Genomic DNA, 144,179 nt, shown 5'->3' with positions numbered 1-144,179 from the left:
GAGAGCAGCATTTTGTACCAAATAAATCACTGTGTTAAATACCTTTTCACCACAGAAAGCAATGGAACCCCTGGTCCTCCCACAAATGGCAAGAAAGAGGTCCATCTAAAGCAGGGCTGTACAGTGCGAGTCGCATATGCGCCTAAAAATAGATCGGTGCCAGTAGAAAATATAAAAAGGGAGCATGCGTGCAAGTACAGATGTCAACCCTATTATTCGCATTTGCTCCTAAAATAAATCCACACAAAGTGGATCAAACTAAAAGTCATAGCCTACACCTTCTTCTTCAACAACTTTTTTTTCCCCCACATCGGCAAGCTACAACACGACATGGTCAGAAAAACCGTGAGCTCCTCTTGACTCTCAGGCCGTCTCCCCCACACAGTACCGAGCATCACACAGACCGGCGCACTTTCTTAAAGCGACAGGCTCCTATTTTTGTCTTTAGCTTTTATGAACATTAACTTAAAATAACCAAATACTGTGTCTGTCTAAATTATAATAATGCAAATGACACTAAATTAAGCATGTAAAAAAGTTTAAATACCATAAAGTAATAACTGAACTAAAATTGTCATCAGTTAACACAATCTATGCATTCTGCACCTATAATCAGACTCCCCTAAGAATGCAAGATATGGCATCAAAATATGTCTGGTATTTATGTATAAAGTCTTTAATATAAGTATAGTTCTTAAGTATAAAGTTATTTGTAATTGTTGTTATTTTTATAGGGCCAGTTAACAATATATAATAGAATTGAAATTCTTTAATCCCACACCTGGGAAATTATTTGCTACAACAGCTAAAACACCAAATCACAACAAGTTTTTTTTGTTTTTTTTTTTTAAAAAAACTAGTAAATTACAGTCTGTAAGAACAGAATAATACATAAGGGGCTAAATGATCACAGTATGGCAGATTAAGAACAGAGAGACTATTTCAAAACTAGGACTTTAACAGAAATATGCAGATTGAGTTAACTGTGCAGATTGAATGATATGAAATAAAATCTGGAATCAGAATTTATTGGGCCACTTAACAAAATCTGACTCCCCTATTATTTTGGGGATGCAAGAAGTGTCAACCTCCAAACTTTCTCAGCTACAACATCTGCACCTCTGCTGCTGTTGTATACTGTCTTGTGTACATGGTGGCTTCCACAAGTTTTTTGCTTGGAAACTGGAAAAATGTAACACAACGCCATCTGAGTGATAATGGAAAATATGACAAAAGAACGAAGTCAGTAGACCAATCACACTCCAAATGAAAGGAAGCCATATTGGTGAAAGTTTTGTTTTCTTTGGTGAGAACAAAATCAATAATTCTTTACAAACTAATTACAAAATGCACATACATATGTACACCTCCTTTTATGAGAACAAAATCAAACATAATTCTTTGCCAACTCTTTACAAAATACACACACACACACTCTAAACATGGGCTTTGGTGTTTCCTTGTGACGGCTGTAGTATAGATGTCCAGCTGTAAAAAATACATTGGTTTATTAGTTCACAAAGTCCTGAGGACCAATGAAGCTGATGTATCTGACACTGGTGAGGGATGATAATCTATTTTGTGGGAGAAGCTTTGTTTGTGCAATGTCACTGTTAGAACTGCATCCATTTATTTGACCACCACCGAAGACCTCATGAGGATCAGCTTGGAGGGGCCATGGCTTGAGGACTTTGATCCAAGTCCTGCTGTGGACCGCTGGATGAACTCAGCCAAGCGTGCCAGGCGACTTGAATACAAAAAGATGTGGGACAGGGATGTTCTCTGTGTTAAATAACTGAGCCTACTGCTTGGCTTGTTGTGTGAATGTTAATAATAAAATTGTGCGATTCATAGTGAAAATTCATTGTGCTCCTAAATTTTTTTCTGTGCTCCTAAATTTTTTCATTTAGGAGCACTTGTGCTCCTAGTGAAAAAGCTAAGCGTACAGCCCTGATCTAAAGGAGTATTTTGGATCAAGGTGTGTATCGCATGACTCTTATTTTACTCCCTTGTATCCTTCAATTGTGGTCAGTTGAAGGACAAAAGTTGTGATTACATATCAGCACATAGAAGGTCAGTCTATGAAGCACTTACCAGAACACCAGGCGCTACTGTTTCCTGTAACAATGGAAAAATCATGTTATTTCACTCTAGGAAAATCTAATACAGATAAAGATGCTTTTAAAAAAACACTATGGATCCATTCCATTTTTTTAAAACTATAATAAGGTCTCTTGTGATTAGTGTTACAAAGATCCTTTTGCTAGTTATTTTTAAATGATTTAAATTGATTCATTGCCTAAAGTTGTAACCATTCCCTCCAAACTGGTGGCTAGGGAAGATTAAAACAGGAAAGTAGGGCTGCTGACTAAACACCACAGGTTGTTTATGTTGCTGCTCTCTTCTCATGTACAGGCTTGTCTGTGCCGTACAGAGGGTATAATCCGGAGAGGAAATGCTGTGGGATGAGCGCAGGCACACCATTGGCTGCCTGAACAATCTCTACTTTACTTTACTAGATCAACTGTTCCTGAAACAAAGATTAGCGTTTCCAGTGTATGAGAGGAGCTGGAGTCCCAGAACAAGCTTACAAAATCAAAATAGACTTCAAATTATATCAAAGTTCAAAGTTTACTTTCATTATCAGGAAACTTTATCACCAGATTTTATCATGTGTATCATTTAATAGCAAGATTACATGACTGATTGTTCAGCAATAAACCAAACACTGTCTTCATATTACTTAATATTTATTTGAAGTGTATTAGCTAACGTCTCTGACCTTCTTGACTTTGAGAATCTCATTGTGTATTTCTAAGCATACATTTAAAAAGCATTAAACTGTCCTTTATAGGTCAAAAGTACAGTAAAGTCGATACAAAGCTTCCATTCAACAGTGACAATAATCAAGTTATAAACAGAGCCAGCATTTTTTACAGGCCCATATGACAACAGTCACAAGTTTACAAGCTTAAGAACAGTAACCGTAATTCAGTATGTAGACATCCTCGCAAATCTTTGCCCTTTAGTCTGTAATAGGCATGAACATGTGAGCCCGCTGCCTGTAGAACACACCCTTTAAAGATACACTCAATCTGGCCTTTATGTTGGAGTGTTTTAGTCATGCAAATCTTCATCTTTTGATGGGCAGACTGTACTGAAATTTTTTAAAAAACAAACAAAAAATTGTTTTGCTCAATGGCTTTATAGAGTTATGTGAAACTAGTTCATGGTGAGAGAAGAGAAAGTGTGTGTAGCATTAGATTCACAGTAAGAGTGCTGAAAGTCATCAGGACACAGTACTATCTTCTGTTAACCATTAGCTGCTCTGTAGTTGCTTTTGCTTTTGCATTTACCAGCAACTCCAATAAAACATTTTGCGAGTGTCAAAACAATAAACCTACACTGATAAAAGTTTTTAATCAATCGTACGGGTTTTAGATTGTGTCTGTTAACCAGGGTGGGGATTTTCCTTTGATTATTTAACAATTACATAAAGGAGCCTCTGTACAGAGTTAATACCATCATAGTGTCAGACTTTCCTTGTCCTACCTTTCCGTTTCAAATGTATATTCATTAAGAAGCTATGTAGAGCAGTGAGTCTGTCCTCCACCATTTGTTCTGCACTCTACAGACCAACATGCAATTATAATGGTTAAGAGCTGGCTCAGGAAGACAAAGCGTGTATGAATTAAAGCAGGAGATGTTCTGCACCTTATTTGTATCCTCTTGTGATTGAGGTTTATGACATGATTACTCTGTGACCCTCAGTTCAAAGACCTTGACTTAGGTAGTCAGGAAAACATGTTTAAACTCTGGAGCTTTGACAGATCCCTCAGCTGCGTGGACTGTCAACAAGAACACACCCGCTTGTGTTCAGTTAGGTTTGGTGAGTAACATTTCAGGACAGCTCAGTTTACAGTAACACGCAGGAGCTAAGTTTAGTACATTATTTTGAAACTTTTTAAATGGTTATAATTAGAGCTTGAAATGATCTCTCTATTAAATAAACTTTCATTTTGGAGACTATTAATGCAGAAGCATATTTCACATTACTGCGTTTTTGTGTTCTAATTGTCGTTCTGCTATGATTACACTTCCAGTTATATGTAATCTATTGTGCACTCCTCAGGAAGTCAAACACATCATGCAAACACACTCACAGGTTCAGTGTGACAAAAACAAACTCAGACAGACACTCTAAACACACAGGCCGAGACAAAAGTCATTTTTGTGTCTCTGCCACAACGCCCTATAGTGAGTGACACGGCGTCTTTGTAGTTATCTGCTTTATCAGGGAGTGTGTAAACAGGCCACTGTTTCAGCCCAGTTAACACGAAAAATGAAGAAGCTTGTGGTTTTTGTTGAGGAAGTCAAGTCAAGTCAAGGTTAACGTTTATGTTCTGTAATCTACAAATTATAGTCTTTTGTGTGTGTTGCAAACATGCTTCTGTTCTGTAATGTCCAGTTCAGGGTGGTAGAAACAGACATAGGCCAATTTTCTCTATCGTGACTGATAGAAAAGGCTTGTGTTTTATAAGAATTCATCCATTCATCCATTATCTAGACACCGCTTAAGCCTCATTAGGGTTGCTAGCTGCAAGACAAAAGTGCTAGCCACCAAGCCCACTGTGCAGCCACAGTCCAAAAACACGCTGAAGTTAACTGGTGATTCTAAATTGTCCGTAGGTGTGAATGTGAGTGTGATTGTTTGTTTCTATGAGTAGCCCCTGTGATAGACTGTTACCTGTAGAGGTGTACCCTGCCTTCACCCTCAGTCAGCTGGGATAGACTCCAGCCCCCCATGACCCTAATGAGGACTAAGCGGTGTAGATAATGGATGGATGGATGGATGGATGAATGGATGGATGGATGTTTTTGGACTGTGGGAGGAAGCCGTAGAACCCAGAATCCATGCAGAGAGATCCCAGGCCCAAGTCGGGAAGGCAAACTGGGGATCTTCTAGCTACCAAGGCGACAGAGCAAACCACTGACCAGCCCTTTGTAATGATTTATTACAATGTAAACCAATGCCGTGATCTGTTATAAAGTTCTTGATTTAGCCATGTTGACATGGCTCTGTTGTCTGTCACACCCACTTTGATCCAGACTAAATATTTGATCAAGTTTGTGGATGGTTTGTCATGAATTTTAGTGCAGATATTCATGGTCTTTAAATTAGGAATTTTAGGATTCCTTAACTTTTCATGTCGTGGTGTCATCAACAGCACTTACACTGCATACCATAGGGCTTGCTAGGATTTGACTACTGGATGCGTATTAAAGTCCTTGAAGAATATACTTCTTTGTTGGTGGCTTTAAAAAATGTCATATCGAGAAAATGATTTTATGTCTGGGATCATTTCCACTCGTCCTTACTTTCACCATAACGTGCCCTTTTTAACAGTGTTTCCCTCCTATATGACCGACGAGGCAGGCCGCCTCGGCTGGTATAGGCCACGCCTCACTACAATTTTGCCGAAATTGCCGCCTCACTGGCCCGCGCCCCAAAAAAACAAAACAAAACGGAAAGCACAAGCCACCGGAGCTGTCATTTTAACTCTGCGGGTCCGCCGGCTGCTCTCCCCCGGTCTCCCCCGCTAGCTGGTCGGCTAACACCTGCCGCCGCTCGTCTGCCCGGGACAAACCGCCCCCACCCCCGTTGGCCCTTGCCGACACCCCACCGCCTCACAGCCATTTCAACCCAGGGGAAACACTGCTTTTTAATATAATTTAAAGGCATGTTTTGTGAAGAACCCCTCCAGAAAAATCAGTCTTTCTTAACCTTGTATACACCAGTATTAGAACTTGCCATTGTGTAGAGGAGAGTAGTTTAAATTGAGTTGCATGTGAGCTGGTGTGCTTAAGCTGCAGTTAATGAGGAAGAAGCAACAGTGTCGAGTTTCATTTAAGCCATTAGAGACATGCAGAAACCTCTAGATATGTAACTGTGACACACAGAGCTGAGTTTTTAGGGGTTTGATCGGTGACTGGAGAAGCACATTGAACAACACGACGCCAAATGACTCTGCTCTTTACATTTATTACTTTGACATACAAATTTATTGATGGAAGATTACTCATTATTTAGTTATGTAATACAACAACATCAAATGATTCCGCTTTTTACAAAGAGCGATTAATTCTTCTATCTCTAAGCAGTGTGTCAGATATTTGGAAGGTGTCCGAAACCCCGCCTCCACCCATGTTTCTGATGCCAGATATGGAGTCACTGATTTGACCGTTCTAACTTTGTGCGACTTTCACATAAATCACAAGGATTCACACTCTCCTCATAATGGGATTGCTCATCTATGAGGCGGTGTGCCTCTTCTAAAAGCTCTTCATGACTCTTACCACAACTGTACAGGGACAATTTCTTATGTAAATCACCTGTTCAAATTGTATTTAGCTTTACAGTTATTTATAATCACCACAGGACCGTTTGTGGCCCAGTGACGTTTCCATCGACCGCCTCAGCTGTACTCACACTCCACCTGTTTGCTCATTTTTGGATTCGCTGGGTGTTTGGAGTCAGACACAACCAAGATAGCGAGGGCTGGAGCCACACTGAGCTCGAAAACTGGTCTTCAGAAAACCTAGAGATGACATCATGGAGGATTCATCCATCTCTATTTGCAGTCATTGGCTTCATGCTTCATTTAATTGACATCATGTCTTTCCCCTCACTAAGTTGACCAGCTTTTCACTCTTGACTGTGTAAAATTTTTGTCTGCCTGAGATGAAAGCCGACAGTCGTGAGAGAACGGTTGTTGAATCTTTAAGTTAAAAATGATCCTAGATTGCACTATGAGACATATTCACACATAGAAATTTAGACAGTAATAGAAGTTAGAAAAAAAATGATCCTAGATTGCACTATGAGACATATTCACACATAGAAATTTAGACAGTAATAGAAGTTTAGCACCAAATCCTCCCAGTGTAACAGCTGCTATGTCCATCTACAAATCAACCAATAAGATTGTATTTTCAGAACAGTGGTAGCTCACATGGATGACATGAGCTGGTGATGGACTCCTGCTGTCATATACACTGCTCAAAAAATTAAAAGAACACTTTGAAAATACACCATATTTCAATACGGGGGAAAAACAAACTGGATATTAGCATTGATATGGACTGGATAATGTGTTAGGAATGAAAAGTGCCACATTGTTTGATGGGAATGAAAATTATCAACCCCCAGGAGGGCTAAATTCAAGACACCCCAAAATCAAAGTGAAAAACTGATGTGGCAGGCTAGTCCATCTTGCTGAAATTCCTTGGCAGAAACTCAAAATGGTATTCAGTAGTTTTATGACCTCCATGTGCTTGTATGCATGACTGACGATGCCGGGACAATCTGAATGAGACGACAGATGGTGTCCTGGGGTATCTCCTCCCAGAACTGGACCAGGGCATCACTGAGCTCCTGGACAGTCTGAGGAGCAACCTGATGGTGTCGGACTGAACAACACATAATGTTCCAAAGGTGCTCTATTGGATTCAGGTCAGGTGAGCATGGGGGCCAGCTAATGGTATCAGTTCCTTCATCCTCCAGGAACTGCACGAGTTCTCTTACCACATAAGACTGGGCTTTGTCGTGCACCAGAAGGAATCCAGGACCACTGCACCAATGTAGGGTCTGACAATGGGTCAAAGGATTTCATCCTGATACCTAATGGCAGTCAGAATGCCATTGTCCAGCCTGTAGAGGTCTGTATGTCCCTCCATGGATATGCCTCCCCACACCATCACTGACCCACCCCCAAACCGGTCATGCTGAACAATGTTACAGGCAGTATAACGTTCTCCACGGCTTCTCCAGACCCTTTCATGCCTGTCACATGCGCTCAGGGTGAACCTGCTCTCATCTGTGAAAAGCACAGGGAAAAGCAAATTCCTGTGTTGCCAGCCGAGCTCCACGGTGCCAGTCAGCGAGCACAGCAGGCAGTAGAGGACGCTGGGCCCTCAGACCACTCTCATTACATCTCTTTCTGATTGTTTGATCAGAGACATTCACACCAGTGGTCTGCTGGAGGTCATTTTGTAGAGCTATTGCAGTGCTCATCCTGTTCCTCCTTGCACAAAGGAGCAGATAGCTGTTCTGCTGATCGGTTGAGGACCTTCGACAGCTCTGTCAAGCTCTCCCAGACTAACTGCCTGTCTCCTGGAATCTCCTCCATGCACTTGAGAATGTGCTGGGAAACACAGCAAACCTTCTGGCAATGGCACACATTGATGTGCCATCCTGGAGGAGTTGGACTGTCTGTGGAACCTCTGTAGGGTCCAGGTATCGCCTCATGCTACCAGAAGTGACACTTAGCCTAGCCAAATGCAAAACTAGTGAAAAACGGCAGAAAAAATTAGGAAGGAATAAAATGTCAGTGGCCTTCACCTGTAACTCATTCTTGTTTGCGGGTTGTCTCATTGTTACCCCTCTAGAGCATCTGTTGTTAATTTTATGAACACCAAAGCAGCGAAACTGACTAAAAAAGCCCCTCAGTTACTTACTTGACCAGATCAGTATCCCACACGTTTCACTGATTTGATGCAATACTTAGATTAAAAAGTGTTCCTTAATTTTTTGAGCAGTGTATACTTTCTGTCTATATGTAATAAAGCACTTCAGTTCAACCAGGGCAGTCATTGCACAGTCTGACATGTTGCAAATTGAATTGTTAACACAACGTGGACAAAATTGTTGGTACCCCTCAGTTAAGAAGGAAAAACCCACAATTCTCACTGAAATCACCTTGAAACTCACAAAAAGTAACAATAAATAAAAATTTATTGAAAAATTTAAATAATCAAAATCAGCCATCACTTTTGAATTGTTGATTAACATAATTATTTAAAAAAACAAACTAATGAAACAGGCCTGGACAAAAATGATGGTACCTCTATAAAAGATTGAAAACTATTTGACCAGAGTGACATGATTAACTCAGGTGTGTCATTTAATTGACATCACAGGTGTTTCCAAACTCATAATCAGTCAGTCTGCCTATTTAAAGGGAGACAAGTAGTCACCCTGCTGTTTGGTGAAAAGGTGTGTACCACACTGAACATGGACAACAGAAAGCGAAGGAGAGAATGTCCCAGGACATCCGAAAAAAATGATAGACAAACATCTTAAAGGTAAAGGCTATAAGACCATCTCTAAACAGCTTGAAGTTCCTGTGACAACAGTGGCTCATATTATTCAGAAGTTCAAGACCCACGGGACAGTAGCCAACCTCCCTGGACGTGGCCGCAAGAGGAAAATTGATGACAAATTGAAGAGACGGATCGTTGGAATTGTATCCAAAGAGCCCAGAGCAACCTCCAAAGAAATTAAAGGTGAACTCCAAGGCCAAGGTACATCAGTGTCAGATCGCACCATTCGTCGTGTTTTGAGCCAAAGTGGACTTCATGGGAGACGACCAAGGAGGACACCACTGCTGAAAAAAAACTCATAAAAAGCCAGACTGGAATTTGCAAAAATGCATGTTGACAAGCCACAAAGCTTCTGGAGAATGTCCTTTGGACAGATGAGACCAAACTGAAGCTTTTTGATAAGGCACATCAACTTTATGTTCATAGACTCAAAAACCAAGCATACGAAGAAAAGAACACTGTCCCTACGGTGAAACATGGAAGAGGCTCAGTAATGTTTTGGGGCTGCTTTGCTGCATCTGGCACAGGGTGTCTTGAAAGTGTGCAAGGTACGATGAAATCTGAAGACTATCAAGGCATTCTGGAGAGAAATGTGCTGCCTGGTGTCAGAAAGCTTGGTCTCAGTCGCAGGTCATGGGTCTTCCAACAGGACAACGATCCAAAACACACAGCCAAAAACACCCAAGAATGGCTGAGAGAAAAGCGTTGGACTATTCTAAAGTGGCCTTCTATGAGCCCAGATCTGAATCCCATTGAACATATGTGGAAGGAGCTGAAACATGCCATTTGGAGAAGACACCCATCAAACCTGAGACAACTGGAGCTGTTTGCTCATGAGGAGTGGGCCAAAATACCTGTTGACAGCTGCAGAACGCTCACTGACAAATACAGAAATCGTTTAATTGCAGTGATTGCCTCAAAAGGTTGTGCAACAAAATATTAAGTTATGGGTACCATCATTTTTGTCCAGCCCTATTTCATTAGTTTGTTTTTTAAATAATTATGTTAATCAACAATTCAAAAGTGATGGCTGATTTTGATTATTTAATTTTCAATAAATTTTTATTTATTGTTACTTTTGTGAGTTTCAAGTGATTTCAGTGAGAATTATGGGTTTTTCCTTCTTTAACTGAGGGACCAACAATTTTGTCCACGTGTGTAGATTGACATCAGTATTGCACGATGTTACACACAGGGTGACATACAAAAATGTTACCTTATCATTAAGTGGATGAAATGAGCTTCCTCCGTAGGGTACAAAAGTCAGCCTTAGAGATAGGGTGAGAAACACAGACATTTGGATGGAGATCGGAGTAGAGCCGCTGCTCTTTGAGTTGAAAGATGCCAGTTGAGGTGGCTTGGACATCTGATTCGGATGCCTCCTTTCCTTTGGAGGTTTTCCAAACACATCCACCTGGGAGGAGACCCCAGGGCAGACCCAGAACTCGCTGGAGGGATTATGTATCTCATCTGGCCTGGGAACGCCTTGGGATCCCCCAGGAAGAGCTGGAAAGCGTTGCTGGGGGGAAGGACATCTGGAATGACCTGCTTCATCTGCTGCCTCCGCGACCCGGGTCCAGATAAACGGAAGAAGATGGATGGATGGATGGATGGATGGACATTATCATTATCGTTGCATATCCTAAAGGCATCTTTAAGAAGTCAGAGGCTGTGACTTGGCCTTTAATATCTTCACCTGTTTTTGTTCACTACGTTCACTTTTAATTTATGCAAATAAACTGTCTGCTTATTGTCTGCTTATAGTTGATGTACATATTGTGTAATATTCACCTCCTGTGACATAGTATATACTGTATGTTCTTTTCTGTTTGAATTTTCTGATTTCCTGGATAAATAAAATCCACCTTTTGAGGATTTAAACTCCACGTCCTACTTGATCCGAGACAAAATAACAAAATAAATGTATTACGGTAACATGGTTTGTTGAAATCAAAATGTGGTTTTAAATCACACTATGTATTATATTATATACACAAGCATTTAAAAGTTTGGGATCACCCAGACAACTTCGTGTTGTCCATAAGAACTCACTGTTTTATTCCTGTGCTAGGATAATTGCACAAGGGTTTTCTAATCATCAATGAGCCTTTCAACACCATTAGCTAACACAATGTAGCATTAGAACACAGGAGTGATGGTTGCTGGAAATGTTCCTCTGCACCCCTATGGAGATATTCCATTAAAAATCAGACGTTTCCAGCTACAATAGTCATTTACCACATTAACAATGTCTACACTGGATTTATCATTAATTTAATGTTATCCTCTTTGAAAAAAACTGCTTCTCTTTCAAAAATAAGGACATTTCTAAGTGACCCCAGACTTTTGAACGGTAGTGTATGTGGTTCAAATATGATACATTATGGAGCCCAAAGGTTCCCTTATAGTATTCTACTGTCGCTGGGTGTGGAGAGACATACGCTGCATGGCTTTGACCTCATCATGTGTACATATAGTCCTGTTTTGGCACAAATGTCATTAATAAGTACTGAGGCTAAGGTGAACTTTTGTAGTGTTTTGTGCAGGTCACCATGGCCGGGGATGATTATTTACCTTCCCTGTTGTTGGACACTTTGAGTGTGACCTTGCTGCTTGATCCTCTGTTTGTCAGGCAGGCAAATTCCCTTTTTTAGCTGGCAAACATCCTGTCCTCACATGTTCACAATCGCATGTTTTGCATATCCTTGTAAAGCGATGCTGACATAAGTGCATACACAAAAACACGGGTGACCCCCAGCAGACAGACACATGTGGGCAGACACATGTATGATGCCGCAGTCAAACTCATGTTTTTCGCTTCAGTTCTGCTTCCTCACAAACTCTAGACATTTACTTGAGTGACCTGACAAAGGTTGGTGACGCAGTTTGTGGTGGAAGAATTTGGAATGGTGCTCGTGAATGAAATATTGGACTTTAGAATTTCTCTGCCATCTGTTCTGTTTGGCTAATGTGCTCTCCCTGCTAGCTTCATCTACATGTTCCACTTTGTGACAGCATATGTTGTCAGCTCAGCACACGTCTATCTATCCTCCCACCTGATACGGTAGTTAGTGGGATTTCTGTGAAGCGCAGTCGATGCTGCGTTAGGGAAAGCAAACAAGAAGGCTGGACAGAAAGTCAGGTTCAAAAATGCACACAAACAGAGGTTAAGCTGTGAGTCAGAGACGGGGGAGGTGGAGGAAAGTTAGCTCAGAGCAGAAACTGTGTCATCCAAAGGCAGATCTGCGTGAGGAGGAGGCAAGAGGAAAATAAAGCATGCGGGAGTTTAGAGGCATAATGTGCAGGTTGTCCTTTCATTGGCTCAGAACACCAAGTTAAGGTCCAATGAGTGGGACGGAGAAGGACACGCATCAGACAAACATATCAGTTGACTAATACTACAGCTAAAAGAGAGAATTTGACAGAAACTTTCAATAAAGAGTGCAAAGATGCATGCAGCAAAGTGTTCCCTCAGTTTGTCACGTACAACACAAATGGTCATCAAGATATGCCCTCAAGAATTCCCCAAATGAGCTGTTTACTGTCTTTATCACTCATAACTTTATCACTAAAGCATTAGTCCTTTACAGCAGTAATATTTTGCATTGTCCTAGTTCAGCTTTATTGTCCAGTTGTCTCAGAGTAACTGCTTCTCTTTCACCAGTGTGATCTGAGCATGTGCTCTGCTTGTCAATGATTAATAACTACCGGAATGTGGGGATGAAACTAGCTGCTGCTGATAAGGCGTTAATGAGGCAAAATATTTGAATTCTGACCTCAAGTGACTACACTGTTGCAATTCTTTCATCATTCATGGTGTCACACTCAAAAGACAGTTTTGCGAATGTCTAAAAGCCACTAATTGAATGTTTATGTAGAGCAGATGTGAACTGAATCCTCAGACCTGATCAATAGAGCTGCATTGTTTTTTCTTTGGAAACCGTCAGACGTTACTAGAGCTACTGTAGTAGTAACTTTCCTGCAGTGTGTTCCTGTGTGCCACCAAAGTTCCGTCCATTGTACATGTTACATAAAGCTTCAGGATCTGAGCAGCAGTTTGTGAGAGGGTGTAAAAATAATAATAATAATTAAAAAAACGCTGTATACACTTTGGGGTCGCTTAGAAATGTCTTTGTTTTTGAAAGAAAATCATTTTGTTTTTTTTTCATTGAAGATAGCATGAAATGAATCAGAAATCTAGTCTAGACTTCGTTAACCCTTAGATGCTCCAATGATTGGACCCTACACTCTTCCATAAGTGGGTCAAAAAAATGACCCGTATAAGAATCAGTGCGTTTTTATGTCATTTTTGTCATTTTGGTCAAGAATAATAGGTTGTGTTATTGTTTGTATTGTATTTTTGTCCACACAAGAACAATTTCATGTTTAATTTGTTTTTCATTTTATAACAGATTTTTAACATTTTAATGGTTGAAAAAGAAGATTATTACTCAGAACAGCACTAGCAGAATGTCAACATCCATTTTGTTTTCCTCCAGCTGTTGCTGCTGTCCATCCCTCCATCACGTCTTGTATGATATTTTCAGTGATAAAGAGCTTAAGGCCGTAATACAAATATTACTGTTTCTTTAAAAGTGTAAAAGGGAATTTAGAAATTGAAATGCAACGGCATGAAAGGCATGTTTTTTTTAAGAACAGCTGGAATATGAAATGATACAGAACTTTTCATTACAAAGAAACACCTCATTTTCATTTTTGACCCACTGGTGCATCTCTGGTTTAATGTGGTAAATGACTATTGTAGCTGGAAACAGCTGATTTTTAATGGAATATCTCCATAGGGGTACAGAGGAACATTTCCAGCAACCATCACTCCTGTGTTCTAATGCTACATTGTGTTAGCTGATGGTGCTGAAAGGCTCATTGATGATTAGAAAACCCTTACAGTTATGTTAGCACATGGATAAAAGTGGGGGTTTACATGGAAAACACGGAATTGTCTGGATGACCCCAAACTTTTGAACATTAGTGTAGATGTTTAATGTTAAATCCATGTGGTTTTTAATTTATTACAATACAGAGCCTCGGTATCAGTAATGGTGATTATGGTTCCACATTTGCACTCACAGAATTTTATAAGTGAAGACTCAGGTGAAGTCACTTATGCTGAAGTGTATAATACCATATTTATATTACAGTAAAATCTGCATCATATAGAGAGTCTGTCCAAAGTTTTAGTTGCCTGGCAGGTTTCCTACCTAAACAATGAAGGCATGCTGCAAAAATCAGTTCTACACTTTTAAAAACATAGCATCCTCCAAAGCTGTTTTCTGTTCTGGTATGAAAGGTCAGAGTCCACTAAACAGGTCACACACAAGACTTTAAACACATGATGAGCAGACCAGCTAAGATGTCATGTGTGCTGCTCCTGAGTGCACAGATGAGGTCATGCACAGTCCTCTGTATGAAAGGCAAACAGTTAGCCCTAGCATCAGCTGCTCCCTGGAGGGTTAGGGCTCTGATAGGCTGCTGTGCTGATAGGTATATTAATCATCCACAACATCTCCCAAAAACAACAGAACACACTAAGTTGCTGAAAGACAGTATGCAGCAGCACACTGATGCATGTGCGCAGTTATGTAAAAATCCCAGACACACCTACATTCTTCAAATATTCCTCTTAGAATTTACAGTGTGTTATGCAAGTTGAAAATCATGAACCCTGTGGTGCATATGGCTTAAATTAAAGCTTTGCAATGGTTTAAAAGGTTACTCTTAAGTAAACAGGGTGAAATTATTTGACAGTGCTTTTGTTTTTTCTTATTCAAAGAAGCCTCATTTGTAATCCTGACTTAAGAGGCATCACTGATGATTAAATTTGATAAATTACTATCCAGGCCAAATCCATTTTCTGTGACAGGCTGTAAACATGTTTATTTCTGCTCTAAAGTTTGGGATTTTCACAGGCGGGTCTATGAGGATGGGCTGCACAGTGGAGCAGTGGTTAGCATGTTCACATTGCAGCAAGAAGATCCCTGGTTCAAGTCCCGGCTTTCCCTTTCTGCATGGGGTTTCCATGTTCTCCCTGTGCATGTGTGGGTTTTCTCTGGGCACACTGGCTTCCTCCCACAGTCCAGAAACATGCTGATTTTAATCGATTACTCTCAATTGCCTGTAGGTGTGAGTGTGATTGTTTCTTTTCTTGTTATCATTGTTGTCTCTAGGTGTAGCCCTGCGACAGACTGATGACCTGTTCAGGGTGTCCCCTACCTTTGCGCGAGTCAGCTGGGATAGGCTCCAGCACCCCCCGCGACCCTAATGAGGAATAAGCAGCATATAGAGGATGGATGGATGGATGGATGGATGGATAGATGGATGGATGGGTCTATGAGGAGTGATTTGAGATTTGAAGACATTTCCATGGACTTGAAACTGAAACGTTTCAATGTGTCAGAGTATAATGTATTACATACACTACCGGCCACCCAGACAGTTCCATGTTTTCCATTAAACTCTCACTTTTATCCATGTGCTAACATAACTCCACAAGGGTTTTCTGATCATCAATGAGCCTTTCAACACCATTAGCTAACACAGGACAATATTAAACCATTTTATGTTTCTTTACAGTTATTTTATGTTTCTTTGCAGTTATTTTGTGTAACTGCATCTATTGAAAGTCAATTTGTGCCTCATCTAGCTAGACATTCCATTAAAAATCAGCCATTTCCAGCTACAATAGTCTTTTACCACCTTAACAATGTCTGCACTGGATTTATCATTTATTTCATGTTATCTTCATTGAAAAAAACTTTCTTTTATTTTTCTTTCAAAAATAAGGACATTTCTAAATGAACTTTTGACCGGTAGAGTATGCATGCATATTCAGCAGCTCACTTTCAGAATCTTGTCCCTCTGTGGACATCATGCACATAAAACCACTGGTCGATCAGACAGCGAGAGGCACCAGTCTCCTCACACATACTCAGTCCTCATTGAAGCGTGGTCAAACAGGTATGTGGCATTATATTATACAGCAGTCACAGTCCTGTCACTCTCACTCTATTTCCCCTTCATTATTTCCACTGCCCTCACAGAGAAAAAATCTTTACTGCCTTCCTCTGCTGTCTGGAATTTTGCACTTTCCCTCAAATATCTGACTTTTTTCCCCCACTAACTTCATTCTTCTGTCTTGCAATTCATCTCTCCAGCGCTTTCTCATTTTCCATCTTCTCATCCCTGCTGTGTGCCGTCTGTCTTTGTCATTCACTCCTCCTCAGTGCTGCCAGACTTTCTCTACGATATCTGAGCCTCTGGAGGCATTTCTACCATTGACTGTGTACAAATACCGTGTTCATCTGGTGCTATAAAGAGAAATACACAGAAAAAGTGCAATGACAATTAAATCAGCCCTGTACACATTCATTTGAAAATTTAAAAAGAAACCACATCAGACAGAAACTGCTTTATTGCTGAAGACTGTGTTGGGGTTTGTTTATATTTCATTTGAATGAAGATGGAAATATGCAGACGTAGAGATGTGATCAGTGTGGTTAGTTTGGACTATTCAGCGTGCAGTGTGTTCAGAATTTACTACTTTGCTTCTAGTTTGAATAGATCATTTCTCCACTGTTGGTACAGTCACTCCACCTAGTGGAGTTCTACAGAGAGTTCTTCAGAATACTCCACATAAGCTATAGATAGAACTAGATCATATTAAATCTACAATATAAATATAAACAAAGCAGAACATTCCTGTATTGTACCAGTGCATTAACATATGTAAATGACTTAATGTTAAAAGCAAGTGTTTACTGTTATTGATCAACATGAATTTTAGTTCACTCAGTGTTTTGTGTATTTCAGATATTCCTTTTCCACACCTTTGACAGTGGAGCTGAAACACACACAGTCACAGTTCATCAGTTACACTAAATCATTTGTCATGCTGTGGCCGTTATCATTACACAAAACATGAAGTGTTTAGGAAATCACAAAGAATCTAGGCCAGAGATGCCAAACAAAAGGACGACTTTTTTTAAAAATGTAAAAATAACAGATGAAAATGAATCCTGACTGTGAAAATATTTAAAGACTCAGAACATTGTGTGATATAATGTCAGTCAGCAGCTTCAGTATGACAGAGTCTGGTTTGGTTGAACCCTGTTATTGATGCTCTGTCACAACTTTAAGGTATTTTTTATGTATAAATTTACATGGCAGGAGGACAATTTAACCTTTTCCTAACAGTTCCGACTTTAGTTTGCATGGTGTGGTCTGTCTGGTTACCACACAGATGTGGAAATAATTTCTGGATCTTGACAAGTTGTAAAATATTATATCATTAATTTCTAGATATCTAAATGTTTTGTGTCTTTGTAGAAACTCTGTGATCTGTGGGTTGTAATACACAAATGATAAACTGAGACTTAATATTGTTGAATTTTCACTTATTATTCTTAAGAAATTTCAGTTTGTTCATAATGTTTCGCATAAAGAGAGTTCACTAAGTTTGAATATTGTCAGAATGTGCTTTTTTGCACCAAAACAAAGGGGAAAATTTGGAGTTATTGATCAGTTATGTTAAGATTTTGCTGGTTCATACCACTTGAGATCAAACTGGGCTGAATGTGGAACCTGAACTAAGACAAGTTTGACACTCCTGGTCGAGGCTGTTAGTTATTGGATCTACAAAACTTGGTAAGCTTGCTATCAGGGCAGATTTATTCTTTTGTATATCATTACATTGTACTTCGGTTGACGTTCTTTTCAGTCTTGTGTGAAAGACAAATGTCGTGCACACTGTGACTGTCTGAATGAGGACATGAGGAACAGGACACAGAAAAGTGACAGAACGCCGTCACTTTATTAAACTGATGAAGCAGCAATAATATGAATGTCTGCACTTGCCTTTTCTTTGTCTAAGATTTTCAGGACATTTAACTTTCAAATTCTTGCATTAATTTAAAATTAAATATTTATTGGATTCATGAAATATCACCACCCTTCCAAAAATTTCTCTGAGTCGAGCGTTTATGAATACACATTTTTCTAACAAGGCATGACAAACTACATCATTTTCCACAAAACAAACTTTTAAGTACTTACATTATGCAAAGCCAATTACATTATTTACATACATTCTTAACTGACTGAAGCTTTGACATCAGACATTTTCCAAAGGATTTGTTTTTCGGTCAGCAGGGAGCTGTACCTTGAGAGGTCAAATAGCGACAGATACACTCAGTTTCCCACCGTCCACTAACCAATGGACAGATACAAGGAAAAGTGTTGAAGCTGTATCCTTTCTTAAACCACACAGAGGGCCCTCGGTTTACGACGTCCTCGACCTACAGCGTTTCGTCATTATGTCAGAACTGGCTACGTGGAACTAGTTGGCAAGCGGAGCGGATAATTACGGCATCACACTGCGCTATAAGATGGCTTTCTTTACATTCGCTGGCTGTGCTACACTTGCTAAAATTGACTTGCATCGTACCGCAGGAACGAGACTCCAGTCGAGGACCACCTGTAATCTCACTGTTTTCTTTTACCATTTAGATCAACTAGCGTCACTACTAGCTACAGTTTGGGAAGCAGATTCACAGCATTTAGATGCTGAATGCTGTCAAACAAAAAATCCTGACTCAACAAAAATGAGTCATGATTTTAGAGGCTGGAGAGAGGGTAGCAAAACTATGTCACATCTTAAACCGTCACAGACTGTCAGCATTAACAGTCTGGTAACACGCACACATACATATACAGCCTACCCAGATTTCCCAGACGGTGATCTACACAGATAATCCATTCCTACAATGACTCGGTAAAATCTTCTCCTCGCTTTGAAGGTTACTGAGGCAGTGGAGGCTTCTTTATCTCATCTTCCTCCTCCATCTGTGTGTCAGGGTTGCTTCCCTCCGGACTGCCAGAGTTGTCCCCCTGCTTCTGGCGACGCTCCTTGAAGTGGGCATTGAGTCTCTCCAGGATGTCAATAGAGTGGTTGATGACCAGGGCCAGCCAGGCCAGACCAAAGAAGATCCACATGGCCATGAGGACGCTGTACCAATCAGGGTATTTCTTGTCTGGATTGTTGTCTGAAAAGCATCATATACTATTAGTAAGATGCATGCAATACAGTACAATTCTGAAGGCAACAACTGTGCTGTACCTGCAACGAAGTCTCCAAAGCCGATGGTGCTGAGGGTGATGAAGCAGTAGTAGATGGCCTGGGCGTGGGTCCAGCCCTCATGCTGTTGGAACACAATCATGGGTACAACGAAGAAGAGGACTGATCCACAGAGGTAAGAGACCAGATGGACAAAGAAGCGCATACACCTCTGCAGTAGACATGGGAAGGAGGAGTGATATTAGTCATGATTCACTGAAAAACGTTGCATTTGAACAGGAACAAAAGTTTAGCTGATCCTATAAATACATAGATTGGATGGTCAGTCTCCTTACCCTTCGTCCAGTCTTCTCCTCAAGAAAGACAGAGATATTCCTCTCTATGGCTAGCATGTACTTGCCCACTCTGTTGAGCACCACCATGTTGAGTGGGATTCCAAATAGAGCGAAGAACACACAGAAGATCTGGCCAGCTGTAGAACTGGGACTCATGTTCCCGTAACCTGCAAAACTGTAAACTGTTAGTACGTCATTTCTCTGTGCTGGAAGGAAAACAGAACTCTCTCGAGGAGGAGCTTTTCTTTAGTCAAGTGTCACCAAATGAGTTGTCTCTCTTTGAGAGCTTCAAATCTGTCCAATGAAAGGTATTACTCTGGGGTTCTACTGAAGATGGAATGATACAAAATAGGCTGAGAGAAAAATGCTCAATTGCACTGAAATATTCAGCTATTTGACTGATGTCATGGAGCTGCACAGTGGCTTGGTGGTTAGCAATTAGAAGATCCCCGGTTCTGGTCTCCGCCTTCCTGTGATCTTTCTGCATGCAGTTTCCATGTTCCAGGTTAATCCAGGTTAATTGGAGATTCTAAATTGTAGGTGTGATGTGAGTGTGATTGTTTGTCTCTATGTGTAGCCCTGGGATAGACTGTTACCTGTCCAGGTGTCCGCTGCCTTCACCCTAAAGGTACGTGTCCACTAGACCTGGCAATTTCCCACATCCCATTCATTGTCTATGTGAAACGCACCGTGTTGCATGCTGCTCTGGTTGCTGTGCGTTTCCAGCTGCAATCCGGTGCATCTCTGTAGAGAGGGCTGCAACTCATTTGCATAAAGTTGACTCAACTTCTACTTTATGCAAACTCTATGTGGCGTGCGAAGGCCCAACGCATTGCGAAACTTTGGTCAAATATCTTAACTAGCCATCGGTGAACTAAAACCAGGACAGATTCAGCTGCTGCCTGCACTGCTTATTTCGCTAATCAAATGCTTTCAGAAATACTTTTCGTTGAACTTTTTTCATAATAAAATTTGTGACCAAGCCGCCATGTTGGTCTGGCTTGAAGTCCGGGATCAGAGAGCTCCAGAGTCGATGTGTTTTTCCAATCGGGGCAGGATAGTTGGAGAAGAAGGTCAGCAGTAGTTGAACGCCGGCTACTGGCCTCAAGTACATGAACACCAAGAGGACCATTTTCAGAGGCGGCGCGTTTACATACAGAAAACGCAATCTAGTGGACACGTAGCAAAAATCAGCTGGGATAGACTCCAGCCCCCCGCGAACCTAATGATGGATGGATGGATGGATGGATGGATGGATGGATGGATGGATGGATGGATGGACGGACTGTTGTCATTATGACAAGGACAGGTAGAGGCAGGCTTTAACATAAGAAGCATGAAAGTAGGATGTGTTGTTACAGTGGTTAGATGGAGGACTTTCCGGAGAGTGGAGTTTAAATTCGGGATGAAACCACATGTATTGACTTTTTGCTACTTCTCTTTGTGCATTTGAAGCTTGTGTTCTACTGATGAGATTAATTTAGAACAGAGAGGAGAGGAAGAAGAGCTGCAGGTGAAGCTAATGATAATGCTAACCTCCTATTTCACATCTCTTCACCCACAGATTTGAAAGTAGTAATGTCCCACAACACGCAAAATCTGAATCTTTTTAACTCGGACAGATACAGTTTTAACATAAATGCTGATTTTGACTATTAAAATCCAGATACTTGCTCATAAAATGTTATAACTTCACTCAGCACTAGGTTACCTTTACCTTTACCTAGTAACAGGGGGCCAGTATTATGTTTATATTACTGTTGGGTTCCTGGACAACAACAACTCATTGTATTGGGGGATTTTCCACTCATGAGCTCTGGGTAAACTGAATCTGCTGTTCAGTGCTACAGTTCACTGACGCTACTGTAGGTTGAAACACAGTTAAAATGTCTGGTGTTTAATTCCCAGATGTCTAACCTATAGTTGTGACCACAGTTGCAGCGAACACGGCTGAGCTGGTGAACTTCCAGAAGCCATCTGTGGTGTAGTTTCCTTTCAAACTGAGGCCCACCTTTGATGCATCTTGAACAACCTGAAATGAAAAAAATACAAAAACTTGTTACAAGTCATTTTAAAAATTTAAATAAAGGACTGTTATCTAACATGGAGTTGGGCCAGACTTTGTGGGTCAATTCATGTAATTACCAAACGTACTGATCCACATTTTTTCAGGTTATTTAAACACCTTGAGGCTCTTCTGCTCAGTAAATTACAGCTGTCAGCATGACAACCTCAGCACCACTGGGAGGAATGAGGCCTAAAAAACACAGAACAGCCTGAGATTGGAGGTTATCTAAGACTTAGTCTATTATGGTGCAAGATCTCCTTATCCTACTCAGGTGTATCAATATTCTACTTCCTCTGACTTCCATTCCTCTGCAATTTTTTTTTCTGTCTTTAAAATGGTTGAATTTCCTTCTTTTAAAAGCCTTTTACATCTTTAACTTTTATATTGTTGGTGTGTTTTAACTTTGTTTACTTTGTACGATGTCTTTGGGTGTTTTGAAAGGCGCCTATAAATAAAATTGATTATTATTATTGTTGTTAAACACGTCTGACGTGTACGTCAGCGGGGTTACTGCATTCGCTTCGGTATCTGGCTGGCTGGGTAAGTCTGTATGTGTGTGGGTATGTCCGTTCCGATATCTCTGCAACTGCTGAAGTCAGGATGATCAAACTTGGCACTGAAGATCAGTCTAAGGTCCCCTGCTCAGTTGTGGAGTTAGAGGTCAGCAAATCAAGTAGGAAGGGATATATGTAGGATGATCAAAATTGATACAGAGTATCATGCGTGGGCGTGGTTCTGCCATCTACTGAGGGCTCGTCTAGTTATTATTATGATGATCATTATTATTGTTATTATCACAAGAAAGCAGGCAGGAAATGAATAAAACATGTTGTATCTTCATGCTGCTTGACTGTGCTCTACACCAACCACCTGCATGTGGTGGTTGGTGTAGAGCACAGTCAAGCAGCATGAAGATACACTTCCAGTGTATGTTTTCTTTTTCCCTACTTTTTTCAAGTTTAAAAAGATCCACTTTATCACAATGCAAGCTCAGAGGTCTTTCCTTGGATTTGTTTTAATAAAATGCAAATCCAAGGAGTTTCTTTCAGACTGCGATATTACAGAACAGAACAACAGTTTACAGAATGAATGTTACTGAACATACAGTGCAACATAACATACATTTTTTTCTTGAATGAATTACAAGTTTTAAATAAATCTTTTCAGTTTCTATGAGGAAGCTGCACACCTTTGCTGCTCTGTGACACGTAGGCAAAGTAGAACGTGCAGCGCTGAAAAGCTGCTATTTGCATTTAAGAAGCTCAGACTTTGCTACGTCAACATCAGTCAAGATTTGAAATAAGATCCAATCATGAAAAAGGTGCAGAAGACCTTTAAACATGTCCCACACCTGTTGATTTCTTCTCTGATTTACTGGGTAAAGATAAAAACACGATAAAACAGTTTGGTTGGCCACTATGGATGAATAAAGAATAAATTCAAATAGTGATTTATTTAAATACATCAGCGGATGCATTCACTCCTATTTAACAGCTTGTTGGACGCATATTGGAAGCACAATGCTCTGTGTAGCCCTGTGGTGACAGACTCTTAAATGCATGTTGCTGTAAACTTATAATGATCCAATCTAAAACTGCTAAACCTTCGCACTGAACTTATTTTTCAAGCCATTTTATATCGTGTTGTTCACAGTGTGTCAGTACTGTATTTATTCATTTTCACTTCTCATCCTTGTACATACTGTTAATATTAATGTTATGTTATTACAGTTACTATGTTTATTTGCTAACTATGCTTGCTTTAACAATGTAAATTTCCCCTGGCATGGGGAGCAATAAAGGCTTATCTTCTCTTATTATGTGAACATGAAGGGCAGCTGCAGTTGTCTTACCTGAGCCACAGTCTCCAAGCCTTGTTGGTTCAGACAGGGGTACGTGGTCAGCAGCTTTTTTTTGTTCATCAATAACGCACTGATGTCTTTCTCTCCGAGTTCTCCTTCCAACTTCCAAAAAACCACCCCCCCAATCAGCACATAGATAACATAAACCACGCCGAGCATGAGGATGGAAGGAACCCGCGCCAAGTTGAAAATTTCTTTTATTCCCATTTTGGCTCCTGAGTCTCAACTTCGGATCCAAAGAAAGGCCGAAAGCTCAACCTCAGACCGGGTCCGAGACGAGTGAAGGTTTACCTCCTGGGCTTCCCGTCTTGTATTACAGGTAAATAAGCCTCCTCCTGTACTACTGTTTGCATCACCTCAATGGGCTGACATGCAAATCCAAAGGAGCAGAATAATGTGAGGGAGAGACAGTAGCACAGGCTGTATGTGGTCACTGTGGCTAACTCAAATGTTGGGATTTGTATTAAAAATGAAATACTTATGGAGCTTTCCAAGGTGTTTTTGGCTGAAGATACAGATAATGGAATAGTAGGGGACAGTAGATATGAGAGGGATGAAAACCAAACCAAAAAACTTAAACAACACTCCGAAAGCAGTGTTGAAGTGTGGATAATGTCAGTTTTAAACGAACACTAAAAACATGACAAAGAGATCCTCATTTTTTCCAGCACATCACACATCTTGATTCCTGTTTGTTTCAATAATAATCCTTCATGCTCAATTCACTGGAGTTTACCCTTACTACACAAGTACAGGCTCATGAACACACACAACATTCAAAAGTGACAAAGGAAACAGTGCAAATCTGGGATTTCTGTCTGACAATCTAATTATGAGGGTGAGTATTAAAAGTACATAAACAAGAGTACAAAAAACACACAATTCATAGCAAGTGTTAACAACAGTTTTCTAGAGAGTGGAAAAAGAACACGATTCCTGCCCCGTACAAGACTTTATTAAACATGTGTTCAAGATTCTAACTCTTTGGCTTCACTGAGGTAGAACTGCAAAACTAAAGCCTTTAATGTTATTCCAGTTTCAGAATCACAGAGTGAATATACAGTATGTACATGGGCACATATCATACAAAAACTGTATTTTCTAACAAACTAATAGCTGCTCCATCCAATCATGTTACTGTGCTGCCATTTTAACACAGCAAGTACAGAAAACAACCACAAACTATCTTCCAGCAACTCAGTATTCATGGTAGATTTGTGTCTACAGTCCAGCGTCAGATCTTGGAGGAGTCTTCTAGTTTACTGGATGACACGTCCTCTTCCTCTTCTTGCTTCTTGAAGCCTGGATGGGTCAGGAGAAACACATGCTCCATTATTCTGGCTCCCAGATTGAAGATGAGGGCGAGCCAGGCGAGGGCGAAGATGATCCAAATCCCTGCCAGGCTGCGGTACACAGAGATGTAGTCCTTGTCGGGGTCGGTTCCTACAGGGATGGACAATGCTCTGTCAGAACATGCAGTCCCAGCTGTGTTTGTTTTTTCAGGCCTTTTAATTTGACTGAGGTGACTGCTGTGGTTTTTCCACAACATTAGTGCTTGTTTGCTCTCTCTACTCACCCACCACATAATCTCCAAAGCCAATGGTGCTGAGGGTAATGAAGGCGAAATAGAAGCCCTCTCCAAACGACCAGCCTTCTACGTAACTGAACAGCAGAGGAGGGATGACCAGAAACAGCAGGCTTCCAGTGATGAGGAACAAACCCACCGCCATGACCTCCACTGCTTGCTAGAAATGACCAACAGGTTAGGCTACAAATGGGTTACAGAGGTACAATGGAAATTAGGCATTTTTTCAACCTTAGCTTATAAAACAATGGAAAGAAAAAGAAAAATTATAAATCTGCGTTGGGGTTGTTCCAAAATTGGAGGACATTTGGACTTCAAAATGTTCAAAATCTTGTCTTTTCCAGTTTTCTGCTCCCTGTTGATCAATAATATTTAAAGGGGCACCGAGGAAGATTTTTATGCTCTTAACAAAGTCTCATATTAATGTGGATGAATCTTCGTTATTTACACTTATTAAGGCCCCCATTTTTGATTCATGAATCATTTTGGTTTTGTAAATATTTGTATTTTATTAATTTTTGTCGACTCGTCCAGAATTTCCTGTGAGAGACGGAGCGATTTACAGCAAATACGGTGCGCGTGCGCTGACGGAGCGTAGCAGAGCGGAGCTAGTTGTTTTTAGCAGTAGCAGAGCGGAGAGTTGGTTGAGAAGACGGCACACATGGAGCGCAAAAAGGAAGCGAACGGAGCAAAGTCTGCAAGCAAAAAGGTTGTCAGATCGACAACGAAGCAAAAGAAAAGTTCATCTTGGACAGGCATTTCAGAGGTGGAAAGAATTCTGGGAGCAAAAAGGAATCAAAACAGATGCCGAGCTGGCTGTGCTTCTCCTAGACAGGTATGTAACTTTAGCTCTTTGTAAGTTTGATACAATTCTTTTGTCTTTTGTGTGTGTTGCTTGCGATGTGTGGTCAGTAGACTATGGGATTCGTTCGACTGTGACTGGTTTAGTTGACTAACTTTGTGGCAAAAACACTGTGTGGGTATTGACTAATGTAACGTTAGCTTGGAGCTAACGTTCGGTTAACTCCGTAGCTCGGAGCAGCTTTGACAACTCGGTTTTACAACATTAGACCGCGGAGTCATTTACACACGTTATTGTTCAACAATGATTTCAACTCCGCCGGCTTTCCTGAGGCTTGCTCGCTCGTTTATGACGGTTTGCGACAGTGCGCGCCAAGGCTCACGGGAAATGTAGGCAACGCTACATTTCCGCTAAAATCTTCCTCGGTGCCCCTTTAATAAACTATCAAAGGTTTGATTGGCTCAGTTTACACATCAATGGTACCATTTTTCTTCCATGTTTTCTGTGTTGTTGCTAACCCTACTTTAATCCATGCTAATGTGATCTTTTTCTCAGCAGTAGAAGCTAGATATTTAGCTAGCTGTTACTGCTGACCAAGAGGACAAACTGAGTGATGGAAAACAGTCCAAAGAATGAGTCTGATCCTGATAATATGAGGTAGAGTGAGACATTTAATCGTGGCGGACAAAGTTATGAAAATATGAAAAATAGAAGAGAAGACAAAGCTTTGCTCTACCAAATCTTTAGGAAAACTGTTTCATGATGTAGATGACAAAAACGAGACACAAAATGTAAGAAACAAGACACAAAATGACAAAAACAAGACACAAAAGACAAAAACGAGAAGCAAAACATCATTAACAGGATTGGGTGAATATTGTGGGACGTGTTTTATGCATAATTATTATTATTTAAAACATTATGTTGATTAAAAAAATGTTCCCACAATTACAAGAGACATCAATGAAAAAAAAACTAAAAAAAGAAAATTTAAATTTCATTTTAACTGTTTTGAGATTCAGTTTGGTCATCAGGGCGGTGGGCAAGAGAAAAATGGCATTTTAGGGGAAACTTCAGACTTATTTAGTTTTAGAAAAAATATTTTTAAACATTCTTTTCTCCTAGTTTTTTTTTTAGATTTGGTCTCAGGACAAGAATATTTACACAACTGCACGTTTTAGTATTTTCTACATGGATTGTTTGAAATTCGATGTAAAATGTCCTCCAGGTCTGGGATGACCAAAAGAAAAATATGACTGATATTTCCATCCTAGGGGTGATAATGGACATGTGTCAGTACCTTGTGGGGAACGACTGAGACCATTCCCCTCTCGAGTCGACCGAGGTGGACGGTGAGACACTTCCCCAGCTGTTTGAGGAACGCCAGGTTCAGTGGAATCCCACAGAGGGCATAAAACACACAGAACACTTGACCAGATACAGTGCTTGGGGAGAGGTTACCATAGCCTGTAAATCATACGAGCAGGAGGTATCAGCATGTCGGTCACACTGCCTGATATTACACTTTATTATATATATGTTATGTTATATAAATAGTAAATATGTACTATAAATGACAAATGCTCACCTATGGTTGTGACCACTGTTCCTGCAAAAAAGAAGGAGCTGCTAAAATCCCAGTTGCTGGGGTTCGTTGAGTTGCCTGAAGGATTCACTCCCGTTTCCCAGGCATCTAAAATCACCTGCACGCACACACACACACACACACACACACACACACACACACACACACACACACACACTCAAATATTAAAAGTAGGTCAAACTCAACTTTTACACATTCGAAAGTCAAAATCAACCCATTTCTGTCAATCACCTAAATCACCAGTTGCTCTGGAAACTTCTGTGGATCATGACACACTTACTGATTGATTGATTTATTGATTTATTAGGTCAAGTTACGGTAACACCATTTACTGCTATGTGCCTAACCTCATTCAGAAACAGCTTGTTGAGCTCCTCAGAGTTTAATGGGCCCTTTTCACCAACATGTTTACTCACTGATTAGAACACTTCTGTATAAGTAGTGTCTATAACCAGGGGCTTTTAGCTTCTAATGTGTTTTATCATGTTACCATTTAGATCATAAAAGCATGCTGAGAAATTTAGCCAAATGACTGGCATGAATTCCTTTGAAAAAGTGTGAAAAAATGAAGGCAAACCTGAACAAATTTCTCCAAGGCTTCTCCATCCAGGCACGTATAATTAGCCAAGAAGTACAATTTCTCCAGCTGGAAGTGGTTTCGGTTGTTGCTCTCAGCCTCTCGCTCCAGTATCTGGAAGACGATCGCCCCCACCAGCAGGTAGGTCAAGTGGCCCAGAGCCAAAAGTGCCGTCCAGCTCAATCTGACGGGGATCAACTGGAACCTCGCCATCAACCTCCCCCAGAACCAGAAAGGACACAAAAGCTGGTGCTCAAACTCACGACGGCTGTTACTCACTTCAGAAAGACAAAAGAATCAGAGCTGAGATCCAACACATAGAGCTCATGTGGTCTCCTGAGAAAATGTCCGTCACTGTGAACTGTGGCATTCTTTTCAGAGAAGGGCGGGAAGCTGTCAAAAATGGATCTGAAGTGAATAAGAGGCTGCTATAGAGTGGCCTTCCAGCCGGCTGTACATGGAGAGGCTGATGCTAAAGGTGTATCTCACTCTGACTGGAGAGGTAACATCCTTTCTCTGATTGGTCACAGCACCATAGATGTTGATTTATGGGTTGCTTGGGTAACGATCAAACTCCTCTCCTCCATTAGTGGGACATCTGGACACACATACACTTTCGACTGTTTCCACTAATAAGGAAGCAGTGGCAGCATCTTGTCAGCAGAACAAAAGTTAATGTTTTACCCGACCGCTGCGTGTCTGAGTGCTGATGCCAGAGTGTTTAGAAGGATCTGCATAGTGGTGCTGGTTTATTCTTTTAATTGGAAACCTCTGGAAATGTACTGTTGTTTAACCATAAAAAAATGGCTACTGAAAGAGGCAGAAATAGCATGAAAAACAATAAGTGTGCCACAATCTGAGCCATGTCAGACGACATCCATTTTATTTCATTGAGTACGGATGTCTTCTGACCCACAGAGATCTGCTAGAACAGGGGTCTGCAACCTTTAACACTCAAAGAGCCATTTCGACCCGTTTCCCACAGAAAAGAAAACACCGGGAGCCGCAAAAACCTTTTGGCATTTAAAATGAAGACAACACTGCACATATAGTTTTTTTTACCTCTATGCCCTTGTTAATTTTGACTAATTAATTAATTTAAAAAATGCATTAAAAAATAATGTATTTAACCGCACCTCTCTCAGTTCCCAAATTTCTGGCACACCGATAACACTGATGAACACTCCAGCCAGGTAGGTAGCGCTAATGAACCTAAAGTCTGTTTTCCAGCCGTGAAGAAGATTCACAGGATGCACTGTCAGCGCACAACAAAGTTTGGTGAACAGTGATTGAAGACGAGAAAACTGTGTTGAGCAGAAAGTTTCTTTTAAAAATCTTCCTGATGGCAGCTTGGATAAAAACGTGGTTATTTGGAAATTGTGCAACAAATAGTTTTCTGATCACCACAGCACTTCAAACCGGTGTATCCATCCCATAATAGACCACTTTTCAAGCTGCTAAAGGTGCTTGAGTTTACAAAAAGCTTTAAAATATTGAATATAATCGCGATAAATGAACTTTGAGTTTGCAGTAATCTGTAAATGTAGTAGACAGATAAATATAAATGAAATATAATTGTTGTTTAAGTTAACGTATATGTCTGTTCACCAATTCAGTCATCAATAAAAAATTATTAAAATTGAAAAACTTTGCTGATTATGTTAGATATTGCTATTTGATGCCATCAGTCGTGATTAATTAATTACAAAGCCTCTAATTAGATAGATTCATTTTAAAAATTGTGTCCTACCACTAATATTTATCTTACGTGGTTAATGTCATTTTTGCTCTTGGACCTCATATGTTATGTAATGTTAGCTGGAAATAAATATTTTGTGAATGTCTATTTAACTTGTAAAATCTATTCATCTTCTTTTATCTATTTATCTAGTTATCTAGTTATCTTAAGCTAATAACTTTTCTCTGCTAAGTCGCTGCCCTATTTTCCAAGATGACACTCCTCTCACTCTCTGTCCTGCTGCCTGGATGCTGGACGTGACATCGAGCCGGGCTCTCGCGAGTAAAGTCATATTAACCTGACATATCAAAGAGTAGATACTGAGCAAGACAATTATCCGTAGTTTACCTTAGTACTCACGAGTACCCGACACAGCGCAGGACTCTGCTGTGAAGGCAGAGACGTGCGGCGGTGGTGTATATGCGACAATAAGAAAAAGAAAGAAATTTGAAGTAGCGACGGCTAGGATTTAGGAATGGTGGCCTGCCGCTGCTAAATGAATGTAGAGCAAACACTGGGATCCGAAGATCAACAGGACTCCAAATGAATACACGCAGGCTGGCGAGTGTCGGAGATTGACGGCTGGGACGCATATTTTGACAAAAATTAAGACGTTTTATTTTGATGTTACAAGATCACCATAATCTTCACATTTAGAATTAAATTTTAAAAGCTAACAAACTAAAATAAAATAAATTTTAATTAAATAGCCTGCTGATTATTTATTTTCCAAAGTTACATGGAGCCGCAACAGAGGGCTGAAAGAGCCGCATGCGGCTCCGGAGCCACGGGTTGCCGACCCCTGTGCTAGAACAATAGACCCTGTGCACGATAGCATGTGCTAGTTCCGGTTGAAAAACTCCGAGTGCTACAGTTACTTCCGGTCCCGCTTACAGCGCTGTCAAAATGGAAGACACCAGCAGTACACTTTACTTTTCCAGATGCCTAGGCAACTTGCCTAAAATTTCTGTTGACGATGTTTATCGTCTCGTTGATGATTTTTCGTCAGCTCCTCAAAGCAAACGGGAAAAGGGATTCAAATTTTATATAGCCCAGTACACATATAACTTTGAAGGTAAGTGGCATCGCATCCTACATAACTAGCGCTAGCTTAACTGTAGGGCTTGCCAAACATGTACCTTATCATTTTATTTTCTAGTATTTATACATTACTATTTTTTGCTTAGTTAGCTACTAGAATCCACTTTACACTTTAGTCTTTGGTACTTAGCCCGTTGCGCTTCAGTTGCGCTTCAGTGTGCCGCCCGCGGTACACTTTGAGATCTGCATAAGCAATTTGCTAACAAAACTGCAAACGCGATTATACAAACACTATACGCCGATGGAAAGCTTAGATTCTCATGAATCCGCCGGTATAAACCACTTTCAGATGTGATTACCACAGCGGGTAATATAAACACATTTGTCCGACAAACAACGAATATCCATCCATCTGTTCTCTATACACGGCTTCAATGTACACAGCGCGACTCACATTTCTGGGTCCATTATTACACACGGATGAAAATATTCCACAAAAAACGGCCATAATCCAACCTTGGACATCCAGACGAAACAAGCCAGTAACATATTTTGTCCAAAACATGCCTTGAAGTCGGTATATACTCCACGAATAGGTCGTTTTCAAGGAAATGCACCTCGCGATGCGCATCCAATATTCCCTGTATTTCTCGTCATATTTTTATTTACAAATGTTAGCGATTTTTTGTACTGAAAATGGCTGAAGTTGACTGCAGCTTAAAGGGTTAGTCGAGTTCAGCAAGACATATTATATTTGTAGTTTTGTTTGAACAAAATGACAAATGCTTGGATTTCTTCTATATTTTATTAGGTGTCAAAACGGAATAACAAATGATTGAAGAGTGCACGGATTGTTGTTATAGTTTATCAGATATTTGCTGTTTGATCAGTGACTATCCACTAATATTCCCGATCCTCAGCTCAGTGTGAAACATTTTTTTTCGTCTAATTTTGGCAATCCACTGAGCCCGCAAATGCCGGTCTTTTGGAAAACGGTGAAGGCTTATAGAACTGTTATAAACACCAGAAGCCGAACATAATGGTACACTACAGTACCTCCCCTATCGACCTTGAACAGGCTGAAATCTGATTTTTTGTTTTGCCGAGAAAACAATGTTTTTCTTTTTTGATTCCATGTTATCCATGCTGTGAAATAGCCTCCGGAAGGACCTGTAAGCCCCTCCGGTCAGAACCCGGAAGTTAGCATTTTGACGTGCACAGGGTCTATTATCAGATGCTTTTCTCTACATTCAGGAGCCAAGCCTGTTTATAGTCAGATGGAGAGGAAGGAGATGACATTCTGGAGAGGTGTAGAACACACCAGTCAAGCGCTGCTTGACTGAGAGCCATAAAGCAAAGAACTGAAAGAAGCCTTCAGAGAGAACCTAATGGAGTTTTATGGCTTCAGTGTTTATAAAGCTAGCATGTTAAACACGTCACAGGATAAAAGAAAAGCATCAACCATGGAGCAGATGGCAACAACTACAGCAACAGTCGACATAGAAATCTTCATTTCTTAGCTGGGAAATTGGAATCTCAAAGTCAATGCTCACCTGCTGGAAAGAAAACCTTCAACTACAGTTCAGTGTGGACAAGGGCGTAACTTTGGGTCTTCCATTGGGGGGGTTAAACTCTGTGCCTGTTTATTGGTATTTATAGAATCGTTTACCTTTGTAAAAGGAGTCGTGGTAATTTGGCATGCCTGTATTAGAAATGCATTGGTGATTTACTTGAAGTTGTTGCAGCTGTGTACTTATGTATTTATACAACAATGACCAATTAATTCCTATTGTGTTGAAGTACTAGCTAGCAAGACCGTAGCAGCTTCCACTTAATTGATTTTGGGTTTATGTCAACTATCTATGAAAAAGAAAAATCAAGAACTTTAAGGATTAATCAATTGCATCACTGTATTCACACAACTAAAGTACAAACAGAAAATGTCTTATGCACAATTCATGGCAACACTCAATACATCACACAATACAGGGTGGCACACTGGAGTGCAGCTTGCACCTCTATTCTGGCGTGGAGCATGTATAGAGAAAGTTAACACAGTACAAGGGCTAAGGTATGTTACCTGGTCATTTGTGCCTCCTGTGCTGCCTTTCCCTGTGCTCTCTCTCCCTCTCTTTGGTCACCTGATGATCCTCCATCATCTGGACTTCCTCTGTCACCTCCTCCTCCTCTCTCTTGCTCAACTGTTGCACCTCCTCTGTCACCTCCTTTCTCTCTCCTCATCTGCGACTGTGCTTCTCCCTCTCTGGTCACCTGCCTCTCTTTCATGACCTGTTCGACAATCATATTCTTGAACCTGGTATAAAAAAATGCTTAGTTAATGTTAAAATGGTATCAGCCAAGTTAAAAATGACCAGTAAGGTCAAAGAACAATTTGAGGAAATAAATACATTCAGGTATTTCCCAAATTTTGTCAAGATTCACGAGATGAAGTACTTCTCTTCCCCTCCTCTGTCACTGTCACCGGCTGCAGCAGAGCGTCTGTTGTCACCATGGTTACCGCTTCAGGCCGACGCAGATATTCCTGTTCCTTCAGGATTTAGAAATGCCTGGAAAAATGTAGCTTCTGTGTATGCTATTGCGTTGTTTGATCAGTAAAATAGCTTCACTACTGAAAAGATATTTGATGTGGAAAACAGCGACGTTACGACCTGCCCGGTTCCCCCGAGAAATGTAGTTTAACTACGCCGCCATCCATCACTGTGTATTGGAGCAAAGTCAGCAAACAGCCCTTTAAGTTACAATTCAGTGAAAACTGACATTGGTCCTAAACAGTACATCCCCGACACTCTCTGGCTGTACCTCACAGGACAAGCTCAAACCAACTCCAGTCACAAATAATCAGCTAACTTAACAAGACAGGTAGGCTATTTTACCTCTTTTTGGTCAAGATATTTCCTTTTTTTTAGTTGTTGGTGTTGACCAACAATGAAGAATTGTTGTTTGTCCTTTTCGCGCTCTTTTAATTTCTTCACGGCTCTGCTGTCTCCATCCATGCCAAATATACAGGGTCAGGGAAAAGTGAACGTTGCGTAGAGGAGGCGCCGCGGGTTGGGTGATACCAAGTATTCGGTGGGGGTGTGGGGGGTTACATTAAGATGATTAAACTTGCTACTGTTTTGTTGGCAAATGATATTAATAATAAAAATCAACAAGGTAATTAATGCTTTTATTACATTGGAAAAATGTGATTATATTGTGGGGGTTACATTAGCTGAACGGGATTTTTGCGGGGGTCATGACCCCCGTATCCCCGGTGCAAATTACGTCCTTGAGTGTGGAGTAGCAGAGTAACAACATGGATGGATCTGTACTTATTTCCTGAGGGCAGCAGTGAGAACAGGTTGTGTTCTGGGTATGAATTGTCAGAGATGATGCATCTGGTCAGACATTTGGTGTTCTAGATGTCTGTTATAGAGGACAGTTGTACTCCTATGATGCTCTGTTCTGACTTCCTGACTCTTTCCAGAGCCTTCCTGTCAGTCTGAGAGCTCCTCCTGTAGCCCACTAAGATGTTGTTGGTGAGGAGGCTTTCTATAGAACATCTGTAGAAGGCCAACAGCAGCTCCTGGGACAGGCTGACCTTCGTCAGGGACCTGAAGTGATACAGACGCTACTGTGCCTTTTTCACATGGGCATTGTTGTTAGTGCTCCATGTGAGGTCCCTACTGTCCTTCTTCCATATATATACAGTGGGTACGGAAAGTATTCAGACCCCTTGAAATTTTTCACTCTCTATGTCATTGCAGCCATTTGCCAAAATCAAAAAAGTTCATTTTAGCACCCCATCTTGACAGAAAAAAACAGAAATGTAGAAATTTTTGCAAATTTAATAAAAAAGAAAAACTGAAATATCACATGGTCATAAGTATTCAGACCCTGTGCTCAGTATTGAGTAGAAGCACCCTTTTCAGCTAGTACAGCCATGAGTCTTCTTGGGAATGACGCAACAAGTTTTTCACACCTGGATTTGGGGATCCTCTGCCATTCTTCCTTGCAGATTCTCTCCAGTTCTGTCAGGTTGGATGTGGGCAGTGGCTAGACTTTGCTTGGAGCTGGTCCAGAATGGAGAAGTAAGGTGCCTCCTTCCCTCCACTAGCCTGGGTGCACACCTTGGGCAAGTGTTAGCACACCCCGGCCTCCCTCGGCTGGGGATACGACCTAGTTGCATCCACTGGCGGATCTGAATTGTCAACCTGACAGCTTTTCCGGCAACTTGGAGTTCTGCGAGTCAACTCGGCAGCAGTTCTGGCGAAAAGGCAACGAGTATTTTCTACGACCGTGTCAGCATCACTGTCCCGTCGATCTATATGGAAATTACTCGCTAAGGGACACTATCTTGTGCCGTTTAGTGTCGTCTTTTTTAGGCACAGCCTTGCAATTAATTAATGAGATGTATGATTCAGATAATGCTACTGCGTTCGAGGTATCCGACGCCCCACAATCTATGGCAGTGGTGGAAAACATGCAAAGTCCATATGATAACGATAATGATGGTGCTACGGTTTTCGATAGAAATGTTCCCTTTTCAAAAAGGAGCAAACAACTAAACCTGGCAGCATGGAATGTCCGCACAACCAATGATAGTGATTCAACCATTAGACCAGAACGAGCTACTGCGATCATCTGCAAAGAGCTTGAGAAGGCAGGTATAGATATATGTGCATTGAGTGAAGTTAGACGCCCGGGCACAGGTAACGTCAAGGAAAGAAGTCACACCATCTTTTGGAGTGGCGGTGAAGACAGGACAGCTGGTGCTGGCTTTGCAATCTCCAACAAATTTGGCCACATAAATCCAGTTCCTGTAAACGAAAGGTTAATGACTGCCCGGGCCCCACTCAATAATGTTCACCTCACCTTAATCAGTGTCTACGCGCCTACGATGCAGCGATCACCAGTTGAGAAGGAGAGTTTTTATGAGAAGCTTGGCGAATGTATAGTCAAAGCTAAAGGAGACAGTACGATCGTTCTTGGCGATTTTAATGCTCGCATTGGAAAAGATTGGCAGTTTTGGCCAACCGTTATCGGAAAGCATGGAGTAGGAAAAACGAATTCTAATGGACTGATGCTGCTTGAATTTTGTACCCGCTTCCAGCTCTCAATAATGGGTACTATGTTCCAACTCAGGAATCACCTCAAGAATACCTGGCAGCATTTGCGATCCAAACATTGGCACTAAATAGATCACGTGATTGCAGACAAGAAGGCTGCGAAGTCCATCAACGTGACAAAGGTCAGTCCAACAGCAGATTGTTTCTCAGACCACAAACTTCTCTTATACAGATGTTCAATCGTGGTTAGGAAAGTAAGGAAAAGGATGAAGCCACCTACAAAACTAGACACTACAATAAATACTGAGAAGAAAGAGAGGTTGGAGAGGTTTCTGGATGAGCAACTTCAAGGCCTTTGAGAAGAATCTTGGGAGGATCTGAGACAGGTGCTTCAGATTGCCACTAAACAAACCTTTGACAAGAAAAAGCGTAGGAGTCAAGACTGGTTTGAAGATCATGATGGAAAGATTCAAAGTCTTCTTGTAATCAACTTTTTTATTAACTTTTAAACAGTAATAACAACAGAGATACAAACCAGACGCACTGAACAAAACAAAACAAAACAAAACAAAACAAAAACCCCTTTCACCCTACCCCACCCCACCCCACCCCCCGCGGAGCACACAAGACGACATAGGAATGTTTACAAAATCAAGATCAAGACAGTTGGAGAAAAAACAAGTAAATAAAGTAAACAAAATAGAAAACAGGATTATAAACCAAACATAAAATTACCACAAATAAGCCTCAGAAGTCATAACAGTAACGTTTTGACATCCTCTACAGCTTTTTCCCACATCTTCAATGTTCGTGGCTCAGAACTATTGATGCGAGCTGATGACCACTCCAGGTAGACCACCTCAAGAAGAGCTTGTAGCCAACGTGTAGTTGATAACTGGTGTGGTGGAAGCCACCTTAAAACTCTAATTTTTTTTGCTGCAGTCATACCAGCTAGCCAGAGTTTACGCTGTACCACAGTGATCTTGAACCTGGAGTCATCATTTAAGAGAAGAAGCGCCGGTTCCAGTGGCAGTTTCCTCCCTATCAAAGCAGACATTTTATCCACAACTTCAACCCAAAACCTTTGTACCTGTGGGCACTCCCACAACACATGCATCAATGTACCCAGAACACCCTGACTGCAGAATGTGCAATAAGGATCAGGAGCTAAACCCATCAAATGCCTTTTACGTGGAGTTAAGTAGGTCCTGTGACAGATTTTGTAGTGGATTAATTGATGATTTGGATTTTTGGATGACCGAAAGACATTTCCCCACACAGTATCCCAATCAATGGTCACTGTTCCTAAATGTAGATCTGCCTCCCATGAACTGCGTTCAGGTGATTCTGCAGGGGCGTAGGATACGAGATTATTATAAATATAGGAGACTATTTTCTTTCGAGGTGCTTTCTCCATCAGTGACACTAAGGGATGAGTCCTAAATTCAGCCCCCCAAGGGACCTTAAGTGAATTAAGTGCTGACCTTACTCTAAAGTAAAGGAACTGTGAATTTCTTGAAATGCCGAAGAGGGATATTAGATCAGGAAAATCCATAATGGAGTTTTGGTCCGAAATATCGCCCAATGTCCAAACACCATGTTGTGCCCATAACTGTGAAATGAATGGTTTGCCACCTGTCAATAAGTTGAAGTTATACCAAATAGGGGAGTGTTTGTGCCATTTTAATTTATAACCTATATATTTCTCTACATTCCCCATAGTTTGAATTATATATGATACTATTGGTCCAAATTGAGAGTAACATTTTTTATGTTTGACACCAGAGAAAGCCACGTCTTGAAGTCTTAAAGGATGAACCAATTCCTGTTCTAGCATCTTCCAGGGAGAGACCATTTCTGAATCAAGCCAGTGTTTCAGGGAGCGTAACACAAATGCCCAATGATACAGCTTAAAGTTTGGGAAAGTCCATCCACCCTGGAGTTTATCCCGATGCAATGTTGACCATTTAATGCGAGGCTTCTTTCCATTCCAAACGAATTTTTTAAGTTTCGCGTCGAGTTTCTGCCAAAACCTTACCGGGGTTGGTAAAGGAAGCATAGAGCTTATGAAGTTTATGCGCGGGAGCACATTCATTTTGACTGTAGCTATACGGGCAGGCATTGATGAGGGGAGTGCTGCCCACCTCTCAAGATCATCCACAACTTTCTTCATAATGGATGTGTAATTATTTCTCGCTATTGCCTGAATACAGGGACTGATCTCTACACCTAAATATATTGCCTTTTGTGCCACTGGTATGGGGGATTGAATATGCAAACTCTTCAGATCCATGTTCAACAGTATCAGAATCGACTTTGAGTAGTGAATCTTGTAACCAGATAATGTACTAAAATGGTCAATCATTTTCAACACATTCGGGAGGGATTGCTGTAATTCAGAGAGATAGATAAGTGTGTCATCAGCATACATTGAAATAGTGTGTGATGTGGACCCTATTTTAATTGGAGTAACTTGGTGACATTGTCGTATATACTGGACTAACGGTTCAAGTGACAGATTGAAAATGGAAGGAGATGCCGGGCACCCCTGTCTCGACCCGCGGCCTATATCAAAAAGGTCAGAAAATTGCCCAGCTGTGACAACCCTAGCTGAAGTATTAGAGTACAAAACTTGAATCATTTTAACAAAATTCGGACCAAAATTGAATTTTCTCAGGACTTTCCACAAATAACCCCATTCCAGGCGATCAAACGCTTTTTCTGCATCAAGAAACAAGAGTCCGCCTGGCAAGCCTGTCTTTTTGGCATCAGCAATGACATGCAAAAGCCGGCGGACATTATCTGATGCCAAACGTCCTTTAAGGAAACCAGTTTGATCCAGATTGATTAACTTCCCGACAACTTTGTCCAGACGCATAGCAATAACTTTGGAGTAAATCTTAATATCAGCATTAATGAGTGATATAGGGCGGTAATTAGAACAGCTTTGGGGGTCTCTGCCAGGCTTCTGAAGCACTGAAATGAGTGCTGTGTTAAGATCCTTATGGAAGTAGCCCTTTCCTATAGCTGAATTAATAGTATCTAACCAAATCGGACCTACAATATTTCATAATTCTAAATATAGCTCAGCAGGGATCCCATCAATTCCTGGAGAGCGCCCCTTATTAGTTAATTTAACCGCCGTATATAGCTCATCTAAAGTTATCGGGGCATCCAGTTCCTTCGATTCTTTGTCAGACAGTGTGGGTAAATTCAGATTGGCAAAAAATGAGTCAAATAGTTCCTGTGACAGTGTATCTTCTGAAGAGTATAAATTCTCAAAAAATGACTTAAATGTGTTATTAATGTCGACTGTTTTAGTAACCAGTCCCTTCACTGGACAATTTATTGATGGGATGCCGAACTGGTTTTCTTGCCGTTTCAGCGTTAATGCAAGGAGACAGCTTGGTTTACTGCTATCAGTATAATACCTATGTTTCGTAATATGCATCATATATTCAACCCGTTGTCTGAGTATATCATCTAATTCTGCTCTCACTGACTTAAGTTTTGTTTCTGCCTCATTACTATAGTTGTTCTTGAGCTGTCTCTCTAAGGTACTACAAGCCTGTTCTAATTGAGAGATCTTTTGCAGTCTACATTTTTTAAGAAAGGATGAGAAGCCGATTGCATTATTACGCAGGAATCCCTTGATCGCCAACCATACAATTGCCTTATCCGAAACTGAATCTTTGTTTATATTAATGAATTCTTCCAATCTAATTTTAATTTGTGAGAGAAATTTTTAGTTTCTGAGAAGGGTTGTATTGAACCTCCACCTGGATGGAGCACTCTGTAGGAAATCCAAATGAAAGGAGATCAATATTGCGTTATAGTCAGAGATATCACGCGGTAGAAATACGATCCCGTCTGCAGTTGGAATCAGGTTTGATGCGGCTAAAATATAGTCAATTCTTGAGAACATTTTATGATGTGGGGAAAAGTATGTCATCTTTAGCAGTAGGGTTCTGAACCCTCCAGATATCCACCAGATTATTATCCTTCGCGAAAGTATTTAGAGCGTCAGAGGCTAGAGCTTGTGAATGCGTAATGGATGGGTTAGATCTATCTAGATTACAATCGAAAAAAATGTTCATATCTGACCCTACAATAAGTGAGTAGTTAGAGAGACACAGTAGCTCTTTAGTTAACCAAGGGAAATAAGATGGATCAAAGGTTGTGGGTGCGTATACACTTGCAAAGCCTATTTTCCTCCCCTGGATAGAGACCCCACAATAAGCCAATCTCCCTGAATTATTTGAACTAATTTTCTCAATTGCCAGATTTAGTTTACGTTTCATTAGAATCATAACCCCTTTAGTCTTGGAACCATCCCCCGAAGATGCTACCACTCTGTAGTGCTTGTTCTGCATACGATGGACCTCAGTTGGCAGTAAATGAGTCTCCGATAGGAGAGCCACATCAACATTCCTCCTTCTTAATAAGTCTAAGACCTTTGAGCGCTTAAATAGTGAGTTTAACCCTCTAACATTGAGGGATAGTATAGTGTGGCTAGCCATTCCAGTGACCCTCCCCCAGAATGGAAAACAATCCTGACATAATATAAAAAGTATAATGTCCCTGTGTGCCCCCCCTCCCTCTGTGATATACACACAACTTCTTTGTAACCATCTTGAGCTACTTACCCTACCTGGTAGAGCTCCCAAGCGTTAGTTCTCAGTATATAACGCCAAACACGACGTCTGAACAATTCAAACAAAAATATCCAGCAAGCCATGAACAAAATAATAAAACACCCATAAACTGCTAAGTTAGGGAGATGCCATAATGCACATTAAGGTGCCTCTTCAAAATAGTAAAGAAAATGGCACACAAATAAAATAATATTAAATAAATTTTTTTTTAAAAATTCTTGGCAGCTCCCATTAAATGGAATTCAGTTGAATCAGTTCTGAGAATAAGGCACTTAATTGTCCATACGAATAGAAGTCCGACAATAAAAATAAAAAAGATGCAGCCAATGCTATAAAACCAAAATAGTCCTCAGTATTAAAGTGCCATACCTCATAGATGGAAGAGTCTGTTCAAGAGTTGCCAAGGCTCCTATGGTGTTCTCTTGCCATAATAATCATTCGTCATGGCGATGAAAAAAAAAACTACTGATTCTTAATATTAGTCCGCTGGGAAAAAAGTCAATCCAAGAGCGACGTTCTGTCAGTGAAAAAAACAGTCCGTGCCTTCAACAGTCGAAACTGGATCGGGTTCCAGCCTCCTCGCCAAGGTGTCGGTTGAAGAAAGCCTCCGCAGCATCAGCGGTGCCGAATGAGTGCCGGGATCCTTTGAAGTACACCACAAGCGTTGCAGGGTATCGCAGGCTAAACTTGATGTTGTTCTCGTACAGCTTTGATTTCACCTTCTTGTAAGTGCTGCGCTTAGCTGCCAGTCGGGCACTAAAGTCTGGGAAAATAAGGATTTTCTTACCCTCATAGGAGAGTTGCCGTTTCTGTATCGCCAGCTGGAGTATCCGTTCCCTCTCCTGGTACCAGTGGAAGCATAGAATGAATGGTCGGGGACGCGCACCGGGGCTCGGCTTAGTCGTAAGAGCTCTGTGACATCTCTCCAGCTCCGGTGGTTTCGTAAAATTTTCGTCGTTCAACACTTTCACCAGAAGCTCTGACATAAATTTTCGGGGGCAGTGTCCCCGCTCGCTGTTCTCAGCGACGCCGAGGACCCTCAGATTCAGACGTCTCTGTCTGTTTTCATATCCATCCAACGTGTCTTTCAGTCCTTCATTTTCTTTGGATAGGGTCTGCATGGCGGATTTCAGCTCATCAACAGATGTTTCCAATGTAGCGATTCGGTCACTGTGGTCTGAAAGAGCGTCCTCCGCCTTGGTAAAGCGAGTCTCAAATGAGTCGACCTGGCGTTTAACAGCTTCCACTGCTGTCTGAATCGGCAAAAGTGTTGTTCTGAACTCGTCCGTGATGTTATTTCGAACTTTTTCAAGCTCAGTTACCAACTTGGCTAACGTTAGCTCTTCCGCAGCTGCCAGCATGCGCGTTCCTCGCCCTCCCTCCTCGGTATTTTTGGCCGCTGGTCTCTCCTTTTTACTTCTTTCCGACATCTCGAACTCAAATTAGCCTGAGAGGGCCGTCAGTGTAAAAATGCAGGCACTTTGTGGGTGTAAATATCAAACTAAAACGAACTATGCTCGAGAGCTCCCCTCCTCGCGTCTGCTCAGCAAGTCATCCGCCGGAAGTTCCCTCAACGTCTTCTTAAGGATAAGAAATTAAGCCGCGATAGGACAGCTCTCAGGGAAGAGATTAGAAAACTTAAGAACAGTTGGTTCCAACAAAAGGCAGATGAAGCGGAGAGGTTTGCGAAGGAGAATAATCTCAGGGAGTTTTATGCAACAATCAATGCTGTCTATGGCCCAAAACAAAGAAACCTCCATTCCGTGAGAGCTAAAAACGGCAGTCTTCTCTCATCTCCCGAGGATATTAAGAAGAGATGGGTTGAGCATTTTGAAGAACTTTTAAACCAACCCACAGTTGTTGATTGGAGTATACTTGACAAACTTGAACAGCGCCCAATTATTGAAGAGCTCGATGAGTAATCAAATCAGAAGAGGTCATGACTGCTATAAAAAACACCAAGCTTAAGAAGAGTCCTGGTCCGGATGGTATACTACCCGAAGTACTCGTTTATGGTGGACGCACTCTGATATCTTTTTTGCTCACCAGCTTTAATTTGTTTTGGAGATCAGATAAGCTGCCATCAGACCTAATTGACGCCATCATCTGCATCCTTTTTAAAAACGGTGACCGCAGTGACTGCGGCAACTACCGCGGCATATCCCTCCTCAGTGTGGTAGGCAAGATATTTGCTGATATCGTACTGCAACGCCTTAAACGTCTAACGGAACTGGTGTACCCCGAATCTCAGTCAGGCTACAGGGATGGCAGAGGTACAATTGATGGCATCTTCATTTTGTGTCAAGTGATGGAAAAATGCAGAGAGCAGCAGCAAAACCTGCACATTGTCTTCATTGACTTTACCAAAGCCTTTGATTGCGTAAATCGAGAGCTTCTATTCAAGATCCTGGGAAAGCTGGGATGCCCTCCAAATTTTGTCAAAGTTATCAGGATGCTTTACTCTGATGTGCACGCTAGACTGTGCATTGATGGAGAACTTTCTAATCCAATTGACTACAACAGTGGTGTCAAGCAAGGGTGTAAGTTAGCCCCTACCCTGTTTGGGATGTATGCTGCCGTCATGCTTTACCTTGCCTTCAAGGACGGAAATCGCTGTTACAGTATCAAGGTACGTTTCAGATACGACGGCAATTTATTTGATCTCAGGTGCTTGAAATCAACGACCAAGATTTTCACCAAATACATACGAGAAGCCCAGTATGCAGACGATATTGCCATATTTACCAACGATGGCACCGCGCTTTAATGTCTGTTATCCACATACAGCAACCTGTCACTAAAAATGGGTCTCACGATCAACATCAAGAAAACAGAAACCATGAGTGTCGGTGAACAGCTGGATTTCTATATTGATGATCACAAATTGAAGAGTAGACCGCTTCAAATATCTCAGGAGTTATGTCACAAAGGATTGCAAGCTAGATGATGAGATAAAAGCACGGATTCAGGCTGCATTGTGTGCAATGGGGAGGCTCAGGGATAGGGTTTTTGACTGCAGAGATCTGACAGTTGAATTTTCCAGACACTGAAATAAAAAAGAAAAGCATTCAGACAGCAGTACTTCGCCAGGGCTGCTCATTCCTCAATGTGTGTATTCAGAAATCACAGCAACATAGAATCTGGTCATTTAATAAAGACCTACCCACAAACTAAATAAATACTAAAAAAAAAGACCTTGTGCTGAGCACAGGTGTGTGTTATGCATGTGTATGTTATGTACAGATGTTGTGTGCGGTGTGAATTGATGCAGGCAGCTGGCATAGCATAGTCATGGTTACAGTGATGTTATGCCGCTATCTCTCAATGACACAGAAATCTATAACAAATCCGTGGATGCAGACAATAAGCTGCATCACTGCCAAAATCTAATCACTTGGTCCTTGAGTCATTCTGATCTTCTCAGAAATTTTCATCCAAATCCGTTGCTGACAGATGAACAGACAGACGCTGATCGTCACAAAATTAATTATGTGGCGGAGTAATTTTAAAAATTTTGCCAAGCTCGAGCAATAGTGTACTGTTTTTTCAAAAATACGATCAATGTCAATAAAGACACATTGAGATTTATGTTACATGTCTACAACTTAGAGTTCATAGACTTAAAAGAAGAAATTGTAACAGACAGGTAACTACAGTTGTAGGTAGTCCTAATCACAATGGAAACATTATAAATATAACATTTTTAGAAAGTCTGGTTACAGTGTTAGTCCTGACTTCTCCAAATTAACACTCAGAGTCATCTCTCAAGTTAAAGTTTTAATTGCGCAAGGAATCAGCATGCACAAAACACAGTCTGAGCAAGTGACTGACAAAGGTGAGAAACAGCGTAGCTTTTATACAGGCACATTAGCATGAGGCTCACATCTCGGTATGTGTTAACTCTAGTTCACTGCTGGTTAGGCCTTGGTTCCTTTTTACAGTGCTTCATGGAAAATTACTGAGCACAGCTTCATCTGAGTTACACACCACAGTTACATAGTATTACAATGAAAAAGAACATTTGATCATAAAATACAATCATTTTCAGAGCAGCTGTCCTGAGTTTAGCATCACCCAATATGATTGTGACTTCTTTAGACTAATATGAATTATCCAGTGTTTCTTTCCTCTGACAGCAGAATGATAATGAGGTGCAGTCACACTATTCTCCAGCATTAACACAGCGCTGGTGTGTGAGATGAGGTTTCTATCAACTCCTGAGGAACATACGTGTCTCCTTAGCGGCTAAATGCTCCACTATGCTCACCAGCTAGTTGCTAACTATGTCTGTCTTTTATTTAGTGGAACTTTAACAAAGCAAATCCTGCTGCAGCCAAAATGGCAAGAGTGATAAGAGTGAATCAAAACAGTCGAGCTGTCAACCAGAAAGTGAATCAGTGAGCTTAAACATGCTGTATAAAGTTCAGTAAAGCTGACCAGAGCTGCAGATTAAAGTGATAATTCTCTGTAGACAGATATCTGACAGGAATCACTTGTTTGAAGCAACCTCTTTCACACAGTTACATCATTCTAACACTGATATTTTTAGAATAATGTTGCTTAAAATGAGTTAGAACTACTTTAAAAGGTTATAGGTTTGAATGTGAAATGTTTGATTGATTCTGAGAAGGAGCACAAATATAGAATGAAGTGTGCTGCTGCTTAGAATGATGGGACGTCACTGATGAGGACTTGGTCAAAGAAGGATCTTTCTCCAAGGCAACTCAGCCTGGATGCAAATTGTGCAGCTGCTTGTCATCTGTCAAACAAATCAATGCAAAGCCATGCAAACAGGATGACAGGTTGTCTCTGATTGGGTGGACATATAGCTGACGGATGCAGTCGTTGTCAGGGACTAAGTGTTGCTCATACCTGTCAGTCTCACACAAAGATGATGGAGAAATAAAATGCTACATTAAAAGCCTTATTTGAATTGTCCAGTTCATTGCTATTATCCAACTTCATTAGTGTGACTGATACTTTATACGTAGAACTATCCAATAAAATCCTACCAATAATGGCTGCATTCATAAACGGTTATTCACCACAATAATCAATGTTTGTTGCAGTATCTGAAGGTCAAATACAGTATAGAAATGAAGCTCTGCACAGACTGCAGGCCTCCATAGGGTGATTCCTTGTCTGGCCCAGTGCATGCTGGGAGAAGCTCCACCTCCATGTGATGCTCAGAAGCAGTGAGCTCAGATAGAGATGTTAGAATCATATGATCCATTTGTAAATCTGCCACAAAATAACTGATTTGGTTTATATAATATATACAAATATTTCAGGAGAGCAGAGAGACACAGTCAAGTCATCATCACAGCTGTCAGAAATGTTCCAGGTGCTGTTTCCCACTAATGCGGAATACATTTGACTGCTAATGGACTGTAATACCAGTAGTTTTACTACTGATGCAACCAGAGCTTAGACTTGTCCTAATGCCCTTCATGGCATGACAGAGAGAGCAGAAGAAAGAAAGAAAGAAAGAAAGAAAGAAAGAAAGAAAGAAAGAAAGAAAGAAAGAAAGAAAGAAAGAAAGAAGTCCATTTTGATTGGTAATTTTCCAGTTGAATTCTACTGGAAAACCAAACACAGTAACAACCACAGCATAAATACGATTTATAAGAAAGTAACTGTGAAGAAAGAGCTTTGAGAAAGGAAATCATCATTAGTAATGACAAAACTAAGCAGACGTTCTGCACCAGCTGTGAGACTCAGATATAATTCAGCTATAAGAACAAAGTACAATAATGTGTTACAGCATCTCACAGTTATTTTATTTTTGGTTTGATATTTAGTGTAAATTTAATAATAAAAGGATACTCTTGTATAAACAAAATATGACATGTTTACAACATTTTAAATGCTAGAATAAAGTGAATCCAGAATAAAACATCATACATCGTTTGCTGACCGTTTCCAAAGTTTATTGTGATTTATTACATTGAAACACGTACTGGAGCCGAGTGGTTTCTGGCTGTCTGCTCCTTCCTCTGATATCTTGAGAAAACATTTGTTCAGATCAAATGGCCGGCGCTGGCTGTGATTTACAATGATGCCTGTAATATCACTGGTATCCTCTCCAGGAAGTCAATAAGTGTGATGTGTGTGTTTTGTGTGTGTGTGTGTGTGTGTGTGTGTGTGTGTGTGTGTGTGTGTGTGTGTGTGTGTGTGTGTGTGTGTGTGTGTGTGTGTGTGTGTGTGTGTGTGCACGTGACAGAGAGAGAGAGAACAGGACTGCATGTGTGGAGTCCTTTTGGCACAAATCGAATGCACATTTGGATCATTCTTTCACCTGGCAGGTATGAAGGTTGAACAAGCAGTCACATGTCAGAGCCTTTCTCAGAACTGAGTATCACTGTTAAGGCGGGCCTGAAACACATGAAAGCACAAAGTTGATTGGTCATCCAGTGTGAAGAATACAAGAATGAGCATAATATAAGTGACTGCACTTTTTCTCATAGAACTTTATATTTAGTAACAACCCTTGAAAATAATGCAATCTATAATTTTAAATACAATAACAGCCTGCACTTTGAAATGATGTTGTCTATTTATTTATGCCAGGTTTCTATTAGTTCCCTGCATGCATCATGGACTTAACAGCTGTTTAGGTGGGAGGGAGAGTGCAGTACAGGGTTAGCAAACAACCAGGGAGGAGGCTAAACTGTTAAAACACACTCACTATCCAGCTTAGAAGTACCAAGAAAGAAAGAAAGAAAGAAAGAAAAGCTGTACTTCAGCTGGACTATTTTCTCTCTGTCTGTTCACATGACCTCAGCTGCTCTGGAGATCTAGTGGCAAACCACCGGACAGCCGAGTCCACTTTACTGTCTGCCTAAGGAAGCAGCTAGATAAAGGTCAAAGGCGAGAGGAAAGAAGAAAAGACAGAAAGTGTATGTGGTTAAGAGAGAAGAACCAGGCAGGAATTACTACCGTCTGACACTGGAATCATTTTCTGAAAATCATCTCATATCAGATATCTGGCAGATAGCTTTTGAACGGGCATACATTTTTAAAAATGTATGCCCGTATGTATTACCCGTCCTCTGGTGCTATGTGTTATCACAACACCAGAGGGCAGTGTTCAATGCACGACACACTGATCAGCCACATCATTCCAACCATAGACATATATACGTAGACGCCTCATAGGCTGTCGAGAGGCGTGCCTACAGCGCCGCCATCTTGAAACGGTGCCAGCAGAGGCAGCGGTGCATAGACATCTACGGAGGCAAGAGGTACTGCTGAATCTCAAAGTGGAATTATTCGCTGAATTTTGAACCGATTGCCAAACTGTTTGATTTTTTTAGAAACGTCACACGTGTAGCTACTATTCAATGTGCTCGGATATTTTTTACAATGCTGGTTTTGCCACTCAACACTTAAGCTACACACTATCTCCCTCTGACTCCAGCATAGTTATTTAAACAGCAGAGGAGCTTCGTGAAAGATGCTGGACTTCTGTTCAGCCTATGGATGCTCTAATGAGCGCTCTAAGGAAACAAGAGCTCGTGGGATTACTTTTCACATGTAAGATGTATGTAAGGAATAATATATTGTTAGCAGGTTGTTATAGCTAGAGTGAAATAAACGCCGACAAGATGGATAGAACCCCATCAGCTCTGTGTGTGGCTTCTACCCATGATCTAACCAGCTCTCTACATCATCCTGTGTATTACACAGCTGCTTACCGGTGAAATAACTAATCTGAGACAATTTTCTGTTTAAAATTCAATGTCATGAATCTAGCAACAGCCTGTTACAAAGAAAAAAAACAGACTTACTGCAGTAATTGGTGGGTTAGAATACAGCATCTGACAGATCTAATAATAGTCCTGAATTATGATGGAATTATTTTTGTTGCAGACAATTCTTTATCTCTGGCTACTTTTCTCACATGTTTAAGCTTTTCCAAAGAACGTGATTTATACACGTGATATAATAGTAATAATAACAGTAATAATAATAATGATAAAAATAATAGTAATAATAGCAGTAATAATAGTAGTAATAATAATAATAATAATAGTAGTAGTAGTAGTAGTAGTAATAATAGCAGTAATAATAGTAAGAGTAATAATAATAGCAGTAGTAATAATAATAATAATAATAATAATAATAAAAGTAATAGTAATAATAATCATAATAATAATACCAGTAACTTGTTATATAAAAAATAATAAACAATAATCATTCAATATTATAGGCATATAATGATAATTATATGAATAGCAATAACAGTAATACAGTAGTAGTACAATAATACAAAAATAATAATTGTACTCCAATGCAATGTAAAGCTGTAAATATAAAGTCAATAAAAACCTGAGCACATCTGAACGTTTTCTGTTTGTTTTTTGTCGGTTTTTTCTATTTACAGTGCCTATCATAAGTATTCACCCCCTTTGATGGTCTACCCTTTTATTGCTTTCATAAATCAATCATGGTCAATAAAATTTAGCTTTTTCAACAAAAAAATGATTGGAAAAAAATCTTTAATGTCAAAGTGAAAACAGATTTCTATAAAGTAATGTTAATGAAAGAAAATTATATAAATGAAAATAATTGTTTGCATAATTATTCACCCCCTTTTTAATTTAATGGCCTAATTCAATAGAGGTCCATCAAATTGTTGCCAATAGTCTCACAATTAGTGAAATGAAGATCACCTGAGTGGTGTGGGTGTGTTTCAAGTGATTGAGTTGTAAAACACCTGTGTCTGAAGGGTCCAGAGAGTGGTTGATCAGTATTCCTGGCTACCATTACACCATGAAGACAGAAGAACACTCTAAGCAACTCAGGGAAAGGGTTATTGAGAAGTACAATTCAGGGGATGGTTACAAAATAATTTCCAAGGCACTGAACATCCCCCAGAGTTCAGTGAAATCAATTATCAAGAAATGGAAGGAATATGGCACTTGTGTGAATCTGCCTAGATCAGGCCACCCTCGTAAACTGAGTGACCGTGCAAGTAGGAGACTAGTGAGAGAAGCCACCAAGACCCCTACAACTACTCTGAAGGAGTTACAAGCTTCAGCTGCTGAGATGGGAGAGACTGTGCATGTAGCAACTGCTGCCCGGGTTCTTCACCGGTCAAAGCTTTATGGGAGAGTGACAATGAGAAAGCCACTGTTGAAGAAAAGTCATATTAGATCTGGACTAGAGTTTGCCAAAAAGCACGTGGAAGACTCCATGGTCAAGTGGAAGAAGATTCTTTGGTCTGATGAGACCAAAATTGAGCTTTTTGGCCATCAGACAAGACGTCATGTTTGGCAGAAACCAAACACTGCACATCACCAAAAACACACCATCTCCACTGTGAAGCATGGTGGTGGCAGCATCATGCTGTGGGGATGTTTCTCAGCAACTGGACCTGGAATGCTTGTAAAGATAGAGGGCAGAATGAATGCTGCAAAATACACTGAAATCCTGGGGGACAATCTTTTTCAGTCTGCAAGAGAACTACGTCTTGGGAGAAGATTTATTTTCCAGCAAGACAATGATCCAAAACATACTGCAAAAGCTACACAGGAATGGTTAAAAAAGAAGCAGGTAAATGTTCTGGAGTGGCCGAGTCAAAGCCCAGACCTCAATCCTATAGAGAGTTTGTGGCTGGACTTGAAAAGGGCTGTTCATGTCCGATAGCCATGCAACCTGACAGAGCTTCAGCAGTTTTGCAAAGAAGAATGGAGCAAAATTGCAATGGGCAGATGTGCAAGACTGACTGAGACCTATCCACACAGACTCACTGCTGTGATTGCAGCCAAAGGTGCATCTACTAAATACTGACTTGAAGGGGGTGAATAATTATGCAAACAATTATTTTCATTTATATAATTTTCTTTCATTAACAATACTTTATAGAAATCTGTTTTCACTTTGACATTAAAGAGTTTTTTCCAATAAATTTTTGTGTTAAGAGAGCCAAATTTTATTGACCATGATTGATTTATGAAAGCAATAAAAGGGTAAACCATCAAAGGGGGTGAATACTTATGATAGGCACTGTCTATCTATCTATCTATCTATCTATCTATCTATCTATCTATCTATCTATCTATCTATCTATCTATCTATCTATCTATCTAGCATGTCTGGTGTTTGTTACAAGCAAACCCCGTCAAAATTGCTTGAGAATTGAGCGATTTATGACAACTTTAATTATATAAGCACATCATTCCTCTATGGAAATAATGCATTGTAGGAGCGAGTGTCACCGATCAAAGATGGCCGCCCTGCAGGCACGCCGCTCGAGTGGGCAGCCGCAGTCAATGAGGCGTCTAAGTATATATGTCTATGATTCTAACCACTGACAGGTGAAGAGGAAAACCGCGACCATTTTGTTTAAATGCAACGTTCTGCTGGGAAACCTTGAATCCTGACATTCATGTGGATGTTTGACATGTTCCACCACCTAAACACTGCAGGTCAACAACCCTCCATAGCAACGGCAGTCCTCAATACCAATTGTCACTGTCAGCAGGACAATGCACCCCGACACACCACAAAAACTGCTCAGGAGTGTCCAATTTCAACAACATAATGCCCCAGTTTATCATTTCCACGTTACAACTTCCAGATCTCAGAGTGTCTACAAAGGAACAAAACATTTAGTCACAAATATCTGGAGGTTGTTGCTAGAGGTACGGACCCGTACCCGTAGCCTGTGGCCTACGGATATGGCACTTTCCATTTGCCAATCAGATATGCGAGATCTGGTCATGTGACTCCCGGTAGACGCTAGCGGTATGGACCCGTAGCATCGGTACTACAGGTACGGACCCTAAACCTGACCCTAACACTAACCCTAACCTTAACCTTTGCTTACCTTTCAACAGTTTGCAGTGGTTAGCAGCTTCTTGACTCGCGAGACTCGCGTACGGGTCCGTATCTGTCTGGCAAATGGAAAGTGCCGTATCCGTAGGCCACAGGCTACGGGTATGGGTCCGTATCTGCAGACACTACCATATCTGGAACTGAATCTGATCTAAGCAACAAAAGTCAGACAAAAAAAAAGAAAAAAAACCCAACAAAAACAAGACAAAATATTACAAAAATGAGACAAACGACACAAAACAACACAAAAAATAGACAAAAAGTCACAAAGCGACAAAAGAATGGACAAATGAGAAACAAAACGGCAAAAAAAATAGACAAACAACACAAGCGGATCCAAAAAACACAAAACAACAAAAACGATACACAAAACAACAAATACAGCGAAACTGCCAAAACGACAAAAATAGACAAAAACACAAGCAAGACAAAAGTAAACACAAAATGACAAAAACATGACAAATGACAAAAGTCAAGCAAAAAAAGATAAAAAAAAACCCATCAATAACAAAGACAAAAGATTACAAAACCAAGACTCAAAATGAAGAAAGTGAGAAACAGAACCACAAAAAAAGTGAGACAAAAAGCAAACACAAAACGACCAAAAACGAGACAAACGCCAAAAGTTCGACAAAAAACAACAAAAACAAGACCAAATATGGCAAAAATGAGAAACAAAATGACAAGAGAACAATGAGCAATAAAGTATTTTACTTTATGATCAAAACAACTTGTCATGATCTAGAGGTTATTTTAAATTTACAGTTTTACAAATTTACAATTTGCAGTTAATGTCTTCTCTGTAAGTTTTACTCTTTACAAAGTCGTCCTATGGGCCAGATTAGACCCTGTGGAGGGCTGGTTTTAGCCCATGGACCGCATGTTTGACACCCCTGATCTAATGTCCTGCTGGGAATAAAGTTTACTTTGACATGTCCCACCCACATAAACTATGTTGTAGACCAAACACATGGCATTCTCCAAGTCCAGTGGCCTCCCTCAGCAGGAAACTGTATCCAAATCACAACACAAAAAATTACACTGGAATGGCTGAAGAAACACAACAAAGAGCCCAAAGTGTTGACCACTAGCTACCAGGTCCCAATCTGCTCAAGCGTTCCTGTCCCGACGAGTCTGAGCTGTTTAGGCAGCATGAGAGGACCGACATAAGGCAGGGGCTTTTATAGTCCTGACTGATTTCTGTAGTTCTTAACCAGTTCATCACTGAGAACATGAAGGTGGTTTCAGCCTTATATATTGGACTGCAATTAACAGTCACTTTTTGATTATCAGTTTGAATATCAAGTTGATAAATGTCAGAAAACTGTAACAAATCCACATTGCATTCTAAAATGACTAATTTTATGTCAGGCTGAAGCATAGTTTCTCGGCTTTAATGTAAATGCTTGGAAAGATCTGGTCCATATGCATTCAGGATTACAGTTAAACATTACACTTTGCATCTCTGCTGCCAAAACAGCATGAGGAGGCCCTGCACAATATTAACGAGGTGGTTCTGATCAGTGTAATTCTTGCTTTGTGTGTGTCTCACCTGTCCTGCTGAGGAGATTTTGCCTGGCTCTGACAAAAGCCAGAATGTCAGCATCCGTTTGCTGGTCTCCAGTCAGTGGAATAGAGGAGGATGAGATCGTGGAGGTGGCAAGGGTCCTGAAATGTAAAAACGGTTACTGTAGCATGAAAACCTGAGCATGAACTGAGACACAGATATGATAGAAAAGCACCTGCAGCTGTTTGGTGTTTGTGTCAGGATCTTGGGGAGGTACCACTGTGAGCACCACTGCGTTGAAATGTCCCAAAAGTTTAAAGAAAATATACAAAAACTCTAACAGGTAACAGCCTTTCACATTATAGAGCGTCTGTATAAAACAATAGTGTCTCTGTACCAGTGGCTGTTGGAGAGGAACAAAAGCGTACATGTAATACACTGAGTGTTTTACTATGGCTGTTAAAATGTAGTTTTAGCTGTAGTGTTCAAGTGAGACCCAAAGTCTTTGATTTGTTAACAGAGTTTGTAGACATTACTTCACAATGGTGTAAAAATTTATGGCCGTGTTCATAGGTGGAGAGAAAACACTGCACAGCTATAAACTCTGCAGGTCCAGACTGTATGTATAGATTTAAGAGGGAGCGCAAACATATGGAACAGGCTGCTGGATGGTGTGTATTTCTGCATGCCTTTAAAAATGCGGTAAACAACATGGATGCTAATTTCAAACACTCAGTTAGTCTGTTTTAAGTTTTTTGGTGCCATGTTTGGTAATAAATCCTCCAACGCCACACAGACCTGATCGCATTGAACAGAAAAGACTGATTTCTCAGGTTCAGCATCAATCACATGGTTTTCCTGAACATGTCAGATGATGAATTGAGTATGAGGACGTGTTTATAAAATACTTCTTCCAAGACCACCGTTAATCTTTACAAGTGTTTGTCACAGCCACGGGTGATTGTGTGCCGTCTTGCTTCAGTGCTGGATTCTTTTTGGGTCTTTGTAAGGTGACATGTTCAGTGTAGGCTTGGCTGGTTTGAGAGCCTCTCCAGAGCCAGTCATCTGATGAGTCTGGAGCTGAAGACCTGCACTCCAGCCTTTGTTCTCCCTGCATCCCGAACCATCTGATTGGACCACCAGCCAGTTCCCTCCACCTTCACCCAACTGGCCGCAGCCATCATCACATCTGGAGAGGATAAATCCACAACCAAACTCTCAGTCGAGATGGCTAGGATTTAAAGGGGAACTTTGGTTTTTTTCAACCTGGGGTCTGTTTTCATATGTCATTTCATACATGTGAGGGATGGAGAAATGAATTTTCGACATAGCTCCAGTATTTAGCCAGGCAGGCAGCTTAGCAGCTCAGCTAGCAGCTCGGCTAGCGAAAAGTATGGGGCAGCTGGCCCCCCCGCGTCGAAGTCTTTGTTGTGGTCTGTATCCAAATCTCAGGACGCTAGAATGCAAATCTCGTTCCGAAATAGTGCGATAGCTCGCGAAATCGCGCAAGAGCTCGCGCCAAAACCGGTGTTTTGGCCGAGCTCTTGCGCGATTTTCGCGAGCTATCGCACTATTTCGGAACGAGATTTGCATTCTAGCGTCCTGAGATTTGGATACAGACCACAACAAAGAGCGATCGCCAGGTAATGTGCAGGTTTTCGCTCACTTCTCATCTCTAGTATGTTGTGGGACACTCATTGAGACTATCTGAGCCGGTTAGTGTGGGGCAAAAAGCACGTTAGGGCGGACTTTGACGCGGGGGGGCCAGATGCCCCATACTTTTCACTAGCCGAGCTGCGAGCTGAGCTGCTAAGCTGCCTGCTTGGCTAAATACTGGAGCTATGTCGAAAATTCATTTCTCCATCACTCACATGTATGAAATGACATATGAAAACAGACCCCAGGTTGAAAAAAACCGAAGTTCCCCTTTAATGTGACCAGTTGGCCCTGATGCCTCTTCAGTCGTGTTCCGTGGCCACTGAGGGCTGGCTGCTCAGAATAAAGCTTCTGTTAGCGGCTGCTAATTCGGTGAGGAGTTACATGTCTTTGGAAAGACTGTAGCTTCAGTTAGCAGCTGACTAATCTGGTTAGAAGCTACTTGTGTCCTGTAGCCAGTAAGGGGTGGTGTTTCATGTGTTATGTTTTGCTGGAAATGTGAGTTTTATTGAGTTAATTCTGCATACTTGATACTCATTTGTATTGTAATAGTTTCTGATGTCTGTGGTGGATGTTGCTACTGTGTTTAGGTTTGGTTAAGGAGTTTAATTGCTTTGCTTTTGTTTAGCAAGTTTAAGCCTTTGATTTTATTTGTTTCTTTGATTTAGCGACATCCACCAGCCCTGTTTTTCCTTTATTTGTGTTACTTCTGTCAGTGAGCAATAAATTGCTTTACCCGACCAATGACAGGTGGTTGTTTTTGATGAACCCAGCTAACACTAGCGGCTCGGTCATAACAGTGTTGAATTACTTATATTTATTAAATCCATTTATTAAAGAGTCCTGATGCCCCTTGGAACCCTGACATGCCAGTGTTTCACATACCTCCACTCAGAGAAATTAGTGGAGTCGCTCACTTTTCCATCCAGGGAAATGTTGTTCCAGGCTGGTACACTTCTGGGAGTGATGCTTCTGAAACTCACAGAAATGTCACATTTTTCATTTTATGGTGACTAGATGTATAATGACACACAGCATGATCCAGTAGTAAACAAACAGAAGATCAGATGGAACTCTGCTGACCTGATCTCTTGACCAGAGGAACTGGGACGGTCTGGATGTGGATCTTGGCCTGATGGAGAGTCTCTCATAGTACTGCTCAGAGCAGGAGGACTATAGGAGTTAGGAGAGAATTATATGAATAATAATACATTTAGAAAGCACTTTTAACTTCAGAGGTTAACAGGAGGGTACAGGATGATATCCAGAAGGCAACACAACAACAATTATGTTAAAGCGAAAAAATAAGACAACCAATGCAAAAAATTCTATATGCAAATAAAATAACAGCAATAAAGCCTTGATAAACAATGAAAACCTTTACATGCAGTGAAAAAAGAAACTGCATCACAGATTATGTCTATAAATTTGGGTTTTAAGAAAGTTTGTGAGCCTGATCTCCTCAGGAAGGTTGTTTCAAAGCTAAGGGTCCTGTTGGCAAAAGCTTTAGAACTCAGCCTTGACTTCTGAACAGCAAGAAGGTCACACTTGAGGATTTAGGCCCATAAACTGACTCATATAGGGTCAAGATATCTGCAATGTAATTTGGAGCCAGAACAACAGATTTAAAAGTCAAGAGTAGATCAATTCTAAAACAAACAAGGAGCTAAGAGATGGACATCACAACTGGACTGATGTTTTCTGTTATATTCCATCCATCCATTCTCTATACACCGCTTTATCCTCACTAGGGTCGCGGGGGGTGCTGGAGCTTATCCCAGCTGACTCGGGCAAAGTCAGGGGACACCCTGGACAGGTCACCAGTCTGTCGCAGGGCTACATATACAGACAAACAATCACACTCACATTCACACCTACGGGCAATTTAGATCCCACACCTTTGAACAGTAGTGTATGTTTTTTAAGTTCAGAAACTCATGAGTGCACTTCCTTTCAAAAATAAGGACCTTTGTAAGTGACACCAGACTTTTGAATGGCAGTGTAAGTAGGCTCAAAACAGCCTCAAGTCCACGGGCCAGTTGTTCAAAATAGGTAATCTGGATAAAAATTATCCAGATTTGGAAATCCCATTTCTTGCTATCCAGGATCAGGTAATCCGTCTTACTTTTATGCCGGTTTTTCAAAGCAACATTGGATTGGATCATCCTGATCCAGATACACAGTTTTTGAGATGACTAAATCCGGATTTCCAGTGCTCTAAATGGGAACACATAACACAATGTGGGCTACCGGCAATGTAAAGAACAGGTAAAACATCCAACATGGGGTCACTAAGTGCTTTTTATTTTGAGACAAAACACAAAAATAAGACAAACATCCACTTCTATATTATTTTTTTTATGATCACTCATCTGAGCAACAACAAATAAATACATTAATAAATACACCGTGGATATTTTTGAAAAACTCTTAAATTGAAAAAAGGCTAGATGTCCAATCATTAACTATATAAAGAATGTTCAGGGTTCTTCATCGGAGTATGAGAGACCAGCATTTTCAAGCCCGGCTTTTAGGAGGCGGATCTGAAGTTTAGTCTGGTTTGCTGCAGTTTGGCCAGCTTGATTTGTTCCTCTGCCAGGAGTATCTGTGCTTCTGCTCTTTCAGTTTCTCGTTCAATGAGCAATTCGTAGGCATCATTATTAGTTGGCAATGGATGCTTCAAGCCTCTTTTCTGAGTTCCTGTGCCTGGTGGCTCTACAGGTGAAGGTCCAGGTTGTTCTGCAGTAATTGGGCTGAGATCCAGAATAAATGTTTCCTCTGCATTGAGAGGAACTGGCTCAATTTCCTCTACAATTGTAGGCTCACCATCCCCAACAACACCTTCAATCCCAACAGAGCTTTAGAGTTCTCACCTCCAATAATGTCCAAAACCACATCTGTGTATTCACCTTTCTTAAAGGGTTTGTTGCCTGTTTGGGTGTTTTTTGCTTCAGCAAGGTCCTTTGTGGCTCTGGCCCGCATATTCTTCCATCTGAATTTTACTTGCTCCAAGGTCCTCTTCTGGCCAGACCCCATTGCATTGACATTCTGCATGATTTTAACCCAGACGTCTTTCTTCCTTTTGTTTGTCACCATTCCACCCAAAACAGAACTTCCTACTATTGAGGCACAATGGCACTTCACACCCTCCAGCAGTGCATGGGTTTCTGCCACAGTGAAATTGGGTCCTTTTGAGTCCATGTTTCCACCTCATCTGTTGTAGTGAGCTTAGTATTTATAGGCCTTGAGCATGATTGACTTAATTGATCACAAGCCAAAACGCGTCAGCTGATGAGTGGGCGGGTTTTTGACAGCCATCTTATATTAAGCCTTTCTCAGAGGACTTACAGAGAGGCACTGACATGGCAGGTATTGTCCATCGCTACCACCATTTTGGTGGAAGAGGGTACCGTCAAAGGGCGTATGTTGAGCGTGCAAAGCCACTGGAGCAGTACACTACTGAAGAACTGTATGCTTGCTTTCGCTTTGGGACTGCTGATATTAAGTACATTGCAGACCTTGTCAAGGCAAAAACTTCAACGGAGAACAAAAAGGAGTCATAGTCTGTCAGTGGAAGAACAAATCCTAATTGCTCTGCACTTCTATGCATCTGGGACTTTCTACCAAGTTGTGGGTGACAATATTGGAGTGGACAAATCAACTGTGAGTGATGTAGTAAAAGCTGTGTCAATTGCATTGGCCAGCCTGGTCAGTCAGTTTGTCTCACTTCCAAAGGATGACCAGATTGCCCAGACCAAGCACAATTTTTTTCTTTTGGGGAATATGCCCAATACTATTGGGGTTATTGACTGCACTCCTGTGCATATCCAAGCACCTCATGAGAGGGAATGGGAGTACATCAACCGAAAGGGGAGGCGCAGCATCAACTTGTGGGTAATGCTGACCTCATCATCACAAACTGCGTTGTGAAGTGACCTGGGTCTGTCCATGATGCACGTATCCTGTGGGAGAGTGCTTTATACAGAGAGCTCCAGACCAACCGACCGGATGGCGCAATAGTAGGAGACAGTGCCTATCCACTCTTACCATGGCTGATGACTCCTTTTTTTGCAGCAACTACACCTGCGCAGGCGCGCTTCAACATTGCTCATTGCAAAGCAAGATGTGCAATTGAGCGTTTAAATGGAGTTCTGAAGAGGTGCTTTGCATGCCTTAACTACTTGCGAGTGGAACCACAGGGAGCATGCAACATAATACTTGCATGTATTGTCCTGCACAACATCGCTACCAGGCGCAATGTCCCTCTCTGTGATGATGTTTGTGATGTACCTGGGCCCACTGAAGAACCAGACCAACCTCTGGCATTCTGTCAGGATGAGGGACTGACTGGATGTGTAGTGAGGGATGCAATTGTTAGAAATTAATTTTGACAGGGTCATCTCTGATGAATGTTTTTCAGTTAATATGCAGTGATGAATCACAGAAATGTTGAATATATTATTTTTGTTTGTTATTCAAATCTGTTTGGGGAAATCCGTTTATGTCTTGGGGACAAGATCATTTTTATTTTATTTTTACTTTACTATACTGAAAGGGGTAATTGGTAGCCTATGTCTACTTTATGTACTTTATCACTAACAACAAACAACAACAAATCAAGTGCAAAATATAAATAAAAGTATATACACAAATGATACAAATTGATCATTTGACCAATTGTACAGTTTTGCTATATTTCTTCCTGAAATCCACCTTGAAATCCTACCCCCTGTTGGGATCAGGATAATCCTGCTTTTTGGGATCAAAGTTATCCAGATCCTACTGAAATGCTTTGAACAACACAAACTGAAGGTTTGATCCAGATTCAAACTAGGATTGGATTACATGATCTAATCCGATTTCAGAATCCGTCTTTCCCTTTTGAACAACCCATTTTCAAGATTTGATCCAATCCGATAACCAAAATCCAATCAGATTACCTTTGAACAACTGGCCCCACATGATCAGGTTTTCAGTGTAAACATGGTGTCATGCTGGTCTAAACCACTAGAGGGAGCAACATACAAGGTAGATTGCATTGCAACATTTTCTGCACAGGGTTTCTACAGTTTGCAAAGTAAAACTTGAGACTTTAAAGACATTTTAAATACAGCATAGACTGATGTATAAAACTGTTTTATGATCATTCCATACAGGCTGAAGTGTAATGAAAAACAGTAAACTAATGTAATTATTATTAATAAATTCACTCAGGTTAGTTATTATGCAAGGACATTTTTTTTGGCCAAAATGCTCCCTCTGTGAAGGCCAGTAAGATCTGGAACAGTCTTCCACTCTCCATCAGAGAGTGTCCCACTTTAGCAACCTTGAAATTCACCTTAAACAGTGGCTGAAAGTCAATCAGACCTTTAACTTCTGTGTGCACTTCTTGTAATGTGCTTTTATTGTGACCTTGTGCATTGTTGCTATAATCTGGCATATTTACGTCTATTGCTGCCTAAACAGATGTTCATTTATGTGCACTGTCCCTATCAAATAAATTAATTCATTAATAAGCAGAGATGTTAGTGTTAACATCACTAACATCACTGCCACAGCAGGCAACAGAAATAAAATAAAACTTAAAAGACTTCTGTAAACTAAATGTAAGACTGCTTTTGCTGTAGTCTGGCCTCGTCAGGTACTGTGGCCATTCTTTCTGTGAAAGTGGGTGAAATGTTTCTGTCATAAAAGTCTCTGTCGTGGCAGATCGTGGCAGGTATAGGATGTCAAGTGCCTCCTCTATTATCGATAAATGGAAAATTATGGCATGAGCCGCTTTGCAAACAGAACAACAGATGGTGCAGCAAACAAACGCGTGACATTAAATTTGAACATTTATTCGATATTTGTTCCATGGAAACGGTCACTGAGGAGCTGCAGGTTGTTGGCCAGTAGTCAAGAGTTATTCAAGCACAGATGGTGAAAGGGTAAAAATAACGTTAATGAACTGAACAGAAATGAGTCAGTGAGGAGAAGGTGTTTCTCCTTGAAGATTGGCTAGGTTCTCTATGTAACCAGTGAACTCAGCAGAGACTCGCAATCTATGTGTGATGACATGTCCACACTTCCATAGGTGTGTATTTACATCTGCTGCCAGCTTGGACGGATGGAATGAGACAAAAAAAGACACCTTTCAGACAAAATAGCTCACCGAAATCCTGGAGTGCCGGGTGAGGATGGCTGCAAGGTTCCATTTGATGACCCCATGGGACATCTGGCTGTGGCCCCTGACTCAGATTTCTAGGCACAATTATTGAAAAATTACTGAAATATTTATAGACATTTCCTAGTAAAAACACCATAATGTGCACATGATCAGCAAACACACTGTGGCCATATGTTTTATATGACTGGACTGAACAGAGGACCTCAGGTATTGTTGTCATACATCTTATTCACAGCTGAAGTGATTACATGTGTGCAAAACAGAACAATAAATGTGTGAATAAAAGCGTTGGATGTGCAGCATACAGGCATGAAAATGATCTGCTTCCTGCTTTGAGGGCCAAAGCTGCTCATTGTAAGGCCCGTCTGTCAGACTTCCTTTTCATTTGTCATTCAGTGAGACATTCCCAGACCTTGCTCAGATGTGAGAGAAATATTCTTCTCCATTCAAAAGATTAAAACCAAAGAGCAGAAGGCAGCGGAGTCTGTTTGTCAGATGTTGTTGCTTAACATCTTCTTTGTGGTTGGTTTCCGAAATGTGCACAACAGCCATCAAGGCCAGGAAAAAGAGAATGTAAGTCAGTATTAAACCAGAATTTCCAAGTAATCTTTTTCTCTCAGCTTTTACAAACATGGTCTTACATCATACTGTAAAGCTTCTTTAGTATTTAAGCACAAACTTATTATTTCCACCTGAAATAGACACTGACTCACGTCTAACTCCTGCTGTGTTACTGTGAAACCGCTCGACTGTTTTTTTCTTTTCTTGGTAAAACCAACTGCTGACACTATGTATTGATGGTCTTGCTGTCTAACCTCTAAGCTGCCCTCCAGGCTCTTGTTTAAGTCACATGGAGTTCTGTAGAAATGGGTTTCTGTGTATTTTCCTGCTACATATCTTCCCACCAGGACCCATTCAACGTGATGTTGAACAGAGGCTGCAAGGGTCACACTGGTGCCATAAAAGCCTCCAAAGTCAGAGACACATGCATATCAGCTTACACACACACACACACACACACACACACACACACACACACACACACACACACACACACACACACACACACACACACACACACACACTCTAACATGTCCATAGAGGCCGGTATGCAGAAAACCTCCAAAAAACATGCATAAATACTGAAACAAAAAAATGAAGAGACATGCCTAATGTCAGAAACGTACCTTTGACACGCTACAGGCTGTTACAGCATAGAAGCTTTATGTGCTGTTGTCACATAGATAGGCAGGGAAGGTAAGGTCAGTCACCTGTAAACTAGAAGCCTCCTGGCTCCACCACTGATGGAAGTCCTTGTGGAGTTTGATCTTTGCCCTTTCCAACAACAGCTGCAGATGTTCAATCTCTGTCCTCAGTGCTTTAAGATGGTCAATGGTGCTCTTGTAGCTAACAGGAGATATTAGCAGCACCAAATTCATCTTTAGTCCATGTTACACAGCATCTGCTGTGTCCAATCAATCTAAGCAGGGTCTTGGGAGAAAGTAGGAAAACATTTGGTATGGTAATAAATTAAAACACACTACAACTCACGCCAACTTTTCTTGCTCGATGTGTTTGCGCAGGTTTTCTTCCACAGGGTCGTACTCCTCCTCAGAGTCTGTGTGATTCCCCATGACACCTATGGCATAATTATACAGAGAACGACAAAGGATTTCAAACAGGGAGAAATGTGGGCATATTTTATATAAAATGGCAAATACAGTCATAATTACACCACTGTTCAAAAGTTTGGGGTCGCCCAGACAATTTCATGTTTTCCATGAAAACTCCCACTTTTATCCATGTGCTAACATATCTGCACAAGGGTTTTCTAATCATCAATGAGCCTTTCAACACCATTAGCTAACACAATGTAGCATTAGAACCAGGCGTAAACTAACCATGACGTCACCCGTTGGTTTCAACGCCGAGAAAATGAAGCCCGGATTTTGCTACTTCCTGGTCGCCGTTTTGGATTTTTTGGAGCCAGTGACGTAAAAAGCGTCATCAAACAGACTGGACCGGAGAGCAACTAGGGGCAGGATTGGCTGAGAACTCTCTTATCCCGCCCACGTTTTGCCGCAGAAGCTTCTGTTGCTGTCTATCAAGTATAGCCACGCCCCCTGGCTCCGCCAACTTTAACGATTTATTTAAAATTCAGTATTGATTTATTTTAAGATCGGCCACCTGATCTCTCATTTTGACCATGAAAACTAACGGGGAAAAAATCCTGAGCTGTAGAAAATCAGTCTATCAAATTTTATTTTTTCCAAAAATGAATTGGGGTCTATGGAGCAAAAGCTTTTTGGAGCCAGCCCTAGCGGACGGTGTGATATTACAAGTTTTTGACACTTCCGGGTTTGCTTCAATTCTGGAGCCAGATGCTACGTCCATTATATATACAGTCTATGATTAGAACACAGGAGTGATGGTTGCTGGAAATGTTCCTCTGTACCCCTATGGAGATATTCCATTAAAAATCAGCCGTTTCCAGCTACAATAGTCATTTACCACATTAACAATGTCTACACTGGATTTATCATGTATTTCATGCTGCCGTCATTGGGAAAAAAAGCTTTTCTTTCAAAAAATAAGTGATCCCACACCTTTGAACAGTAGTGTATGTTTTATAAGTTCAGGAACTAGTGAGTGCACTTCCTTCAAAGACAACATCTAAAGTTTTTTCCCTGGATAACAGAAACCAGGCTGCAGTGAAACATTCTCTGATGCGGGACTCAAAATAACAAGAAAAGCCTTTGACGCCTGAATTGGAGGGAAATGTTTGTCTGCTTTACGACCAAATTTCCCCATCAAAGCATGTATGTCACTGATCAAAACAGTCAGAATAGAGTAAATGAAGGAGTTTTGGAGTTGCACCGCCCAGTTTTTGGTCACTAAGCCTTCAGTCAGGGATGCCTACTGAGAGAGCTTTGAAGTGGCCACTGATTCCCATACAGTACGAGAGCAAACACAACGTCTTCAGTGTTTACCGGCCCATACTGAGGGGAGTTTAATATTAAAAGTATGTAAAGAAGAGGTGAAATTAAGGAGTCAATTGTCAGAATATAAAATCTAAATCTCAGTCATTCTAAGCAAGTTATGTGGATTTATTTGTTCATGTGATGTCTTCCATTGCTTCACCTGTTGAAGCATATTGTTTATCTGTTGATGTGGCCAGACAGAATTGAAAATTATGCTACTCTTCTATAAAGATGTGGTTATAGTTTAGCATCTTTATCTTACCGTGAGCTGCTCTCTGTCTCCTCCGCATCTCTAGCTGTTTCTTCAACTCAGCTAAAGGAAAGGGGAAAAGGGAGATGGAGTAGGACAGATGTTTAAACATTTTCCACAAGAAATATATGTAACGAAAACGCAAAGTAAGTACACAGTTTTGTTTTAAAAGGTGTTACTCATTTAACTCTCTGTCACAGTCCCTAAACAAACCTAAAAACAGTGAAGCTTACATCAACCACCTCTTCAGCTGTATACTAGTACCTGCACATCTTTGTTTCCATATTTTTTCATAAGTTTTCTTGTCACAAAGAGAGCACATGTGCCCACCCCTCCCCCGAGCCCAAAAGAAGATAAAAAATTAAAAAGATTGCATTCAATATTACAAAAGTAACACTATGCAAAAAATTCTAAATAAAAATGCATCTGAAAAGAGCATTTCCTATTTCAGTGACAGAAGCATTGCGCAAATATTGACCAAATGTCAAAAAGGGATCCTGTTTAAGAAGGTTATCCATCACATTGGGATTTCATTGGTACACCAGATTCTTCCTCATCTGTGGTCGTTACAAAAAGGAACATTTTACCCCTCTAGGAAACATGAAGATGTCTCCTCGTTTAAGACCTGGTTATCAGAGATTACCAACATGTTAAATATGGAAAAGATCAGATATAAGGCTTCTCTTAAGTCAGCAGTCTTTGATATAATGTTTGGATATTATTTATCTAAAACCACCTGATTTTTGTGGTAGAGTTCTGTGTTCAAATCTCTGGAATGTATAACTGTGTGTATACAGACTATATCGACCAATATTATATGATCCCTGCGCTCGCACATCTTTGCCTGTTCAATGTTGACATGAAAATATGATCAATTAAACCAAAATGTACATCTAATGTAAAAACGCCTAAACAGTTTTTCCAACAAAGCATTTATCTGAGAGAAATTTGTTGTTGATTTAATTTTAAAATTTAAGCTTTGAAAAAGTGAGTTCAACCAGAACAAAGAACAAAGCAGAAATTGTGTCAAAAATGAAGCAGCATGGTGGTGAAGTGGTTAGAACTGTACAGCAACAAGGTTCTGGGTTTATACCTGCTGGTCAGATGGGTTTTTCTGTGTGGATTCTACAGTCCAAAGACACACATTAAAGACTGTCATTTCTGGAGATTTACAGTTTCAAGTTAGCTATTATTTTCTGTTGTCACTTCATAAATATTTGAATTCATAAGGTCAATAAAACTCATAAAAGCACAATAAATAAGATGCTAAGAAAGGTAACTTTTACAATGTACACCTTTAAAACTGATGTTTGCTTTAAAATGTAAAGGTGTTTTATAATGTTCATTTGATGGAGAATGAAATAAGTCACCTGACCACAGTTTAGTTCTGGGTCACACCTGTGGGATTGTGGGTAATGCAGTACGGCTGCAGAGGGAAAACATCAACATTGCCAGAGAGGAAATGATTTGGCCTAAAAAGCAGAACTATTCTTCACGGTCTAATTGTGACTTTTAAGTTTTATTTGTTTAATATTTGTTGGTATTATTTCTTAAAGTGCTTCGGGTGGACGGTTTTAATATATTGGTGTCACAAGCTAGCACACTGGACCCGTCTTTTGACAGAAAACTAGCTCAAAAGACTTATTTTTGGAATCTGTCTAATTAGAGATACTTTTTGTTTATCTGAAATGTTTCTATGTCCTTTATTTTCATAGTTTTCACGGTGCTGTCTGACTAAGGAGAAAATAAATGTTAAAAAACATCTGTATGATGTGTGGCCTTCATTATCAGACTGGAGTAGTTACATACATGACATTTCAAACTTACTTTAGTAATTCAATTTCTTGTCAGTCGGCATACGGCACATATAATACAGACAATTTCATGTTTTCCATGAAAACTCCCACTTTTATCCATGTGCTAACATAACTGTAAGGGTTTTCTAATCATCAATGAGCCTTTCAACACCATTAGCTAACACAATGTAGCATTAGAACACAGGAGTGATGGTTGCTGGAAATGTTCCTCTGTACCCCTATGGAGATATTCCATTAAAAATCAGCCGTTTCCAGCTAGAATAATCATTTACCACATTAACAATGTCTACACTATTATCTTCATTGAAAAAAAATGCTTCTCTTAAAAAAATAAGGACATTTCTAAGTAACCCCACACCTTTGAATGGTGGTGTATGTCTGCAATAAATAAATATCAGTTGATACACTAGCCTGGACTAGATCCATTCCATTTTAGTATCAAATATGCAAATTAAACTTCTCACGGGAGCTCTTTAAGTCTCACTATTGTAACTGGTGCACCAGCTACCTCTTGTGACTCCAGAGAACCAGGAAGCAACATAAGGGAGTTTTTTGGGTCACTGCCTTTCTTGTGGCAGTAATACTGGGCTAACACATGGCTAAGTAATTTATGTCTGTTCTCCTGTTTTCACTGTCTTTTTTCCCATACTTGAAATAGTTAATTACCCCATTGACATTGAATTTGTGAAAAGCTTCAGTGGCAAAGGCCAGTTGTAAAGTAAATGGACTAAAACATATTCTGTAGAGCAGTGTGAGGCCATTTCTATCTACACTAAATGATCACAGTGGATGGTGAAGGAACATTCAGGGATATGTTTTTCATGAGACACAAAAAAAACCCAACTAGATATTATTTCACGCTGAGATCAAATATTAAAATGCCAGATAGTGAATTTAGTGAGCAGGGCAATTATGAGGCAGACCAAAAGATAAAAGAGGCAGTGAATGGCAGTATCATCTGTGGTGAGTTTCCATTACAATCCCTCAGGTCTCATACACATGTAGACAGAGCTGTGCTGCAGCATTCTCTGTAACACAATCCTATCACCAATCCAAAAGCTGAGGTCGAAGCTCTAAAAACGAGACATCCAGATGAAGTATTTGCTCACAAAAAAGAAAAAAAGGTGCGGAGAACTACCTTTTCAAGCAACATCTCTCATGGTGCCGTAAAACCGTTGGATTGGAGTCTGCGCTTTGTCAAAGCACTTGGATTTACTCAGCCTTCTTCTGCAGAACACTCTAACGTTCCTTGCAAACTGCCTGTGCAACCAGCTCATCTTTCACAACTCTTTACAAACACTTTTTTCAAAGCAGACCACTAGTTAAGCTTTCAGTAGACAGTGCAGACATGAATGGATGATGTGAAACACTATCAGTGTCACACACAGACATATTGGGCCCATGACGACAGTGTTTTTCCAAATTCCTTTGGAGTATGAACCACTGTTTTGGGAACCCCTCACAAAGTGATGTGTTTGGGTAGCTGAGAATGTAAATGAACTGAGACGCCCTGTGGCTTGACTTTGTGGTCAGGTAGGCAGCCTGAGTCTTCTCCAACAGACACTATTCTCTAAAACATGACCCACAACTAACCGATGCAGACTCTAGCTCCTTCATAACAAATACACATTAAAATTATTTATGCCATGAGGATGCCATGATGACAGGGTGAAAAAGTGCACAGGGAGCACTTGAAGGCAACATAAAGAGCACATAGGGCAAACACCACCCATGTGGCTTACATCAGTCATGGCATGCACTGTAGCTTCTCAAAGCCCTAAGGCCCAGCTACAGAGCATAAATGTCATGGTGGGATATTTTTCTCATCTCCTTTTGTGTTTCTTCTCAGTAACTACTGCATTCCCTCTGATTCACGCAGAAAAACTCAACTGTATTGTAATACAGTGTCATGTTTGCGGCCACAGAATTATCTGGTACATCCTCAGCTATGTCAGCCCTCAGTCACGAGTCTGTTCTGTACTGCTGTTCATTAACAAGAGAAGCTAGTTCACCCTGCTCTTTGAGCGTCAACATGTAGCCGTAACGGCTGAGACAGGTGATTCTGACTGTAGTCATTAGATGGCAAAGTTATTACTGTAACTGTAGCTAAAGTCATGTCTGTGCTTTGGTTGTGATGATTCTGACTGTGACACATGGGCTGGCTAAGTGCTGTCGTCACATCAAAACATTCTTAACAGATTTATATATTAGAGTAGAGTAGAGTAGAGTAGAGTAGAGTAGAGTAGAGTAGAGTAGAGTAGAGTAGAGTAGAGTAGAGTAGAGTAGAGTAGCTACAAGACAGCACAGCCATGTGGATTTAACCATCACTGCAACTAAGTCCGAGCAGTGACTGTATCAACAACCACAGTTTCACCCACACAACCAGGCAGAGCAGTTCTGAAAATCTTTGCTTCATGTCCCTAAAGCTATCAAGCATTTCCACACAATAAGCAGTCCCTCTATGAACTTGCGATGTTGCGATCGTAACAATTAACGCAAATTCAACCAATCTCTGTGAATTCTGTGCGACCTTGCAATTTGATCCAATAATCGTAACTTTTCCATAATTTTGGCCTGATTCTTATGAGTTCCACCAATCACAGCAGTCACCAGTGCAAATGTAATGCACGTATGTCATCAAATTCACTTCCTCGTTTATGGTTTGAAGATGCAGAGATGTCCGGTTCTAACGTCTCTCATTTACCAACAAAAATTACTATGGACCGTGAAAAACAATTCCCTGATGTTCTTCATGGAAGTGGAGGTAAACTCTTGTGTAATATTGTGGTGGAATACAAACGAAAATCATCGATTGACAAACACTTTTAAACCACGAAACATATTAGGAAAACGACTGACAGGAGCGGACCACAGAGCAGACAGATCACAGTGATGGAAGCTGCTGTATCCAGATCTGTTGGAGCTCTGAAAGAATGAAGGGAAGTTAGATTCATTAATAGACGTGACAAGCCGTGAGCCTGTGTTTAAATATGTGTGCCGGGATGTGAAATTAACTTTTTAAGCCATTGACAGATATGCCCAAATATGATTCATTCAATAGTAAATTATTATTTTGTGCCTTAAATCTACCAACTGCTTCATGCTAAACTAATATCTGGTGCTAATTTCTTACAGTGGTGTGCCAGCTCATGTAAATGGGTTGGAGGGTTAAAGAATTAGTTTAGGATGTTGTAAAAGCTAAAAAAACATGAAACTTTTTAGGAATTGTCAGTCTACCGCAATTTCATTGCAACAAATACACTTAAAACATTGCAACTTACACTGTAAGTTTTCTAGAAAAGCTGGGCATTTAGGATGCAACAATCCCGAAAAACGCCCACGAAACTAATTTGTCAGCTTCACAGTACAATAACTAGATGCACTTCATGCCTGTGATGTACGAGTGATCCTAGATGCAGACGTCTCAGTATTCTGGTCATGCAATCGTAAATACAGTGCAAGAACAAACTATGTTGCTTTTGGCCAAACTACTAACAATACAGATATCTCAGTGATGACTAAAGACTCAAACATTGCAGACCTTTAAACAGGACAGCCTGCTGTAGCACCAAGACTAACTACAAATTGAACTGTGTTTTTAACTGCAGCTGATAGAAAATTCTGAAAATATTAAAGTGCATACATACGTGTCAAGTAATAATGGGCTGCAGTGTGCTTGCTGCAATGCTTCATCACACTTCCATGCTTCCCAGGACAAGACTGTAGGCTCGACACCATCCACTTCCAAACCGCACAGGCTTCCCCCCCACACTGTCAGGAGACATGCTGTCTTCTTAAAGGACCGGTTTCAAGCTACAAGCCTCAATAAATATTTGGTGCTTTTTGTGGCCTGGAGGTTAAACGTGATATACCGCATAAATACCGAAGTGAACTCAAAACTCAAGCATCATGCATGCAATCCAGCTTCTTAATATCTGAGTGAATGTCAGCTTAAGCGTATGTGAAGAATTAATACATCATTAAATCCACAAAGCAACATGAAAAAGCTAGAGGAAAATCAATAGACTGATGAAGTAAAACTGCAAGTGTTTCAAATTGTAAAGCTAGAAGAAACACAAGAGGTTGTTTAAACTAGGAGTTCTACCAAACATTCTACATTTTTAATGCATAGCTGTGTTTGTGACAGTGATGTCTGAAGCCGTAACTTCATCCATGGACTTTAAATAAATCACTTTAATGAGCAGCTGATAACACTGGTAAATCATAGCAACAGTTATGTAAGATCTACCTTACGGCTTCACAGACCATGTGTCGTGTGTGATGCACCAATCACGTTGCATTCTTTGGCCGTATTTTTTCTTAAGAGCTTTGGAACAGTTTTCTTGGTAATGGCATATGTTTAAAGGCTCCAGCACACTTTCATTGCAACCTGTCTCAGAATCCTTGGGTCTTAGGGTCATTTCTGGATAGGTGAGCAGAGGATGAAGTGGGATACCTACCAGATGCTTCACCTAAAACTGTACTGCATAAATCCCCCGACATCTGGCAGAGTAATCAGGAGATGCCGTTTATTTCCAGCTACCATGCACCTTTCAAACCGTAGAGGATGTGCATCACTGATCCCTCTGAATAAATATATATCCTTGCACTTTTTGGACCTAAGGGCTCAGAATGTATGCTCCTCCAGTGGGACTACATTCCAGAGCCATATGCTTTGCCCAAGAACAATAGCGTAAACCATGCAGATGTTTAGACCCTGATGTTTCCTCGGGCTACCACCTCTCCCCTGCTACTGACCCTCATGCTGGGTGCATCCATCAGAAGAAGCAGCACACAGCTTTTGTCTGTCTTATGCTGACTGTTTCCATGTTCTACATTATCCACAAGACACAGGTGGTGTAAAATTTCCAGGCAGGGCCTCCAAGATGGCAAGAAACTGCAGTGAGCTAAATATTATGGTACCACTTTCCAGCCAGAAGAGGCAACCACCTTCCACTAAAAACACTGCCTCTCATCCAGGAAGAATGCAGCTCCATGTACCGAACAATGAAATAAGATCTGACAGCATCAAGATGTTTTTTGGGAATTTTTCCAAATTTAAATAAGATGAGGAATTTTGGCTGCTAAATCTTAACCAAAAAAAAGAAAGAAAGAAAAAAGAAGTTAAATCCACTTTGTCCTCACTTTGGCTTTGGGCCACACAGTGCTGACGACAGCAGATCACAATCGAAGGGTTAATATTCTACTTGCTGTCACAGATGATTTCTGTGTGATGTATGACATACACAGCTGTGTCAGCACCTTGTGGAGTGCATGCTGAAAAAAAATTAAATTCCAAGGGTGATAAGTGTGTGCTGGCATGTATGAGGGTAACGGGTAAATCCTACCAAACCACCAAGCGTGATCAGAAGCAGCAGTGATGCAAGGCTTTGGTGTAAACCTATCCATTTCAACGGCATGTGAAATAAGCCACAAACTCACAGTCCAGGGAAATTCATAAATGTGGCTTGCAGTAGTAAATGCAAACCAGATAGAGCCATAATAACATATTTTAACTGCTCTGAGTTTACTGGAAATTCCAACCAAAATACCATAATATCATTTAAACCTATTGCCAGCAGTGACAGGACTTGTCTTTCAGTGTCCCCATGAAATCTCAAATTAATGTAGATGCATTACCTAATGAAGGAAATTTCTGAAACTGCTAAAATCAGGTTAAGAACCGTCCAACGCATCATTAAAACTTGAAGGACAGTGGGGAACCATCATCTTCCAGGAACAAATGTGGTCTGATGAGTCCAGATTTACCCTGTTCCGGAGTGATGGGGGCATCAGGGTAAGAAGAGAGGCAGATGAAGTGATGCCCTCATCATGTCTACTGTCTACCAGCCTGTGGGGGTTAGGGTTATGATCTGGGGTTGGTCAGGTTCAGAAATGCTATGTTCCCAAAGAATGAGGTCAGCTGATACCTGAAGATACTGAATGACAAGGTCTTTCCATCAGTGGAGTTTTTCTTCATGTTCCAAGATGACGATGCCAGGATTCATGGAATCACATTGAGAATGAGTGGATCAGGGAGCATGAGACGGATTGTCCTCCACAGAGTCCAGACCTCAGAACCACTGAGGATCTTTGGGATGTTCTGGAGAAGATTTTGTGCAGCAGTCTCGCATCATCAATATAAGTAAGATCTTGGTAGAAAATGAATGCAACTCTGGACAGAAATAAATGCTGTGACTAGGGTTACTGCGACTTGTTTTTTGGACATGCAGTGTATCCTCTTTTCCTTCCAGCTTTTCTCTTCAAGGGCCAGAGTGAATTATCTGCTTCCATCTAACCCTGTCTGCTGCATCCTCTTCTCTCACACCAACTAACTTCATGTTCTCTTTCACTACATCCATAAGCCTTCTCTTTAGTCTTCCTCTAGGCCTCCTGCCTGGAAGTTCATAACTCAGCATCCTTCCACCGATGTATTCACTATCCCTCCTCTGTCCATGTCCAAACCATCTCAGTCTGGCCTCTCTGGCTTCATCTTCAAACCATCTAACAAGTGCTGTCCCTCTGATGTCCTCACTCCTGATCCTATCCATCCTGGTCACTCCCAAAGAGAACCCCAACTTTTTAATCTCTGCTACCTCCAGCTCTGCCTGCTGTATTTTTTTCAGCGTCACTGTGTCTAAACCAGACAACATCATTATTCTCACCCCCGTTTTCTACACCTTTCCTTTCATTCTTGCTGATATTCCGCTATCACACATTACAACTGACGCTTTTCTCCACCTGTTCCAACTTGCTTGCACAGAGTTCGTCATCCCTTTTCCACACTCTCCATTGCGCTGGGCTGTTGACTCTAAGTCCTTAAAATCCTCCACCTCCTTTACTTCTACTCTCTGTAACCTCTCTCTTCCACTTGGGTCCCTCTCATTAATCACAATGTCATCTGCAAACATAACATCATCGTCCATGGAGGTTCCTGTCTAACCTCATCTATCTGCCTGTCCATCAGCATAGTGAACAAGAAGTGGCTCAGAGCTGATCCTTGATGCAGTCCCACCTCCACCTTCCACTCCTCTGTCACAGCTACAGCACACCTCACCACTGTCCTACAGCCCTAATACATGTCCAAAACCACTCTAACATACTTCTCTGCCATTCCAGACTTCCTCATACAAAACCACAGTTCCTCTCTGGGCACCCTGTCATGCTTTCTCTAGATCTACAAAGACACAATGCAGCTCCTTCTGACCTTCTCTGTACTTCTCTATCAACCTACTCAGACCAAATACTGCATCTGTTGTACTCTTTCTTGGCATGAAACCATACTGCTGCTCACAAATGCTCACCTCTGCCCTTAGTCTAGCTTCAACTACTCTTTCCCATAATTTCATTGTGTGGCTCATCAACTATAATTCTCTGTAGTGGTCACAACTCTGCACATTGCCCTTCTTAAAAATCGGTACCAGTACACTTAGTCAGAAACTCTACTGCCACCTCTCCTACACACTTCCATACCTCCACGAGTACAGTATCTTCCCACAACTTTCTGGCAGCTTTCTCCTTGTATCCTGTTTTTGATCAAGCATGTTTTATTTAGCTCACAATCTCACCTGCCTCTCCTCCTCTGCTCTGTATAAAGACCATAGCTGAGACCTTCATTCTCAGTTGCTCTGAGATGTGTGGATTAAAGTGATTTTGATGCAATGTCACAATTTTAAGCTTCTTTTGCTTATTTTTACTGACAAACCCTTTGGTCCCACGTGATATGTTCTTGGATCGTTGGGAAATTACAAATCTGATTATTCTGTTTTTACAATTTCCTGCTATGACAAAGGGTGTAATGTTAGGGGGAAATAACATGCTTTCACACTTGCATGCTGATTTTGGGATTTAAAGGGTTTACAGGGTAATGTACTTTCACTGGTGTCGAAGCAGTGGCACACTGTACTGTTTACATGTAGCAGAGAAAGTCTGGAGAAAAGATGCACATTTTGGGATCACACAGCATTGAATGAAGCCAGCCTTTATGCCAGGCCTCATTTTAGCATAGTAAGGACATTACCCAGAAGAACACAGTGGTATGCTGACAGAGTTGTTATAAAACAGTCAGAGACAGCCTAGTAAAAAAGCACAGGTTAGTGGAAATCAGAACACCTCTTGGTCCTGGCAAAGTTCAGGAAAGTGTTGAACAGCATTCCTACACTCCAGGGAAACTAAATCCTAACAATGAGGTGTTCATTACATTTTCTAGGGGACGGTTGTCTTTGGGGCAAAAGCAAACATAAGCAAACTGTGACAGTGAAAAGTGAAATGTGTTTACAATTCCTAAATCTAAAGGGATTTCTGGAAGGCAGTTCTACTTTGAGAGAACTTACTGATTCTGTCTCTGGATTCATTCAGTTGCTCTCTCAGTCGTCTGGTCTCAGCGGATCTGTTCAAAAGGATCTACATGTTAATGGGTCATGATAGCTTAAAAACTAAACACATAAATACAACAATATCCCTGGTTCTTTCTGCATGGAGCCTGCATGTTCTCCCTGTGTATGTGTGGGTTGTCAGTGGGTGCTTCCTCCTTTAGTCCAAAGACCTGCTGAGGTTAACTGGTGATTCTATCTGGCTCTCTGCTGGAGTCTCCACCACCTCAGCTCACCTGGATTACACTTCACAGATTCCTCACTGCTCTTGCCAGACCCTGACCTGCCAGCTAAGTTTTAGCCTTGCTGCTAGCTTTGCATTTTATCCATTGGTTCTCATTGCTAGCTCAGTTTGTTCCAATTGTTCTGTAGCATCTAGAATATCCTGAAACTGTCATTTATTACAGTATATCAATGACAGCATCTTCAGGGAGGATGTTTTTAAAATGTGATCTCCTCAAAAACAGAAGGACTCTGATTCTTTGAAGTGCTTTAGTTCAATAATTACTGGCATTTCACCATTCTACGATTTGAAAAAATATGTTCTAAATATCCTTAATATATTTGTGAATACTGTATGTATTTAGGGCTGCACAGTGGGATAGTGGTTGGCACTTTTGCCTTGCAGCAAGAAGATCCCCGGTTCAAATCCCGGCCTGGGCCTGGGATCTTTCTGCATGGAGTTTGCATGTTCTCTCTGTGCATGCGTGGGTTTTCTCCGGGTACTCCGGCTTCCTCCCACAGTCCAAAAACATGCTGAGGTTAATTGACTATTCTAAATTGCCCGTAGGTGTGAATGTGAGTGTGATTGTTTGTCTGTATATGTAGCCCTGTGACAGACTGGTGACCTGTCCAGGTGAGGATAAAGCGTTGTATAGAGGATGGATGGATGGATGGATGGATTTATTTTTTATGCTTAAAAGAAAATTGAAAATAGAACAGAATATGTATTTCATTTTGAGCAATATGAGGATGTGAATTTATCAAAACCATAACAACTGGTGACTAACCTCTGTTTGAGTAGACTCTTGTTGTCTTCGATGGTCAGATTGTCCTTGTGGTCCCTTATGAAGGTCTCAAAGGCCTCTTTTTTTCCCATAGACAGCTGTGGACCTGAGGAAAAACAAAATCTGCACTGAGTCTAACAATCAGAATTACTATTCATGCCGCCTGATCTGTGAAACATTTGCTAAATCAAGCCCTCCATACAAACAGCCGTCCTTAATAAAGAGCATGCCTGTCATACCACTGAAACAGATCTACTAACTACGGGAAATTATGTCAAGTCCTGCTGAGCAAATCTGAGCAGTCAGCCCTGAGCTGTACATGTTCCCACATCCACAGGTACTCAACTCCAATCTGGCAGCCAGATGCGAGCTAGAGCCCCACTGATATCACTGACCTCCCCCCCGTTACTAAATGCACAATTGAGGAGCATTAACCTTCCATTCAGTGATTAGACAGAGCATAAACACAGCTGTAAACAGCAGTTCTGAACATGTCAGCGTTACACAGCGGATGCCTCCCCTCCCCCCACTGCTTAACTTTGGAAACTAGCCACATGTGGAAACTACATAATGTTGACATAAAATCCAGCTGACAATGTTTTTAATATGCTTGTAATATTATTTAACGAGCATTTTTTATTAAAGCTTCTTACATCTGCTTTGAAACGCTGTATTTTCACCAGAGAAAGAAAACCAAAACACAACACGTTCTGTTCATCTGTGAAAATCTGAATTGATTACAAATGACCACATTTGTCAATGACTGAACTTTCAAATGCCGTAAAAAAAAATGGAACTGCATAATGCAATACTGTACTCCTCTGCTATGGAGAAACGTAATTGGTATATTCAAATTTTGAAGGACCGTATTTTTTCAGACTGCTGATTACATTAAAAATAAGCACAGATCGTTTACACAGCACACATTTTGTCGACATATATAGCTGACAAAATGTGTGCTGATAGAAATAGACTATCAGTATTAACATTGATAGTTTGTTTCAGGGATGTAAAACTCATCTCAGTTCAGGTTCCACATTCAGTCCAGTTTGATTTCCCCTGGGCTGAACCAGTAAAATCAGAGCATAATAGCCTATAAATACCAACAACTCCAGATTTTTCCTTTGTTTTTTAAAAAAGTACATTCTGAAAATATTCACACTTAAAAAACTATCTTTTTACAAAACATTTTGAAAAATCTGAATAAAAATTCAATTTTAACAACATTGTGCCTCAGTTTTTCATTTGTGCATTACAACTTAGAGATCACAGTTATCCATCTCAGGTATTTGGAACTGAATCATAGTATTTTACTTTATGATCAAAACAACAAAAGTCAGACAAAACAGACAAAAAACAACAAAACAAGAAAAAATATTACAAAAAGGAGACACAAAATTGCAAAAATGAGACAAACGGCACAAAACAAAACCAAAAAGAGACAAAAAATACAGAAAAAAGTTACAAAGTGACAAAAAATAGACAAAAGCAAGACAAAAAATACACAAAAGACAAAAACAAGACAAAAAGGACAATAAAACCCCAAAATGACAAAAAAATTGACAACAGAAGCAAGACAAAAAGAGCACAAAACAACAAAAACGACACATAAAACAACAATACAGCAAAACACAATATGACAAAAATAAGACAAAAAACACAAGTGAGCTAAAAATAACACACAAAACGACAAAAAACAGAAACAAAAGGGCTAAACATGGTGCAAATGACAAAAATCAGACAACAAAAGAAAAAAACAACAAAAACAAGACAAAATATTACAAAAAATGTTACTTTATGATCAAAACAGCTTGTCATCGTCGAGAAATTATTTTAAATTCTCAGTTTTACAAATTTACAATCTGCAGTTCATGTCGTCTCTGTAATTTTAACACTGCATAAAGTCATCCTGTGGGCCGGATTGGACCCTCTGGTGGGCCGGTTTTGGCACAAGGGCCACACGTTTGACACCCCTGGTCTATTTCCTAAGTATCCCATTCCAGTGAGAGCTTCCACATTACTAAGGCCTACTGTGGATTTATTTCCACTATAAATGGAAGGTAGCTGTCATTAATGTTCCAGACTATTACTGGCTTTTGTGCCATTACATGCCAAGATATCTGCAACAAATAGGTGTTTATATTGAAAGAAGACCAAAATTATATGCAGACACTAAATCATGCTGGTAAGCAATCATTCAGAAGTAATACATGCAGCAAAATCAGTTTGTGTTGTCATTTGTTTTTCCCCTACAAAACTGCACTGAAGTGGCTATTACCAAACTAACAGAATACAAGCCAGTATTTTTTATTTTGCTGGACTCTCCTAAATGTCACAATAAAGGCCAGTAAATTCCAACCTTAGGAAATGTGACATGACTGTTTTTACCAAAGACGTACACAGATCAGTAACTCATCTGAGATTAATTGTGGGACAGTTAGGAATTTTGTTTCTTTATTTTTGGAAAGTCCTAATTAAAGCCAGCAGGAATCGCACAGACTTGTGTATCTTGAAAGAGCCAACCTCAACAAATCAGTGTGAGGGTTTCTTGAGGGAAACGCACTCCATCTGCACTCTTGTAAAAAGCAACATTCCAGGAATATCTAGGAGTGATATGACATCATATTATGCTGTACTAACATAATTTGTGGGGTAACGAGATCGCATGGACCTAAGGCCAACTTTCCTAATTATATTTTTCCATGCTTCAAGTGCTGGCAAACCACTGAGGTTTTACAGGAGAGGAATCTGTCGTGACTATTGTTGCTGTTGACTTGTCGATGTTAGAAATGAAACACAAGCAAAGTGAAGCACTACTGTACTGGACAACATTTTAGATAAAAACGTCAAACAAAACAAAACAAAACAAAAATCAGCTGCTGTTTGCAGATGCTGTCAGATGTACTCCAAGAAAACTGATTTCTCGTGCCTTTTCTATCCCTTTTGCTGGCTCCTACATGACTGAAGCTTCTGTTTAGATCACAGAAATGTGTGGAAGGCCTGCTGGAGTCATCAGTGTCTCATTACATGCTAGCAGGATTTACGTTAAGATCTAACTGTCTGTGTAAGTCTCAAATCTCCTTTCAGCCCTGGTATGCTTCACACAAGTCATCAGCAGTCTAAATTCCAACAGAAACACCTTGTCCATTCATTAGCCATCTTTTTGCAGTATAAAAACAATTCTGAAAGGAAAAAGACACTGTTCATCTGCGCCTACACAAGACGATAAATCAACCCCAGGAAAACCCACAGACTCAGAGTAGCCCTGTCTGCAATCTACAGCACACGCGGCACAAATCCAGCTCTATGAGGAAATCAAAGTCCTGTAATGTGTGCAGACTGCTTCTGCAGAGACGGTGGTCATCAGAAAACACTCGCTAATGTCCATGTTTTATTCTGTGCTGGCAAAGCTCAGAGCCCAGTACAGAAGGATGTATTATGGAAAGAGTAGAGTCGATTATATGCCATTCAATCAGTACAAATGGTTTCCATGGAAAGTTAATCATCATTATATTTGCAGTTAATCTTAGGGGGACAGCAATTACCATCAATGCAACCATAGAGGCTGCTGGCTACAGCACCAGAACCCTCAGATTAGACCTAAATTAAAACATACATAAACATTCAGTGACCCATTGAGCATGAGGAAAGGATAAGTGGAGGGCATTTGTTTTGAATTAGAACAGAGTAAAGAACAATGATCTAATGCGCGTATACTTTGGTTATGAGTCTCCAAGTGGGTCGTGGAAAATAGGCACTCCAGATGTGAAGCATACAGTATATGCTGCAGTGTACTGTATTAAAAAACACATTCTGTGTATTTAAGGGAAATGTAATACGTAACTGTCAGAACGTTTTGACACCACAGTTTTAACTAAGACTTTAAAGAAATCATTGACACCTACTGAAAGTCAAATACTACAAGCAGAAGACGTGTTTCCTCTGATGCTCCTGGAACTACTTAGTGTGCTCTTAAAAGCTTTTGTTTCCCAAAGCGCAGAGTCTCTCTGGACAATATCAAGGTTCCTCCGCTGACTAACAGCTGATGGAGTGTTCTACTCAGAGCGTTGGTCGCACACAGAGCAGAAAGAGACTGAAATTTCTCATGAAGTGTGAGAAAAGTGGATGAACATTCCAAAGTGGACATGTAACTGCTAGCAAGGGACTGCGGGATCTGGGATTTTTTGAAAGGATAGCAACTTTTTCAAAAAAAAAGAATGGACAGTAGGAATATTTTTTGGCAAAATGACCTAATTTAGTCATTGTATAGTCTGGCTTAAGAGTGATGTCATGTGTTAACACCAACTAAGTTCACGACTCCAACACAATGCTGCAATTAGTCTTACATTCTTCTCAAGGACCCACAGTATGACCTGGTCCGGTCAGAATTACTTTGTTACTGTCACGTTTCGGAGCTTGAACATATAAAGGTATAAATGTATTTGTGGGCCAGTGAGTCAGAATGTGTAACTGTGGTTGGTTTACTGGCACCATTTCAAGCAGTGCAATGACAGAAATTTATTTAGTCTTTTATGGGTAATAAAAGAGAGAAATCCAGCATATTACCAGCCTGATTCCCAATACAGACTGGAAAGCATCATCTCTACAAATTCCTATTATAAGTTAAATAATGTAAACTGACTCCTCTCCAGAACTAAAACAATGCCTTTGAGAACAATACCTTTTCAGTTCTTTCAGACAAGCGTCCCTCTGATTCCCTACGCCAGTAATGACTTTATGATCCCTCACAGATGGAACTGGTTTATTTAAAAGCTCCAATGGTATTTTCTGTTCTTTTGACCAACTTCATGAAAAAAATGTAATTTCTAAATCCCATTTCTTTTGAATGCAACTCTACATTTTTTTAAAGGTAGTGTCTACAGATACGGACCCGTACCCCTAGCCTGTGGCCTACGGATACGGCACTTTCCCTTCTCATAAATATTAATGAGCCGTACATAAATATTAATGAGCCGGCTGATGAACGCGCTTCGTGATTGGCTGGTAATCCGACGGACATGAATGTTAATGAGCCGGCTCCGCTGATGAAGGCGCTTCCGTGATTCGAGGTGAATCTGCGTGCGGAGCCTGTCATGTGAGTCATCTTTGACTGTTAATTAGTTTACCACTGAACGCGGTAAACTAATTAATAGGAACTGGACTTCAAACAATTTAGACACGGCGTCTAAAAGCGTAAAAACTACATTGTCTAAAGTGTGAGAGGAGACGGTGTATTTTTGGTTAAATTATACAATGTTCGCCGTCAAAGTCATTCATATAAACTGCCTGTAATGTGCAGCAATAACCGGCGCCAGCTCTTCAGTGACCTTAACGGTCCGTACCTCTAGTACAGATGCTACGGGTACGGGTCCGTACCTCTAGCATCAACCTTTTTTAAAATAACCAACAGTTTACTTTCTTGATAAATTCTTCATTATTAAGTATTTACAAAATTATCTAATGCACCTCCCTCTTTGTGAAACAAGAGATTTTTCAGTCTGTCAAGAGGAAATGTGAGGAAAGTATACAATTAGATGGTTAATTATTACATCATCTCCAATGGATCAGATCTCAAGTGTCACAAAATCTGATTTGAACTCAATTTTTGTTAACTAGCAGCTGCTGCAATAAACTACTGATGTGGAAACTAAGTCAAAAATCATAGGTCGGAGTCTAAGACTTGACCGTGTTCAAATGTCTAAAAAGCTTCTTTGAAGATCTTAAAACAATCACCAGGAGAAGTCAGCATTCAGGGACAGCAGGATTTATTGTCAGCAGCAGGTCCAGGGGTAGTTCTTAGCAGTGATAAACACAAGACATACTGAAGATACTGAGCTGTGTATTGACGTTTATGCTGTGACAGTTGGTCAGGGCGTATTACTGGAGAGATACTTCTGACACCGTTATACTTTTTTGAATCTATTGGTCAGATCTTGACATCGGGTTGTCATGTTTCACCACTAGGCCACACTTTAAAGAGGACGTTAGGTTACCGTTAGGTCATGTTTTACAGAAAACGTGTCCACACATGTTCAGACTCTGCATCAGGCTCCCTACACATCTTACCCCTTTTATTTTAAGGCAGATTTCATACATATTATACCTTCATGTATTGTTATGTTTATGTTTCTGATACACCTCTTTTAAAAGTTATGTTGCCTTAAGTTTACACCATGATGTTCGGAGTACTCCATTTGTATTATTTCCTAAAAAGCATATGATTTATCTTCACACCAAATTTACAGGTTATACTTTATGATCTTCACAATATCAGCAAAACATCAGTCATGACTAGTGTATTCATCACTATGTATTTCAGACGCATGTTTTCAGTCTAATAGCATTTGACATAATTATATCATCTTTTACACAAAACTATGACACTACACTACATGCTCTGGACAGACACAAACTTCATATGTACTAGGACACATCAGTGACAAGGAAATCATGAAAAAACATCAATTTTCTGAGTAATTAAACCTCATTAAAGTTCTTTTTCTACTGCAAATTTTTCCTTAGAGTTAGCATTTGGCAGACAGTTTAGCTCACTAATGACCTTGCAGATGTTCTGGAGTTGTGCTGCTACCAGCTGCTTTGGAGAAGGTTGGATGTAGGTCAGAAAAAGTGAGGACTGAATGGACTATTATATGCAGCTGCGCTTTCACAATGCTCTAACTTCTAATATAGGTTCACAGCAAAACTGAAGTAATGGCAGTATTATATACTGACATGTTTACTACTATCTTAAGTGGAAGAAAAGAAATTCTGCAAATATTTAAACACAATAATTTATGAAATATATGAAGAATTTATTTGCAAAAACAGACGACTCCGTTTTGATACATTTTCAGAAAACTTTTTTTATTGTTACATGAGATTATATCAATCAAACTGAAGTTGGTGAAAAAACTGAGAAAAAATAAATTATTATTGTTATTATTATTATTATTATCTCAAGTAAACAATAAAAAATAAGTTTTCTGAAAATTAATAAAATGGAGTTATCTGTTTTTGCAAATAAACTCTTCATATATAATATATAATGTGTAATCTGTGTACCAACACCCACTACAGTCATATCTCCTGAAACTGTGTACTGTTGCTGTTGCTCATCACTGAAAGTGTGATAATGAATTCTATGGGGAAAAGTGGGTGTTCATGTATGACATGTTGGGGATTGTGTATGACGTGGACTTGTCCCTACATTTATTTTCTACTGGGCCAAGATTAACTTTTTTAATTTTGAAGGATCATTCAATATGGGAGGGCAGCAGTATTGTTGACCTTTTAGGGATCCTAACTTTGTGAAACATTTTTTTAGGAACTCAAGGAGGTAAAAATGCAAAACTAGTCAAGCTAAAATTCATTTGTGGCTTCATCTTTAATCACTGCCATCTCAATCGAAAGTCCTCTGTCTAATCCTTGCAGCAGCGTATCCTACACTCATCCCTTCGATGCTATTTCAACTATATCACCTGTCCTCTGCGATGTCAACAAAATGTCATGTCATGGTCTAGACTTTCAGAAACCTGAAAAAAAAGCCAAAAGAAGGTACAGAAGTCTAGTTTCCTCTCAGACTGCTTGAATTAGAATACACTGAAAGGTTTTACTATGAAATATTTGCCTGGTGATGCCAAAAAAAGACTACATTTCCTACTTTTAAATTATGTTGGATGCATTCAAAGGCTCCAACTAAACACTCATGGCCATGTAGGTAATTGGTATTTTATCTGTCTGATCACTATGGCAACTGTAGCCACGGTGAATAAACACATGCTAAATGTGGAAATTGTGGGAAATTGTTGAAAAATGTAAATATTTGTGATTATATACTATACTACAACGTATAAAACATACACAGACACCTGTATCAAAGAGTGCCCTTTATCTGTGTAGTATTACAAAGCATGAGATCCCACTCTGCTATGGGTCAAGAACAAATGGAGGTCATCACACAAGCTACACCTGGAGAAAGAAGGACAAAAGAGGACTTAAGTTGCTGGATGAAAACAAATCTTCTTGTGGGATAAACCAGATGATAATATAGACCCTCCAGAAAAACGCGATTATGCGATCGCATGAATTCCCGCATTAATCACCAAAATGCTGATTATGCGGGAAGTCAATTATTTCCCAAAAGGCCGCATAATCCCCACAAAACAGCGCATAATTCCCGCAAGAATCTCACATTTCCACGAAAAAAAGAGAAATATGTGGGTCCCGCTTGATTTCACAATTTCCGCATAAAATGAGAAAACTATAACCAATATAAATGGAGTTGTGAGTTTTTATGTGACGCCCGGCCTGATGTCATCAGTTCGCGCATTCACACACACTATAGAAGCACGAGCTGATGTGGAGCGCGGCGCCAGTGTTGCCAACTTAGCGACTTTCTCGCTAAATCTAGCGACTTTTTAAAGCGTCCTAGCGACTTTTTTTGTCAAAAGCGACTAGCCACAAATCTAGCGACTTTTTCTGCCGTTTTGGAGACTGACAGGAAAACTTGGATCATTCAGCAGTTACTGTCCTCAACAAGCAGCAGGTGCTGCTGCGAGCTTCTCCCCCTCCCAAAGCACAGGCTGTCAGTCCAGTAACCCCGCAGCAGTCCCAGTGTCTGATTAGAGGACATATCCCTCCGCGTCCAGACGGCAGGTGAATCGCGCATATTTTTGCATATTTTTGCATATTTTTGCACATTTCACAACTATTCACATACTTTGCAACTTTCCACAATTTCCCCGCATAAAATGGCATAAAAACCCCGCATACTCATTCATATAATCAAGGATTTTAGACCGCATAATCAAGTTTTTTAGCCCGCATAATAAAGGATTTTTGTCTGCGTTTTTCTGGAGGGTCTAATAATAATAGCTCCATATATGACTGCACATCTCACTACCCGACAGACACATACCGCACATCATTTATCAGTGATGTTATAAACTCCTCATAGTGCTGCACTTTATTCTTTCCATAGATGGCTGATTTGCTTTCTAATCCTGACTGGACAGAGTTGAATCAAATCTGGTATATGCTCTCCTGTCACAGACCCTGATTTGCTGGCCTCATTACTGTAGTGGGCACCATTACACAAAAATGTCAGCGAGGAAGAGGATGCTGTGGTCAGGACAGACAGGAGCGCAGCCTCAGTTTGATGAGTTTCTGGCTTGTACCCATGTGCCCGATGGCTATGACCGAGCTTGTTATAAGAGCTCAGGTTTATCATCACATTTAAAGCTCCACTTAACCAAAATTAAACTAGAAAAGCCAAATAAATGCTGCCTCTGGTCACCGAGCATGTCTGACAGCTTGATTAGCTTGACTTTTGGCAAATCAAGTTAATGTTTAGAAAGTTATTATCAGAGAGAAGCTGCAGTCTGAACTTACTCTGTGATTTTTGGGCCATCATAATAAGCGTTCTTCAAAGGTTAAGATAACCTAATCAACCGCAACACTGTGAGGACTCTCAGTTCAGGAAGAGTAAGTATGGGTAGCCTGCAGGTGCACAAGTAAAACACTTAATTAGGTAATTTTTTCAAGACTTCCCTTTACGTATTTTTCAAAAGGACAAGTAGTAAATATCCTGTGGCATGTTTACCTATATGATTTACTGTACATATTATTGCATTAGAATTAAAGACTATAAACAATGTATTTAGCAGTTCTTTTTAAAAGACACAGAGATGCAAAGATGCTCTATAAACAAACCTTTCTCACATGGAGTAGGTCCAGCTCTTCTATCCCGGTCACGTCTCTTGTGTTTACACTGCAGCATTCTTGGCCTCTGTTCTCCCGCTTCGTGTTCCAGTGAGTATTACAGGTTTTAAACTCATCAGCTTTTCATCAGCAACAAATTACAGGTTTAATAGACTGCACTGTCTAATGTTGTTTTGCTGACAGGACTAGATCGGGCCACTTGACTGACCTCTGAAAGGAAACTCTTAAGTACATGCAATCCCACTGATGCCGCTATGTAGAAATACGCAGAGTTCTGGGATGTCAGCCTCTTCTCCATGCAGTAAAATCTAGAAATCAAGAGTATGTTATGGCCCACGGGCACCCACAACAGGCACACTGAAAATCCACACGACCACAGAAAAACTGCCCACATTCCAACTGAGAGAGATCACCTGTCTGTAGGCTTAGCACCTAATTTATCACAAGCTTAGAAAGACTGACTGTCACATTTAATGGAGTCAACATCTGTGAAAAATGTATTTAATTTATACTGTGCTTTATTAGTCCCTGTGGGATGGGACCCACTCTCAGCATTTAGTAGCAGTGAGCAGCCATGGGCCAATTCCACTGCTGAGGATATTAGCTTATACCTAGCATGTGTGCCTTTTGGGGTGAGAGGAAACTGCACACAGAAAGGTCAAAACTGTTCCTGATAGGGTTCAAACCTTGGACTTCTTTTTAGAGGTGAATAAAATGACCAAAAAAAATGGCATTATGGCTATTTTGACAGATATTGTGATGGCAATATAAACTACAATTTTAGTGGGAATGGTATTTTTGCATCTCCTTTCTGCATGAAACAAATCCAAAAATGCAAATATGATTTTTGCTGCAGTATGTACACAAAAACAATCGTCCCATACATCTGTAGAAAATTATTTGTAGGCCGGAGTATCTCTGTAGAAGCACAAGATCATTGTGTTTGTGAGTACATCTATGTTAAACGGACACATTCTATGGTGCTGTGATTTCTGTTTTCGGAAATGCTATGACTGAGCAGGCTTGGTGGAGTACTGCGCTATCTAAGTGCTTTTCTTGTATTTATATGTTGTGACACATTTTACTATAATCAAAAAGTTGCACCTTCTACAATTTGGATGATGAAAACCCATTGAGCCATCATACTTTGTAAATAGTGCAATTAGAAAGAGTGGTTCAATCAAATTTTAAACCACAACAAACAAAACTTTAAATAAAATACTGTATCTAATCCAACAGATAAGATTGGCTTTATGTGTTATTCTCTTGAAATGGGGGTGATGTTGCTTGTCAAGCTTGCAATACAAGAAAAATACATTTAAAAAACTGGGCAGCGACTTTTTTTTTCCAGAAACAGTGGATCGTCAACATTGCTGTGGATTTGTACTGAAAGATAGTCCTGATTGTTTTAGTTGGAGGCAAAGTCTGACATCTCAAAACCAAGAAAACAAAACAAGACTATCTGGTTAGATAGCCCTAACTTTAAGTTGAAGGAAATATGTTTCTTGGGGTTTGGTTAAACCAACCATTTATGAGCTGCCCTCATTATATGGCCATAAATTGCTAGGTTAACAACGTTATCTGGAAATGTCTTGAGTAACAGAGCCACAAAGACGCAAATGGCAGTGCCACTCAGTTCAAGCTAGACTCCATTTGAGCTTAGAGTCCCAGTCTAGTCTCTGTCACAGCAGACTTTTCCAGATTATTTTAAATGTTCAAAATGCAAAATGTTTTTCTGAAGTACCTCTCTGCATGTGCTGTGTAGCCCGTCCACCATGGTTTACTGAAGCAGCATCCACGCTTCCTTCTTTCATCAGTGGCATTGTGGACGCCCTCTGGTCAGTGGGGATGCTAGCGAGCTGAGCAGCAGCATCCGCGGCGCTTTTCTTCTCCTTCTTCAACATCTTAACTAGGATACCTGCACCACCAAGTTAAGGACTAGAGTACTGGAGGGAAAAGAGAGATACCGCTCAATTGCAGACGCACATCAAACAACTCATTTTAAAAGAGGTTGACTGTAAGACTTTGATGCACAGATAAACAACAACAGCATCAACCTGAATATCACCTCAGACATCTTTCACAGCATGAGGACAGCTAGACAGTTCCTCCGAATATTTCAATTCAAACAGAGTTTATTTTGGCACTTAACTGTCATTACTATAAGCTGAAAAGTGACAAGAGTAAGTACAGGAGTAGCCACTAAAGTAATTTCCTGAGTGCTGACATGTGTTCAGCATCTGACCTTAGAGGCTCGGGAAGGTGTCGTGGTCTGGGATGAATCAGTGGAGGGAAGAGGAGCCAGACAGGCTGCAGAGATGCTGCCAAGATTCCACAAAATCCTCTCCCACTGATGAGGTTGTATGTATGTGCTTGTCTACTTGAGTCCAAGTGTAGATGTGTCGGTGAGTGTGACAGGGAAAAGCTGAGCAGTTACAAGAGGAGAATGTGGAAAACTGTCTGCTTAGACCCTGTTCACACTTTCATTGCCACGACACGTTTCACTTGTCCATTTGCAATGTCTCTGTGCAATCAGACAGTTTACTATAATCGCTTCCTTCACTCCATCCCATGCCGTTTGCTTTTACCTCTACAGTAACATTTTGTATTTAATGGGTTTGTCGTACCTAAACTGCTTTCAGCTGGCTTCACAGATTTTTTAATTAATAATCATGCAGCAGAGCACAACAGCAGTCAGCACTTTTAAATTGTATTATCAAATTGATGCCTGGTTGCTAAGCTTCTGGATGCCATTTGCAGACCTGTAGAGCAATTTTTACTGTACAACAGCAGCACACTACTTTTCCACTCCTGGAGAGAGAGGAAAGGATGGTGCTAGCAGAGGCAATTTTTTGCAATCAGAACTTCTGACAGATGGAAACTTGTTTATTTTATGAACATCAATTGCACCGGAAAATTGTATAAAGAAGCACATCATGAAGACATTTTACAAAAAGGTTGCTTTTAGTTAGAAAAGGAACTGAAAGCAAGGAATCAAAGCCCATCAGGGAGTAGCAGGTAAATGGAATAAAGCTTAGCCAAAGTTATTCCTCTATGAAGGATGGCTGTGAAAAAGAGCATTCAACTTCTAGCCCTGATCTCTATATACATTGCTTGTATATGAATAAAACATTACAGTCTCATAAAATATTCATCTACCTCCTGCCCCCTGTGCCTGTTTTTCCACTATACAGCAAATGGAAGTGTGTCTGATGGCCGAATCACAACCCATAATTTAGAGTCACACAACACATTAGTCTGTTCCTCAAGCACTTTCCTAACATGAGATTAGCAGACATTTAGTTGTGGTCAGACTGTAACTGTGGTGGTCATCAGATAATTTGGGATGTTCAAAAAAATAATAATTCGAATGTCATTATTTGGATGACGAATGGATGTTTTTCTGAAGGGGCTTGAGAAGTTAATTTATACTCCTGTCAGCCAATACAAAGGGGATGTCAGTGGGAACAATAACATGGAAGAACCAATGTCTCCAATTACAGTTTCCAATGAAACCGACCATGCAGTCTTTCCAAAATTGCCAAAATCTAAACCCAACACAATTCCAAATGACCTATAGAAGCCAAGTTTTACAAAAAAAATGACTGTTTCTGTGGGTCCTATGTCATTGTTTCATACAAGTCGTTACTCCAGACTGCTGTTCACCAGGTTTTTCCATTATTGAAATCTCAAGCATCTGATATCTTCATTTATGCTCAACACTACCATAAGCCTAGAGTATATGTTAAAAACGTCTCCAGGGGGTTGAACGTGAGACCTGTGGGCTGCTTGACATGCCATGCACTCAGAAGGCTGTGGTCAGACTCCGCTTATGATGTGCTCACTTCCTCATCTTTCTTGTCATTCCCTATTATACTGTCCAATAAAGCAGACATAACAGGAAATAAAGAAAATACCTTTAAAATTATTGGCTGGCAGAGATGTGGTGTCACTCTCAACGGTGGCACAAAAGGCTCCGACTTCAGTGCGCCATACAGTGTAGAGAAAACAAGACACGTTTCAAGAAACAACATGTCATTCTGTTGAAATAGTCACTACAATTAGAGCATGGAAGGAAAGTTAGTAAAAAGAACTACAACCAGCACCTACCACTTAGTTTTACCCTCAGGCAGGACGAAGGATGTTGGCAAATGATTCACTGCCAATCTGTGGCTTAGAGCAGGCCAGTTTCTCGTACCTAAACCTAACCAAGTCTTAACTCATTCAACTCCAAGCATTTATACACAATTTTACCTGAAAAACATCCCAAAATTCAATCAGTCACAGCTCCACAGGTGTAATTCTAACATCATCAAGCAGGTGCTCTATGGACATGAGATACTTGAGAGAATTTTAAATTTTAACTAGAAAAGCACTGAGAGAGAGCAGTACTCCGCCAAGGCTGCTCAGTCGTTGGATTTGGAGTAGAATCGCAATCGTGATCGTCAGCAGGCAGCTGAGGTAGCGTTCACTTGCTGTCATGGTTACAGTGATGCCGTGCTGCTTTCTCACAGTGATGCAGAAATCTTTAATCCGTGGACCCAGAGGATAAGACGCATCACTGCCAAAATCTAATCACTTGGTCCTTGTGTCATTTCTGACCTTCCCTGAAGGTTTCATCCAAATCCATTATTCCGTTTTTGAGTAATGTTGCACAGATGAACAGATACACATAAACAGATGGGCAAACCAACAAAAACTTCACCACGTTCCTTGGCAGAGTAACCATTTGGTCTCTGCTGGGGGAATTTCAATCATTTGGATGGTTTTAACTGTGTCCTCATCAAGTTTCAGTGCTTATTTTTGGTGAAACTGTAAAATGATTTTCCAGATAACACTTAGTCTCAAATAACAAATAAGTAAACTCTGAACAAAACCTGAGACAGTGCAGTAACACCACTATTTGAAATGGTCCCGAGGGACCCCAGTGTTACAATCAGCTCTTCTGTGTTGCTTCAGCAAACAGAAACTAGATGATGAGTGGCTTTACAACTACAGTAATATTTACATGTCATCAGTACAATCCAACATCAGGCAAACATTCCCAATCTGCAAAAGGACCCATTTAGGCAATTTCATTCAATCACCACTCATTTGCATATATGCAAATAATGTGCAGCTGGCAGCAAACCTAAATTCTTGGCTGCATCTATGTTTGACAATTTAAAATTGTGGACAATGCTCATAAATACAGAGTTCTCACAAAACCCAGTGTGGCTGAGCTACGCAGCTGAAACCAGCAAACAATAAAACCCTCCCAACTCTGACTGACTGTTGCACTGGATGTGAAATTTGCATATTAATCAACACTACAATAAGCTATGACAATTACATATCAAGCTTGTTGAGTCCGTTTTATCAAACCCATACGTATATAAACACAGCTTCAAGCATGCTGAACTGTCATGATATGTTTCCCTTCTCAGAAATGATTAAACATACTTAATGTTGGTTTTCGTAAGCAATAAAGCACAACTTGAATCAAGGTTACTATCCCTGCTAGTGATAAATCAGAAAATGTTAATCTCCTGGTGGTACTGTATGAAATGCCGTGGTATCACCAAATTCAGTAGGAGGAATCTGTGAAGATTTTTGTGCCAATCCATCTGCTGTATGTTCACACATTTTACTGGGGAATCAAACTTGGCATCCCAGAACAGGGAGCTTAAGCATCTCCAGTCAAGCACATAAATTACTGCATTTATGAGATCCAGGGATTTTTTCAGTAGAGGAAACAATCTTCAAGCAGTAAATTTCATGGCTTTTTTTTTTTTGACTGAGGGGAATTTTGAGCATTAATGCCTTGATGTAAGAAATCATAATGAACAATGGCCAGAGTTGTTCAGGGAATCCAGCAAACTCTGAAGAATGCAGTAAACACAGAGTGTGATACATTCTGTGCCTTATCAATTATATTACCTAAATCCTTCTTGGAAATAATCAGCACATGTTGTCCAAGAGAACATAAAAATGATGCTAGTAGAGAGTGCTACCATTCACATTTGCTACCCGAAAATTGAGTTTTTCCACTTTATATCCTGGAACATTGGTTTACGTGTGTAATTACACCCACGTTCCACTTTAGTTAAAATTAATTTGATAAATGAAAGGTTTACTTCTGTTAAACACTTTCATGATGAATCCCCTAAGCTAAAGAACAGGTAGGACTTAGGTAAGAAGGTAGTAGGCTACAACTTTATGGGTTAATTCTAAATCTCGCACACTGTTCTATGTTATAGCAATGTTTGAGAGCATTCTGTAACAGAGATGCTTGTGTAACTGCATACAATACGTAGAATTGATGCATCAAGTCTAATTAAACCACCAAGCAGCTGAATGCCAGGGGTCTCAGCCAGCAGATGAGATGAATCTCTGCAGCTCCACTGTAATTTACTACAACAGACTGTGGACAAGCCTAAATACGACCTGCTACTTTTACGTGGCCATACAAATGTGTGTGCTATGTTACTCTTAAAAGTCTGCAGTGTTTGTTGGTTCTCCTTGTTGCTCTCTCATCATGTCAGCGGTGGATTTATCATCACTCTAGCAGAGACAGCTAAACATTCCCAGGTGCCCAAGCTTCCATGTAGAGTCAGCCACGCATAGACACACACACAGGGGCAGTGGGTACGGGTACACAATTTGTTTCACAGGGAACTTTGGCATAATTAACCCTGTAAGAAAGTAGTCACGCTCAGTGTCAGTGGTGGGAACAGCAGGTACAGGAACCAGTGGCTCCTGGAAGTAGCTTTAACAGCGTAGAGTAAAGGAGGTAGGACAGTAGCTGCATACAGACATGGACAGTGTGGTCATTAGTTAGCAGATACAAGTTGGAATCTAGACAGTTATTAGGACTCTAGCTGGGAATGAAGTCACCCCTACAGGCTTGGTCAACCCAGACTATAGTGTTACACACTACAGACAGACCACCCCGACTGAAGGATTGAAAGTTTAGGCTACTGAAACTTTATATACAAACTTCAGCATGAAAGAACAGAGACGACACGGTCAGCAGAGCGTGTGCATTACTGGCAGAAATACGTGCTTTCAAACACGCATAGCGGCAACTTTGGCAATTACATTTGCATCATATGAAAACCACCGTATGAAAAGTTGAGGGAAATCTATGGAGAAGAGAGGAATTCACATTATACATACTTGGTCCAAGAAATACTACAGTGAAATATCTGCATGATAGCACGGTATTTATTTTGGAGAGCGGAGGTTTTTCTGGTGAAATAATCAACCAGACATCTCAATTTTCCGAGTAATGTGCTGTGATCTAATGACAAGCCACAGCAAGAGGAGCTGAGGGAAGAATAATTGCATAAAGCCATTAGAAATATCATATTCAAACACAAATACCATAATTATGATTAATAGTAATTATGATGAACAGCAGTCATTAGCTGAAGATATACCATAATATACACTTAAACAAGATTTCCTGAGTTTTGTGGGGCACTGGTGATGAACGTAAAACTACTTACATTTCAGCACTGTAATCCAACCATGTAATAACACAGACAACACCTTTAAAGACCTTTTTGCTAATGCTGCTTTTATTTTAATCAGGAAGTGTGAATAAACTGTGAGGGAGGATGCAGACAGAAACTTAAATTCAAGCTGAAACCTGTCATATTCGATGCATTTTCAGAGATTGTTTCAAATGATCTACCAATCTGGAATGTCCTTTTTCATGCTGTCAACAGCAGAAATAAACAACCTTAATATTTATGTTCGTGCTGCTCCTTTTCTTGTTGATGCTATACAGTTAGGCCCAAAAGTATTCAAATCCATGCCAAGTTTTGATTTATAGTGAATCTTTATTTGACCAATATGTTTCCTCTGGCTGGAAATGACACAAACAACAGACAAAAGACAGCAGGATGTTTTGTTAGAGATGTTGTGATGAAGTCAAATTATTTCTATGCTTTTCTTTAGCTTTCTTACTAAAAATGTCCTAACTGAAGTTATTCATATCCCCTGAAAGTGCCACTAGTTTCTGAGAGAGTGCAGCTTCTATATCACCCAAATGGCCTCGATAATTTCAACCAAGTTCAAAAGTATTCTAAGACACTGCAAATTTAAAACAGCTGATGCAGTAGTTCTCTAGTCACTTACTATTGCAAGTTAAAACTAAAGAGCATCGTGAGCTGCTATGATGGTCCATTACTGAAAGAGAGCTGTACATTCTGACTGCTCACAAGATGGAGGAAAGACTATAAAACCATGTCCAAGTGTTTTCAAATGCCAGTGGTCACAACGGAAAGTATCATCAGAAAGCACCAGGGGATCTACACTATGAAAAATCTCAAAGGTCTTGGTAAGAAATCTAAAGTTCCCCTTCAATGGCAAGAAAGGCAGTGCAAGAGGTCAGCAACAATCAAAGGATCACCCTCCTAATGAATCAAATCAATCCTGGTGGCAATATGTCAAGACCGACCTCAAGCAGAGTAAGAAACTCGGCCTTAGGCAGCATTGGACCTTCCAACAAGACAATGATCTGAAACATTCAACCAAACTGGTGAATAAGTGGTAAAAGAGAATAATTTTGAAGCAGATCAGTGGGAGTTCAGATCTAAAGCCCACTACGAATCTGCAGAGAAAAGGCCCTGTCACACTCTAGCGTATAGAGCCAGCGTCTGAGGAACGTATGGACTTTTTGGGAATACGCTGACATACGCTGAAACATGCTAGGGGTACGCTGGAATACGTTTCTAGTACGCCGAGGTACGTCGGTGTACGCTGATGTACGCTGATGTATGCTGACGGCCAAAAAATTTTTTGAACATGCACAAAAATTTTCAGCATATGTCGACGTATGAATTTTACGCTCCTCATACGTTCCTCATAAGCTGAACACGCTAGACGTACGCTGAAGGTACGTTACACATACGTCGAGTACGCTTCTCATACGTTGAAATTGAGTGGGTCAGGAAACCTAGCGTTAGAGGAGCGTATAATGAACGTGTGTCTGACGTGTGTCTACCGAATGGCTAACATTATGATGGTAGTTCTAACGACAGTCTAACGTACTCAACTTATGCCTAACGTGTTCTGAGCGTACAGCCAACTTATCCCATGCGTATTACATGCGTATTTCCAGCGTATGGGGGGTATATAAAGTCTCACATTTCCAAATCTGTATCAGTTTGTACCAACAGTTCAGAGATGGAGGTTGCTGTGCTGCAACACCACTAAGATTTGTTACAGTTGGCAGCTGAGTATGCTAAACACAGAAGAAGAAGGAGTAGACTGAGACGTGCAGTCTGGGTGAAACCTTGGATTGGAAGGCGGCGTCAATTTGGCCTTTATGACCAGCTTATGGTTGAATTGAGAAATGAAGATCAGAGAGCCTTCAGGAACTTCCTACGCATGCCTCCAGAAATGTATGATAAACTGCTGGACAGGGTTGGTCCCAACATCACCAGCTGTGTACGCTCCTCATACGTTAGGCTGACGTTCCACATACGTTTCTCATGCGTCGGAGGTACGCTGATATACGTTACTCATACATCGGTATATGTCCAACTCAAATACACATCACGTCACATACGCTTACATACGCTGACATACGCTGACATACGCTATGCGTATGCTACTCATACGCTGACGGTACGATAGGCTCACGTTACTCTAACGCTCATTAACCGAAAATCGACCGCATACGCTGAAAAGTTGTGCATATAAACAATTTTTAGAAATATTCGATACGTTCCTCAGACGCTGGCTCTATACGCTAAAGTGTGACAGGGCCCAAACCAAAGATCAGAGTGATGGCAAGGAAATTTTCAACCTCCAAGATCTGGAGATCATCACAAAGCGGAACAAAATCTCACTGAAGACATGCAGAAAGCCTGTTAGCAGTTCTAACAATGTCTGATTGATGTGGCAAATGCAGGTGTTGCCATTCATTACTGGTATGAATAATTTTGAACACGGCCTTTTTAGTAAAAAGGTAAAAATCAAACAAACATAAAAATTGTTTAAAATGGAGCTTTTACATCGTTACCACACAGGTTTACTATCTTATGTTGCTTGTTTATGTCATTGGTTTGAATAATTTGAGGCTTAACTGTGTATTCAGTTGTCTGTACCACTGCATTCATTGCTGATGGAGAAAAACAAGAGTTAGGTTCTGCTACCAGAGTTTGAATACAGGGTCTCTGTTGTGGAAAAACAGGAACCCTACAGCTGCATCCTCTGTCCATCTAACCCAACCTGTGCACGAGACAACAAAGGAGATCTGGCCAAGCCCAGAAAAGGTTTAGCAAATGAATACACCAACTGAATCTGTTTATATTTATCTCCAAATGGCACTGGAAAGAAGGTGCTGCCACAAGTTTCAGGGCCTCAGTTGTATTAGTGAAATAATACCACATCTGGTTTTAGTAAAAAATAAAAGTCTATAACAGAACGCATCCTGAAATACAATCACACAAACTGTTTACGTTGAGCAGAAGAGCCATCACCAAGAAACTCATTGCAGGTCTTTAACTAAAGCTAAACTTAGCTGGCTGCATCTTGTCAAAGGATACTGATCTCATTATCCCGTTGCTGAAGCATCTCCTTTAATTTGTCCACTTCTGCTGCACTGTGGTGGCTGTTTTCTTCTTTTTCTTCTTTTTCTTCTTGCGTCCCTGTTGCCACTGGTGACTCTTGTCCATTGCTATTCCTATTTCTTCTGCCTTGTTTGTCCAGAATCATATTCTGGAAAAAAAAGAAAGAAAAGAAAAAAACAGAGTTACAAGCAAGGCTTCAGATTATTTATTTTTTTAAATTAACCATATTAGTATAAACTCCACATCTTGTTTGTCATGACCCACTGCAGAGTCTACCGATTCAATCAAATGATGTAATTGACTGAAATGGTGATGTAATGAATCAATGACCTCTCCAGGATTTTCCATGACTACAGTGCAAGTTAGTGGGTTTCCATGACCTAAGTTTGCTGCTTTAGTGTTCACTAACAGGAGAAAGTTAGCTTTCTACTGCAGGATACACGATGAAAACATGACAGTATAAACAAACATGTAATGCCATGAAATAGAACGAAGGTGAAAAAAACCCTCAAAAATACAATGTGGCATCATCCACTGAAAGTAATGCTCTTCTAAATCCCATGATAGTCACTCAACATCAACTAAATGTCCCTCTTTTTCCTGCATGCTGGAAGCACACTGAGGTTAACTTTTCAGTTTCATGTCTAAAATGTCAAAATTTATACTTCACATCTCAGCTCACAGTCCTGAAAATATGCACATCTGCACTCTGGTGTTTGAACATCAACCTGAAACAAAGACAAGCAGAGAGTTGCGCCTGGAAGAGCTATCCAGTGTAGAGCACAAAGAAGACAGAACTCAAATTCAAACCAGACAATTCCTACAGGACCACTGGAGTGTGACTGGTGATGCTCAGAGGAATGTAAACTGAACGGGAGATAGAGTTTGCAGATCATAACAAACTGAAGGACAGATAAACAGCCATTCAAGTGGGATCTGGAACTGCTTCTGGTGGTTGATTCAACTCCAACCAAACCAGAGTCCTGGAGCGGTGTTAGGGCTGCAGTGTTTTCCTTTTGCCCATTAGCAGCAGTGGGTCATCCGCTACTGCATGGGAAATGATGAATGAAATCTAGAACTAATCTGACTTTCTCCAAAAACAAAACTTTCTAAAAAAATATGTTTTCTAACAACATTCTACACACAGTGTGCAAGTGTAAACATTTTCCATGGCAGCCTCCATGACAAACTGGGTGGAGTGCCAAACCAAAGTGATATTCAGGCCCCACTACCATAAAAACATGCTGGAACACAAATGTGACTGTAATCATGAATTTACAAACAACAAAATTCTTTTCATCGTTTTATTAAATGGTGCACATAGTGTTGAATATTATGTCTAAACACACTGTTTCACTATAATGAGTACATGAAAATGTACACCTATTGGCCATATTTTAAGCACATTTAAAACACTGATCAGTGAAATGAATGAAGGTGATCATCTTGTGACAACACCAGTTTCTGCTGGGAAACTGCGGGTCCTGACATTAACGTGGACACTGAAAAGTACCACCCACCAAAACATTGTTGCAGACCAAGCGCACCTACCACACCAATAGCACTCCCAAATGGTAGCAGCTTACAACGCGCCCCACCACACTGCAAACAACTGCTCAGGAATGACTTGAGGAACATGACCAAGAGCTCGAACTCTTCAGCCTTTAATTGAGGATGCACCAGAGCAAGCATGGAGGCCCCAAGTCACAACTCCCAGGACCCAAAGGATGTGCTTCCAGTGTCTCAGTGCCATGATGTTGGCTGATCAGTGTGTCATAACTGATTTTCATATTCAGCACTAATTTTTGTTGGCTGCAGTTTTTGCATTTTTTAACGACTTTTTTTCATTATTGATTAATATGACTTTGGAATATTGATTCATGATTTAGTTTACAAATGTTGTGGGAAAACCGATGACTCCAAATCACACGTTCAAATGGTTGATTTTGAAGGTTGAGGCTTAGTTTCTTAGTTGTAATGCAAATTCTTGAGAAGATATGGTTAACACTGACTGTAAGAACTACATGTCAAGGTGTGATACATTGGATCAAATCGGGTGGCAAACAACTGCAAAGCATCAAATGTCCAGACGTAAGTCAGACTAACAGGAAAGTCTGTACATGTTTTCCATCAACGGTGCCCAAACACTGCAGCAAATTCTGAATTTTCCAGAAATATTGTGCTATGTTGACCCAATGGTTCAGTGTGCAGTGGCTAGCACTGTCACCTACTGTAAGAGCTGGAAGGTCCTGGGATCTTTCTGTGTGGAGTTTGCATGTTCTCTCTGTGCAGTGTGGGTTCTCACTAGGTGCTCTGGCTTCCTCTCACAGTCCAAAAACATGCTGAGGTTAACTGATGATTCCAAATTATCCATAGGTGTGAATGTGAGTATGCTTGGTTGTCCTGGGTGTGCCCTGCCTTCAACCCTGAGTCGGCCGGGATAGGCTCCTCCGTAGGATGATTACAGATTGTAGAGGACTAAGTGGTGTATAGATGATGGATGGTGAAATCAGCTATTTCTGTGACAAGGTGTTAAAATTGCATGTATGCTAAGTGATGACACAGCAACATTCTGCAGAAATGTTAACCATATTAAAACAAGAAAAGCACTCTGAGTGCAGTACTCTGCCAAGGCTGCTCAGTCATTGTATGATTTCTTATGGATGAAATCTTTAATACAAAATGACCTTGCGGTTAGTACAGGCATGTGTTCTGCATGTGTACGTTATGTACGGACACCAAATCACGTGACCTAAATATGTAACAGGTGGCGGGAACTGATGGGACTCTGAAACACCCCCACAATTTAATCAGTTGTTCCTTGGATCATTTCTGATGGATAAGTCCCAAAAAGTCTGCAATGGTGGATTTGTAGTAGGATCACAATCATGTGATCCTACTACATGTGATCCATGGTGTTCACTTGTTGTCATGGTTACAGTAATGGCGTGCTGCTATCTCCCAATGACACAGAAATCTTTAACAAATCCATGGATCCAGACTATAAACCGCATCACTGCCAAAATCTAATCACTTGGTCCTTATGTCATTTCTGACCTTCCCTGAAAATTTCATCCAAAACTGTTTTTGGGTAGACAGACAGAGAGACAGACAGAGAGACAGACAGACAGACAGACAGACAGACAGACAGGGCTTATGCAGACCGTCACATAACTTCACTGAGGTTCTGCTTCCTTGGCGAAGTAATAAGAAAAAAACTTAATTTAAGAGCAAAACATCTCTTAGGAGAAGAGAGTAGGGGAGCTTTTTAGAGGAAGTGAACAATCAGCAGGTTGCTGTTGAGCTGCTGGATACAGAGAAATTATCAGTTCATACATTTGCTGTTTCTGCCCTGTGACCATGGATACAAAACTAAGGCACTAACAAAACAATTAAAACTTTACTTGGAATGAAACAACTGAAACTGCAATTATCTGCTGGTGTCACACTAGCGTGATGATGGCATGTGGATCTTGTCATGGAAATGATGGAGTAAAACATGTGGAAGGATACAGAGAACAAAAATGAATAATGATTTAAACAAGAAGACATGCATGCAGATACTCTCCACAGAGAGGTTACTGTGAGTACATTACCTTCAACAGGGAGAAACAGTACTGGATTTTTCTCATGTCTGGTCCTAATGACAGTGTGAAGTCTGGATCAGTGTCATCTAGAAAAGCCTTGACTTGCTCTTCCAACCTAAACACACAGACATAAACACAAAGACTTGTTAATAACTTACCAAAGGTTTAACTAGTGCTTCACGTTATAAACCTTCTTCATCACACTTGCTCAACAGGCACTCCAACAGTTAACATCTATATTTCAGCAATTTAAAATGTGGGTCTGGTCAAAGAAAACTATTTACTTAAATGTGTGTTCCAGCTCCCCTGAGCTAGCCTGTTGATAAACTATCACTAAATGATAGTCCAAATATTGGTTCTTCAAGAACTGGAATCGGCCACTGGAAAAGACCAAGAGGCAACTATCCAAACGGATCCAATGTAGGCACGACAGCGTGTGGTTTTTATTTTCTGTTACGTGTTCAGCATAGAAGCACGCAAGGTTTACATGGTGAAGGACTGAAAACAAACGTCGCGGTCTGATTTCAGGGCCCGGCGAGACATCAGTGGTTTCGTGATATAAAGTTTGATTCTGAAGAATTCCCTTTGATGTCATGGACAATATTTTATAAGAAAATAAAAAAAAACATCAATGTTCGAGTTAAAAGTAGAATTTGAAATTTTCCATGTTGTTCCAAGGTGTGAGATGATCCATTATCTAACAAATGAATTACATTGCTTCAAAGAAACTAAATATTGAACTTGAGCTTGCATGGGGACAGATTATTGATGAACCTTGTAAAGTACAGCTATAGTCTTCTTGGAATATGTTTGAGGATGTGTGTGCATTTAAACCGAGATATGAACAATCATTCAGAACAGAGGATGAGTCAAGACTGGAGAGGAAGCAGCCACAAAGAAGTCAGCATGTCCAGTGAATGTGGTCAGAACAGACATCATTAAAGGATCCTGGTGTGAGCTGGACCACAAACATGGGCAAATCGAGGATAATCACCCGCTTAGAGGAAATAATAAAAAGACAAACTGAAGGGGGAAAGGCAGGGGAAATACATCAGCACTGGAGAAGAAACCAGCCAAGTCCTCTCTGGAACCCCTGGTCTGAACTCTGGCCCTGACTCGTACGGTCCTCTGCCACTTCATTATGACAGCAGAGATAAAGCAGCCCTGGTTAAGACAGAGTCCTGGGAAACGGTATTAGATTTGGTTAAGCCTCAGTGAATGAGGCTTCAACTTAACATCGATGGAAGGCCAACAGCATAAGTTATGTAGGCACTTTAGGCAAACCCCAAATACTTATAAATCATGAGACATGTTTGCGAAAGAATCTGTGGGTTGGAGCTTTACAAATATAACTTTGAGTCCAAAAATTACTTTTTGCTCTCTTCTCTGGGACTGAAGCACATTGTAAACAGCTGAGGGCCCAGTACAGCACTATCTACACCATCCAGTATATGTGTCATGACATGACCAGCAGATGTACAGACAGACACTGTACAATCCAGGATTACATGGCAAAAGGCCTGCTGTAAGTTCCTCTAGAACATGGTCATTCAACTAAAGACTTTGGGTTTATTAGCTTCCCTCATCTGTGCCTGGAAACAGCATCACACGTTATAACATCTTGGTAAAATTAAGAGACTGATTGGATTGAAAGAATGATCAATTAAACATGAACCTCAAAACCCACCACAAGTTGAAAAAAATTGTGATGTTTCATCAGCATCATCTTATTGTGTATGTGACATTGCCACAAAAAAATCCCCCAAAAAAGGATTTGCCGTGACCAGATTCTGTAAGACAACAAACACCAACACCTTAGTTGGTTCACGGTGACGATCATGTGACAGAGATTCAGGCACTTTTCATCTGATCTGCAGGCTGTGTTTCCACAGAGCGAAGAGGAGGCAAATATGGAAATTAAAAATATACACAGTAAAATCTCTACAGCATTTTAAAATATTGCTAACATCTGTAGGTACCTGGAATTACATTGTACATCCACTGTTTTTCCATTTTTGTAATAAATGATCACATATACTTAATGTTTTTTCTTTTACAACTTAGATCACTATAACTTAATTATACAGCACAAAATACATGTTTGAGTTCTCTCTCCTTTTTAGCCACGGTTGTGCTGTTCTAATAAAGGTGTACAGCTTTATCACATTAGTTATGTGACGATCAGCGTTGGTTTGTCTGTCTGTCAGTCAGCAACATTACTCAAAAATGAAATAACAGATGTAGGTGAAGTTTTCCGGGAAGGTCAGAAATGACACAAGGACCAAGTGATTAGATTTTGAAGCGACTTATAGTCTGGATCCACAGATTTGTTAAAGATTTCTGTCTCACTGCGAGATAGCGGCACGGCGTCACTGTAACCATGACAACAAGTGAACACTACATCAGCTGCCTGCTGACGATCACATGATTGTGAGTAGGATCATAAGAGGACTGAGGACTTATCTGGATTTATCTGTCAAAAATGATCCAAGGAACAACTTGTTAAATTGTGGGGGTGTTTCTGAGTCCCATGAATTCCTGCTGCTAGCTACATATTTAGGTCACATGATTCAGTATCCGTACATAACGTACACATGCAGAACACACGCCTGTGCTCAGCGCAAGGTCATTTTCTTTTGTGGGTACATCTATATTAAATGGACACATTCTATGTTGCTGTGATTTCTGATCATCAGTAACTAATAAACAAATGCTGCATTTCTGACAATGACATATGGGGGAATGAGCAGCCTTGGCAGAGGACTGCTTTCTCTGAGTGCTTTTCTACTACTGAAGTAAACAATGAGCCCACAGTTAGTAAAAATGGAGGAGGGTTAAGGAAGTGGATGTGGCATACTTCTGGATCTCCTCCTCAGTTAGCTGGTCATCTCTCTGCTCTGCTGTTACCATGGCCAGCTCTTCCTTCAGTGACTGGACCTCTCTCTTCAAATGTGCTATCAGCTGAAATAAACACATATAAAGCAGGGTCAGAGGTCTGCTGTGTGTTCTCATAGACACAGCATAAAAATACACATATATGCAGTCCTAAACAAACACGGGGACACACAAGAACAAGCAGACAGAGGCTGTTTTGCTGCTGCCAGCTGATGAGGCAATCCTGCTGAAAATGACCTTAAGGCTTATCTTGCTTTTTCAGGACAAACATAAATGATTCCAGACAACTGGATACTCAAGAAAAGGCAGGAAGAAAAACCTAAAATAGCAGTAAACACTTACAGTGGCAGAAATAAGAACACATAAAGGGCTCTGCTGCTGTCTGTGCACGCGTGTTTGATGGAGGCCTTAAACAATGAGCCAACGGGCTAGTTGCTGTTAGTAACCGCTGTCCAGGTCTGGTGACTCTATTTTTAAAACACTCTATATATAAAAAAGCAAACTATCTTACCAAGAGGTAATAAAAATTCTGCACAAGTCACACCACAAAACAACATACCAAACCAACTACCAAGACAAGTAGCAATTGTTTTTTTTCTCACATGACCGACCTCTGCTTTAGTATAAATCCTTCTTTAATATCCTACAGAGCATTTACCACACAGAAAAAAAAACACTAAAACAAAGTGAAAGACTGAGGTTTTCTCAGCAGCAAAGAGCAAATGCAATAGAAAACAGCAACTATGTGCCAGCATCACACAGCAACACTCCTCACACTATGCTGCTAGAGAGCCAAAGCTCAGTGAGAACCACATCCAGTTCAGAGGTCAGACTAAGTGATCTAACCCTAGCAGCCCACTGCCATTTCTAGCAGACACATCTTCTAACTGGAAGGCCAAAACCGGTCATGCAGTCAGACACTGTCACCTCAATATGCTTCTGAGAAGAAACAGACCTGTTGTGTGGTTTTGGGAAGGCGCCACTTATCTAAATGGAAATTTCATCCCTAATCCACCCCATATCGTGTGTTTTAACATGGAATATCATAGCTGACCATTCCTCTCCAGAACCGCTCCCTGTATCTCTTTTTTGGAAACCTGATGTAATTCTCCCAGCTGCATCCTCAAAAGCTGACCACCAGTTGTTGGTCAGCGGAATCGTGCAGTCTATTTCAGAACGCCAAGCCCACACTGGCACCACAGCACCACGGCAGGCTTCCACACACTCTGAATAAAAACTCACTCTGACCATGTGACTGATTATGTCAGCAAATCCTATGGAAACCCACAACTAATGGGTTAGGACATATGAAAAGGATTGAAGAAACATTTCAGATGTAAATTCTGAGGTGTATATTTACTCTTTCCATCTACATGTACACTACTGTTCAAATGTTTGGGTCACTTAGAAATGTCATTCTTGAAAGAAAAGTATTTATTTTCAGTAAAGAAAAGCTGAAATTTATCAGAAATAGTCTCGACATTGTTAATGTGGTAAATGACTATTGTAGCTGGAAATGGCTGACTTTTAATGGAATATCTCCATAGGGGTACAGAGGAACATTTCCAGCAACCATCACTCCTGTGTTCTAATGCTACATTGTGTTAGCTAATGGTGTTGAAAGGCTCATTGATAATTAGAAAACCCTTGTACAGTTATGTTAGCATATGGATAAAAGTGAGAGTTTTCATGGAAAACATGGAATTGTCTGGATGACCCCAGACGTTTGAACGGCAGTGTATATCTGCTTTCTCCATCTGCATGTATGTTTGTCGCTGTGCTGTCAACACGTTACACAATTAACTTTAAAACATTTAACTGACTCGGACAAACAGTTCTAACTTTAAATTACACCTCCTCTTCCTCATGTAGAAAAGCACCCACAGTAAACTGTAAGCATTGCAGTTTAACCACAGGTTACACTTTGAATGCATATGTACAGTATTGTGTAGTATGCCACTCACAAACATGCTTCTAATATGGGGCCTCTTATGAAGGAAGAGGAGGCAGAGTTTCCCATTACACATAAACCTCGGCTAGGCTTATATCCTCCACAACAAAATGATAACACGTGGGGCATTATTTAGCTAACGCTAAAAACAGTTAAACAGTTCACTGCACAACACCATGACACTTATTATTTAAATTCTGTCCTTACAAATGTGAGCTGATTTGACTGATTATAAGCGACCCAGGGAGAGCAAAACCCTGCAAGAATTTTCACACTCGCTTCTCGAGCATGTCTCTCTGGTTGGCGATAAACAGCCTTCTGTTTGATTCACAGGTATGCGCTAATAAGACCTGTCTCTTCAAGCGAGATGTTGTTTGTATCTTTGTGAAGAGACACTTTACATTTCGGAGGGCCACCCAGTTATGTATCTGGTTAATCCCCACTTCACTGCAAAACCTCAAGATAAACTTTTTGACCCTTACAGAAATTACAGCAAGAGGTTTTGTGACAATTAAACCCATTACACAGTGAGCACTGCTGCACATAATGCTCAGGTTTCACTTAAGAACACAAAATAAATGCACCAGTGAGTTATGGAAGCATCTTCAAAGATCCACTGACAACCTCTGATTAAACCAGACCAGGATCAGTCTGGTCTAAATGAAGGATCAAGACTGACCTTAGTGCTCTTAGCAGAACTAACAGAGGCAACCTTATATGGTTTGGCCACTGTGGCTGACTTCGTTATGATCACAGGTCACTTTCAACACCTCATTTTTTCCCTGTAGATGACAGACTTGTTCAATGTTTTGTCTGGTCTGGCTGGTTTCCTGCTGTATAGGCTTTGAAGAAGTGCATTTATTAGCCTGTAGGCTACAGTATAGGACCACTGAGATAGTGTGTGCTCTGATCAATATACCAAACACAATTGTGAAACGTAAACTCCAGGTTTCAAATCCATTACCACAGCCAGCAAGTTCAACAGACAGTGTGCTTTCAGATGGGGCAGACCAAAAATGGGAGTCGGAGTGTCACCCCAAACCACAATATATGACATCATTCTAATCTGCAAACTGCACTGCTGGCTTTTTTTTCTCAGGGTGAGAGATAGAAGGAAAGACAGAGAGACGCGAGCAACGAACAAAATGAGAAATACACTAAAAATCCATAAACAGAGACAAGAAGTTTGCCCACTGAGTTTGGGTTTGCCTGGATCCAGTTGGGAGCAGCCAGACACTGTCACAATTACTGGGCCGGCCGCAGACTCTCTTAAAAATACCTCTGTAGGGTTTGCAAGTGGCCAGCCAAGTCTTAGTAGCAGTAATACAGTAGCAGTTGATTCTGAGGCAAATCTTAGTGGGAGCAGAGGAAGTGGATATAGCTGTGATAACTTACATCCCCTGAGGGCCTTTTTAACAACTACCAGCTCTGCTTCCTGGCACACTACAAGAGAAAAGGTGTGACAAATGTTGTAAAGAGAGTTAAGGAGGGAAATCATTGTCAAGAGTCTACCTGGATGAACAGCTCCAGCAATCTCTGATGTGATTTCCTATTACTCATGTATAACAATGTGTTACAAAAAACAGCTACACTACCATTCAAAAGTTTGGGGTCACTTAGAAATGTCCTCATTTTTGAAAGACAGCTGTTTTTTCATTGAAGATAACAATAAATGAATGATAAATCCAGTGTAGACATTGTTAATGTGGAAAATGACTATTCCAGCTGGAATTTTTTAATAGAATATCTCCATAGGGGTACAGAGGAACATTTCCAGCAACCATCACTCCTGTGTTCTAATGCTACATTGTGTTAGCTAATGGTGTTGAAAGGCTCATTGATGATTAGAAAACCCTTGTGCAGTTACGTTAGCACATGGATAAAAGTGGGAGTTTTCATGGAAAACATGTAATTGCCTGGGTGACCCCAAATTTTTGAATGGTAGTGTGTGTAAGTATGTGCAAGGTCTATATGTAGAAAACTGCTGAGTGGCTTCAGTAACCACGTGTTACAAAAGGATTCATTCTTGAAATCTCTTACTCTGGCCTCTTCTGTAACTCATTACAATAGAAATGTAACCATAGCATATAGATACCGAATAACATTAACCGCCCACTGTATTTTTAAAATGCTACCCCGTGTCCTCAGATGTACCTCTACGTGGTCACATGTGTACAATTTGTCCTTGAATGAATGTGTGTAAAGACATATATACACACTAGCGTCCAGCTGGATGCTTTCTCAAGAGGCTGTGAAGTATTGGGATAGAATATGCCATAACAGAATTGGAGGCATGTAAACAAGACCGTAAGAGAATGCAAACAGAGCCTGTGAGCAGTCTAAATATCACAAGACGGACAGACATGCATGTGCTGAAGGTGGAAACTTCTTTCAGAATGACTGTGTCACACTGGAAAAACTAATTTGGAATTGGAAACCTAAAGAGGACACTTAAGCGCATGGTGGGTTAGACTTAGTTGCATTTAGAAGCTGGATTCTCACTGTAGTTCATTTGCTGATCAATTTAAGGTCTGGAAGCTGTGAGGAGGGTCTGGCTGTGATAAAACACCACATTAAGTCATGTGTCTGTGGTGTGATTGTGTGGCTCAGCTTTGGTATTTGTAGTGACGGGTGAAGTGCAGTGAGTGTCTGGCTGTCTCACCAGGGCAGGATCCAGTTCTTCATTCAATATCGCCTCATTCTTGATGAGAGCCACACGCTGAGCAAAGCGGCACGTAGAGATGGACTCCTGAGGAAAACCGTTTCAAAAATGTGTCAGAGTTTCTCTGCAGGAGTGAGAAAAAACTGTAACTCCCAGTGAATCCATAATTCATCATGAATGTTTATGATCTACACTTTCTTTACAAAGCACAACTTTTAACTATTGTTTCTGAATCAGAATATACTATATGATTAAAGTATCTAATGTGTATGTGGCATTCCAGAAGCGTTTTCAGGTGATAATTTTATTATTTCTTGTGGAAAAACTAGCCAATTCTGGGTGTTGTTCATCCTGACTTTTTTGGAAATCTGACAGTATTGTGTCTGCACATGGCCTTGAGGTGCCCATCCTTACATCAAGGTTTCTTCTGTCAACTGCCAAAGTGGCAATCATGGTGGTCGTGCAATTGCCCCCGAGACTGTCCCTCAGAACAGATGTTAACATGGAGTTTCTGTAGGGAATATGGGAGCGATTCTTCTCCGACAATGCTATGATCACCTGAGGGAGTGAGCGATGAAAAGAGAGGACATGTAAAACAAAAAGACACACCCATCAAACATTTGGACACTCTTTGTCATTTCAAGGTTTTCGTTATTATTTTTTCTAACCTTTAAAACTGTAAAGCAATTGTAGAGACATCAAATACATGAAACATCTCAATTACATTCAATTACAGTAAGCAAAAATATATAAAAAAGCAAAAAGTGTAGCCAACTGAAGTTTGCACACTCTTCATTCCCTAAGCCAGCTTCATAAGGGCATCCCCTGACTTGAAGGAGTTCCCACAAACACCAATCAGCCTCAACATCACGACCACTGACAGGTGAAATGAATAACATTAATCATCTTGTTATAATCCAACGTTCCGCTGAGAAAACTTGAGCCCCGACATTCATATGGATATTTAACATGTACGACCACCTAAACACTGCAGGTCAACCAACCCCCTGCGACCCTTGGCAACAGCAGTCCTTGATGCCAGCTTCCACCCTCAGCAGGACAATGCACCCTGACACACTGCAAAAACTGCTCAGGAGTGTCAGAAACATGACAGAGCTAAGTTGTTCACCCGGGTTCCTCACTCCCCAGATCTTACTGAGCATCTGTGGGATGGTCCAGGGTAAGCCTGATCTAGAGAGGTCCCACCCAGGCGTAAACTAACCGTGACGTCACCCGTTGGTTTCAACGCCGAGAAAATGAAGCCCGGATTTTGCTACTTCCTGGTCGCCGTTTTGGATTTTTTGGAGCCAGTGACGTAAAACGCGTCATCAAACAGACTGGACCGGAGAGCAACTAGGGGCAGGATTGGCTGAAGACTCTCTTATCCCGCCCACATTTTACCACAGAGGCTTCTGTTGCTGTCTATCAAGTATAGCCACACCCCCTGGCTCCGCCAACTTTAACGATTTATTTAAAATTCAGTATTGATTTATTTTAAGATCGGCCACCTGATCTCTCATTTTGACCATGAAAACTAACGGGGAAAAAATCCTGAGCTGTAGAAAATCAGTCTATCAAATTTTATTTTTTCCAAAAATGAATTGGGGTCTATGGAGAAAAAGCTTTTTGGAGCCAACCCTAGCGGACGGCGTGATATTGCAAGTTTTTGACACTTCCGGGTTTGCTTCAATTCTGGAGCCAGATGCTACGTCCACTATATATACAGTCTATGGTCCTACCCTGCAACCCACAGGACCCACAGAATTCACTACCACCATCCCGGTGCCACAGGACATCCCCAGAAGTCCTGAGTCCATGAACCATTGGGTCAGAGGAGTTTTAGCAGCACAAAGGTTGACCAACACAGTATTAGAAAGGTGGTTATAATGTTATGCCTGATCAGTGTATGCTACACACCTGCTAGCTGCTTTTTCATCCCTCTGTGGTCCAACTTTTTGCAAACCACCTCTGCTGGCTTTAGGCTGGTGACTGCAGAGAACAGGTCATTAGATGCATCACTCTGTCACTCTGCTTCTGGGTCAAACAGTCCTTACAGAGCTAGGAGGTGTGTTTTAGCTCTTCTTTTTTTAAAAAAAGGTGGCCCACTGGGCTCAAACCAGATAGGATGATGTGTTACTGCAGGATGTTGTGGGAACCATGCTGATTAAGCATTGCCTTGAATTCGGCATAAATTTCTAACAATGTTGCCGTTACAGCTCCCTCAGAATGTAATCGCTCCTCCTCCATGCTTCACAGAAGGAACCACACATGCAGATACCATCCATTCACCTTCTCTGCATCTTCAACTAGAACCAAAGATCTCACATTTGTCCTCATCGGATCAAAGCCCAGATTTTTACATTCTTGTGTTTGTTGATCCAAGTAATTCTCTTCTTCTTGGTCTACCTTAGCATTGTTATTTACACAGCATCATGAAGTCCTGAGTCACAGACTCCAAAGAACAGTTAGTCCGACTTAAACAACAGGAAGCCCTGATGTGGGCGATACTCTGAGAGGCTGTTAGTTGTTGATTTAACTCTAAAAATCTTCTCCTCTGCAGCAGAGGGAACTGTGAGTCTTGTGATGGTTATTGAGACTGCACAAATGATGTTATCAAACACTTTGTGAATGAAGAAATTCCACTGCTTGACTTTGGAAAAGGCTTGTCTTTTAAATGAAAGTGACGAAGCATGTAGATGGTAAAGATTTAACCAGCAGCGCGCTAAGTCGTAGAGGTGTCTGAAATGTGGAACATATAATTTTAATATCTTCAATTTGTTTCACAGTATTGGAAACAGCACCAAAGAATGAGCAGGGGTGTCTGTACGTTTGACTGGTGCTGTAGGTAGAGGTAGTATGTGAAGTGTCTGATTGTCACATAATGTGTGCAGAAAAAGCAGCAACTTCCTCTAACAGGATACAGGATCATGAATATCTGCGCAGTAATGATCACTTCAATAATGCCCATTAATCAAAGAGAAAAGTGACATAAAATAAATTAACATCATTGTAAGTAGAACAAATGAAGAAGCTTCAGTCAGCAGGGCATACAGTCTATCCTTCATGTCAAATCATTCACAGTAAAGGAGAGAAAGATTCAAACAAAATTTATGCTGCTAAGCATCAAATATTTTCTAAAAATGATCATCTTTACGCAGCATATTATTTTAAATTAAGAGGAGTTAGTAGTGGCTACCTGCTCTAAGTAGTGGAGGGACAAGTTGATATACTTGGCCTCTGTAAGCAGTTGCCCGTCTAGACCAGTCTTGCTAACTCTGTCCGAGCCAGCCAGGTCCACTAGGTGGAGCTTGGATCGCCGCACGGTGGCTGAGCCAGGCTCACGTCTGCATAAGTGCACGGTGAAAATACAGTGCGAGCGAGTGGAAGCCTGGTTCATGGGAGTCTGAGGATGACAAAAAGAAGAAGAAAGTGATGAGAGAACATTCTGATAATACTGCAGCACTGCGTTTCTTAAAATAAGGTTTGTGAGAGTATTCCGAAAAATGAAACATTGGTACAGATGGTGGATACAAAAAACAGGACTTTTATTTTCCATCTGTGGTACTTTTCATACTCAAACAACAAACAACATGTTTCCTTTGATTCTTATTTTTTCTTGCTCCCACTGGTTAGGATCAAAGACGCACCATGTGTAACCGATGAGCAGTAAACATATGGTGGTGGCTTTACAAAAGCTGAGGCTTGATTTTCAGATATTCACTGGAACAGCAGAAGTCAGGTTGAGACCAGGAGGAGACAGAAATAGAGCATGAGTCACTGTGCACAAACAAGCTTTATTAAGTCAAGGAGGATAGGTTACTCACGGGGTCCTCACTGAGAGAATAAACAGAGGAAATGGACATCCACTGACATAGTGCTGATCATGGACTTTTTTTTTTGGTTTTGCCACAGGCAGCTTGAACACATAATGGTTGTAAAAAGCAGCTTTTCATTGGAATGAATGAGCTGACATAGATATGATACACAGGTATGTCTTGTCTAGGATTAGATTTTGAACATTTTTTACTTTAGTGGAATTGCCATTGATTGAAAATATGTACATGACTCACTTCTTCTTTCTGCCTGAAAACACCATCACAGACATTCCAGATCATTCATTCTTAAAAGGTGCTCTGACCCTAACTTGCTGTTGCCCTAAATGTGCCAACACCTGCTTGTTAGGGTCATGACAGCTCATGACAGATCTTTCACAATCTTAAACCATGGCTGTCATCTCTTTCCTCAGTCCAAATTCCCTTCACTCTGCACATGTCCATGTTGCAGCATACGTTATCCCTTAACCCTTTGATTCACAACATGGCTCAAAAGTGACCATAATCCAATGGAAAATGGGTAAGTCCTGGCCCACACTGCACATCAAAAGGTTAAAGTTATGAAAGCGCATCCCATATAACTAGAATATGGTGGAAAAGGTTGAATGTTTTTCATGAGACATTGCTCAAAATGAAAACTGCATATATTCTACACTCGTTACGCCTAAATTGAAATATTTCAAGCTTTTATTTGTTTTAACTTTGATAACAGTTTAAAGAAGCATGACAGCATTTACAGACTGTGCTCCATATTCAGCTTACATAGATGTTAAGTTTCTGTGAATAAAGCCAGGGAAAGATCTCTACACTATGGGTACAGTAAAACATGAAGGACCAAGACCCCAACAATCACCATCATACAGCTCTCTATCAGTCAGGCCTCTATGGTGGGGTGCCTTGTCAGAAGCCACTCTTGAGTCAAACTCTCTTGAGCAAAAGAAGGCTGAAGACATTAAAGAAAGATTATCTGGTCTGATGAGACAAAGATTTAACTCTTGGAGTCAAAATACAAGTAAGACACTGCTAATCATCTCTTAAATACATGCCTACAGTGAAGCATGGTGGTAGCAGCATCATGTTATGGGGTGCTTCTCAGCAGCAGGGACAGTGAAAATTGTCAGAACTCTAGAGAATGAAACCAAACAGAGAAAGGTCCTTGAAGAAAAAGGGCTCCAGAGTACAGGCACATTAGACTGGGGCAACAGTTCACCTTTCAGCACAGCACTGATCCAGGGCAAGCAGCCAAGACAAAGCTAGAGAGGCCTCAGGACAAGTCTTTGGCTGTCCTCGAGTGGCCCAGACTTAAATCCCACAGAAAGTCAATGGAAAAATGGTAAATGCAGGTTGACAAACATTTCCAGTCGGACAGAAATTGGGAGGATCTGCCAGAAAGAATAGGACAAACTGCCCAAATAAGCAAAGCATTGAGAGACTTACCCAAGGAGATTCGAAACTATAATTGCTGCTAAACCGGCGTCTACAAAGTACATAATAAAGGGTCTGAATACCTAGCTAAATGAGATTTTAGTTTTTGATTTTAAATACATTTTTCAAAAATTTCTAAAACCATGCTTTCTTTTTGTCACTGTGGGGTTTTTTTCAGCATAAATTGAGGGAGAAATGACTGTATGTACACACATGATGACATATATTTACATACAGGTAAATCAAACAGTGGCCTACACTGCAGAGGGAGAAGCAGGTAAAAGTGACTAATTTTCCAAACAGACCTAGCCAACATTACCCATTAAGGAAACTCGATTTATTTTAACAGATACACCGACTAAATAGAGTGACATGTAAGTGACAGTTAATGAAACTATGATAGTGTAATCTAGACCTGCACTCATGGATGACAGTTAAAGCTGCTGTCCGGAGTTTCCGTTTGTTTTCAATTTATGTATCATTTTTTAACAAAGCTTAAATGTGTTAGTCTAGTTCGATACTATAATATAAAGTTAGTATAACGCGATATGAAAATTTATTCCTGAGCTCCGCCTTCCTCTCATAGACCCCCATGTTATTCCAAAAAGCGCCGGTTGCTGCCAACCAATCAAGTTCGAGCTTCAGCTTTGTCATGCTGTCAATCAACGGTTACGCGCACAGCAAGCAAGCCCATGCAGAGGTGGGCGAGCTACGCACTACGCAACCGCGCGCACATTTGTTTTGCTTGTGGAGGAGAGAGCATCAGGGCTCAGCAACTTCCAGAAAAGTTACCAATCCCACGGCTTGTCAGGCCAAGAGACTGCAGGACGTTTTTTGGCTCAGGGTGCTCGCGTCGCTCCCCGACCACGGCCTCCATAGCCCGGCTGACGGTTTCGTTTAGATGCCGTGGTTGGGGTGCTCGCCTCGCTCCCCGACCACGGCCTCCATAGCCCGCCTGACGGCTTCGTTTAGATGCCCGACCTCTGGAGGAAGATGATGGGGCGTCTGGGACATACTCTTCGTCAGAGGAGTCATGCAATTCTGAACTCTAGATAGAAATAAATAAACAATCTAACACATATACACGCGTAAATGCACTAAGTTTGATAAACAACGTCATCGAGAGAGATACACGAGTGTAATCACATATTGAAACTTTACTAGTTCGTCCTAGCAGATTCATGTTATTTTGATATTAGGACAAGTTAGACTCAATACAGAATTCTAACGTAATTCCTTTATTATTTACTAAATGTACTAAATGTAGAAGAGGGGAAAACAGCAAAACAGGCGAGATGCTGCAGCACTCCGGGCACTTCTCTCATGTACTGCGCGCGTGCACAAATAAAGGGGCGAAATCAGAGGGAGGGAGGGTGGGACCAACAGTGTTTTGGGAGACGCTGCGATTCAAATTCCGGACAGCAGCTTTAAGTCTGTAAACACACTGGCAGCTGCCCATAGATAAGAAATCACTGTTTGCTTATCTCTGACTGTAATTCTTTCTGTTTCACCAAGACATTTATTAAGACTAAGTCTTTGCAGAGTTTGAAATGTGCATGAAAAGTTCATGAGCAAATCTTGATTTTAATACAGACCGTGATGATATCATGCTTTTTTTATGAGTACTCGGATAACTCACCATTGAACCATGAAGGCAAGAGCACACCAGTTACAGTATGTATATTTATGGTCATGAACTGTGTTGAAAGAGTCCACACAGGAGAATCAGCTGTGAAAAAACATCTGGACAATGCAACTTCGCTGGAGTCACTTCCTTTACTCTCCTGTGTTCTAAATTGACCACACGTTGATCTTACAAGCACTGCATACTGACCACACACAGCGCTGTAATGGATCAGCACAAAGGGGCAATCCGGAGCTAAACAAGGAACAAAACATGAAGAGTGAAATTTAAATTCTGACTACCTGGTATGTACCATATTTTCCCTCCATGAGTACAGGTAGCATGTGTGTACAATGTACAACGAGAGGGGAGGTCCAGACCCAGCATCCATATGAAGGGCAGTAAACAGATGCAGGGAAAAGACCAGATGAGAAGAACTATTTCAAGATGAAGTTGAAGGAAGGGTGAGGAGTTGAGAAGGTGTATTTTATTTCCTGTTCAATAAAACTGTGGAGGGGATTGCCAAGTCTCAAAGGGAGTGAGCTCATGGTCTGCTGAGTGTAGCGTGAATGGATGTGTCATCTTTTATCCACATGGCTGAGAGCAAGAGAAGAAAGAAAGCATTGCTGTGAGCTTTATTGGAAGTCTACGTGGAGCAACGACTGCTGGGATGAGTCTGGCACTGATAAATTATTACGTTGACAGTTCTTTGTTTGTTTCAGGCTCAAGAGGAACTTTCTTGGGAAGTCCCAGAGAGGACGAGTCAACAAAGGTCTCTGTGTGGGTGGATCATGCTGAGATCTCCATGTTGCACTGTGAAACTCTTTGAATGTTCGATATTGTCACGTGTGTTTCCACAGATGTATCTCCCAAGGTCTTACAGCCGTGGACACAAGCAGTGTGTCCTCAGGTACATGCAAAATAAATGTAAGACTGTTTTGGTTAGGGGTTAGTTCAGTGGAAAATTGAACAGACACTTTACGGTACATTATTATAGTTATGTGAAAAGTAGCTACTAAATTTATGTCACAGATCCAAAGAAATTCCTTCCTGGATCCCACAAATATCGTATTTTTTCGCATTGGTTTTGTTTCGTGGAAGAATTCCAGCCACATCAAAAACTGACTTCAACGTACTCATCAAAAATGAAGCAAGTCTCTGATTGAACCCTGATTATCCAGGTTACTTTTACTGTCTGTTATTTACTTACAAACTAGCAACAAGAGTAAACAAGGTGAGATCAGCCCTACGCTCCAAACCTCAGGTTGCAGAGCAATAGCTGACCCACCACATGTCTCATCAGCGTGGGGAGTCTGGGCGTCTAAGTGTAGAAAAAAGACACCACAACATAAACAGAAATTACAGAGAGAATGTTTGGTTTTACAGGGAAAAACATGGTAAAAGGGACCACATGGGACCAAAATAATATTTTAGAAGGGTCTTAAGGTAGCTTTTAGAATGCATAATGCATTTGTGGACAAAAAATACCCTTTATGCCATTTACCCTGGGAGTGGTCAGTGGTATTTTTGGCATTCTGTGTGGAATCGTCACTGCGAACTCTGCAAGGATGGAGTGTGAATTACAAAGCGGAAGTAATATTATGTATTTCTGTCATGAGGAATTCCTTTGGAAGCATGAGTAGCCCTTTTTTCTTACTTCTGCAATCATACGATTGGTGTCCCCCAGGAAGAGCAGATTCAAAGCCTCCTCCTCGTTGGCTGACTGCTGCATTGACAGGTTCCTGAGGTGGATGTTCTGATCTGGATCCTCCATGACCATTACTTTTCTGAAAGAAAGAAACTTGAAGTAAATTCTTGAATAACTGTTTAACTTCAAATGAACTTGAAATTATGAATAAAACGGACAAAGAAGGAAAAATACAGTCAAAACCAAACTAATCCAACACTGAAGCAATTACGAGTAACAAATGATGTCAGTTATTTCCTCCATTTCCCTCCTATCACCTCGGCGTCACTCAGCTCTAAATCCAAACAAACCACATCTGCAGGTTTGTGTGGGCTGCAGCAGTTTGACACATGTTCTTTATCTATCTGGGGGTTCATACCTTGATAACAGACAGTGCTTTCTTTGAAAAACAAACAGGTGATCGGTTGCTGGCCACATCAGGCACACTGTTAAACAGATGGGGTTGAAATGACTTCTGTGATCTTACCACATAATTTCTAACCAGCCACCAGGGTTGTGACAGTATGGCTACTGGATTGACATGTCAAAGAAAAAGACTAGAGAACATATGTAGATAATTATGTTAACATGTGTAGGTCATTGAGGTTAGTTTGATAAAATAGCATTAATCTTATTGTGATTAAAAGAGGTGTCATGGCAGGGTTATTTTCCTGAACAGCCCCACTAACCCCACATATCATTTGATTATAGGATTTGAAAAAAAGAAATGATATAGACATGGAATGAATTAGGGTAATTTAGAGACTTTCCAGCATTTACAGGGTGAAAAAACAAAGGCATGACTGAAATCATGCACAGATGGAGAGAAGAAAAAATAAACCAGAAAACAGTGCAAGAATGTCAGAAAAAGTAAACGAGTGATGTAGGCAGGGAAAGAGAGAAGCAGAGCAGCAGTCGAAGGCAGAAATCTGTCAGTGCCACAGCTTCTCCTTGAATCAGCAAGTGTGGCCACAGCATGGTTGACGATGGGCACTGTCTATTTCCAGAAGACTGTGATTTGTGGGTATCTAAACTTTAAGCTGGATCCTTTGCAAAAGGACAGAAGGAACTTAAATTTAAACAAACACCAAAATAATGTACTAAGATGATGTCGCGCCTGGAAGTCCTGTTTTTATTGAGCGTGACAAAAACAGGCAAACAAAAAAAAACTAAGAGCATTGACAGACAAATCTCTGCACAGATAGAATTTAAAGTTACAAAAAACAATGGACACAAAGTAAGAAAAAATTCAGCTGAGTGAAAAAGGATCAACAGTGATAATTACAGGCAATTACAAGGAAAAGCAAGGCATAGAAGGAAGCAACAGAAGGCACAAAGAACCAGTAAGAACAAGAGGCAGAGGGACACAGAAAAGAATTTCCCTCAGACCAACAGCAGCGACCAACTCTGAAAAACCATTTCTTCACATGACCCTGTTACTCTCCACTCCAGTGCTGGAGTCTGCCACCAGGTTGACCACATCCATTGCTGTCCCAAAGTCTCATTATGTCAGTTGGCAGTTCATAGTGGGTTGGTAAATACTGTAGTCTCCATATTTCACCACACAGTAACTGAGCCAAGCTGAGAAATAGCTGCTCAGGAATAGGGCTTGGCCAAGACCACAAGAGCTTTTACAAAAATAATGAAGCCAGTGGTTATTGGTTTTAACAACTTTAAAATAAGTGTCCTAATCATCCATTACTGCATACCTTCAAGGTGAAATATACACTCTATGACCCTCGCTGTTGACATTTTCAGAAGCATAAAAGCACATCAAAAACACAGCAAATACAAAAAAGGGAACACTGACGGTAGGTCCTCCAGTCGAGATGCTTCATGTCGGGAATCCAGAAGGTCATATCCCATCTCATTGTAGATCTCCAGGTAGGAGATGTTTGTGGTATAAACCATGTTGCTGTCCTACGGAGCAAAAATGTGTTATCTAAAACTGGACTGGATGCAAAAAGATGTTTTTTATTACAAACATGTATTTCGGGCATTTGGCAGAAGCAAATAAATGAATACATTTAAGTGCTATGCAGAGGAGAAAAGAATGAAGTAGCAACAGGCAAAAAGGATTCTAATTGACCCTTTTCTTCCATGTAATAATGTGTGTTGTCTGTAGGTATCAATCAGTTAACTGAAAAGCAGGCAGATGTCACTGTGCTGACCTGACTGAAGCGTTCGTACAGGTAGGACAGGGTCCGAGGAACAATCCCCCGATCACTGTAACGCTCGGCTCCTCCTGTGATGGTAAAGGTCTTCCCACTTCCTGTCTGGCCATACGCAAATATGGTGCCATTATAGCCGGCCAACACACTGTACATACACAGAGACACACAACAGACACTGTGAAAGCCCTCAATACTTGATCTTTACACTATAACTGAAACTATCCAATATAGTTGATGATTAGTGATTTGTTTGAAATATTTCCTCTCAGTCCAAATATGTTTTCAGTGCTGTTTCTCTGTTTGTCTTTCGCCAATCATATGCAAATGCTAACAGGCCGAATTTTCTGACACTCCGTAGAGATGGAGCATGGGCAAAGGATGAAACCATTCAAATTTGGTGTGGATTTGGATCACGTTCTTTAAAATTTCTAGACAGGGCATCGGCCTTAGTGGTCTTTAAGTGCACAGCAGGAACAAAGGTCTAGATTTATTAGAGTCCTACCAGTACCAAACCAATTTTATGGAGGGAAAAAGTGTTGATATTGCTTATATATATTAGAGTTAAGTTGGTGTATTTGTTGATTAACCTTGAAGCAATGTATTTCACAGACTAGTTAGCAACTTGCCATGAAGAAACCACTATCTGCTGAGCTGTGATGCATACTCTGCTCATGTGATGCAGACAGTGCTAAGACTATTGGAAACACAGGAGTTGAAGTTGCTCTGCTCGTCAAATTGTGATGGCACAATTTCCAAAGTACCCCAAATATAAGCACATAATACACAGGTTCACTGAAATATCTAATTTTCTTTCATTAGTCTGTCTTCATTTACATAACAGTGTTTCCAATAGACAGATGATAGCAAGATGGGTGGCAGAACAAGCATATTTTACAAATACAGTGTAAAATACACATGTTCTTTAACAGTGGTATGAAAAATGAGCTTATATTAAGTCTATGAGAACATAGGAACAAATTAGAGCAGATATAAAATGCACGTTCACTACTGTGCTCTTTTTGAAAGAAGTCCCAAAAATAGACACCCAAACAAATAACTGAACTCAAGGAGAACTGATTGCTAACAGCTATTTTTCTTTGAAATATAGTCTCGATGTTGTTCATTTGAATCAATGCGATGACTTCACCATCTTAACTAGAAAAATTGCAAGAGAGTGTCCAACATATTCCAAGGCAGACACCAAAAGTCTCCGTGAATTGAACCTGACACTTTAAATCCACAGGAAAGCATGGCAATGAGTAGAGAGCAGCTATGGAGACAGACATCTGCTGGTGAGCGAGGAATGTCTCGGAGCGTAAGTGACAGCAATGGCCCAAACCCACTTAACAAGGCAGGGTCCGGTAAATGTTGGTCTGGCACAGAACTGTCCCTCTGCACGTGCACAGGGCCATGGAAACCAACTGTATCTAGTTCTGTTTGAATGACATAAACTTTGAAAATGACGGAACTCATAGGAGATACAAAATATAGGCATAAAAACTTCTGTTTTGCAGATTTGGAAATGAACCAGCTCGAAAATGCCAAAATGACAGAGGGACCTCTGACACATGAGCTTAGATCAAAGGTGTGGATAAACTCTGTACTCTCTGACTTGCCAATTGTGAGGAAGAGGATATCTTTACACTGTATTTTAAAAGATGAATTATAAACGAACTTAAGCCTCTCACTTATTCTAATGGAATTGCAGACCCAGTATTTGAGCCGAGTGTGGGTTTCCTTTCCTGTGTGCTGTACAATTCCACACCCTGCATGAGAAGGGTATGGGAAAAACTGCATGTCAGTTTATATAAAACACTACGGCCACTCATGAGAATGGTGGTTGGTTAGTCTGACTTGGATGGCCATTGGGCGGTCATTTATTCTGAATCATGGAAGTGATTGGCAGTGGGGAGAGAAGACACAGTCTCAGTGTTTAGCTTAATGTCAGTACTAATGATGCGGCCTGGGCCCTGCCACTGAGGCTTGGGCGTTTCCCAATGCTTGTTCCTGTTTACACCTCAGCTTTCCTGGAGATTGGCAACTCATCATGCAACAGATCCTTGTTGTTCCCATTGTTTTTATGAGAAGTTCTATGTTGAATTGTTTTAGGGATTACAGTCAGGGATAAAACTGAGCAGCCAACACTGCTTCTTTGATCTTGGGTTGCAGGTTCCGCAGCCCTCTGAAATGGGATTAGAATGCAGATAGATGGTTTGCCTTGCCAGCCCACCATCATTACACTGGCTCTTCCTCTCCTGGAGCTATTAATGCTGGTTTGTTTTTAAACTACTGTGTTGGAGTTCAAATGACTGGTTTCGGTTACACCACAGCAGAGACAGAGACTTGTGTGCAAGTAAACGAGTTAGAGCTGTTGGCTAAACTTAAAGTGAGCCAAGTGTGACAGAGTACCAACCAAAACAGCAACCTGACCGTTATTGCTAGTGAGAGCAGAGGCATTCGTGTGCGTCAGTTTTAGTGCGGTGACAGCAAAACTCAAAGTGACTCCTGACTAAACCTGAATAAATATTTCCTAACTATTGAGGCTTTGGGAAAATGAGGAGTCAAGCCAAAATTTGATTCTGCTTGTGATTAGTGTGACCAGTTGTGTTTCTGTAGCTGTATATATGTCCATGTCAACGTACGCTACACAGTTATCGGCACACCGACAGGTTGTCACATGGCATATCAGTCCAAGATGAAATGCCTCTCATGATTTCTGTCATTACCCTTTGTTGGAAGAGTGTGAGGCCTAAATTATGGACTGTTCCTGTGACTGTCTTAGAAAGCAGCATATTCAAACTAGAAATGGGGTTTACCAGGCAGATTTATTTATTCCATTCAATCTTGTATTTTTGCCACAAAGGTGAGATTTGATTGAAAAGTTTTTAACTTGTTGGAATTCTGAACATTCTGTGTGCAAATGGGCATCCAGCAGAGGGGGAAGGAACTGACAGTGGGCTAAGAAATGCCTGATGGGGAGACAGATTGGTCATGGCTAGACAGGATGACTGGTGTCCTCTAGACTGCAGACATTAGACTCATATCAAACACTAAAGGACGCCAAGCTCAAATCAATACAGCAAGACATAGCCTAGTTGTGACTGCAACTTTTTAACCTGATGTTTACCATCTGCCACAACAAAGAGGGAGCTGTTAAGACATTGGCTGGGGAGAGCAACCTAATACCAAAGCCAGTGAACTTGTGTGAGTCAGGTCAGAGATACCCAAGTCCTTAGTCAACCAATCCAGACATCCCCCTGTGTTGTTTATATGTCTCCTAATAACAAAGATAATGCAAAGCATTTGTGGGATTCCACAAATAGCCCCTATTGTGACTAAGAAGACAGGGTGGCATGTTGAGGAGATGTTAGGACTAAATCAGGAGAGACAACTTTTGGCAAGGAGGAGGAGAAGAAAAACCTTGTTCACATAACAACAACACAACCAACATTTTTTCACAGGAAATTCCAAGCAAATTCTCTCTCTGGCTGGATATTTTCTCTTTTGGAAGAAAGTCTGGTCAGGGGGTAAAGCTCTGTCACACACATTAAGAGCTTTCCTTAGTTAAAATAAAGGTTAAAAATGTGTTTAGAGGCATATTAGCAGAGCAAGAAACTGAATTTTATCCCAGAGGTACAATTCTGAATTTTGACCCCCCTTTTGTGTTTATTTCATTTCATTTACTTACTTTATCTACCTCCTTTCCTTTAACCCCCTAATGTCCTTAGCCTTGATACTTATGAACTGATTCTTCTTTTTCAAGATGTTTCTAGTCACCAGGATGTATGTCTATGAACAGAGGGGTAAAAGAAGTTCAAATTTACATATTAACACCTTTGATTTTGGATATATATGTACCTAAATTGTACATGTTTACTTAAAGAGCTTGTACTTGTGTGTTGCTTCACATCCTCATAGTTTTTAATGAAAATGGGTGTTACAGCAGCATCTGGTCAACCATCTTAGGTCTTGCACTTTGCTAAGGATGGTGGATTCCTAAAAACTGTAGCTGCCTGATGCTCACACTGTTGCCAAATAAAGACCCTTCTTTCTTTAATCTTTATACATCACGTCAACCATCAGTTGCTAATGTTATGTAAAAAAAGACAGATTTTGGTCTATTATATCTGTAATAAATGACAGTGCATGCTCTTGCACTTGTACTTAACAAATCAAACCAGTCTAATGGCATATCAATATTTAAAGGATGGTTAATGTTTAACATTTAAAAGGAAACTGAATTGGATTAAAGTGAATAGTTCTGATGATTACTTGCCTTATTAATATTCAAAACCACGTTTCAGCATGTTAATCCGACTAATGTCATCCTAATACATTACGAATATCCCAACAGTTAAAATAAATGAGCAGCTACTGTATATACACACGTGGACAAAATTGTTGGTACTCCTCAGTTAAAGAAGGAAAAACCCACAATTCTCACTGAAATCACTTGAAACTCACAAAAGTAACAATAAATAAAAATTTATTGAAAATTAAATAATCAAAATCAGCCATCACTTTTGAATTGTTGATTAACATAATTATTTAAAAAAACAAACTAATGAAATAGGGCTGGACAAAAATGATGGTACCCATAACTTAATATTTTGTTGCACAACCTTTTGAGGCAATCACTGCAATTAAACGATTTCTGTATTTGTCAATGAGCGTTCTGCAGCTGTCAACAGGTATTTTGGCCCACTCCTCATGAGCAAACAGCTCCAGTTGTCTCAGGTTTGATGGGTGTCTTCTCCAAATGGCATGTTTCAGCTCCTTCCACATATGTTCAATGGGATTCAGATCTGGGCTCATAGAAGGCCACTTTAGAATAGTCCAACGCTTTTCTCTCAGCCATTCTTGGGTGTTTTTGGCTGTGTGTTTTGGATGGTTGTCCTGTTGGAAGACCCATGACCTGCGACTGAGACCAAGCTTTCTGACACTAGGCAGCACATTTCTCTCCAGAATGCCTTGATAGTCTTCAGATTTCATCGTACCTTGCACACTTTCAAGACACCCTGTGCCAGATGCAGCAAAGCAGCCCCAAAACATTACTGAGCCTCCTCCATGTTTCACCGTAGGGACAGTGTTCTTTTCTTCGTATGCTTGGTTTTTGAGTCTATGAACATAGAGTTGATGTGCCTTACCAAAAAGCTCCAGTTTGGTCTCATCTGTCCAAAGGACATTCTCCCAGAAGCTTTGTGGCTTGTCAACATGCATTTTTGCAAATTCCAGTCTGGCTTTTTTATGAGTTTTTTTCAGCAGTGGTGTCCTCCTTGGTCGTCTCCCATGAAGTCCACTTTGGCTCAAACAACGACGAATGGTGCGATCTGACACTGATGTACCTTGGCCTTGGAGTTCACCTTTAATTTCTTTGGAGGTTGCTCTGGGCTCTTTGGATACAATTCCAACGATCCGTCTCTTCAATTTGTCATCAATTTTCCTCTTGCGGCCACGTCCAGGGAGGTTGGCTACTGTCCCGTGGGTCTTGAACTTCTGAATAATATGAGCCACTGTTGTCACAGGAACTTCAAGCTGTTTAGAGATGGTCTTATAGCCTTTACCTTTAAGATGTTTGTCTATAATTTTTTTTCGGATGTCCTGGGACAATTCTCTCCTTCGCTTTCTGTTGTCCATGTTCAGTGTGGTACACACCTTTTCATCAAACAGCAGGGTGACTACTTGTCTCCCTTTAAATAGGCAGACTGACTGATTATGAGTTTGGAAACACCTGTGATGTCAATTAAATGACACACCTGAGTTAATCATGTCACTCTGGTCAAATAGTTTTCAATCTTTTATAGAGGTACCATCATTTTTGTCCAGGCCTGTTTCATTAGTTTGTTTTTTTAAATAATTATGTTAATCAACAATTCAAAAGTAATGGCTGTTTTTGATTATTTAATTTTCAATAAATTTTTATTTATTGTTACTTTTGTGAGTTTCAAGTGATTTCAGTGAGAATTGTGGGTTTTTCCTTCTTTAACTGAGGGGTACCAACAATTTTGTCCACGTGTGTAGTACACTCATAGATCTGTGTTGTGGATAGAAAATGTTCTCACACTCACGATGGCACACTGTGCCATCTTGCCTGCCAGCTCTGTCCACTTAGTGGTTTAAGTATGTAAAACATGCCAAAAATCACAGACACCCTCCATTTCCATCTTAAAGAAAGCCGAGCTTTACTGACTTCCTGTCAACAAGCCTGGCTAAAGCTTGTGTGGCCTTCAATGAAGACAGATGAACACTTTTCAAAAAGTACATTGGTAAGATTTTACCTGTCTGCTACTGGTTTGGCAATGTGTTCAAATATCTCTTCTTGTTTGGTGGCTTGATCAAACACCCTTTGGAACCTGGAGATAAACAAAAATAACAGACGCTGTGGTACATTTAGCAAAACAGGACAAGACAGACAATCTATTATTCCATTCACTATCATAGTGTAAAAAATGTATGTTGCTGGTTCTCAATCATCCAACACTCAGCACTATTACCCACAGCAGAACCAAATAAGCACATAAAGCAGTATGTTTAGTCATTCTGTTTTTTAAAGCAGCCTCAACCCATCATGTTGTGTCCCACAGAAAGATGAGAGAGATGTGAGAGGAATCCGCCCAGGAAGATTGTTAAATGTGGAAATTTTATTTCTATAAGGGCACAAGGGAACCTCCACAAGCTATTATAAGACTGTGTGGTTTTCAAAAGCTCTCAATGTCCACTGCTGTCTGACTCCCTAACTGTGAATTTAGGGCTTGGAAGCATGGCATGGGCCCTACCCAGAGGGTATATAAGACTGCAGCTTTCACTACCAGCATTAAACAGATGTTCCAGCTCTTCACTGACAGAACTGCTGGATGAATTATTTATGGGAAAAGTTCTTATGCAATCTTGAGAGCTTAGATTCTGGATGTTGCCTTCATTCACTAGAGCTTGTTTTTACAGTTATACTACTCTTGCAAATTCTAGCTGGGATAGAATTCAAATTAAGAGTGATAAAGATCATCTCTCATATTCTCATTCCTCCCAGTTCTCCCAGTATGCATGAATTCACATACTACTGTAGCTAATTTTTGTTTATACAGACATAACAGATGACTGCGTGCAATTAAACTTCAGATGAATCAAATAGAACTAAGCCTTTACTTTTTCATAAAGAAAAAAATTAAAAAGAACAACTGCAAAAACTTTCAGTTCAGTCTCTTCTCTACAGCATCAATAAAGATATATAGCCTTTGCACATGGAATATAAAACAGAAGTGAGTACACCCCCATGAGGCACAGACAGTAAATCAATGCAACAAAAGCCATAAACCTTTCATTACTGAGATTCAAATCTTTCACTTTTTTTCAATATTTCATATGTCCACCTTTATTTTCTTTTAGGACAGATTCAATCCTCCTCTCCATGGAACAGTGTTGCACACATTCCTGGAGAAACGTTCCATTCCTAAGAGATTATTTATTCAGCTGCTCTTTGCTGGATGGATTTTGTTACTCTACTGTTCTCTTTAAACCACCCCAAAGGTGTTCTGTTGGACTCAACTTGGGCGACATACTTGGCCGCGTCGTATTTTTCACTCTTTTCTTCTTTAGAAAGCCTTGTGTGATTTTGCCAGTGGGCTTTGGATGGTTATCATGTTAGAATATTCCTCTTCTTCCAAGCTTTTTGCAGACTGGGAGTCATCCTGTCGGCCAGTATTTTGGTCGATCCACAGGCGTTTATGATAGCATCTATACATGCAATCTCTCAATCACCTTTTGCTTTCATGCAGCCCCTCATCGTCACACTCCCACCTCTGTGCTTCGCTGTCAGGATTCTGCACTCACTGTGGGAGTCCTTGTTGAACCCCATGTGAGCTATGCACATTTATCTTGGTTTCACCTGATGAAAAAATATGATCCAAATTTTCATCAGGCTTTTTTTCCTATTATTTAAGTCCAATCTTACCGTTTAGTGCCAGAGAGCAAGCAAGTCGCTTCATGTACCTGGATGCTGTGCACAGGTCACGTTATGAACTGTCTGCACTGCCACAGAAACTCTGCTTTCTACATATAGCCACTGTGTCAAGCCAGACAACATATATATACAGCTCATTTTATAACCACGTTCATGCAGTTAGGCTGATTGGAAATCCCAGGCGTACTCAGGCTGGTTTCAGTAATAACAGGTTTTCTAACAAGTGCTTCAGTGATTACAGTTTTATTCAGTTTTGTTGCACTGAGTTTCTACTCTGGGGACTGTATTTTCAGCATAGTCTCTCAAGAATATTTGTTTTTGATGTTTTACAAGAGTATATACTCTACTTGTAATGCAGTTGCTGTAACATGATTTGGAATCATTTGGCATTTAAATGATATTGTACAGAGGGTTACTCATTTGTGCTGTTTACTGTAGAAGTAGATTATTCTGGTGAACTTTAAAGATCCCACTAACTGAATTTGCTCTGGATAAATTTAGTGGCTGATTTAAAGAGAAGTTTCATAGATATAAACATAGCTCTGGGATACTTTACCTGAATTTGTAGCATTCCCTCTTGTTGTTAACAAAGCCATCAGCCAAGTCCCTGGGCACCACAAACTCCAGAGAAGCACCTGTCTGTTCCTCACTGTCCACGGAGTACACCTGAGGGAGCCAGAGACAACAGCTGAGTCAGTCCCACAGTGAAACAATGACTGCAGTAGGAAACCATTACCACAGGATAAGGTACATGGCTAATAAGTGTAAAGTATTTGGTTAATTTACGATAAGATAACATGTGGGGAGTATCTGAGAGTAGCTATACGTATCCCCATCTACATGTTTTCAGTTTGTACACTGCTATGTCGTGTGAGTCGTACATGTAGCCCAATCAAAACACAAAGACAATATGTGATATTTAAGGTCAAAATATAAGTGTGGACACTTGTGATTTTGGTATCGCAAACCCCAAAATGAAAAGACGGAGTTTATGGGGCACGTGTCCTGCAGAAAGCAATAGACTTGAACAAGCAATCAAGGTTACAGTTCAGGCAACTCTACAAACTCATCTCTGCCAGCCCAAGCCAAAGCCATGCCTCAGGGGAGACAAGGAAAACTGTGGAACATTAAACCAATAAAGGCTGAGCTCTAGCAGTGGAGGACATTCAAAGTGAGGTTAGCTGGGTCATTCTGAACACCCCCACCCTCTATTTTTGAGCTTCGACATATGTTCTGGCATATGTTTCCAATGGACACTGATGCAATTACAAGTCCCCAGGGTTTCAGGAATAAAAGATAAGACCTAAATGATTGGATTGTTTTTCACTGCTGCTCTGGCTGCAGGGTGCCCTCTGACCACCGCTGGTTTTCATCTTCCCACAAACATGTACCAAACATCACAAAGCCCCAAGGAAGTAGACGTGCTCATTTCATTTTAGTGGATATTGTAAGTGCCACAGAAACTCTCACTGTAATATGATTATTTTTTTCCCAGATTCTTTGCACAAACAATTAACTCGGCTTTAGGAAGGAGAAAATACTTTTGTCAGTGGTGTTTCTGATGGGAATAGTCTTTTTATTACATGTGCGTCCAATAAAAAGGGCCTTTATCTGATAGCAGGTGAACATGAGTGCACACGTGTACTTTATTGTAAAATACCCACTACCATGATGGTGGATAATGTTGTATATAACTGTCACAGTTTGATGCAACTAGTCCAAAATATCCTGTGCTGGTGTGAAAAGTGAAATGTTTGCAGAATACATGTGCAATGTATAACATATGAGACTGTATTACAGCTGCTATGGCTCGGATACAATAGTTTTAAGTATGGCACTGCAGCCGGGGAAATGGTTGTAGCCCTGGCAGGCAGTAACACCTCAGGGGCAGTTGAAAGACTTGCTGACAGTTAAGATAGGGCCAAATTTAAAGTTTGGAATTCACAACAGGTCAGCAGCCATGAGCCTGTTTTAGGACGGATGTTGAGCAACCGTTACTTTTTTTTTTACATTTTTATTTACAGAATTGTCACCTGACTTGCAGACACAGTGTCAATTCAGAAAATATCTTAATATTTACTCATTTATGTCAGAGTCAGAACACAAGATGCCACTGGAGTGCAGCAAATCTTTGTGCCACAGACTGAGGTGTCACTACCTGAGAGTGATTCTTGGAGGATCTTGGCTTGAAAAAACCCTCTTCACTGCAGCATAAATACACAGTTAAAGGGAAAAAGACCTTAACTTGTGATAGTTTTGCAGTCTATGCACAGAAGAGGTAACAAAAACTCACACCTGTGAGATGTGATGCAATCGAGTACTGCAGCGCTTCCATAAATTCTACTCAATTTCAGCTTTTATTGATGTCAAAAACAATATGATTCTCCTTAATGTTAATTATCTAAAACATGATCGGTGGTGATGTACTGCGATGGTAAAAGTTGCCCTCCTCATGTTCATGGGTTAAATATACCGAGCATCAGCACAAAATACTGGCTTTTAAAACAGCAAAGAGGCAAAACCACTACTGGAGACAAGAATTATCACTGAAATGATCAGAACTGAGGAGATACAGTATATAAAAAAGATAACACATATTAGGTCATATGCAGTAACACAGACCTTTTTCACAGTAAATATTTTTAACAAGTCATAGCAAGAACAGCACAGGTGTAACTGAAAACACTCATTTGAAATGTTAACGATTGCATTCCGTTCAGGTGTGCCAAGTTCTAGCAGTCGGATCTTCTAATTGTACATTCTTATTCACCTGAATTGTTTATTGGGACACCTAATGGAAGGGAGCCATCTTTATTAACGCTGCACACCGTGCTGCCAAAAAGCAAACTTGGTGAAACACTTGTGACAGGTGTTCACAGCTGGGTCAACATATAATTGTGTAACATAGTTGACAGATATCATAGCCGACATTTTTGCTGTTTTCAGGCCTAAAATCAACATGGACGCTGAGAACCAAACACCACATGACATTTTTACAGAAATACTCTTCTAAATATTATATATACAACTGAGCAAAATTGAAATTGAAAGTTATTTATAAAGATATTGTAGTAAACCTGTTGACTACTTTGTATTAAATAGCTTAGAAAGCCTTGGTGTCTGGCCACTCTTTTCTTCAGGATCAAATGACATCATGTGGAGCAGGTCATTTGATCTGGAATTAACACACTTCCTGGAGAGGTGTTTTTGTAATGGGTAACTTAGTGGAAAGTGATTTCTTGGACACAGATACAATTTATTATTTTCCATATAAAATTTGATATATTGCCAAAAAAACATCTGTCATGATTATCTCAACTTAATAAAAAGAACACAATCAAAACTATTTTTAAATAAGCTCATTTTATTATTTTTTTTAGAAGGCAGTTGTTATTAAATTGGGACAGTCATTTAGTTGACATTTTAAGTGATATCCAGTCATTTTTATTAATAAGTGATTGTTTCCTTAATAAATAATTGTAGAATTTGTAAAGACATGATCATAATAAACATAATCATATTCTTTTTTTCTTACATTTATTAAAAATACATGCAAGATATATCCCATGGACTTCAAAAGTCCCTCAATTATAGATTGACCCAGCTCTTGTTTCTTAATAAAACTGGAATAATTATCGTGGCAGGGATATAAACCAGCAGATTCCTAGAGGCCTTGTTAACAAGTTACTTCCAAAAGTAGCTAGCTCAAACAAACACTAGCTAGCATTAAGCAGGAAGTTGTGTTTAACCAAATGTTGAGCATTCCTCACTTACCGCCGCAGTTTTCTTATTGGGTTTAATGCGACCGAATATCTGTATCGTCTGTTTCACCATTTTTATCCCCCGTTAAAAACCAAATAGTTCGGTGTGGTTCGTTCACAGGTCGTTAGCTCGTTGGCTAACTTTAGCCTGGTTAGTTGTAGCTGGTTGCTAGGAGACGGTGCGCCCCTCCACAAAGATCGTCTATTGCTTTGAAGATGATTCCTCCAAGTCAGCTTTACATCTACCTGCCCTTTCCCTACATGCCCCAGAGGCAGTACTGAAGTGTGTGTGCATGTGTGTGTGTAAGAGGGATATATGAATATATTAAACGCACTGTCAGATGTAAAAAAATAAATCAGGGATTCATTGCTGTTCTATTTAGTCAGGGTGTTTGTTTTTCTCCACAAAGAAAGTATTTTGTGTGTACATGAAAGGTCACCACAGGTTCAGTGACTCATTCAGTTGCATGTTGACAGAAGTGTATTCATCACTGTAGACACTCCCCACACATTAGTCTAATGGCTCTTACTCAGAAAGCAAATAGGTGCAACCACAACTGCCTGATTAATTACAAAAAAGGAAAAAAAGAGGAAATGGCATGTAGGTAAATCATATTTGCAGCAAAGCAGTTTAAGAGACTATTCTTTGATTGACCACAAACCAACCTCTGTGTTTTGAAAATGAAACCAGAGTGTCTTGGAATGAAAAATGAGAGATATGTGCTTTTTGCACATGATGTGGAGCTAAGAGGGGCACAAACACAAACTCAGTGGAGTTGTTCAGAGAGCAGCCAATTCAGGCACACGCTCACACACATGCATGGACCTATCATGTTGCACCAGTTGAAGTGCCGTTTACTGGTAAACATTTATTGTTGTGGCTGAATATTATTTTGCCAGTTTCATTTATGCTATTTTATATTATCAGAGGTTATAAACACAGGAGCTAAATCCACCAGAGCATACTCTCTTGTATACAACTCAGCCCAGATTCACTGATCAGCTGATTTACGCAGCACCACATGTCTCATGTTTGGGAGCGTGTGGGTGAGGTGCATGCTGGCTTTGAGCCTGTCTCCAGTTTCAGTCTGTGTGTGTCGTTCCATTTCTGGTATTTCACCTGAACCCTGGATGTCCCCCAAATATATCCCCCTACCAGGAGAGCTGGCCCCAGCTGAAGAGCAGACATGCCGCCTGGTCTCATGGTGGCATCCAGGAGAACGGATCACGTTTGTTCCAGTGCATTCTTCAGTGCCTCAGAAAAGGCTTCTTGTGTGGTTGTACCTAAGAGATGTGTGTATCACGCATACATGCTGCTGCACAGAAGACTTTAAGATGGCATTCTGGCCTAAATGCGTAGATAATCATACACCTTGTTTGCCGTTATGCAGGAGCGTGGCTCAGCATGAAACTCTGTGGCTGTTGTGTGCTGTCGACACTAGGTAGGAAAAATTAAGTAACACATAGTGACTTGATATTAAATACAGGCCAAAATTTAAACCAACCAAGGAAACCATTTCACAAAAAAATTTATATCAGTTTCTCAACTTCCTGTTCAAAAACATTGTCAACTCACTCAAAGGAAATCCATTGTCTGTCAAACTCACTGGGTCAAAATATAACTGAGGGACTTTTGAAGTCCATGTGATATATCTTACATATATTTTTATTAAAGGAGTAAAAAAAAAAACAACAATAATGTTTTTATGTTCATTATCATTATGTCTTTACAAATCCTATAATTATTTATTGTGGAAACAATCACTTATTAATAAAAAATGACTGGTGAAACGTGTCTCATTTTTGTCGTTTTATATATCGCTTTTGTCATTTCCTGTCTCGTTTATGTCATTTTGTGTCTCAATTTTGTTGTTTCATGTCTCGTTTTGTCATTTTGTGTCTTGGCTTTTAATTAAAAAAGGACTGGATATCACTAAAATGTAAACTGAATAAACTTCTGAATTTAATAACAACCACCTTCTAATGAGCTAAACAATATAAAAAAGAGTTTATTCAGAAATAGTTTTGTGTTCTTTTTATCAAGTTGAGATAATCATGACATATTTCATTTTTGGCAGAATATCAAATATTATATGGAAAATAAATTCTATCTGTTTCAACTAAGTTCCCCATTACAAAAACACCTCTCAAGTCACATGACCTGCTCCACATGATGTCATTTCCTCCCAAAGAAAAGACTGGTCAGACTCAAAGGTTTTTTTTATATAAAGTAGTCAACAGGTTTACTACAATATCTTTATAAATAACTTTCAATTTTACCCAGTTGTGTATATGATATTTAGAAGAATCTTTCTGTAAAAATGCCACATGCTGTTTGGTTATAGGTAACCATGTGGATTTTAAGTCTGAAAACAGCAAAAAAGTTGATTATGATACACGTCAACTATGTTACAAAAAGTCCCTGCAACTTTTTTGACCCTACTGCAGTTATGTGTCCTCTAATAACGATCAGTCCTTGTTTCTAAACCAAGCATTTTTATAACTTATGACATTAGCAAAAAATTCCACACATAACTAAACAGTTATTCCATTCACACAGGCAGGAGCATCAATGACAGGATCGCATGAGGCCAACCAACTGGACCGGATGTGTTTCACATGTGCTTCAGATGGTCTAACATGCATTCCTTCAGGTTAGACTGTGTGCGTTTGGGATATTTCAGGTTATGCAACAGGCCGGTGTAGCCTTTCAGGAGACTGTTCCTCACATGTTGATGGTTAAGTGAAGTGGTGTACGATGCACTCCCAGTGATCTGACTCAAGCAGCCATCAAGCAGGTACTAGTAGCCATGCATGACAAAAACAGCAGCTGTGTTCGCGGAACCCTGCAGCAGTAAGACGACTTCAAAGAGGAACTTCACTGACGGGGCTTTTAGGCGGTGCAACACACCCTCCAGCAGCAGCCATACTGGAGCTCTGAAGCTCTTCTGGAACACTAAACAGTACAAAATATACTGTGATGACTTTGCCAAATAAACGCAGAGAATAAAGCTGGTGTTTGTTCAGGTTACCTTAGAAGACTATTCAAAATATAACTGCCAGCACTGCGTAGCCAGGAGCAAAGGTGTTGCCTTTTTGTCGCTTCTTATCACTTTGTTTTTTCAGATTTTCATTTTGTCAATGTGTTATATGGAAAGTCCTAAGAGAATAGAAGTTCGTTTTCATTCACTGGAAGATCCAATCAGACTGTACAGCTGCCTTTTTCTTTAACATGAGGACAGCATGGAGTGCAAATATCACACTGTGATGCTGGTCAGGGAACCCTGCCGACAACAACACATCGCTCCTGAAATTATCCAGTTGTGATCTATGTTTTATCAGTATTTCTTCACAGTGTACGACACAATACAAACAGTGATTCTTTGTAGAAATCCTGTTGACTCATTTGTCATTCTCTTCCGCTTACGTTTTTTCTGTACAATGAAAAGCAACAGGAACTATGTATTTTCCCATGAAGGCAATGACAACCCTTATCAGCGGAGGTCTGATAGATTAAATCACACGATACCAGCTTTGAGCCTTTGCATACTTACTACAAAACAGCTCCTCAGTGTAGTTAAATCTGAGGGAAAAGTGCATGCAGTAAACAGCAGCTAAAGGCTGGACTGGACTTGTTAGGGAGCTGTGAACTCTTTTTTTAATATCCTGTTTTGGTCCAAGTGTTGTCTTTAGCTTAAGCTGACATAGCTGTGGTTTCACCCCAAAGGAGCAACCGCTGCAAGTCTGACGCACGGAAACGGACTTCAAATTTGGATGCAAGACATTTTTACTTTCAAAAAATAAGTGACACTCTCTTTCTGTCTGAAAGTGTTTGAGGTTTTGCATGCATGCACACTGAATTCCTCCTCTCAGCAACGTGGAGCAGTCAGAAACAATTTGTCAAGTTCTTATCGGTGATTTCCAGTAATGTGACACTGCTCCACGTTTTTCATTTCCTGTATTCGGTTCACAGGAAGATCAGGTGACAATAAATAGTATTTCAGTGTCACAAGGACATCGTTGCCATGGATGATGATTATACATGTTGGCATGTGTAAGCATGCACACACACACACACACACACACACACACACACACACACACACACACACACACACACACACACACACACACACACACACACACTTGCACTCATACATGCTTCATCTGCTCTGAAAGGACTAAGGAACAGTAAAGACTGTTGTTTTGATACAGATAAAGGTTCAGGCTACTTCCTTCAGCCGAGCACATTTCGAAACTTGAAGATCCTTAAAGGCAAAAGCAGGCAATGAAGAAAACCAGTTTTTTCAGTCATGTTTGCCAGCATTCGACACCTTTGTCTCTTAGCACTGTACTGGCAGCCTATCAAAAGGTGTGCTCAGAGGATATCAGTCAGGCTGGGAGTGCGGCGCTCTCCTAACAAACTGTCTGGTTTGTGGTTGGAATCTTGTTTGGTTGTGGGCAACGTGACCTGATACCATTTCCCCGTATGCACCAGCTCAACAGGATAAAATGTGCTGCAGTGTGCCAAAGTATAGACTGAAGAAACAGTTGACATTCTTTCAAATGAACAGATGACTTTCAACAAGATGTCATGTGTTCAGCCCGCATGTCTCCCAGTTTTCTTTTCAGTAGAAACTAACGTTCACTTTTACTTTTCATTTCCTGTAAACTACTGTAAAAACAGTCAAGCAGAATATTTGCTTCTTTTGCCTCAGGTTCTTCTTCTAAAAGCCAATCCCATTCGTTAAAAGCACAGAAGTGTATCAGACTTTATCAGTACTTGCCACTGCTTGCTTACAGCACCAACAGTAGCCTGAAAACCAAGCGTAGGGAGGATTTGTGCTTCTCTGCATCTCTGTGTGCACATGTACATTTATAGGCATGGAGACATACTGTAACTATGAACATTTGTGATAGCACACACCCAATCTACAGAGCTGTAAACACTGTACCTTCCACAGCTCCTGGCTAATCAGTTCCTTACGACAGCATCTTTCTCTCAGAGCGGTTTAGAATTGGCTCGGCCATTATTACAGAGTGTAGGAGAGGATGATGCTTCAGTTAAGTAGCTGCCTCTCGGTGGCTTAGTGGTTGAGGTTAGATAGATTCCATAGGATGATATGTTGCTCTGGGACTGCATGTGTTTGTGAATGTGTGTTCTGTCTGAGGGTGGCCACAGAGGTTTAGTGGTCAAATGCCAGGATGCTCCTTTAACCAAAAGGACGATTAGAGACAAACATCTGCTGCTATTCTACCGTATTTATACTATGAGCCACTGAGTGTCGTCATGCAGACATGAAACATACACACACATGTGCTAACATACGCGGTGGTGAATGGAAAATCTTGTTGTGTACACCAGGAACATGGTGTTTATTGGGAAAACCCTTCAAATAGAGAGGTACCATCAAAAAGAAGCTGTAAGGGAAGTTCTTCCTGTCTCAGCTGCATTTGATGTGGATGCAGTAACATCTGTACACACCACATTTATACTGCTATATTGAGCCGGCCTGGGAAAAGGTTGATTTTTAACGCCAGTATATTCCCAAAGTGACTGAGCTCTGATGGTAACACAGTTATATTCAGGGTGGTGCTGTGGTGACACGGGTCAGCCCATGAAGTGACCTACACATGTAAGTTTGCATGTAGGGTGTATGTTTCCTATTTTTACCACGTCACCGCTGCTCTTAAAAAATGTCAACATGTTGGAAGCATTAACTTACAGTACCCACACTTGCCAGCAGTACAGAGTCTAACAAGTTATGACAGCTAGTGAGACTTTTCAGAAGGCAACAAAACAGGATGTGTCGATGAGCTCATCCAGGAAATATTTCAATTTTGCTCTCTCTTTAGAGTAAAAGGCAAGTTGTTGTTGTTGTTTTTTTTTACATTGTTAACACATTCACATGGTGTGTTGTTTTTTATTCTGAAATACATATTTTGAGTGAAATAAACAATCAACACAACTGCAATGAATATTTCCACCTTGAAACTATGATGACAGTCACAAAGGCAAAAAGCCGGTCAACTTGCAGGGTGGGGCTCTCTGTATAATTCCTCTTTCTCTGAATCAGTTTCTGGTTCAAACATGTACATGTTTAACTCTGTAAAACCCACTGTTGCAAAAATGCAACATACTCATCATCAAGGGTTTTCTAATCATCAATGAGCCTTTCAACACCATTAGCTAACACAATGTAGCATTAGAACACAGGAGTGATGGTTGCTGGAAATGTTCCTCTGTACCCCTATGGAGATATTCCATTAAAAATCAGCCGTTTCCAGCTAGAATAGTAATTTACCACATTAACAATGTCTACACTGGATTTATCATTCATTTAATGTTATCTTAATTTTTTTTTAAAAAAGTGACACCGAATCTTTGAATGATAGTGTGTGTGGTAAACTGAAGGTAGGTCTGTTTTCTTCAGTTCACAAATCCCCCACACAAGTCACAATAAGACATGTTATAGACAACAAATACAGGGCCCAGACAAAATGAGAGTTTGCTCTTTTTTTTTTTTCTTACTATGGTAACTAAAAACAAGGCACAATACCAAGCAAGAAAGCATAAAGCTGGTATACTCTCTACAACTGAATGACAGAAAAGCAGCAGTTTTTGAACCGTCAGATCTTCCACAAGAAGTCTAATCATTATGAACGTCTCCTGTTGACCCTGGCTTTACATTCCCTGACAGTTTTCCATTAATTACTGTCCTCACATTCACTCACCACTTCGATACAGTCACCTTTAATTGCTCCTCATTGATGTGTGTATTGACAAAGTAAACGTTTTAGCATTTCCTCATCGACAAATGTAGTAGACATGAAATAACATTAACATTCATTTGGAGCCACAGAACAAACTAAGAACCTTTTAGCTGTCTGACTCTGCACCATCACTGAATCGCTTTTTTGCAGCAAGTTGTACCACTATATTTACTAGTTATCTATTAAATTTGTTGGTCTGTTGTATGACGATGGGACTGTCATCTGAAAACAGCTGTCTGTTGTAGCTGGATGCAACATTAATGAGAGTGACGAGCAGAAACAGTGAGTCTATCATAGGGCTACACACAGAAACAAACAATCACGCTTGCATTTACACCAAAAGACAATTTAGAATCACCAGTTAACCTCAGCATGTTTCTGGACTGTGGGAGGAAGCTGGAGAACCTGGAGAAAACCCACACATGCACAGGGAGAACATGGAGACTTCATGTAGAAAGATCCCAGGAAGGCTGGGACACGAACCAGGGATCTTCTAGCTGCAAAACGAAAATGCTAACCACTGAACCACGGTGCAACCCCAGACAAAACATCATCAGGGCTAAATTGCAAGTCTGGTTCCTTTTCACTTGAGACATCCTATTACCCAGCTGTGTGTGCATAGTATGTACATTTGGATGAATGCGTGAAATGAAGAAGAATAAAAAGAATCATGTAAGAAGGACAATATACAATGTAAAAGTTTTAAATATTGACATTAAAGACATTAAGACATTAAAAATATAAACTTTAATCTAATTTCAGTTATGGTCAGAAGCAGCACAAACCAAAGAGCTGAGTGTCTATCTCGGGCGCTCACCAGCAGTGGACTTGGTGCTATTTCAGTTTGGGGTTTCAGCAGCTCTCCTGCCTTTCTTTCCAGTGCACCGTTTTCTGGTCAGTAGCTGTGTCCAAGGGAATTCTTTAGGGCTTTGGTTATGTGTTATTCTCTGAGGCTTCTGCCCTCTGTTATGCTCACTAGGTCCAGGCATATCAGACTTCAGTCTGCATTCCTGAAATACTGTATATGAACCTCCAAGACAAAAAGAGCACAATATTGTGGGATGAGCAAGAAGTCATAGACAGGATGACATTTAGCTTTTGGAGATCCGTCAGCATGTTTGTTTTACTGTCAGTATGAAGAACAGTCAAAGAAAGATGAAACAGAGAAGTGAATGCTTTAAATGATTTGTTCAGGAATGTTTTTGTTGAGTTTTGTTTGGATGCAGGAAGATTATCAAATATGAATCACAGTTCAGAGGAAGAAAACATCCTTCTGCACCTGTGCTTTGCAGTGACCTACTCAACCTTTAGATGATCTTTAACTACATATATATTCTCCTGTCGGTAAGTCCTCTTCTGTCACACAAATCTGTCTGCTGGCTCATTCATAACAGCTTAATAAATACTTATCAAAGTACTTAAGCAATTACGGACATGTTCAGCTGCTCTATTATCTGGACAATCTGATGCATACCTTTTCCTTATATAGCAGATCTCGTGCTTGGCACTCTTAGCAAGGGGGAATTTGTAGGCCATTGTTGCATAATGGACATTATGTCAAGAGTTTTCATTGACTGTAGCCCAGCAAACCTCTTTTCTCTTCCTTTAGACCACTGGAATCCATCTTGAGCCATCTGTGTAAATACCAGCTTAGCATTTTTCTTAAGCCATTATTTTCTCCTTCCTCGATCTCCTCATCTTTTGGAGAAGAAAATCTGTATTTCACTTACATGTAAATAAATGAGTGGACACACATCATTTTGGTTGTTAGTTTTTCAAACACCTCATCCAGTACATGCTTGTCAAGCAACTCTCCAGTCCCGCTCCCCTTTTCTGTCCTTTCCTTCCACCCACTCCACCTCTCCACCCCAGCTGCATGCGGTCAGGAGTTTGGACAGTGGGCAGGCACAGGGCTGGGCGGTCCTGCCGGCCTGGCGGTGCTTGGCAGTGGAGAAAGTGTGTGGATTTAATCCCTCCCTCTAAGGCCTGGAGCTCTGAACGCAAAGCTAACCGCTCTAACTGCACAGTATAAATAGAACAAACTTGGGCTGGAGAGAGTCCACATCTTGACTTCTGAACTGTCAAGCAAAAAGGAGAGGAAGCAAGAGGCTGAAGGACAGAGAGCAACAGGGAGAATGCATGTATAATGAAAACATCAGTAATTTTATCGAGAAGAGGAATTTCCTTATGACTTTTTGATGGTAGCAGGAGAAGAAGGAAGGGGAATGCAGAAATGAAGAGAAAATAAATGGATATGAAATGAGAGACAGGGTGAAGAGAGCACGAGAGGAACATTTGCAGCTGAAATGAGAAGCGTAGCTGCTAAAAGAACTGTTAGGTATTGGAAACACTGGCAGAACTTCTACAATAAATCTACTTTCTCCACCTTTTTAAGTGATGATGGGCTAGGTCCAGCGACTTTCTGTCCAAATCCACTTCCCAGCACAAACCAAGTCCAGGTGATGCTTCAGCACAGTGTTATGTAAGAATAGCGGGAATGCTTTCCGGCTAACTGTAACGAGCTGAGTGGGAATTGACATGAGATCCCCTGTAGCTCCACCATATTCCTGCTGCTGTGGAAGATTCTAGGACCCAAATTCCTCTCCTCTGCGGTATGGTAGAGGTACAATGAAATACCTTGCAGTGCTGAACTTTGAAGTCCTATTGAGGACCGTGCGTTGGGCTACTGTTGCTGCATGCCATTCCTCACACAATAAGCTGTGTTATGTCACTGTTACCTCTGGCCAACCCCGTCATGTGTTGCACCAGAGCGGGCCGAGCCATGCTGGCATCAGAGCTGCCAAAAGATTTCTGCTTGTGAAATAGCACAGCAGAGATAGATTGGATGCAGAGTGAAAGCCACAAAGTGGTCTTGAATACTTTACCATGCAGATAATGTGCTTTGATAAAAACATTATAGCTTTGTGCTATTGATTATTTAGTTATGTAATGCTGTAAAATCCAGCAGACTCTACGTCTCATTGGATCATTTAACATCTGCGGCACAAGCAGGAATGGGGACAGTTCATTGAGGATGTTTCCATAGCAACAATGGGTTTGTGTATTGATTAGCAGTAAAGTGTCACCATCAATTATACCACAGTGAAGAGACTGGAGAGTGTGTGTGCGGATGCTGCTTTACTGTGTTTTGTTTTCCAGCGGCCCAGAGGGCAATGCAAATTCCATTTCTTTTTTAGCGTTGTCGGGAATCGATATTTCTGCCAACATCAGTGTTTATGTAATGGCTTTGCAGTGATATTGCTTTTAAAGTCATACATGAGAGCACACACACACACACACACACACACACACACACACACACACACACACACACACACACACAATCTGTTTCACCATAAACTGGAGGAGATAATAGCTCCACTACTGTGCAGCCAAGAGAAAAAGACAAATGTAGAGCGACTTTGATGACAGCCAGGAAATGAAAGGGAACGTATCACGAGGCAGAAATAGAACAGAGTGGTGTCTTATTGATCCTCAGATTTTTTCCAGAAGTCATCACAGTGCTTGAAAGGAAGAGTAGCAAGAGAGGAAAAGGAGAAGCTGAAAGATAGAGGGAGGAGGTGCTAGAGAGTGAAGGGTAACCCATGCAGATGACTTTGTATCCTTCCGGGGAGTAAGCTAATCTCAAAGCTTGGCTGGAGGACTGATTGAGCTGCACTTCCTCCTCCTGCATTTCGCCTCCCATCAGAGGGACGCTACGGAGTGGATGAAAAAACACAAATACTGTGTGTGTGCCAGCAGTATATGTCATGTTGGCAGACAAACACCAGCAGAGCATGCAGTTCAGTGAAGTAGAGGTCCTCTTTGTGTTTGACAGCACAACCGAGTCTTGTCAGGTGAGGAGAAGCAGGGACGTGATGGTGTTATTCAGCCTGTCAGTGTTTCAAACTGGTAACCGCATAAAGTTACATCACTGCCCTTCCAGTGTCTTTTTAACTTTACAGCTATATGTGACGCTGAATGCAGCTCAGTGGGATTGGGATCAGGTGACCGACTCAGCCAGTCAGGGGTGTTCCACCTCTTCACCCTGAACACCTCTGTGGTTGTAGGACTGGTCTTAACGAATGATGAAATGTTTTGATGTGTTTGTCTGAATCATCGCACACTAAATGTTCCTGTGAATGTCAATAAATGCCAGTGTGCCAGTTCCATTGGCAGCCATACATGCCATAACAGAAGCTCCTCTGCTCTATTTCTTCCTTCCATCAGTTTTTAAAGTTATTTTTTCAACCTTTTTTGCCTTTATTTGATAGATACAGTTGAGACAGACAGGAAAGGAGGGAAAAGAGTGGGGGGAAGACATGCAGCAAACGGCTGTGAGCGGGAGTCAAACCCAAGCTGCTGCCTGTACATGTACTACTGTTTACTTTGATGCTACTCAAGAAAATGTAAAACCATGTTAAATTACAGCTTTTCTGGTGAAGATCATTATCTAAAAGTCTGCATTTATGCGCAGCACACTGTAGAGCACTTTAAGAATCCTTTATTCCTTTAGGGAAGTTTCACTGAGCTTTCCTGTTCAGTATTGTTCTGCTCAAACTCAGTATAGTCCCAGTTTGATCTGTCTTTCAGTGAGCAGCTCCATAAGAGCAGTTGGGGGATAAGTGCTTTGCTTAAGGCATTCAGCAATGGTAATGCAGCAATTAGCCTGCTGACCCACTTCTCTAAACTGTGTGTACCCTAAACGGCCGCTGGTAAGTGGTGACCTTTATGCTGGCATTGTTCATGCTTAGTAAAGAGGTTGGAGCTCTAAAACTTTGCAATAGGTTTAGCTTGAAGTAACCACTAGCTACTGCTAATACGAAGCTGCAGTGTGAAGACTGAGACTGATTGATCTTCATGTACTCCCTGTGATTTCTCTCACATTTTTGAAACAAGAAAAGCACTCAGAGAGAAAAGTGCTCCTCCAAGGCTGCTCAGTCATTGTGTCATTTTCCAGGTGACAGATGAAATGTTTAATAAAAAATGACCTTGCATTGAGCACAGGCATGTGTTATGCATGTGTACGGTATGTACAGATACCGAATCACGTGACTTAAATGTGTAGTGGGCGAAGGGAACTGATGGGATTCAGAAACACCCCCATAATTCAATCAATTGCTCCTTGTATCATTTCCGATGGATAAGTTCTGATAACGCTGCACAGTAGAGTAGTGGTTAGCACTTTCGCCTTGCAGCAAGAAGATCGCTGGTTCAAATCCTGGCCTGGGCCTGGCATCTTTCTGCATGGAGTTTGCATGTTCTCCCTGTGCATGCATGGGTTTTCTCCGGGTACTCCGGCTTCCTCCCACAGTCCAAAAATATGCTGAGGTTAATTGAGTTCTCTAAATTGCCCGTAGGTGTGAATGCGAGTGTGATTGTTTGTCTGTATATGTAGCCCTGCGACAGACTGGCGACCTGCAGGGTGTCCCCTGGGTGTCGCCCGAGTCAGCTGGGAAAGGTTCCAGCACCCCCCGCGACCCTAGTGAGGATAAAGCGGTATATAGAGAATGAATGGATGGAAGTTCTGATAACTCCCAAACATGCACCGATTGTCACGTAACTCTGCTGCATTCCTTGGCAAAGAAATTGGGAGCAGAATTCTCATATTTCTAATGAAACAAAGCAGATCTTACCCCCATCGCTTTATCACAATAGAACCCACACATCATGATCTATACATGATCGTAGAGACAGCAACATGAGCTATATATCAAAACTCACAACTACTGTGGAAAATGTGCTAACTTTTCTTGCAGCAGAATAATCACAGCTATTCACTGAATATATATATAGTACTATACTGCTTGTTTCCAATGTTTTATGCCTTTCTATGTATATTATAATAACACCCCCAGCAGTTATGAAAAATAATGTGATGAAAATAGTGTGTTATGATGAAGAGATTATGCTGGAACACAGCTGGAAAGGGTTGTAAACACTAAACAGCAGTAAGTGAATACAGTGTGTTGTTTCTCAAGCTCCAAGCCCAGCCTGAAGTGATGAATGTAACATCTGCCTTTCCATCTCATCCAGAATGTATACAAACTTAGCAATGTATACTGCAGCATTGTTTCTGCAGAAATATTCTTTCCATTTTCGTTTATAAAGCACAAGACTAACACCTCACCCCACTGTACAGATGGATGGGGATATTTTCTGACACACCTGCACAAGGCCTTTTCACCAGAGGTCTGGCATCTGTCCAAGTTGCAGGCCGAGGTGTGAGGAATACTCAGGTGGTGGGAGTCAGTTAGCGGTTGTTTCGACCCGGCTGTCTTGGGTAACCAGGCAGCAACAAAAAGAAAGCGAAGCAACCCTGGGTTCCAGAATGATAGGCGGGATTTATTTTGAAGGTGGTGACAAAACACAGAAAGTGAAAGGGTTAAAAGCAAATGGATGCTACAGAAACAAAATGAAATAAACAGAACAGAAAGCGAACTGTGCTCAGAAGTTGATATTATAAAAACCCAGTGAAAATGAAAGATTACCAATACAAAACGAACTCTTTACCAAACTACTCTGAAGTATAGCACCCTAAGGTCACAGCCTGATGAAACGAACAAAACCACATCATCAGCAAGAAGGAGAGGTGCAACTCTGGGATGACCTTGAGCTCCTGTCTAGGAATATTACAAACAGAATCGGAGACAAATGAGGGTGCAAGGCATGCTAATAGAACCAGGCCTGGACCTCCTAAATCCCATGCATGACCCTGTTGATAATGCAACACAAACCTTTAGAGCTTTAAGCCATCAGGGCAACCCGGTAGCTCAACAGGTGGAGTGGAGGACCCATAAACAGGAGCTATAGTCATGAATTCAAACCCAGCTTGTGGTCTTTTGCTGCAGGTCCTTCCTCCATTCTTCTCCAAACTTTCCTGTCTTTCTCTCACAGCTGTCCTATCAATAAAGCTGAAAAGGCTACAAAAATGTTTAAGTTGTCACCAAGTAAAACAAGCACAAGCACTTTGTTCTGGAGTGACTTGAATTCTGTCTTTTGTTTTTCAAAACACAACAAGCTGCCTCTGGCTTTAATTGTAGAACCGCCTGATAAGAATTCAGACATGACTCATACCACAAAACTTTTTCTGGTTAAATAAGGTTGTGACTTGTATGTTTGTTGGCCAGTGGACCGTACCATGTGGCATTTTAACACATTTCATCCTTGATTCTGGTGATTTTCTCCACATGTGTATTGCCATCTTCTGAAGGTTTTGATTAAATCCTGAGGAAAACTGACATGAACACCGTGTGCGGATAGATAGACTCAGGAATATTCAGTTTTAGGGGCAAATTTGTTATTTAGGATGCATGAAGTCCATCTACTTGTAGAGACTCCCTTCAGTTTTCCATCATCACTCACACAACTGAGTGGTTTCACCAACTGGAAGTCATTTCTTACCATGGATGTTTCAGTCATTTATTCAGATGGTTTGTTACTCAGGCAATTTGAGATAAGTGTCCCTCTCCAAGGGCACCAAGTCATTCCATCCCAGGAGGTAGATACAAGACAGGCAAGCAATCATGCCCTGCATCATTTAGCTGCAACCCACAGTGTGAATGTAGATGCTCCATGAGGATGTTTTAAAGCTTGTGTGCCATGGTAACAATTTATTTAAATTTTGATCCCGATAGGTACTCAAAAGTACGTCCAGATCCTGAAGCAATCTTTGTTACAGAGCTTGGTAAAGGTTAAGTTACCTAAAGCTGCAGGTGTACAGCAGCCTATCATTGTTCTTTAATTAGATTGGTAGACACACAGGGGGTGATAAAACTAGAACGATTAAATAAAAGCAGCAGACGCAGAGATATTTGGCTTTTAGCCTGTAATGTGGGTAACGTTCCAAAAACACTTCCTATGATGCAACTCAGAAGTGTTTTGTCGAACCCTCCCAGTAGTCTGTGCCTCTGAAGCCGTGATGACAGACAGTCTTGACATTTCACTTTTTAAGAGTCACATAGGACAGTCTACTGCTGTTTCCACAAGCTAAGTTGTCAAATAAACTGATCTTAAAAAGTAAAATCCATGGAATTGACCTTGAGGTTTTTTTTTTTCTTAAATGCAGTAGAGGATCCAAATACTTCTATATTGGCTGTTTTTTTAACCACTTTTGAGAAGCTCCAAGCTGAGAACTCATTTAAAGTACATGGATGTGGATGTCTGCAAGTTTTACTGTAAATAAATACATGCACACACATGGATATACATGCGAGTGTGTGCATACCTAAATGGACGTGTTGATTCAGTTAAGGTCACTTCTGTTCTTCCAGACACCCCTGAGATCTCCAAGTGTCGACTGGACCTTTTCACATCTGCAGCCCTGTCAAATCAAGAGTGTCTACAGTTTGGATCCTCTGTGATAGACGCTCAA

General features: G+C 40.6%; 3 protein-coding genes across 3 annotated transcripts; all 3 read right to left on the bottom strand.

The window, feature by feature from the left end:
- Positions 1 to 18,916: 18,916 nt before the first annotated feature.
- Positions 18,917 to 23,723, bottom strand: kcnk17 (potassium channel, subfamily K, member 17). The gene is made up of 5 exons (XM_022194856.2): positions 23,508 to 23,723; positions 21,505 to 21,619; positions 19,588 to 19,754; positions 19,295 to 19,463; positions 18,917 to 19,220 (listed from the first exon to the last, which is right to left on the bottom strand). The coding sequence occupies exons 1-5, from the start codon at positions 23,721 to 23,723 to the stop codon at positions 18,976 to 18,978; spliced, it is 912 nt and encodes a 303-aa protein (XP_022050548.1). The 3' UTR covers positions 18,917 to 18,975.
- Positions 23,724 to 24,450: 727 nt separating this feature from the next.
- LOC110951676 (potassium channel subfamily K member 16-like) lies at positions 24,451 to 28,330 on the bottom strand. The gene is made up of 5 exons (XM_022194857.2): positions 28,087 to 28,330; positions 27,492 to 27,606; positions 27,204 to 27,370; positions 25,093 to 25,261; positions 24,451 to 24,959 (listed from the first exon to the last, which is right to left on the bottom strand). Exons 1-5 carry the CDS (start codon positions 28,297 to 28,299, stop codon positions 24,751 to 24,753), a joined length of 873 nt encoding a protein of 290 aa, XP_022050549.1. The 5' UTR covers positions 28,300 to 28,330; the 3' UTR covers positions 24,451 to 24,750.
- Positions 28,331 to 44,353: 16,023 nt separating this feature from the next.
- kif6 (kinesin family member 6) lies at positions 44,354 to 129,190 on the bottom strand. Its single transcript, XM_022194867.2, has 23 exons — positions 129,045 to 129,190; positions 125,827 to 125,936; positions 123,592 to 123,666; positions 117,311 to 117,458; positions 116,950 to 117,059; positions 115,110 to 115,239; positions 109,767 to 109,973; positions 106,985 to 107,128; positions 106,571 to 106,657; positions 101,920 to 102,023; positions 99,072 to 99,177; positions 95,452 to 95,623; positions 86,655 to 86,828; positions 75,194 to 75,296; positions 74,145 to 74,200; positions 64,007 to 64,057; positions 62,315 to 62,402; positions 62,035 to 62,170; positions 60,749 to 60,837; positions 55,678 to 55,767; positions 55,480 to 55,566; positions 52,984 to 53,099; positions 44,354 to 46,964 (listed from the first exon to the last, which is right to left on the bottom strand). The coding sequence occupies exons 1-23, from the start codon at positions 129,102 to 129,104 to the stop codon at positions 46,954 to 46,956; spliced, it is 2,454 nt and encodes an 817-aa protein (XP_022050559.2). The 5' UTR covers positions 129,105 to 129,190; the 3' UTR covers positions 44,354 to 46,953.
- Positions 129,191 to 144,179: the final 14,989 nt, after the last annotated feature.

Source organism: Acanthochromis polyacanthus, chromosome 1 (assembly GCF_021347895.1).
Source record: "Acanthochromis polyacanthus isolate Apoly-LR-REF ecotype Palm Island chromosome 1, KAUST_Apoly_ChrSc, whole genome shotgun sequence".
Lineage (NCBI taxonomy): Eukaryota > Metazoa > Chordata > Actinopteri > Pomacentridae > Acanthochromis > Acanthochromis polyacanthus.
The sequence above is the reverse complement of the archived record's forward strand: the minus strand, read 5'-3'. Positions and strand labels throughout refer to the sequence as shown.

Bases quoted from the DNA above. Each gene is read 5' to 3' on its own strand.
- kcnk17 (XM_022194856.2), bottom strand. From the start codon at position 23,723: ATGGGAATAAAAGAAATTTTCAACTTGGCGCGGGTTCCTTCCATCCTC. The intron at 19,755-21,504 runs GTTAGACATCTG...ACAGTTTTGCAG, and splicing joins AACTGTGGTCACAACTATAG to GTTACGGGAACATGAGTCCC. The intron at 19,221-19,294 runs GTACAGCACAGT...GATGCTTTTCAG, and splicing joins CTTTGGAGACTTCGTTGCAG to ACAACAATCCAGACAAGAAA.
- LOC110951676 (XM_022194857.2), bottom strand. From the start codon at position 28,299: ATGGCGAGGTTCCAGTTGATCCCCGTCAGATTGAGCTGGACGGCACTT. The intron at 27,371-27,491 runs GTGAGCATTTGT...TATGATTTACAG, and splicing joins AACAGTGGTCACAACCATAG to GCTATGGTAACCTCTCCCCA. The intron at 25,262-27,203 runs GTACTGACACAT...GGTCATTTCTAG, and splicing joins TCTCAGTCGTTCCCCACAAG to CAAGCAGTGGAGGTCATGGC.
- kif6 (XM_022194867.2), bottom strand. From the start codon at position 129,104: ATGGTGAAACAGACGATACAGATATTCGGTCGCATTAAACCCAATAAG. The intron at 115,240-116,949 runs GTCAGTGTTCCC...TCTTTCTTTCAG, and splicing joins TCTCGACTGGAGGACCTACC to AAAAGTAATGGTCATGGAGG. The intron at 74,201-75,193 runs GTTAGTCACCAG...CCTTTTGAACAG, and splicing joins AAGAGTCTACTCAAACAGAG to ATCCGCTGAGACCAGACGAC.